The sequence below is a fragment of the Rhinolophus sinicus genome, chromosome 1 (genome assembly GCF_057876585.1).
Source record: "Rhinolophus sinicus isolate RSI-liver-muscle chromosome 1, RSI-T2T, whole genome shotgun sequence".
NCBI lineage: Eukaryota > Metazoa > Chordata > Mammalia > Chiroptera > Rhinolophidae > Rhinolophus > Rhinolophus sinicus.
Genome location: NC_142501.1, coordinates 148,196,955 through 148,341,133, shown reverse-complemented (window position 1 = coordinate 148,341,133; position 144,179 = coordinate 148,196,955).

Below are 144,179 nucleotides of genomic sequence, written 5' to 3'. Positions count from 1 at the left end.
TTGAGGTATTGTTATCAATATCACCCTCTCATAAGCTTGCTAGTATTTAAATATTGATATAGTTACAGATACAGATTTAGGCATAGATACAGATATATTCTCTTCAAAGAGGATTCATTCCATGGCACTGTAAGCACAAGGAGAGGACGACTGTGTTTGTGTTATGCATATTAATAACAAAAATAACTGTAGTTCACTGAAGTGATTTTAGGGAAGGGTGGCCTTGTACTGTGCTAAAAGTCACTAATTATAACTATCCTGGTGGATGGATTTGTCCTATAACATAATTAAAATGTTATTCAGCAGGTAACATTTAACACTTAATTTTTTGTTTCTTACTAACTTCCAACCACATGTTCTGTTGTTTTCCCTGGGATTTGACTTCTCAATTTGGGAAACTGTCATTTTGACAAGGGTTAACGCCAAAGATCAGCTTCCTGCAGAGTCATTTTACTAGAGAGTATAAAGACAGCTCTGGTGGGATTTGATTTATATTAAACTTAGTTTGGAAGGGAAAGTAAAGCCCCCAGGTATACTGTTAAGGAAGGGCATTTCAAAGTAAATGCCTGCTGGGTGGCTACTTTGAACTCTTACATGTTGATACTGCCAAAGTTTTTCTTTCCATCTACCTTTCAAGAAACTTGTATTAATTGTAAGTGTTTAAAAGCAATTCTTACAAAGAAGAATCTTCTATTACTTCTTTTTTGTGTTTTTTTTTTTTTTTTTTTTTAATTTTCAAAATACAGAGGCTCAAAAAGACTAGCAGAATGTCCGTGCTTCATATATCAAGAGCACTGTGGGAAAGCCTCGGTGCCTGTACTAAGGCAGAGCTTAATAAACCACAGTGCTCCATTATGAATGAATGAATGAATGAATGAATGAATGAATGAATGAATGAATAGACATAACTGTTAGGTCTCTGAATGTTAGGTCTCAGAGACCTTGACTTATACAGAGAGCCATGTCGGCAAGAAAACAACAAAATGTCTGTTGGCCTGCACCTGCAGACAGAGCCAAACTTGTGATAACAGGAAATGCCACAAAACAGCTACTGATTTACAGGCAGTCAGCATTTTCTGTTCAAATGATGCTACCCTGTCAGTATTGCCACCGCCCCTATATATATAAAACCCTCCTCCCCCCCTCCCTAGGGGCTGTAGTCTCCTTTAGGCATGCGGCCTGGGCTGTAGCCATCTTTGCTCAGCCTGATAGACTTTCTCTCTCTCACAACAAACTCTCTTAACTTCCCTGACCCTGGGCACGCTCCTTTGTCAGCTGACCTGTCAATAACTAAGTTTTGTTTTTATATAACCACATTATTAAATGATTGCTTTTATGGTGTTCTGAAAATAATAGTCATCTCCGTTAGAGATCCTCCATTAGAGGTCCTTCTATTTATTTCAGTCATCAAATATATACATCTATACTGAATGAATATGAAAGTTCCCTCATAATTTTCACCAATCTAAAATTATAACTCTGAAAGAGAATGTGTAGATACAAAATATTTCTAAATTGAAAAGGTTAAAAAAATCTGTGTGGCTTAAGTAGACCAGATTCTCAGTACCAAGCCATGGATGAATTAATCATCAGTGACTAATATATATTTTGGATAGTTTGTATTTTATTAATTTGCATAATGAAGCGAACTTCAGCCTGTTGTAATCCATGGGAAATCAATCATCTCACGTACAGTGCTCACTTCCCAGCTTTGGAATTATAGTGCCTGGAAATGATAAAGTAGTTCCCAGAATCTTAGTGTTAATTACAGTGTAGTACATCATTGGGGCCCTAGTTTGAGGGGAAAAAAATCTTTCTGACATTTATATTACATTGCTGGCCATTTTCAAGTACTGTTGCAATTGTATAAGAAACACATTTGTTTTCCTAATTTTGATTTGGGGTATTTTTCTAGTAGGTTATATCAAAAATATTTATTTTATACTTCTTGTAAATACGTTTTGCAAAATAATTACTAACCTTAATAAATATCTTAAAATTGTTTTGGATTCAGGGTAATGTACTGGATATTGTGAAACTGTCCAGTTTCCCTCCTTGAGGTCTTGTCTCAGTTTATGGGAATAGCAGGCCTGAGACTATTCACAGCTTCATCTCACAACTGGGAATTGCCCTGAGGCTCAGGGAATTGATTGCATAGCTCAAGATAAGGCCCTTGTTTAGAATGCAGCCTGAGGCCAATTGCTGTCCCAGGGGGTGGGGGTGGTGGGGTGTGTGTGGCACGGATACAAAAGTCTAATACTCGTGACTCAATGTAGGACAAGGTTACAGGCCCATCCCAACTCCAGAGCTCCTCATAGAATCTGCTGAGTCCTCCATTGTCGCTATATTGTTGATCAGCTTCTTCCCTCTGCCTGTTGAGAATTTCTGACTTCTTTTTTGGTCTATATTCCAAATGAACTTCACAACAAAGCTTCCTACTGCAACCCCCCATTCATGATCTGTTCCAGACAATCTATGTAACAGTTATGCCTGGAGTGGACTCCAAAGTGTGGATTTAGAGTTGGATTTTTTGCCAGTGTATTGGCTATTCATAAGAGTATATAATAACTTTGTTTAACATAAACATGTCCTTTCAAGAAACCCTCAAAGTTGCCTTGTAAAACATCATTTTAAAATGAAGGTTTTTGAATATTTCATGTTTGTTATTCAGTCTTCTGAATAGCAGAATCCAAATGAATCTTTCATCTGCTATGTATAAATTCTATTGTTTATTGTCAAATTCCATAATTTATGTTTTCATTCATTCTAAAATAGGAAATAACCAAAATAAAAATAAATCCTTTAAAAGAGGTCACCTTGTTGTCACGTTTTAAGCCTTAATCACATGTAGAAAATATTGCTAATAGCAAAAACAGAGTAACAGAAGCTACCGTTTATCCACTATCTGATCCACTACTGGAAGCTTTAGATATCTTCTCTTATTTAATTTTTAACCCCAACTTTGCAAACAAAGTTTGTCATCTACAAATGATTTTTATCTAATCAGCAGATTGCAGATAAAATTTTTAACAGATTAAAAAGCTGACTTGTAGAAAGGTTAAGTAAATGACAAATACCGCAGAGATAATAAATGATGCAAGACAGTATCAAACCAAAGAAGAGGAATTCCAAAACCCAAGGCCTTCCCATGTGCTACATAGCTTCCTAAAGTGTAATGAAACTAAAAGTCTGGGACACATTTATGGACTCAGTTACATCAGAAAAAAAAAAAAAAAAAAAGAAAAATCACAGGCAGATAATTTAAATTGAGAAAGAGGAGGAAAGCAGGAAGAAGAGGAGAAGGAAGACATTATAGTTCAGCACACTTACTCTAGTTTCTAGAGAGGACTCAGTGGTACCGCCTCCCAACATAAGCATAAGAGCAGCACTAATGTTCATAAAGAACATTTTCAAAGATCCAAGGAAATCCTCAGAGACATAAAATAAGTTGGAACCCAAACAATGAAGCTTTTTTTATAGTAGAGACAAATAGATGAAAAATTCTTTTTTTGAGGTGTAATCTGTATAGAATATATTTTTTTCTCTATTGCCTCCCCTTTCCCTTTAGAATACTGTTGAAGTAAGACAAAAATAAGCATGAGAGCTTTCTCTACCTGGTTAGATGTTTGTTTCTATTATTTATTGCTGCATTATAAACTACCATTACAATGTGGCTTATAGAACAATAATTTATCTTGTTCATGAAACTACATTTGGGCGATGGTGAAGCCAATTTGAGGGTTTGTCTATATATCAAGCAAGTCAACTGGGGGAGCAGCTTGACTTACAAGATGGCCCACACACATAACTGATAGAGGTTGTCAGCTGGTATCTCAGCCATGACTGTCATTCAGGAATCTCACTTCCTCTCTAAATGGAAGCCTCTACAGAATTTGTGCTCCACTACTCCCCAAACCCCAATCTAGCATAGCGGCTAAATCCTAAAAGCAAGGGTTTCAAGAGACAGGAAATGAAAGATGCCAGTTGTAAGACCTGAAACCAGAAACTGCCACACCATAACTTCTACTCTATTCCATTTGTCCAAGAAAAAATATCGCAGAGACTGTCAGTATTTAAGAGGCAATCAAATCTATTGATATGAGGAGGGTTAAAAAAATATGCCTATCATTAATTCACTACAGCCTTGGAGAGCAGCAGGGTGAAATCTTTAGTGGGAGACACACATGTAGTAGGGTCACAGGCAAACTTGAAGAGGCTAATGCTGTCTGTTTCTCCTCTTTGACTTAAGCTCTCTCTCTCTCTCTGTTTCTCTCTCTGTCTCTCTGTCTCTCTCTGTCTCTCTCTCTGTCTCTCTCTCTGTCTCTCTGTCTCTCTGTCTCTCTCTCTCTCTCTCTCTCTCTCTCTCTCTCCCCCCCCCCCCAAGTCTAGGAAAAAGACATTGAGTAGACTATTTTCACAATGCCTGAAAACTGGAACAGATAGGTGAGACTTAAAGTTCCCTCTCTATTCAGAAAGTTCTCAAGTTAGTGTTCCACATAAAGAAAGAGTCGCGATTGAAAAGCTCTTTGGGAAAAAACACAGATAGCGGATAAAATATATTTAAATGACAAGACTTTAAACTTTTTCTTTAATGTCTTTATGGACGATGTATTTCCTGGTTTGTCATAGGCCGTCCACTTAAGATGTTATTCACTTGTTCCTTTCATCATCAGCCTGACCCCTGAATGCATCTAGGTTTGCAATCCCTGTCATTGTACTCTAATGGCCAAATCTACCTATTCATAAAAGGAACCTGATATGCCCTCTGTGAGTACAACCCTTGGAAACTTATAGTAGTATTAACACTTAATAGTATTTTTCATGAATTCAGAAATCCTATTCCTGGGAATCCCCTGCACCAAAGACAAAAAGTGATTGTCATATACAAGGCTGACTCAGGCTTCTCATCTGTTAAAGGACTTCTATAACTGGATGTGTAACATAAATAATAAATATATAGCAAATAGTGACAGTGGTTCCAAGCCAGTATTCACTACTTTTGCTCTCAATGTGTAGAGATTTTCTAAATGAATCCAGATACACACTAGTAATTATTCTAATAAAATCAGATTTTTTTTTTTCAAAATAAAAGTAGGCTTCATATCATCTAATCAAGTATTTCATTTTATAGGTGATGAATTTGGGGACGAAGGAAATTGACTTGTCTAACTGCATAATTTATGGTAAAGTCAGGTATCTTATTACCATTATGGACTCATTAGTATATAGCTTAATATTTCAATGTACCAACATGGAAACAACTAAAACAACATGTCAGTATCCTTCTAGTTTTTAATACAGTTTGGGCAATCAAATCTTCTTTATATAGAGATGTATTTTAGGACCAGTGTTAATTTATTTGATATAATATTTAGTGTCCCTTGTTATATGTTATAAGTTTGTGATTCCAAAGAGAGAGTATAAGTTTGAGAAAACTTATCATTTCCCAGAACTGAAGTAAATCTGAAAGATGAGTGAGTGTGCGTGTGTGTGTGTGTGTGTGTGTGTGTGTGTATTCTCTTCATCTTAGTATTCTCACATTTCTATGAATTCTGAAAAGGAGCTTTATAGAATTAATCTGTTTTCTAGTAATTTCCATTGAGAACAGAGATAAGCAAATTATAACTCCTTAACAACTCATAAGAGTTGCAGTTGGATATCATACAGACTCAAAAATAGAGTTGAATTAAAATGCCAATGACTCTGGCTATTTTATTTCTCTGCTTCCCAGGTTTCTCACCTAACCTGGTTGTTTGGGGCTTAGCAGTAATATATCCCACTCACCTGGAACATCAAAGGCCTTTAATGTATATTAGCTTTTTCTTATTGGTTCTCAGAAAATTAAACTTTGCCTACACAGATTGTGTAAACATTTTAAGTTGTTAAGTACAGAAATATATACCAAAATTAGACCATATTAATAAACGGAAATACAGGCAATTGAACAGCCACACCCTTTAGGAAGAGCAGACCCTGCATGCGGGAACATCTTTTATTTAGATGCTGTCTTGTCAGGAACAAATAATGGTAGTTCTTAAATTGTAATGACTTCAGAAATCCCTAAAATGTGTATCACTTAATGAGGTTTTTCTCAAAGATACAAATTCCAACTGATTATACACCTCTGATCTAATACGTTAAAAGCATAAAGCTGATTAAACCTTCAATGCTTTTTAGCTCTATAACTCTAAAGTCTAACAATTGTCACTGCCGGTTGAAAATATCATGAAAAATCTGGGGTTCATCCCCGGGGCACAAGGATGTTCAATCCAAAAATCCATCAATGTAATATATCACATAAACAAAATAAAGGACAAAAATCTTATGATTATATCAATTGATGCAGAAAAAGCATTTGACAAGATACAACATCCATTTATGATAAAACACTTAATAAAATAGGTATAGAAGGAAAATACCTTAACGTAATAAAGGCCATATATGAAAAGCCCTCAGCTAATCTCATACTTAATGGTGAAAAACTGAAGCCCTTTGCTGTACATTCAGGAACACGAAAGGGCTGTCCCCTATCACCTCTGCTTTTCAACATAGTGTTGGAAGTCCTCGCCAGAGCAATCAGGCAAGAGAAAGAAATAAAAGGCATCCAAATTGGGAATGAAGAAGTTAAATTATTATTCTTTGCAGATGACATGATGCTATATATAGAAAACCCTAAAGACTCCACCAAAAAGCTATTAGAAACATTAACGAATACAGTAAAGTTGCTGGCTACAAAATCAACGTACAAAAGTCCATTGCATTCCTATATACTAACAATGAAATCTCAGAAAAAGAAATACAGAAAACAATTCCCTTTGCAATTGCAGAAAAAAGAATAAAATACCTAGGAATAAACTTAACAAAGGATGTGAAGGACCTATATGCTGAAAACTATAAGACAGTGTTTAAAGAAATTGAAGAAGACACAAAGAAATGGAAAGACATTCCATGCTCGTGGATTGGAAGAATCAACCTAGTTAAAATGGCCATATTACCCAAAGCAATATACAGATTTAATGCAATCCCCATCAAAATCCCAATGGCATTTTTTAAAGATATAGAACAAAAAATCATCAAATTTGTTTGGAACCACAAAAGACCCCGAATTACCAAAGCAATCTTAAGAAAAAAGAACAATACTGGAGGTATCACACTCCCTGACTTTACCTGGCACTACAGGGCTACAGTAAACAAAACATAATGGTATTGGCAGAAAAACAGACACATAGACCAGTGGAATAGAATTGAAAACCCAGAAATAAAACCACATAAATATGGAGAGATAATTTTTGACAGAGAAGCTAAAAACATACAATGGAGGAAAGACAGCTTCTTCAAACAATAAATGGTGCTGGGAGAATCAGATAGCCACGTGCAAAAGAACGAAACTGGACTACTATCTGTCACCATGTACCAAAATTAATTCAAAATGGATCAAAGACTTAAGCATAAGACATGACACAATAAACTGCATAGAAGAAAACATAGGTACTAAACTTATGGACCTTGGGTTCAAAGAGCATTTTATGAATTTGACTCCAAAGGCAATGGAAGTAAAAGCTAAAATAAACGAATGCGACTATATGAAACTTAAAAGCTTCTGCACAGCAAAAGAAACCATTGATAAAATAAAGAGGGAACCAACTGAATGGGAGAAGATTTTTGCAAACAGTGCCTCTGATAAGGGGCTAATATCCAAAATATACCAGGAACTCATGAAACTCAACAACAAAAAAACAAAAAACCCAATTGAAAAATGGGCAGAGGACCTGAAGAGACATTTCTCCAAAGAGGACATACGACTGGCAAATAGACATATGAAAAAATGCTCAACATCACTAATCATCAGAGAAATGCAAATCAAAACCACAATGAGATATCACCTCACCCCAGTCAGAATGGCTATCATCAACAAGACAAATAGTAACAAGTGTTGGAGAGGCTGTGGAGAAAAAGGAACCTCATACGCTGTTGGTGGGAATGCAGACTGGTGCAGCCGTTGTGGAGGTTCCTAAAAAAATTACGAATAGAATTACCATATGACCCAGCAATCCCTCTTCTGGGTATCTACCAAAAAAATCTGAAAACATTTATACATAAAGACACGTGTGCTCCAATGTTCATTGCAGCTTTGTTTATGGTGGACAAGACATGGAAACAACCAAAATGTCTTTCGATAGATGAATGGATAAAGAAGTTGTGGTATATATTCACAATGGAATACTATTCGGCGGTAAGAAAAGGTGATATAGGAACATTTGTGACAACATGGATGTACCTTGAGAGTATAATGCTGAGCGAAATAAGTCAGACAGAAAAAGCAGAGCGCCATATGATTTCACTGATACATAGTATATAAACCAAAAACTACAAAAGAACAAGACAAACAAATGAGAAACAAAAACTCATAGACACAGACAATAGTTTAATGGTTACCAGAGTGTGAGGGGAGTGGGGTGTGGGAGATGACGGTAAGGGGAATCAAATATATGGTGATGGAAAGAGAACTGACTCTGGGTGGTGAACACACAATGGGATTTATAGGTGATGTAATACAGAATTGTACACCTGAAATCTATGTAATTTTACTAACAATTGTCACCCCAATAAATTAAAAAAAAAAAAAGAATAGAAATCCTCAGCAAAATAAAAAGAGAACAATCTCCTAAAAAAAAAAAATCATGAAAAATCAAGTTTTTAATTGTGATTCTGAAGTCAATTTTTTTTTTTAAGATTTTTTTTTTTTTTTTTTTTTTTTTTTTTTTTTTTAATTGGGAAGGGGAACAGGACTTTATTGGGGAACAATGTGTACTTCCAGGCCTTTTTTTTTTTTTCCAAGTCAAGTTTTGTCCTTTCAATCTTAGTTGTGGAGGGTGCCGTTCAGCTTCAAGTTGTTTTCCTTTCAGTCTTAGTTGTGTCAGGTGCAGCTCAGCTCCAGGTCCAGTTGCCATTTTCTAGTTGCAGGGGGCACAGCCCACCCCCTTGCGAGAGTCGAACCGGCAACCTTGTGGTTAAGAGGATGCACTCCAACCAACTGAGACATCCGGGAGCTCAGCGGCAGCTCAGCTCAAGGTGCGGTGTTCAATCTTCGTTGCAGGGGGCGCTGCCCACCATCCCTTGCGGGACTCGAGGAGTTGAACCGGCAACCTTGTGGTTGAGAGCCCACTGGCCCATGTGGGAATCGAACTGGCAGCCTTCGGAGTTAGGAGCATGGAGCTCTAACAGCCTGAGCCACCGGGCTGGCCCCTGAAGTCAATTTTTTTACTTTACTTATTTTTAACGAGGAAGAATAGTAATTTTTGATATGTATCTAATATTAAGGGCATCTTTAATTCTTTTGAGTTGACTGGAGCAAGATCCATGAAGCTATAGTCAACTGACTATTTTTTTTTAATTGCAATGACATATCTTTAAGTGAAGAATTTTTAAGTAAAAATAACAATAACAAGTGAAATCTCCTATTATAAGCGTAATTATGTAGTAGTTTAAAGGGAACCGCGTCCTTTTTAGGTGGTTACTTTTAAACTACTATATAGTTATTCTTATAGGTGACCAACAATGATCCTTAGAGATACTGAAACATTATATTAATGAAGTGGGAAAGACATTTGCCTCTTTAGTAAATGAAGATATAAATTCAACCTTTTAAATGACCAACTGGAGAATAAATACATAAGTAACAAACTTTATGAATTTTAATTTAAAAATTCAATTTTATCTCCATCTATCGTTTTAAATAACACTAATAATTAATCCAGTGTTTTCAGCTCTCAAAGTACTTGTAAAAACAATCTCTCCTACTTAGAAGTTTTCTGCTAAACCACAAAAAGGGGGGGGGGTGAGTGCAATTAAAGATATTTGGGACATAAGACTGTACTTTTCGATGTAGGAAAAGTGCATGTTGGCAAAGATATTTTCCTAACTCTAAATTCTAGCATTGTACTCAAAAGTCCCTCCTAGAGTGTATATATAAATTTCAAGACTGATTTTGCTCATCTAACATTTTTTTTTCCAAATGTTCTATATAATTATTGTTTTTACTAGAATTTGAGCTCCTTAAAAAGAGGAACTGAATGACTTTATTTCAATTTCCCATGCCAAGTACATAGTAGATATGTTCTCATTTGATCAAAAACTAATTTCCACTGTTAAATACCAGTCTCGTATAGGCTAAGGTAATCAAGACTGAAGCCAAACTCCTTTGGCTTGCATCCCATACCCATTGCATACTAGATGTATGTCTTAGTTTACTTATGTTCAAATTATTATAATAATAATAATATCACCTACTTCCTAGGTTTATGTGAAGATTTAAACTATTAATACATGTAAAAATATTGAGAACAGTGTGAGATACCCCCATCACTTAGTAATACATGAAAGTTGGGCATAGAAGTTGAGAATGGACGTAGAAACCCAGTGCCCGAGTCTAAATCCTAGCTATACCATGTACTATGTATGTAATTTTGTGTTAATTAATCTCTATTAACTCAGCAGTCATTTATGAAATAGGGATTAAAATAATACTTCTACTGTTTAGAAAAAAATACACTACACCTACCATTTTCAGGATTTACTATCTCAAGGGGCATTCTAGACAAATGCTCTTATTGCAAAGGCGGTGGTTCCCTTTAAACTAGTATATAATTTGCTACCCCAGTGTCCTGGGCTGGAATTTATGTGAGCTTTGAAGATGCACTCTACCTAAATAAGAGACAGCTTCTTTCTCCTTTGTGTCTAGTTCCTGCAAGTCTTTAAAAGCAGGATTTTTCTTCCACAGCAGTAATAGGATCTAATACAGATCACTCCAAATGAAGTCTGAAAAATGATGTATCTTAAATGTAGGCTAAATTTGAATTATGAGTTCAACAGAGAGAGAGGGAGAGAGAGAGAGAGAGAGAGAGAGAGAGAGAGAGAGAGAGAGAGAGAGAGAGAGAGAGAAAGAGAGGAATAAAAAATGTTTAGAAACTTTAATATTTATAATGATTTCCTTTCCTCAAGTAAACAATCTATCCATAATGCTTCACAATAACTTTAAGAATTTGCAAGTGTATTTGGGTTACCAGGCCCTTTTTTCATGAAAACAATGGAAAAGAACCTATAATATTATATAAACATACTGTCCTAAAGCAGCCATGAATGACTTGCAAGTTTCCAAACCAGGAGAATGTATTTGCTTGAATTCCTAGTCAACAGACCCAGATGGGAAGAAGAGGTCTGTAAAAGAAGCATGCCCTGGGAAATAAGTGACGGTCACAGACTAGTCTTTGGATCCAATCTAAAGAATCTCTATCCTATTCTCCGGCTGTTTGACATCTGGATACCTGGGCCAACGGCCTTCCTTTTCTTTGTGCTTTCTCTTCACTACTATATCAATTTTGATTTTTTCTCCAAATATTGATTCTTGATTTGACTCCATTAATGTACTCACTGACTTGGCTTTCTAGCAATTTTTGTCTCTGTTTTCTGACCATGATCTTGACAAAGCTATAATATGTTGACTTTGACAAGTTTGTGTAGTGCCTTCCCTCAAAGTTTACAACTATTTTCTTTTATGAATCTTCAGTGGAGGATATTTCAATGGGTTGCAATGACACTTTCTTCTAGGAGAGCACAAATATTAGCACGCTGGTCTAATGACTAGTGAATGCATTTTTTCCAAAAGCATTTGTGAGCACAATGGGGAAACATGTGCACTTGTCCATTGTATCATCATTCCACAATATAAAAAGTTATACAAAGAAAAGCAGTCCATGATGCCTGTGTTGAAAGAGCAATATCATAGATTAAAAGTGTTTTATTTAATAACCATATATACATCAGGCATTTCTGACCCAATTACAACTTATAAACTCACCTGAAACTTGAAATTGCATTTATCACTGAGCATTATTATGCCTTCTCTTAGCCCTACCACATGTCTCAGTTTCTGCATATCTCCAAACCTTATCCCATCCTCATGTCCCATTTCATTCTAAGGTAGTATGACTAGCCACTGGTACGAAGGACTTAAAGTCTAATGATTGCTTTTTTTTTGCTTTTTTTTCTGTAGGTTGCATTGAAATGTCCAGGAACAAAATTATCGATGTCACAATGACCACATTAAACTGCTAAATAGCTATTCAAAATCACCTACCCAATTCTGCAGTAAAACCATATTGCTATTTATGACTGATGAGATAACTGACCACTTTCTAAAATGCACCAAGGAAATACTTGCCCAATTTTCTTTTCATTTTTCTTTGATTTGTTTTAACAAAGGTTATAGTCTCATTTCCAGTCATCATGATCACTGATATCAGATTCTAAAAACTTAGTTTTCATGCAGTTTATACCATAGAAAATTAAATTGAAAGATCAAGTGAATATTTTAATCATTTTGGCCCCCCAAAAATGTATGTATAAATCACCTGGATAATGGAGTAAAATTAACTCTCAAACAAAATTACCTGTGAACAAACCCCTGAACGCTTTAGAACTCAGTTAAAATTGCGCAATTATTTCAGATAATGCAAAAAATGCATTGTTAAGGAATATCCTGCCTGTTTTTTGCAGGTGACAGAAATAATGATCTTGTCTAACGTGAATTATTGGTATGTAGCATTGCCTTCTGCCAGCCAACCCCCAGCTGCTTTTGAGTCCCAATTTTTACACTTATAATCTTTTTTTTGTTTGTTTCTTGTCTCCTCAATGATTAGAACTAAAAGTGACTATTTCTCCTATCCCTGTGCCCTTTCTTGACATTTCTCTCCACTCTGGAGCAGTCAGAGTCCAAAGAGTAATACATGAAATACAGTGTTGAATATTAGCAACACTTTTCGTTTATCACCTATAAAATAGATAGTGGAAGACATGTCTAACTGACAGCTGACAAAGCTTTTCTTGTCTTCAGTCCCATAGCACAATTCTAACACTTGCAGTTTTCCCAGATGTATATGGATGCTGACTGTGCTAGCTGACATGCTGTTCTTAGCAAAATGCAATGTGTTCAATCAAGCTGGTAGAGCCAGAGTCCATAAATTTATCATGCAAATGTTAGTGGTGAGAAAGCCTTCTCAAAAGATGCTGATGCACAGGGAGCTGGGTTTGGCTCCTGTTTCCAACCTGACAGTTCATGCAGTGGTATTATTGACCTCCACAGCACCACACCCAAGTTTGTCACAACCATTCAAAACACTGGTAAAATTTATTTTAAAAGCATGATTATAAATGAAAAATTCTCCATTTACAAAATTTGCATATACCAACAAAGATTTGCCAGACACATGATATATGCTATTACATTTTTAGAAAATGCACTATGACAATACATAGTGCATTTCATTGTGACAGAGTGAAAGAGGTGAAATACAGTTAAGAATGTTAGAACTCCACTATAGTTGGAAAAAAACTCTAATAATAGTTTAGCTACTAATAAAAAATGACTGTACTGTTTTCCAAAATAAAGATATCTACTATTAGACTGATCATTTGCTACAATTCACCTTAGTAAACATCACATTTATGTAATATAGAGTCTCTAACATTTTGTATCTAAACTGCCCTAGAAATCTAACAATGATGACCACCAAAATCCCCCATTTGTCTGAAATCAAATAAAGTTAAAAATATACATAGTTGAGTACTAAATGTATCATAGTAATGTTTCTAAAATTTCTTTAGGGATATTTTGATTCTTTTTAACTGGTGAGAACTGAGGAAATAATTGATTTCAGTAGCTTTTGTTAACACTGATAGCTTACATTTGTCATGTGAGTAGAAACTAATATTTTTTGAGATCTTTCCATTTGTTAGGTGCTATGGCATTGTAAGCATTTTTCTTTTATTTAATTCTTCACTAGAAACTTCTGATGTAAGAAATTTTATTCCCAATTTTTCTCATCTGTTTTTCTAATTCTGTCATTTTCATTCTGCTCTTGGGATTATTCAGGTTTTGTTTTGTTTTTTCTTTTTTCTTTAACATGTGACATAATCCCATTCCTGTTACTTGCTCTAAAGAAAAAAAAAAAAAAAGAAAAATGTATCTTCATGCAAAGACCTGTCCTTGAATCTTTATACTCTATTCAGAATCACCAAAAAACAGAAATGCAAAGGTCCTTCAACAAATGATAGATAAACAATGTCTGGAATGTATATATAATGGGATACTATTCAGCAAAAAAGAATAAACTATTGATCGATGCAACAACTTGAATTAATTTCAAGGCATTATACTGAGTGAAAGAAGCCAGTATTATAAAACATATTGTAGGCCATTTTCTAAATGGCACAGCTATCAGTCTTTGCCTGAGTTTAGCAATGGGGAGAAGTGGTTTTTAAAGAGAAAACATGGAGGTATTTTGGGGTGAAGAAACAGTTTTGCATCCTTATTATACTAGCTGGTTACACATATCTATACATGTGTTACAATTCATAAATATGTATGCCAAAAAGTTAATTTTAAAATATTATAATTTAAAAAAACTTGAAGACACAATAAATGTATGATAACTTTGACAGATGCTGGGGACTTGTTTCCTTAAAATGAGAATAATTTTATGAAAATTATATAAATCTTCAAATATTTGAAAGACTGTCTTATGATTTACCCAAAATTAAGAATATTGAGCTTATTTAGAGCCATTGCATGCTTTAAAATATTAGTTATCTCATTTTGGTATTGTACACTCTATTTATAATTACACCATTCTTTTTATCTTGCTCAGTAATCTAATCTTGTCATTTAAGAACCAGCCATCTAGGCCAACTAATAAGTCAACATTCCACTAATTTTAGATTGTTAGAAGGATCCTTAGTATTGTTGGCTAGTCAGAGAGGCCACAAAGTAGAAGATAAGTGGCCGGATTCCTTTTCTTCCCTATGGTGTTATAAGTGTCTTTCCATCTGAGTTTATTTAGAGACTGAGAGCTGCCAAGATCTTTCAGTTTGGAAATTGAAGATACTTAATGCTTGAGCACATGGCTCAACAACATTAACATTTTAAACTTGGAATAAGCCTCAGTCTCCGGGAAAAACAGCTGCTTTGCTAAGCATTGGGTGGAAAATAATCATTAAAAAGTTTAAAATAACTGTAAAATACTATTCTGCCTGAGCATTAGAAAGTTTTGTGAAGTGTTAGCAGTTGAGGAAAACCCTACTCTCATGTCATTAAATAATACAGTGAAGTTTATATATGAAGGGAGTAGGGACACGGGCAGGCGGTGGCGGGCGGGGCGGGGGGCACATTCTCTTGAGCGTTGTATTAAAACAGAAATTTATCATGTAAGCACAGTAATTATTTGGAAATATTTAAATTTATTTCTGCACCTCAATTTGAATAAGGCAATTCACTCCTGAGGGACACTTCAAAGGAGGTGTTTGCTGTAGCCCTCCTGTGAACTGTCCTGCACTGTCGCGGGAGGATCACAGGGGAGTCCAAGGGAAGACTCAACCAAGAGCAGCAGTGACCAGGTTCTTGTCTCTGCTCAAGAAAGATTTCAAGAGCAAGACAGATGCAGGAAAGCAAAAGTGATTTATTAAAAATGAAAGTACACACTTGAGAGAGAAGAGCAGATGAACTCAGAGAACGAGTTGCACGGAGAAAGTCGTGATCAGCGAGTTTTATTCCTCCCAGAAACAGGGATTGGTGATGTCCCATTGATGTGGTTCATTCATCTCCTCCCTCTGGGGGGAGGACCCTCCCATTTCCCACTTTTTCTTTCTTATTTGGTTTCTCCAGAACTGTCCTGGTATCAGATGCATGATGGGAGTCATAGTGACTGGAATGCAAATAACATTATAATGACATTAAAAATTAGCTAAATGTCAGGTCCCCAGTCATGGGGATCAGCCTTGCTGCATGAAACTGGTTCTTGGTTTTCTCCAGCAGCAGGGGCTGGATACAGTCACTTGTTACTTGTGTAACCAGTGAGGCACCTCCCTTGTATCCTGGAGGGGGTTGTCAATTTTGTAACTATTCTGCCTCAGTACCATCAGAGTTAACAATTACCGTCTTAAGATGTTTACTTTGAAACATTTATTTAAAAAAAAAAGTCATGTATCAAGCAAGCAAGCAAGAAAAAAATATTACTCAGTAGAATAAGAACTACATTAAATATAGAGATCAAGAAATACTGCTTTTCCATTTCCTTTCTTCTCTCTCTCAATCTCTCTCTCTCTCTACACTCACACCTTCTCTCCTTCCTTACCTCTTTTTCTTTTCTTCTTCTTTTTCTTTAACATAGAATGACATAGAATAATAATGATACAAACAGAAAAAAATCAGAAGAAATAAAACGTTTAAATGAGTAAAGGCACATCAAGAGCAAGAAATAACAATGACGGTGCCTGTACTTTCTTTGTACTCTTAAACCGGAGAATCTCAGCTTGGCTTCAGTAACACAATTTGAGCATAGTTTTCTAGATAGATAGATAGATAGATAGATAGATAGATAGATAGATAGATAGATAGATAGATAGATTATAGATATACTTTCTCTGTAATTTTCTCTGTTGAATTTTACCTACGTTAAACCCTGTATTAGATGGAAATAAATATAGATTGTTATCACTAAGTCAGTTCATATTCTATTTTGGCTGTAAGTGTCTTACTTACCCTATAGCTGGTTTTGTTTCATTTACATTCCTTTGGAAATTTCAAACGTTATTCCAATTCTTTACTTGTAACTCAGAGAAAAATATGAAAATTTCTTCACAGGAATCTGTGCAACTACACCCACTCTCAGAAGGCATATGTGGCCTGTAAATGCATCATCCAAAAGGTAATCACCACAAATTTAAAAAAAATAAAAATAAAAAAAATAGCACATTTGCCATAGAATTGAGTAATCTCTGATACCATTTGTATATAAAATACCTGTTTAAAATATGCATTACTGCGTTTAGAATCGTTTTTTTGAATTTTTTTAGTATATTCTGGAAAATGATGAAAAACTCATGTTTATTTGACAGATGACTAGTTTATTTCCTCCAGTTTTATGCAACAATTAGTTTTGAACATTTATCAAAATCATAGACAATCACCTTTTTAAAGAAAATGAATTCTGTATTTATATACACATCAAATGAGCATTCTAATGCTGAAATATTATACACACACACACACACACGTTGGCTAATAACGAACATCTCACTATAAAGATTCCAACTGAAAAGATAATCCTAAATATTTTTTCTTTGATGAAGATTGTATCACAATAAAACAAACAATTATTGTATTATTATCAAGTTCTAATTTTCATTAAGAATTGAAAATAATTCAGTGCATATATTCCTATTTTTTCCCTATATTTAGAAAAATAAGTCAACTGAGGAGTAACTCTTCATTTCATTCTCCTTTGCAAGGAAAGGAAGCAGTGACTCAGTAACACTGCCCTGGAGAGCTATTAGGATCTCATCCCTTTGTCTCCTCTCATCTACATTCTTTTAGAATTATATGTTAAGAAAGACAACAATATGCAGAAGACTTCCAAAAAGGGTCAAGTTGTGAGAATTCTTAGTGAAAGGAAGTTACTCTTCCTTATTTTCAGTGTATATAAACAAGTTTAACACATCACATTGAATGCCTTCTATATGTAGTATTTTGCATAGAGAATGTCTCATTTCCTACTGATTTCTCCCCACTGCCCCATATTACAGAGAACACCTATCCATTAAGTTTTGCTTATTCATTGAACAAATAGAATGCTAGCACACGTTTTCCGGCTGGAATTTTGAGTTTGTTTCATTGGTATTGCCAGCATGTTCCAACTGAAAAAAATTATTTCATGGTTTAGTATTTGCTTAAGCTTGTAAGAAAACTTCTTCACTTTTTTTGTTTTTTTTATTTTACAGAGTAGGTAAAAATAATCATAATCTATAAGGCTTCCATGGATTTCATTGTTTTATACTATAACTATTCATAATTTATAAGTATATGGAAATTGGTTAAATTCACAAGGTAACATAATAGGTTAGCATCAGACTGAGCACAGTTCATTTATTCATCAGTTTGCAGAAGGATTTGCAGCTTAATCAGCTAGGGTCCATAGGCTGATCTAATGAGAATGATGCTCAAGAAATACACAGTTATCTCAAAATGATCTCATGGGCATATAGGAACCACTTAACCAGGTAGAACTTTTGACATTGAGATGGTAAGAAAATAATTATTATAATAACAATAATCACTATTACTATTATTATTATACATAGATATATAAACCATCTATCTCTATATATAATATACATAGAATATATTATATATGCAGTATATATATATAGAGAGAAAGAGAATTGATATAGTATATATAAATATATATATACATGGAGATCGTTATATGATCAATAGATTAATAGATTGATTGATAGATATCACATCTATATAGTACATAGTATATCTATATATATTTAAGCAGCTCCTCATACTATTATTCCCTTAAGATACTTTGTATCCCTTCTATAAGATGAGAATTTTTATTTGTATTTTATAGAACAAACTGAAGTGGCTCTAATTTATCAAAACATAATGTGTGCTTCAATAACTGGTGATGTTTCCAATGTTTCAAGATCATCTTTGCAGTTAAGGAACTTGTACTAGTATAGATGCTATGACACAAAATCCTGACCTTGGACTTTGATATTAAATATAAGGAAGTATTACTCGACACATTATAAGCCCAGATGTGTTCATTACAATTTAGAATATTAAAGTCCTTGCATTCTGATAAGCATTGTTTTATATTTTATGCTATGGGATACTATGAATGAAATACACGTGGTTTACTTAATTTATTTCATAAAATATTCTGTAATTTTGGTTATCATCTAATTAAGATAGTTAAATCTAATCAGCATGTTTCATTATCTTTCTCCTTATATAATTCTACAATGGAAATCTGGGATACCCAAATTATTTGTCTATGTGGACCTCAAAAAATTTTAATAAACAGTTAATATGTACAAATTTATTTTAATAGCAATCTGTCCATCTGTATTGTGAGATTTTTCCACAATTTCTGAAAATCCATAAGAATGTTATAATATTTCCTACAAAATAGGCATGAACAAATACTATCAAAACTATATTATAATTTCAGATGTAATATTTGATCCTGCATGTAAAATAAATGACTTTTATTCTATGAAACAATTAATTTCTCTTCACAGATGCTTACGTGTGAAATTAAATATTTCATACATTCATTACTTTTATAATTTTAGAAACCAGCCACTCTGAGGTACACTAATCAACTTTTTCATTTGTCTGAAAGCTAATTCTTTAATGGGCAGTAATAATTTTCTCTGCCTAATGAGTCATCATGCATGCCCTGCATATTGAATACTTAAAATAGTCTTTTTATTTTCATCGTCATCAACATTGGACTATGTATTTCAGTATAAAAATGTTGATCCTTTGTATTAGATATTTAAATCCTTTATTTTAATTACATTGTTAAAAGTTAACATCATTTTGCTCTTTCAAAGTCCAGTCATCTCCTCATAAATTCATGTTCTCCTGAAAGTGCCCATGTTTGTTATTTATTAATTATCATTAAAAGCCTGCCATAGTCACAGAAATGAGACCAACTTCTCAAGGTAGAAGTACAAAATGACACTTATTTTTAATCCTTTTTTATATAAATGCAATAGAGCAAAAATAAGTCACTTCAAATATTAAGCAAAGTGCATTTAATTATTTGCACACTCTTAATTTTAATGTTTTTATAAGTGAGGAGTGAAGCTACTCTGATTTTACATGGGAAACCTGTGAGAAACTGCAAAAGCAAACTATTTTCTTAGAACTTGTAGCATATTACCATATTATCACTTTGTAGCAAATATAAAATATGAAAGAAATGTATTCTTTTTTATTTTTATAAATGTATTGGGGTGACATTGGTTTGTAAAATTATATAGGTTTCAAGTGTACATTTCTTGAAAAAAATACATCATTTATGCGTTGCATTGTGTGTTTACCACCCTGAGTCAGTTCTCCTTCTATCACTATATATTTGACCCCCTTTACTTTTTTCTACCCCCCTTCTTCCCCTTACACTCTGTTAACCACTAAACTGTTGTCTGTGTCTAGGAGTTTTTGTTTGTTTGTCTTGTTCATTTGTTGCTTTCAGTTTTATATCCCACATATGAGTGAAGTCATATGGTTCTCACGTTTTCTGTCTGACTTATTCCATTTACCATGTTAATCTCAAGATCTATGCATGATGTCACAAACGGCAGTATTTCATCTTTCCTTATGGCTGAGTAATATTCTATTGGATATATGTACCATACGTCCATATCCAATCATCTATCGAAGAACACTTTGGTTGTTTTGATGTTGTGGCCACCGTGATAAGGCTACAATAATCGTAACGGTAACTCTATTCATATTTTTTTTGAGAAACCTCCATACTGTTTTCCATAGTGGCTGCACCAACTTATATTCCTATCAACAGTGTTTAAGGGTTCCTTGGTCCTCACAGTTTCTCCAACACTTGTTATTACTTGTCTTCTTGATAATAGCCTGTCGAACAAGTGTAAGGTGGTATCTCATTGTGGTTTAGATTTACATTTTCCTAATAGCTAGTGAAGTTGGGCTTCTTTTCATTTATCTGTTGGCCATTGCATGTCTTCCTGGAAGAAGTGTCTGTTCAGGTCCTGCGCCCATTTTTTAATTGGATTGCTTGTTTCTTTGTTGTTGAGTTGTATGAGTTCTTCACATATTTTGGAGAAAGAAATTTATTCTTAATGAAACAAAACAAAGATTATTCTCTAGGAAAATACTATTTGTAAGTAACTAAATAAAATACATTGTTAAATGCAATTAAATGAGCATAGTTTAATAATAATACATTTCCTTGAATTAAACAATTTTTCATCAACAGATGAAGAGATCCAAATGTATTATGTTATAATTGAACATTTGATCAGAATACTTCACCCCCAGTTGACTTTGATTGCATCCATATTACTATCTATCAGTTAAAATATTAATTTAGAAATAAAGAGGAAGCAACTCATTTATTTATTTATTTTATTAAATTTATTGGGGTGACAATTGTTAGTAAAATTACATAGATTTCAGGTGTACAATTCTGTATTACATCATCTATAAATCCCATTGTGTGTTCATCACCCAGAGTCAGTTCTCCTTCCATCACCATATATTCGATCCCCCTTACCCTCATCTCCCACCCCCCACCCACAACTCATTTATTTTTGAAGAATAGTCAAGTTCTTAAAAGAAGAAAAGTGAAAATTATGTTTCCAGGACATGTTACAGTTGAATGGACATTCTGGTTTGAGAGTGATGGGTAGCTAAAAGAGAGATGGCTGGTACTTAACAATTTTTTTTTTCCTAAGAGGTACATCTACCAGCCATTTATAGCCTTATTGTTTCCTCTATATGAATATAATTGTCAAATGAATTCTATTTTCTACTACCTCAGTTTTTTTATCTAGATCAAAGCATGAATTTGTTGTACTGTGATCAATCTTTCTCATTGATAATAATTTTGTGCTTCATGGCAAGTGCTCTTTAAAAATAACCACAGATTTAAAAGAAAGAAAAAAAACAACTATCAAGTTGCAAAAGCTTTTCCTATTATAGTTAATATGATCAAACTACATCATATGTTGTTGCAAATGGTAAGATTTCATTCTTTCTTGTGGCAGAGTAATACTCTATTGTATAAATGGACCACAATTTCTTTATCCAGTCGTCTATTGATGGGCATTTTGGTTGTTTCCATATGTTGGCTATTGTGAATAGTGCTGCACAAAACATAGGGGTTCATGTATATTTTTTGAAATAGTGTTTTGGATTTCTTTGAGTAAATACCCAATAGTGGAATTGCTGAGTCATAAATTTTTTAGGAACCTCCATACTGTTTTCCATAGTAGCTGCACCAATGTCCAATCCCACCAGCAGTGCACAAGGGTTCCCTTTTCTCCACATCCTCACCAACAGTGGTTGTTGGTATCTCATTGTGGCTTTTACGTGCATTTCTCTGATGATTAGTGACGTTGAACGTGTTTTCATATGTCTATTGGCCATCTGTATCTCCTCTTTGGAGAAATGTCTTTTCATGTGCTCTGCCCATTTTTTAATTGAGTTGTTTGTGTTCAGTTGCATGAGGTTTTTTTTTAATACATTTTGGATATTAACCCCTGAAGATACATTGGCAAGTATCTTCTCCCATTCAGTTGGATGTCTTTTTGTTTTGTTGATGGTTTCCTTTGCTACGAAAAAATGTTTAGTTTGATGTAGTCCCATTTGTTTATTTTTCCTTTTGTTTCCCTGCCCAGGGGAATATATCAGTAAAAATATCACTAAGGGTAATGTCTGCAAGTTTACTTCCTATGTTTTCTTCGGGACTGAGAGGATATTGTGCTAAGTGAAATGAGTCAGACTGAGAAAGACAAATACTCTATGATCTCACTTATATGTGGAATCTAAAGAACAGAATAAATGCGCAAACAACTCAGAAATAGACTCAGAGATACAAAATAAAAAGTGATGGTTGGGGGATGGGGGAGAAGGTGAAGGGATTAGAAAGTACAAATTGGTAGTCACAAAATAGTCCGAGGGCTGTGAAATACAGTATGGGGAATATAATCAATAATATACAGATTATGTAGGGTATCAGATGGGTATTGGACTTATCGAGGGGATAATGTCATACATTGTGTAGATGCCTGACCACTGTGCTGTACACCTGAAGCTGATGTAGAATAATGTTGGGTGATAACTATGACTATATATATATATATATATATATATAGTCATATATGATTTTGTGTATATATATATATATATATATATATATATATAGCCACAGGATGTAAAGTACAGCATAGGGAATATAGTCAATGGTATTATAATAGCTGTGTACAATGTCTCAGGGGTAGTAGACTTGGGGGGTTATCACTTTGTCAGAGGTATAAATGTCTAATAATTATGTTGTTTTGTACACCTGAAACAAACAAATAAATAAATACTGCATCACACAGACTTAGTAATGCCTCATGATAATGAATACTTGCTTCTCATAGACATATAAAGTTTCAGATCTAACAAAACTTTTTGAAACTAGCTTATTCTATAACATGGAAAAATGAATAATTTTGCTATTAACATAATAATGTTCAATCTTTTTGAAAACAGAGTTCTTTTCTGCATTTAAATAACTTTTTTGTGTCCAAGAAATATTTAGCTCACCATCAATTATCCTCATCATATATATCTACATCATTCCACAGATATCTGTGTGATTAAAAACAAAAGGATCATTAACTGAATTTTCCACAAGAAATATTTTTACTCATTTTTCCTAACTCTTCCACAAGGAACCACTACACTGTTTCTCAGTATGGTGTTAGATTTTTCACAAACCATATTCATTGATAGATTAATGCATTGATAGATTAATATCTGGAAGATAGATCTTCCAGAAAATCTTTATGAATTTAAGTTCCCAACTCCACATCTTCCATCAACCAGCTTAGTGTGTAGAAGTTGTGAGGAGGAAGGTGGTAATGTTAGCTTTTACATATATTAATAATATAGGCTAATGGTTTAATTTCTGTAGTTATTGATGTACATTAATTACTTGAAAGAGAGGTTTCTCCCAACATGAGTTTTATCTTTCCCACCTTGGCATTCTCAACTTTAGCTCCATTTAGTACTTTTCCTTTTGCATATAGGAACACTTCCCACCTTAACACTTATCACCATTTTGATGTACTTCAACATATAATTAGCCTTTTGAAAAATAGCTTTAAAAAGAACTTAGAATACATTTGCAAGTAAATGATGAACAAGAAAAAAGTTATTTCTATTACAATCTAAAACAGTCTGAAAAGTGATATCAAAAAAATAAAAAAACTAGTCCTTAAAATTGCCTGTTTCAGAGAAAATTAATTTGGCAACATAAATTTAATTGCCCCATGCCAAAATTCATTTGTTTAATTGCATTAAATATTGGCCTCTTTTAATGTATATATAGAGGTAGGCACAATTGTAACAAATCCCCCCAAATATGTCCCCAGTTGTACAGGGTCAGCAAACTATAGCCAGGAAGCCACCACCCACTTGTCTTTGCAAATACAGTTGTATTGAAATAAAGCTATGGCCATTAATTTACCTATTATCTGTGGCTGCTTTCCTACTACAACAAAAGAGTAGTTGCAATAGATACCTTATGATTTTCAAAACCTAAAATATGTATTATCTGGCCCTTTAAGAGAAAGTTTGCCAATGACAACATGATAAAAATCTTTCTTGAAGGCAGCTTCTGAAATAATTTATGCTATAATATATGTTGATATTTCACTTTACATACTGAGTTAGGAGTAACTTCTGCCAGTATAGCTGCAGCAGAAGAAGCTCTTGAAGTTTCCATTTGGCCAGTGCCCCTTTTTAAGGTATTCTCCATAATGCATGCAGTGATGATCCCCTTGGAGAACCTTCTTCCACACTTCCTGCTATGTGTGCAATGCAACACTAACTCCCCAGTGCCAGGTAGATAGAAACATTTCCTAAGTACATCAACTGGGTTTTCTTCCTCAGGTAATATAAAATAATGTAATGCTCCATGAGAACTTGACTATAAAATGATACACACTTTATATATGTGTGTTTTGCACTGTATATGACACTGCACAAATGTAGAGAAATATATGCAAGAAAAAATAATACAGCTGGAAAGATGCCCCAAAAAGAAAAAACTTGTAAAGAGAAGAGATTCTCTGCCTTGATTTAGAAAAATTGTTTGTTCAAATTTTTGAGTCTAACCTATGATATTCAGAAAGATTTGAAGACATTACATCCATAATTATCAAAAGGACTTGACTTAAAATAAAGAATTAGATATTAAGAAAGTATTTTGATAAATTATAAATGCAATTGTTAAATAAAAATAAGCCATAGGAAAATTAAAGAGATGACGTCAACAAAATGTGACAGAAAATAAATGACAGAGAGAGACAGAGACAAGGAGGGAAGAAGGAGAGGAGAGAGGAGAGGGGAGGGGAGGAGGGGAGGGGAGGGGGGAGGGGAGGGGAGGGGAGGGGAGGGGAGGGGAGGGGAGGGGAGAGGAGAGGAGAGGAGAGGAGAGGAGAGGAGAGGAGAGGAGAGGAGAGGAGAGGAGAGGAGAAGGGGATACATTATATGAGAGGAAGAGACATCGAGAATCATTTTAGGAGGATCAATATTCAAATTATAACAGTTCCAGAAAGAGATTACAAGTGAATATATAATAAAAGCAGATTTAAGTTGGTCAAATTTAGCAAAGTATATTTTTTTGGCTTGTTCTTCCTGAACTCTGGAAAATTTCTGGAGTAAATGCATTACCTAGGTTTCAGGTCTTCTTTGAGATATTAATTTGAAATTCATCTTTTTGGTATGGCCTTCTTTTCGTTACTAAATCTAATTAGATTAGGTTATGCCAACCCTATCTCAAAACCAGGATGTTCCTTCATAGTATACAACCTTCCAAAATTTACATTTATGTGATCATGTCTGTTTGTTTTTAAATCAATATCTGTTGCCCTCACTCAACTCTACCCTCCATGAGGATGAGGGCTACACATCAATTTTCATTGATCTCTATGTTCCTCACTTCTCATCAAGCCTACTATCTAGTATGCCATCAATAAGCATTTGTTTTATTCATCTATGCAGAATGCTGAAATGAAGAATCTGGAATTGCTGAATGAATTTTTAGGAATTGCAGTTAACTCTATTACTTAATGTATGTTTTATATGTAAAATATGTATGGAAGACAGTATATTCTGAATGGAGTGACAATTTCTTTTTTGTATTTTATAGTGTTTGCAATATAAGTAATGAGCAGAGAAATTACTTAGCTCATTATTTTACAAAAAAAAAAAAAATCAGAAGCAAATATTACTAAGGAGATAAAGAGTTGGAATGTTGCTTTTTCCCTATCCTGTTTTGAAAGCATTATTGTTTAAAATGATATTATTATTCTTGGAGTATCAGAATGTATGTATCAGAGTATCACTTTATATTTCTGTTTCTGTTTTCCTGCATTACAGGAGATAATCTGTAAATATTAAAATTGTAAAGATCTTTCAGATGAAAGGAAAAAAAAGGGAGTGTCATTGCCAAATTGTTCAATATACTTAATGGGAAAATCAATTTAATAACATGCATCTGTTATAAATACAGTTGCATATTTGGAAACATCAGTGCTGACTTATAGCAAAGGGAAGTAGTTACATGCAATTGAATTAACATTGAAAAACAAAAAATTAACCATGAAATGTATGTGCAACAATATACAGTTATTATTGCAACTGTTTTGATGATAGAAAAAATACAAGAAAGATAAAACAGAAATGGATTTGGTGATTTCATTAAATGTAGAAGGAAGTTGTTTAGTGAAATAAAAGAGGCATTTCTTTTAAGGCTTTCATCTTAGTTGCCGTATGTGATAGAAAGTAAAATATGGCAGTACAACTAATAGAGAGGAAAAACTAACATAAAGTAAAATATAGCATGGAGTGATCAAGGATTCTTTAGTGATAAATGCAAAACTTTATTAGTAAGCAGAGAGGATAATGCCTCCCTTTTGGGGAGTTTGAGAATATTTCCCAGAGAACCTTTCATTGGACCTAGGTCTTAAATAATGAGTAGGAGCTTTCCAGAGAAAAAGGGGTAGAATTCTTAAGAGGAAGGAAAGCATGCTTTTAGGAATGGAGTAAAGAAATACAGTGTTGGGAACATTTATGCATATGTTTGGAACACCTAAAGGACTTGCTGAGTGTAGAGTGAGTTATAAGGAGTGGGGATGATGGAAGATACTGCTGATGTCTTGGCCGTGAAAACCTAAAATAAGTAAAGGGGTGCACAGTCATTCTATAGGAATCCTGATGTTAATAAAAGTCCCAAGTTGAAAATTTGTTTGTTTGTTTGTTTGTTTGAAGATTAATGCCTCTGAAAACCTTACAGTGGGGGAAGGTCTGGAGAAAAGAGGACCCGGAGTCAGGGACGTTAGTCAGGAGGCTGTAGCAAGAGTGAAGAAGAAAGTGGTTGTGGTCTGACAAGGCAGTGGTACAGTTCATTTAGGAGATCCATTTAGGAGATAATAACTGGCAAAACACAATTTCCAGTTTTAGTGTTGAAGTCAAAGTTAACATATCAAAATGATGTTCTTACATCATATTTCTATTGCCTTCTAGTTAAAAATAATGATAAAACAAAAACTTTTCTTCAATGTGATATAGAAGCAATCTCCAAGGGCATTACCCACTATTTAACATAACTTTACAAATCACAGCTAGATTAGTGTTTTTATTATTCAAATAGTTCCTATTTTTGAAAAAGGATTTTAATAACATAGTTCAGATGAATCAGCAAATAAGTAAATAAACTTGACAGCAATTTTATGTATTTACTTGAAGAAAAATAAATGGCTGTTATATCAAATGACTATAAAAAGGCTATGTGTAATACATGTTATTTATAGGTAGTGTATACATTATTATATGTTATATTTTCTCATATTTTTATTTACTGATATAATTCTTGATGCAATTTCTATTGTGGTATTATTATTTTAGTGATACTTTTTTCTTCTAAATGTGATATAAATATAAGCAATTTCGAATAAAATAACATAAATTTTGTGTTTCCCATTGGCTAACCAACCTCCAGAGGTTCTACTTTTAAACACTCAAGTACTTTCTCAAAATAACAAAAACAAATGCTTTTCTTTATCATTAACTTTTCAAAGCTTGCTGACTTTTGTGAAATCATTGTAGCTAGGCTCAAATGGTGTATGAAATGAAAATTTCCTGCCTAGCCACTGCACATAGGAAACATCATGACAATGTCTCGCAATCAATGTTCTGCTCAGTTATTTTTTGTAATGCTGAGGTCATGGAGTATTACAAACTTCCTGAGGAAAAGGAAAAGGGTAACTGAAACTTTTCTTCAAATGTCATTTTGATTTACCCCTTTCCTGTGTATGCTTAATTGGAGATATTTGATCAATTTGAAATAAAGTGCTACTTTCATTGAGTGGTCATGAATGCTCCAAACCCAAATCCCAAATACTGAATATAAGCACTAGAAGTTTGTACATGTAGGTAGTCCTAAGTGGTGAGCAACGGCCACAATGGCTATGCCAGAATGAATATCTCTGTGACCCTGAGGAAGGTTCTGCTCTTGGCTTCCGTATGCACATAATAGCAGCTTTCGAAAGTAGGCATCCTTCTTGACGTGTGTATTGCCTTTTGTGTTAAATGACATGCTGTTAAAATGTGGGTACAAATTGACTTGGTTTATTAAGAGATATGATAACAGCTATAGACACAAAACACAGAACATAAACTCCCACGTAAAAGTGTTTCTATTTCCTCTTGTAGTACTCATTTTATTTTCCTTTTATCCATATAACTAGAAGTCACGGATATATAGCAAGAGAGATATCATAGTCCATTTTTAGAATGTGCCTGTCGAAAACAAAAATAAAAGCATGGACATTCCTTGCTCTATTTTCAAAGCTTTTAGAGAGAGAGTTCCTGTTTGCCTCCTCTATGCCAGTGTAAGCACAGGTGCAGGGGTGACAGGATAGAGCATTTGTTCATTCAGCTGAAGTTCGATGAGAACTTCATTTGCTTTAGTCATGATTTTATATACAAACTGAAGCTAAAACAGGTGGTATTAAACTCTGCTTCAGTATTGTTCCTTTTCTCTTTCTAAATTTGACAGTAAATAGGAAGGAAATATGAGCCTTATTACCCTGTTCACCTATAAGTTGATTTTAGTTTTTGTTCTGTGGTTGTTGTTCTGTAGACATAGAATCAAAGGCCAGGACATGGTAGTCCAGAATTGCCAAGCTATGAATAAGCCTAAAGTAAGCTACCCATATAAATTGTGGTTAAGGTCTTAGACAAGTCCACAAGTCCCCTTTGATGTGTGTGATACAATTTTATGTTATTAGTTCAAAGAGGACTAAGCTCAGAATCATAAAACATGTCTTGAATTTCTGGTTTCTCTATTACCGTGTGATTTTGCATGATCCAGTTACTCTTTGTGAGTAGTACTGTTTTCATCTCTACAATAATCAAATACAAAAACATTTCATATATTGTAAAGTGCCTTATGATTTGTATTAGATTTTTTAAACTTTCTGTTAAAAACTAACACAAACTGGGTGGATTAAAACAACAGTTCTGGAGGCTAAAAGTCCAAAATAAAGGTGTCAGCAGGGCTTTGTTCCCTTTGGAAAGTGTAGGAGAATCATTCCTTGCTCTTCCTAGCTATTGGTGGTTTGTTACCAATCTTTGGCATTCCTTGGCTTACAGATGCATTGCTCCAATGCACATATTTGTATGGCATTCTCTCTCTGTCTCTGTGACTTCACATGAACAACTTCTTATAAGGACAGAAATCGTATTGAAGCAAGATCCACCGTACTCCAATATGACCTCACCTTGACTAATTACAATGGTAATCACCCTATTTGCAAATAAGGTCACATTCTAGGGTCAATACTTCAACGTAACATTTTTTTTTTATTATTAAAAATTATTGGAATGACGATGGTTAGTGAAGTTACATAGGTTTCAAGTGTACAATTCTGTAATCCATCATCTGTATATCACACTGTGTGCTCACCACCCAGAGTCAGTTCTCCTTCTATCACCATATATTTGATTCCTTTACCCTCATCTACCACCCCCTCCCCACTTACCCTCTGGTAACCACTAAACTATTTTCTATGTCTATGAGTTTTTGTTTCTTTATTTGTTTGTCTTGTTCCTTTGTTGCTTTCAGTTTTATATCCCACATATTAGTGAAATCATATGGTTCTCGACTTTTTCTTTCTGACTTATTTTACTTAGCATAATAATCTCAAGATCCATCCATGTTGTCATGAATGGCACTATTTCATCTTTTTTATGGCAAAATAGTATTCCATAGTGTATATATACCACATCTTCTTTGTCCAATCATCTATCGAAGGACGCTTTAGTTTCAACATAATTTTTTGAATGAATGCAATTCAACCTACAGCATATTTAAACCTACAACATATTTAAATACAATGCTGATTATTAGTAGCTTAATTCTGATAACTTATGGATAAATTAACACTTTTCTCCTATTAGGGGAAGAAAAAAAAAAAGCACCCATAGCTATCCAAGGAGATACTCAAAGTAAAAATGATAGTGTGCCAAAAGAAATAATTATTCTTTATTCCATGCCTACCATCTATCACCATTAGTTATCTGATGAATGTATACTCATCACACACTGCTTTTAATAAGTAAGGTTTGTTAGGACATTTACATTTTGCAATGCACTTTTTTCTTTTCTTTATCTTATTTGATTCCTACAATAATCCTATGAGAAAGACTCCATAGAACCGTTTTCAAATAGGTAGACTGAAGCTCAGACAGATATTGAGTAATTTGCTCAACTTTATAAAACACAAACGATAAAATGGAGCCCAGAACCCCTTAAACTCCAAGGGTGATAATTTTTTTCATTAAAACTGTGTTTGTTTGTCTCTGGCAAAATCCTTCTCATTCCTCAAAACCTAGTCAAATTGCATTCCCTTTTCTAGCCCAGCCTGTTCACATATCAAGCAAATATAATTTCTTTCTTATCACTGGGTATGTGACAAACTATTCTGGCTTATACAACTACATATCCTGGATTTTTCAGGACAGCAATAATGTAAATATTGAATTCTTTTGTCTGACCACATGTCCAATTATTTTTGAGAACATACAGCCATCATAAATACAGCATTATGCCATGCTATTAGTGTATATGATTTTTATATTAGTATATATGTTTTGCTCCTCTTCTATTGATGAGATCCTTGAGAATAAATGTTCCATTTTACACGTCATACTCTCCTTACAGCCTAACACAAGGTAAGATCTCAAAAGCTCATAAATTATTTGAAAAAAAAATCTTATCAGTATTAATTACAAAACTTCATAACTGACAGTCATAAACATTTCATAACATGTAAAATATTAAAGACACTTTTTAATCTTTATAATTACAGGCAGAAAATGAGAAATAGCAAGTCCTTGAAGAATGTTGTTTCATTCAATGTAGTTTCATTATAACCTGATGAAGTGATGTCGGAACTTAACTCTTATTTAAATTAATTAGCCTATGGTAAATTATTTTTGTTATACTCTGTTTTGCTTCAAGTTGTAGAATTTATCAACGATATTAAATGAGGACTGACTGTATGTTATCAACTGTGAAGTGGCATGAGAGAAAGATTGTATGATTGAGTAAATGCAGTGTTGATAAAATGGTACCTATATTTGCAAACATCTGAGAAAAATTACTTATTGTTATTTCACAAAATGTTTTGTTCTTACTACATATAACCTCTCTAAGAAAAAAATGTTGAAAAAGTGACATAAAACACTTGGCTCATTGTTAAAGACACTTAACAGTGCTGTCATTGCTTAAGTAACACCAACTGGGTTAAAGTCTATTAAATAAATTATATTTCACATTTCAAAATATTTATATATTTTTCAAGTTTATATACTCACTTTTGACACAATAGCAAACCTTATGTAACTAGGTCCATTGAACCATGGTCAGTATTGAGATGGTCTTAAATGTTTCTGAATAATTCCTGTATCATTGCATTTTAAAGTGTCATAATAAGTTTTATAAGCATGGACTCTAGACTCAGACTTATAAGCATGAATTCTAATAAGATTTGTGACTTTGGACAAGTTATTGAAACTTTCTATAATTTTAAGATGGAGAGTATAAGAATTATTAAATTAATAAATACATTTGAAGCATTTGGAATAGTACCTGGTAGAAAATGTGTCAAATACATACACTTATTTTTATACATAAGCTATAGATAGATATTAATATTTTAAAATGTTTGGGTATCTAAAGTCAACTGCATTTAGACTTAGATCTTTAATTGAAAGCAAGTATGGCTTCAGACAACTAACTTTTCTTTTTAGCTGCAATCTTATCTATAAAACAAAGAAAAAAAAATCGTATCTACTCCATTAGTAAATTGGTTGAATTAATATCTCTAAGTAAGTGTTAAATATTTTTCATGTTTTATTCTGTCTTTTCAAGTTCATATCAAGACCATATTATGCAGTATGCAGTATATAAACTATGAGTCATATTATCTCTGACTTCCTCTTTGCTTTCAACAACGTGAGGACAGAACATTTTAGCCAAATACCTGTAGAGAAGGTGATTATGTCTTGTGCCTTCAAGATGGTGCCAACAAGCTTATCATCCATCTTAATTTCTCAGGACATGTTTATCTACTTAATCACTGTGGCATGAAGGAGAGATGTAGATTATATGTTTTATATGAGCTTAACAATATGCAATATCCTTTGCTCTTATTAAACCTGTGTATTTTTTAAAAGAAGAGAAAGAAAAAGAAAAGAAACTCTAGGGGGTGGCCAGTTATCTCAGTTGGTTAGAGCGTGGTGCTAATAACACCAATGTTTGATCATCACATGGGCCACTGTGAGCTGTGCCCTCCTTAAAAAAAAAATAAATAAAATAAAATAAATAAATAAATAAACTATTATTTGCCATTTGAGAGTTTTCTGGACAAATCATGACAGCAAACTAAGATTTCAAGAAGCGGTTTATGAACCAACAATCATAGGTCAGAAACAATCTGCTACATAAATATTTTCTTGTCCTTTTTAAATAACATTTTATGTAACTTTGTTAATATTATTTTCACAACTCCTTTTTAAGTTCTGTGCCAACCAGTAAATTTGGGGGGAATCAAAGCACAATAGCTACTAAAATACTGAGAAATAGAAGTATGAATATTTTGAGTTATACAGTTACTTTAAATTAAAGACTAAATCATGTTTATCTTTCACTTAGAGAATAGAATATATGCCATTTTTAGATGTTATATTCTTAAAGAACCCAGAAATATGGCAGCATCTATATTGATTAATTAGTCTCAAGAATAGCAAGACACTATAGTCACCAAATTATAATATTATACAACCTGTAGACTTACTTTAATAAAATAAAATGGAGGTTCAAGCATGTTTTATCTAAAATCAACTTCCTAGTAATTTTGGTTTTGTGGTATGGTGAATTATATTTAATGCAATATATTTAGGCTCTTCATCTGTTCTAGATGTTCACATAACTTTACTGTGCTATAATTTATGTGTAGTAGGTTACTGGATGCATGCGCCCACCCTCATTCCATGTCACAGGGCTCCTTCCCCCAGAGACACTCTGTTCTCCAAAGGATGATGTTATCCAAGGTTTGTCCTAGACACACATGAAATAGGAACTCCTGAATAGCTTATGGTTGAATGATACTATTTAACCAAACTAAAGACTTTTAATTTTTGTTTGACTTTCAATCACTGACTTTCATATCTTTCTTAATTTCTATTTTTATGTATTCAAATTTGTTTTCTGAAAAGTACACTAGAATCATTTACCATATTTAAACTAAATCTAAAGTGAACGTAAGTGGAATTGTTGAGCAGGAGGGTATAGGGATGAAGTTGTTGGATAGACTATCTTATACACACAGCATAGTATATAAAAGCTCTGGCCCGGGAATCTGACAGGCCAAGATTATAATTCCAATTCCACTATTTGTCTGTGTGACCCTACAGGAATTATTTAATTTCACTTATACTCAACTTCCTCATCCATAACCTGGAGATGATAATATCTATTTCAAAGGGTTCTTGTAAAAATGAGTGAAATATTCATAAAAATTGCTTATCTCTGTGCTCAGCATAAAGTAAGTGTGGAATAAATGGTACCTATTGTTATGAGTTATGTCCCTGCTGTTTTCCAAAGGTCATATTTCTAAGGACAATTTAATGACTCTTTTAATTTATTATTTTTCTTTTTTAAACTAGTTTTGTAGCCACAAAAATAGACATTCTCTCATCATTAATGTTTTAGAATCTAGGAGATATACAGGTAGTAATAACATTTCTTCTCTTGATATACTATACTGTAAAATATCCTTTTCCACATACCAATCTATGTCAGTCATATATATTCAACCTATATATCAATCTCATGTAAATATAAAAAGATCATATCATATTTTTAAAACAGCTTAATTGTCATGAAATATTTACTATGTAATCCTGTAACTAAATCATTAAAAATATGTCTGGAACTTTTCATTATTCTTATGAAGTCTAGTAGTGGATTGGTGATATTATCATTATATTTGTCAGAGATTAGAGAAGAATTGTTTATCTACTTCTGGCCTCTATTTTGGACCCAAATTATCAAATTAGCATTGTCATAGCATCCCAGCATTAGACAAGGATAAATTAGTTGTCTCTCCCTGTTGCCTAATTTGTGTTACTGATTTTGTATGTAAATAAAAGTAGCTTCAATTGCTAACATCAAAGCAGCATACTAGACAAATTAACTTCTTCAGCTTCAGGGGTCAGGTTTATAATGTATAGGTTTCAATCACAATATTTGTAAATTAAATGGGCCTCACAAACCACTACTGATGAAGTCTTAGAATCATTTTATTATTGAAATAAGACTCTAAAGTAGAAAATTGTCTAAAAGACATTTTCAGTTTCTTGGGTGACAAATTAGGCATTTTGAATGCAGACTCTTTTATTTTTGCTCTGAAGAAATATATTGATTTTCTAGTTTGTTTTAAGAATAGTAGTGCAAGCATGGCTTCTATTGTCACATTCCTGAGAGTGTATTTGGACATAATTTTCTTTGATAGTAAAAAAAAATTAAATATATAAAGAGAATGAAAGACATGTTTTAACACTGCCATTCATTGGTGTGTATAGCATTGATCCTTACATTTTGAAACATAACCTCTTCATATGAACAAGTAAATATGTTTTTTTTATTTTTCAATATTTAATATTAGCAACATTATGATACCTCTTTCTCATATGAGGAAATACCCCAATTAAAATATAATTCCAAAGATGTTATAGTTAGTGTCTAATGCAGCCTTGCAAAAATCTGGATTGAAATGGAAAATAGATTGTTGGAAACAAACTTTGAATTGCTTTATGGAAGACAAGATCAACTTGAAGGATGAAGGATGAACTAATATTGTTTTCAATAACCAAACTTCATTATTCTGAGTATGAAATGCATTCATAATATTAAACAATTGAGTTTAATGTTAATTTATTTCTCTTGTTGCACGTTCATGTCATGAATAGCAGTAATTTCAAAAGTTATAAAGGAGGTATTTATAAGATGCTGAACTACTGGGAACTGATTCACTCTTTATATTGGTACTATTATGTCTTACACCCTCATTGATAACATCAAAATAATTTATCATGATGAATGTTAGTACAATGAGCCAACAGAAGCAATAGTGATTTGTCACATTGTTTAATGTTACCATTTAAGAATATTACAATCAGTTCTATTACTTTTCTTATAACTTGAATGAACTGAAATATAATTTTGAAAGAATAAGTACAAACTAAATGATATGCATATGCCATCAGATGGTTATTTTTTTCCTACTTGTGGTAAATTTAATATTAAAGGTAGCTTCCAACCTGATGCCTCAGGCATCTGATGACTTGACTTGTATGTGCTCTTAGAATGGTTATTGAATAGTCATCCTCTAAAGTAACACCTTACATATTTGAATCTAGAAATCCATCAAGTTGTCTACTTTTCATATGAGTTTATTCTCTACTCTTTATTTCTGAAGTTCTGATATAGAATATCTTATAGAAAGTCTTGGTAGCAGATGTGTTTAAGAATTCATAATCTCCATATATATATAATATATATAATGTAATACAATTCACTAAAGTATATTTGTTTTCTGCAGGTTGCACAGCAATTCTGAAATTATTTTATGCATGTATGAGGATGAGCAAATATGTAAATGTATTGGAAATAGTGTGAACTCTGTCACTTTTGGAGAAAGAAGTAACAAATATTATAAGTATGACTATAATGCTTTTCATTATTTATAATGTTATAATTAATGAAAAGGGGAAGGATAGAATAATCCCTTTGATACTGAATTATAATCAGAATTATCAGCAAGATATATATGTATGTGTATATATATATATATATATATATATATAATATATATAGACATAGATTACTATGGATGTGTGTATGCACAGTTTTATGTGTATGTATATATACAGATACAGATATATATATATATGTGTGTATATATATATATACATATATATATACACCGACTCACTATAAACACACATATATATATATATATATATATATATATATATATATATATATATCTATGCTTAAACTACTGAATGAACCAAGGTCCAATGATACCTCAGTAGCACTGACCACAACTAGTGTCCAGATCATGGTTTTTAAATACCATTTTCCAATAAATAGAACTGAAGCTACTTAGAGAAGTATGTGATTCTAGAGCTAGTATAGTAAAAACACAAGATATAAGATAATGTACAATATCTTTTGGTGCCAGAAATACAGAAGTGTTCCAGAGAAAATGAGATCATGGAAAAAGGACAAAGGAGCCCACCTGAAGAAACTCCTAAAGACCAAGCTGGAACAATTTAAGGAACAAAACACATAATGGTAGTTGAATTATAACCAATTGAATAAAAGAAATATCTATAAATTCACACTCACAGAAAATAATAATTGGATAATAAATAAACGTGGGAGAGAAGGGACAGCTCTCCATTATAAAAGAATTACTACTAAAATGTAGAAGAAATGAGGCAAATACAAAATTACTATTAAGCAAATATCAGATTAATCATTACTGCAGGCAAACTCCACCCATGAATGAAAAAATTATTGAGCAAAGTTTAAAAATAGGATATCTGCATAGTTGTAATGCATCTCCCCAAGGGAGATGTAATTATGGAAGGAATAATAGTGACCTTACAGCAGAGAAACCCAGCAGACAACTTCAGAGCATTGTCAAGGTTAACATCACCTATAAGAGATATGTCAAGATACCTGATATGATGCACCGTAAAGGACAAATCACTTCTGTTGTATTCTGACAAAAATGCAGAACTCCAATCTAATCAGAAGATAGCAGACAAATCCAAACCGACATTCCACAAATAACTTATTAGTTCTCTTCAAAAATTTAAGGATCATGAAGGGCAAGGATCGACTGGGAGCAAGCACATATTGTAGAAGGCTAACAAGATACAATTTAACTCATAAAAAAAATCTTTACAATTTGAAGAATTTAGAAATCAAATTAAGTGTTCAACAATAGTACTGAGTTTTTGTAAATAGGTCCTCTAAATATTGGTTGCATTTTTTTAAAAAACATTTGGAATTTTGTTTTTTATTAACGTTTATTGAGGTGACAATTGTTAGTAAAGTTACACAGATTTCAGGTGTACAATTCTGTAATACATCATCTATATCACATTGTGTGTTCACCACCCAGAGTCAGCTCTCTTTCCATCACAGGAAAGAGATTCCCTTTACCCTCATCTACCACTCCCTTCCCCTCTGGTAACCACAAAACTATTGTCTATGTCTGTGAGTTTTTGTTTCTTCATTTGTTTGTCCTGTTCTTTTGTTGTTTTCAGTTTTATATACCACATATCAGTGAAATCATATGGTTCTCGACTTTTTCTGACTTATTTCTCTCAGCATAACAATCTCAAGATCCATGCATGTTGTCACAAATGGTACTATTTCATCTTTTCTTATTTGGAAATCTTTAATCAAAGTATTCAGCAAATGTAACTCGAGGACAATTCAGCTTCCAGAGCTTTTAGGAAAATGTAATTATTGACAATCTTGCAAACCGTCAGACACTGTATTGTATCTCTGTAAGAAGTAAGGGAGCAATAGAGAGCAAGTGCAATAGAGAGCTCAAATATATACAGACTTGAATGTGAAATTATAAAATTGCAATTTGGAATGTCTCAACTCCTGGTAAAAATATTTTGATGGAATTCATATTTTTAAATAGATAAATTTATATTATGTGGCAAAAATGAATGACATTGAGAAGGCCGAATCTAATCTGGGCAAAATATAGTCATAGAGTAAATGAATTTATGAGATTTATCTTTCAAGAATACTTGAAGAAAGGTACTTTGAATGGAGGCCAAAAGTAAATATCTATAAAAAATAAATAATTGCACTGAAATATTTGCATATTTAAATACAAAGATTAGAAATGTTGCTAGAAATGTTATAAAAATATTATGATAATCTTTAATGTCACAGACTATGGTCTGAACTTACTAAGTACCTCAGCATCTGTAAACAGTATTTATCATCTAAAACTATTATTATCAGCAGAGAAAATTCAATTAATGTTATCTATAATACCAAATTTAGTAACCAAAAAATTCTACTTTGAATAAGATTGCAGGTAATTATGTGAAACAAATATGTATGTATTGAAAAATGTACATTTCAGAACAACAATTTGGTATTAGTGAAATGGTAGTAGGAATAGGTACAACTAAGAAATTTAGTAAGTGATATGCAACAAAATTATTGTACCTCATATTACTTTTAATATGTGATTAGTAAATATGTTTTTGTTTTGATGTATATGTTACTTATAAATGATTGTGTTTGCTAAAGTAGTGTTTGAATAATCAATTTGTTAGTCATTACATAACTCTTCCAAAAAATATAACATTTTAAAGAACTTTTCGCTCTTTTTACTCACAAAAGTGCTCTATTGGATAATATATATTTCATGAAAATATATTTAATACACATAGTCTTAATTTGCTCACTACCAATATGCAATCTAAATAAAAAAGCAGGCATGGATAACGTTCAAGAGAGATGATGTGAGCAGGAAAGATATGCATCCTGTCATGCTAGGATTGTGAGCAAGTATAAGATGGTCAAGAAGGCTCTCTGAGAAGAGCACAATGAATCCTGAAAGTTGAGAATGCTTCAACTATCTGAAGAAAAGAGAAATTGAAACCTTTAAAAGACTGAATTTTTTGAGTACTGTGATTGAGGGTACGAGTGGCATGTGATAAAAGTTGAAGAAGTAGGCAGCGAACATAGAGATCTATGGACCTATTCCAGTTCCCTGGGAAACAGACTCCATGACAGAGATTTTTATACTAGGATTTATCTAAGAAGTGCTCTTGATTACAACTGTAAGAGGGTGAGACCAGCACAGTTGAGCATAGAGAAAAGTTGAAGAGGCATGTGTTGTGTGTATGCCATACATCATGGATCATATATACCACATGAAATAGGTTGAATCATCTGGGGAAGGAACGACTAGTGTGTTATGCACAGACTTTTGCATGTTTTGCCTAAAAGCAAAACAAGTCACTTCTGCCCGCAGCCCATTGGCTCTACCTAATCGCATGGGGCCTAAAAAATGTGTAAGAAAGAGATGGAATGTTTGGTGTGGTTATCCCCTCTGCTTCAGGAGGTGAAGGAAGTATTCCATTTATGTAATATCCATTTATGTACAATCACCTTTTGTAGCCTAATCTAGATATCAGTAATATTTTATGTGTCAACATGTGAGATTAGCATTAAACAAATAACTACATCTATAAGTAGAGACATTACATATTTGAATTGAATAAATAACATCTAAATTTATATATGTATTTATTTTGTAACAAGTTTTATTTGTAATGCTGTTTCAACAGTGTACTCAAATTTCCTACAAATGGGTCCCACTGGCAAAGTTTTGTCCCCCAAATCTTGAATTAATCGAAATATAAGCTTGGGTGTTTCAGCACCAAGTAATTACTAGATGTCTGAATAATTTAGTAGAAGGAAGGTGATGAATAAATAGATATCGTTTGTGCATGATGAGCATCTCCTCTTTTAGAAATATTACCCGTGTAGATCTATTCCTCTTTTATGATACGCAGCATAATTAAACTGTCATAATTATTTCAAACATTTTTGTCTATTTCAGCGACAGAAATGTTACCAACAGCTTTCTTTACAATCCTTTTGGCCTTTCCCTAAGGTAAACTGGGTCAAATTTCATTTATCACCTGACTGCTCTGAACCTTTTTCTGATCAATAGATTGCGCTGGCAATGCTCTGAAATATCTATTCATATATCTAAATAACCACAGGTCCCTAAGCAAAGACTGGAAGACTGTGCATCGGTACTATAAAATGAGGTATTTTCTGAAGCCTACAGAGTGTTGCATTATTTGCCTATTTAAGTACAGGAACCACAAATTTAGAATATTAAATCAGAATGAAAATTCCTAAATGAATTTGGGATTGGGAGAGATTTGGGGAATTAAGAGTCACAGCACTGGCATAAAAAAGCCTCGGTTTCCTAGACTCAGAGAAGTCTTGCTATACTATGAAGTAGGATACTGGGGATTGTTCAAATACTGGGGGTGCCAAAAAAATGTATCCACATGACATATTTGTCTTTTGGCATTGGTATAAATCGAATATTATAATTTTAATACAGTTTTTTTTTTCCTTTCCTAAAATGTGCATACATTTTTCTTGGCACCCTCTTTATATAATTGAAAGAAAACATGAAATAAATTTCTTAGAAAATGTAAAAATTGTATGTCTTATTTGGGGTGAAAATTGCTTGGATATGTATGTTTACAAAAACTCATCAGTTGCATGCTTAAGATCTGTGCAATTCATCCTGCGTAAATTTTTTTCTCGATAATAAAATACAATATAGCCTCCTCGGAAATTCCAGGAATTAAATTACCATCAAAAACTTTAAAGATGTGCTGATAATGATTCCTATGGCATTTCCATTTAATTTTCCAATAGGATAAGAGCATGAGTAAAGGTGTAGAAGAATAATTATCAGAAATAACAATTCTATCAGAATTGCTATTTTTACAAAGCAAACTATTCCAGTCTCTAGCACTTAGTATTCAGTTATTCCAAAGCAAAATAACCTAGTTCCTAGCACGTGGGATGCATCTATTCTTCTGGAAATAGGTTTTTCATTTTCTTCTCCCCTCTGGTAACAATTAACTTCAGAAGTTTGCTTTCACCTGAAATATGTTTGCATTGTCCAAAATTTATTCACATGAACCTAGAACATATAACTATTTCAAACAATATTATACTATTCCACAACTTTCATAATACTAAGCTAATAAGCACTAGAACATAGAAATGACCAGGTACCCTGAATGTCTTGGTAGTCACACATGTGTAAAGAAGGTTAAAGATAAATTATTTGAAATTACAAAGACCTGCTACATTAATAAATTCCTGTGTTACCAGGTATTCTGTGAACATTTTTGCATATTCTCTCAAAACTAAAGAAAAAAGTATATGTCTTCTATATGCTCTTACTAAATAAGTTACCACCTCTGGTATCTTCTAATTCACATGCCAGTTTTGAGTGAACCACAAGGCAAGGCAATACTAACTGTCACAGGCTACAGTGCCAGTGACCCTTCCCATTGGTTCTCAAGGCTTTGCACATTCAGTTGTACTGGGGATTTCAGTAGCAGAGAGATGCAATACTGACTCTGTGAAAAACTCAAAAAACAAAGTCATAGCATTGGTCCCTTATTATTGGACGCAAAGCCATGCTTCATTTTTGCAGAAGTAACTTCTTTTGAGAACATTTTTCCTCTCAGCAATACTGAACAAACAAATAAACATATAAATAAAAGTTATACCTACAGTAGCTGTGTAGAGTCTAGCTCATTGGAACAAACTAGGTCATGGTCACATCTCTGAATTAATCAGTATGGCCTAGGAAATGAAGTGTTTTGATTAGCCTTTCCTGAATCACATGTGCCCCTGGAGCTTAGAACCAAGTATAGAACCACTGACTCAAGTGAAAGCCAAATCAAACATGGAAGCACTTTCATGTTAACAAAAAATCAAATAAAATAAAATTAAAGGCAAATCCACTTCAGTTTTATATTTACTTATCATTGTACTTTTTTTCTGATTAGTGACATCCAAAATCACTTCTGGAGATCCAAAACTGTCTCTGAAGAGTGTATCTTTTTATCTTAAAAGTAAAGGGTAAATAAATACTTCCGCAGGCATTCACCATACTAAATATTTAAAGAATATCTCTACCCATTTTCATGCTTTTCATAACTCTAGGCCATACTGTTATTTTTTCCAGTTAAATGAGAAATATTGTCCACATCTGCTCTTTTATCATTTCCCCATCTCTTGTGCCTTTGATCTCCCTGTTCTGATGGCAGTGAAGTGGAATGTCAATGAGACTGGGCCTCATTCTAAACCTAGCAAATATTTTAGGATAATTTGGCTAGCATCTGAACACTTTTTGTGATTCCAAGCAGGTGAGAGTTCCATATAATAGTCATGGAATGTTGTGGATAATATATCTTTCACATTTTATTTTTCTGACTTCTTGCTCTACAACTTTAAGTCAAATGACTTTTTAACTTACGGATTACTTTGAATAGGGCATAGTAATACAGACAGGGAGTACAAAAAAGTCTAAATATATTTAATCAAAGCATAAAAATTTTAAAATTCCATCACTTCATGGAAATTTATAGTGAACAAATGTGGCAATTATTTTGATTATAATTATAATTGTGCTAATTATAATAATCTGTACAAATTTTTCTAAAATTCAAAATCAAACCAACCAATATCGTGTGCCTAATAAGACAGCTTCATATTAACTTTAACTATTTTAAAGACATTTTCTTATACCTTTTAAAGTACAATTTTTGTGGGGAGAAAAAAATTCCACGGTCTCCATGAACACTGTAACGTGATTGCTATACATGGTCAATTTAACAGAATAACCTAAAATGGTTCTCTGAAAGTATAATTCTTTTTCCAAAGATTAAGCAGTACAGAATGTAAATAGAATGAATAAGTTCCCCCTATTTTCATGTATTTTGACCTAGAAAATAAGCAGCATTATTTATGAAATCAGGCATATCTCCAGGCTGGGGTGGAAGCCAGTAGGCGATATGAGAGTAAGCAAAAGTTATTTTAAAATAACAGGAACCTTTGGTGGTATTGTGCAATATTTATTTTAAAGATGAAGAAACACTCTGGATTGATTTTAATAGCTGGGAGAAAGGCATGAGGAAAAGTAGCAGGAGATTAGCAGGAAAGAAATGGTTGTTTATTAAGTTTTTCCATTGTGTTAGGCTTAATCTTCCTCATTCACTGAATTTTCTGAGCAACATTTTGAGGTTACTGTTATTCAATATTTATTTCATGAAAGCTAAAGCTGTGTTAACTTCCCAAAAGATTTCAGAGTTAGAGTGGTCTGAACCAGGCAACAAATGGTGAACGTGTTACTGTTTTCATAGCTAGCACCAAAATTCCTTTTGAAGGTGAATTTTCTTGTTAAGGAAAATACTTTTATGGACCAATTAAGGTAGAAGACATGGCCTTTGGGAATATGGGAATATGTGGAGGCAGGAGCTCAAACCACGAAAGAAAGAAAGAAAGAAAGAAAGAAAGAAAGAAAGAAAGAAAGAAAGAAAGAAGGAAGGAAGGAAGGAAGGAAGGAAGGAAGGAAGGAAGGAAGGAAGGAAGGAAGGAAGGAAGGAAGGAAGGAAGGGAAAGAAAGAAGAAAGAATGAACAATACTCATTGGAAACAAAAATGAGATATCGTTGTTTTGGTGTGCTAATGAAAGGGAAGTCAAAAAAGGAGAAAAAAGAAGAAGGAGAAGGAATAAGGAGGAGAAGGCAAATATGGAAATCAGAGAATTGTTTTAAAACTGAGCTCTATATGAGCTGAAAATCCAAAGAGAAGAACTTGGCTAGATGAAACTTTGAGGGACAAGGATTTTGAGAGTTTCTTTCTTGCAGTTGTGGAGGTTTGGTGCGATTTTAGCATGGGTCTGGATTTCAGATCTGGAAGCCATTGTGTGGAGAAGGCACGTTTATGTGAAAGGAAGGTGTTGAGGCCGAGGCCTCTTGGTTGTTCACAGAATTTGTTCTTGTCAGTTTACCTAGATCCTAAGAATCAGAAAATGTCATCTAACACCTCTTTTATTTGACTTGTTTTCTTAGCTTAACACGAAAGAAACAACGTATAGAAAAGTGCATGATTCAGGTAAATTTGGTCTGAAAAGGTACTGGAAAAAAATTGGAAATTTAGACTGAATTAGTGACAATCTAAACAAATATATTTTTAAAGAAAGAAAATTATATCATTCTATTTGTTTAAAATAAAGTGTTTCTAAGTAAAGTCTATGTCAGTCTGTTTCAATAAATCAATAGAATAAATTTGTAATGAGGAGCATCTGTTTGGTTTTAATACATATATATTATAGCCCATAAACCAAGATTATTCTCTTAAGTAATATATTCCCTATAGTACTACTTAGAATTAGGTCTAGATACAGAAGAGATGGCAGCAGTGGTGGTAGCGATGCTGGAGCTAATTGTTAAGAATATCATTGGGCCTTCAAACTTACCGTTACTTGATTGAAGATACACTTCTCTCCTTCTTTTAAAACCCACAACCAAGTCTAACTCAAGATTTGAAAAGATAACCTGAGTTGACAAAAATATTTGGCAAAATGATAGCCTCAGGTTCTAACCTATCCTATTTACTAATATCAGACAAATTGTTCCTTTCAGTTTGATTTATTTGTGACCTCTCGATAATAATTTGTCAAAAGACTCCAAGTTGAAAGATCAAAGAATTAACCTGACTAATGTGACCTGTTTTTATCTGATCAAAGGTTAAAATGGTTGGAGTAAGTTTCACTAACTTTTTCTGATAAATCTGGGTAAAGCAAGGCTATTTCAGAAACATGAGTCACACTTGTATTTATATCGGCACCTACATTTTTACTTGCATTGGCTTGCCACAGACTTGGGGAAGTAAAACATTATTTGTTTCCAGTTTGGTGCTAATGTACATGACTAATGCACTAATAAATATTGCAAGAAAATCAATTGTACTTCCTAATAGTAAGGTGAACAGCAATAGCGTTTTATGCAAGATCATAGGAGATTGAGCACTAAACCTGAAAAGGGATGATTCTAACCCTGACATCTCATTATTTCTTGGGATTTGTGCATCACCCTTAATGTACGGTTAATGTAATTTGAGGTTATGAATCTTTTTTATAGTCTTTCTTTATATCCTTAAAGTAACAAATCTCAAGTTGTGACTATAGCAGAAAGCATTCACAGAATTCTGAGAGGAAACTAAACACTCCGAATTTTTCATTCTTCCTGGGGAAAATGTATAAATCCTATTTATTTTTCATTGGAATATATACTTTGGGTGAATAATGTCTTACATATATTTGTTGCTAGTAAAATTCTCAGAATGTGTCCCATTCAGTTCATTGTTTCTGCCAGAGAAGCCTGAGGTTGAAATAACAAGAAAGAATAAACAGTGGAAACAGTGGTTTTAGTAGTAAGTGCAAGATGATTGATCATCTCAGGACTCTCTGTGTCCACTGAGTTGTATTCCCATCATTTTAAAATGGCTCACCACCATTTTAGGATTAAGGGTCTAGTCAGTAATTTTTATGGTGATGTTACAGAAGTAGGGACCCGTTCTGGAGTGGACATTGTCACAAAGTAGGGAAACGTGTTGATTGGGTGTTTTAATAATTTTTATGCAGGAGGAATGAGGATTAAGTCAGAGCAAAGGGTGGCACTGGTAAACATCAATCATTGCCCAGAAGATGAGAATTAATCATGTTTGCAGCTACATTATGCCCTTGACTATATCCTATGAGAAATAATGTTTATGTTCTAAAAATCTGATTCTTAGTACGGCCAATTTTCACTTATTATGTTGGAAAAATACAGGAAAATCTTTTTCAGTGGTATGTATTTATCAGTGAAGGGAACCAAATTTTTTCCACCCTGAAGCTGCGTTTTGGGATATTGATTTTAAGTTGTTTATTAAGAAACAAGACTCAGAAAGAACTTTTGACCCACCCCTCCTTCCTGCCCAAGAGATGCAGACAGAGAAACCTTCTTTAGGAAGGAAGGGAGCCTTGGTTTAATCACCTTCAGAATCCTCACCCTGGCTTTGGTGGGAAAGACTCCAAGCCGTGTGTCCCATTCTTTCTGAGTTGCTCAGCAAGAATTTTCCTGCCATGTATGTTTCCCTCTTCTTCAACTACCTGTGAATCACCCAGTCTCACTTTTGAAATCTAATACCCCTCCCACTCTTTTTTCTTTGTCCGTAAATGTCTTATATACCCAGTGTTGCCTCCCAGTCTTTGGAATTGTCATGCTTATGTGAATCCCCCAAGCACATGTATTAAAACTTTGATTTACTCCTGTTAATCTGTCTCTGTTAATTTAAAGAATTTAGAAGGTGGGAGAAAAAGTATTATTTTTTTTTTCCAGATTTCAAAAACCTTAAATTTTGGATTTTAGAATCCACATCAGGATTTCGAAATTCTTCCGAAAATCAAACTTAGAAATAGGTAGAACAGGTAGACCACATCTACTTTAGATAAAATAATAGCACCTCACAAAAGGCAGAGTACATTTATGAAGAACTACGTAATGTCCGTATTTGGCCTAGCTACTACTAAAAATATTTGAAAAAGCAAATCAGAAAGTGACTCATAAACTCTTGGTTTCTACGAGATTATGACTAGAAAGTCATTTTAGATTTATCTCATTACCTTCCGCTGCCCTGTTCCGAGAGAGACTAAAGGATCATATGCGGGCATTAACAGATTAAAACAGGGTTCTTTGAAAACTGTGTATAATCACTTGCATGCTAAGTAATTTGGGGATTTAGGCCTTCTTTCATATACATGGAAACAAAGTTTATCACCTTTCTCTATATTCCCAGTAAGAAGGACAGAGCTCCAAAATTTCAAGTTTTGAAGTAATTTGAAGGATTAAATACAACTAATTTGAGAGATTGAAAACACAGATATCTCACAGGTAACGTATTTAGTGTGGATATAGGTTGGGGAAGCCGTGTCTTATTACTAAAGGTAAGTACCCCCCAGTGTTTAAAGCGTGACAGTGTCAGGGCCTCAGTAAAATTACTGTGAATCTGAGATATTCAATAAAACTCTTTCAGTCTTTCATAATTACAAGTGGTTGAGAATAAAGTTTTAACCAATTTAAATTTTTAATTTTGCTGCCAGTGGCAGTCATTTTCCTATAAAGCAATTTCGTTGGTGACACTAGTGTTAAAGAATGAGAATGTCAATGAAGGTTGTGTTAGATGAGCTTAATTAACAAGGTATTTAGCAATTATTATAGTTTGTTAATTCAAACAGAATGCATTTATGATGCTTCTCTTACTGTTCATAAATATGTGTTAAATATCTGCTTCTCTCCAAATGATATCCATCCTAAAGACCTTAAGAAGCCTCACTTTTGCATAACGTCCTTTCCATTCATTCTAAATCCCATTGATGTCTTTTTTCTGCACCGCACTGTAGTGTGTGAACTATTGATATTGTTATTTAATGATGTGTACCATCTGGAATTGTTCCCACGGTAACCTAGCTTCTACAAAAATTGTTTTTATTTTCCCCATCTTTAATCATGCTGATTAGAGCTCGCAGTTGTAGAAAGAGCAGGACCACAATCTTATTACCTTACCTACTGTTAGGAATTTACTGCTACTGAAGGCAACCAAAATTTTGCCACCTTGAAGCTCCTTTTGGGGATGTTGATTTGAAGCTGTTTATTAAGCAGCAAGACTCAGAAAGAACATTTGACCCTCCCACCTTTCCTGCCCAAGAGATTCAGACAGAACAAGCTGTTTTAGGAAGGGAATCTTGGCTTAATTGTCTTAAGAATCTTCACCCTAGCATTAGTCAGGATGACTCCAAGCCTTTTAGCTAGATACCACCTGTATTCCATTGTTTCTGAGGTGCCCAGCAAGAATTTCCTGCCTTGTTTGTTCCCCTCTTCCTCAACTACCTGTAAATCGCCCATTCTCATTTCTGAAATTTAAAACCACTCCCTCCCCGTTTTGTCTTTGTCCAAAAATGTCTTATGTACTCAGTATTACCTCACTGTCTTTGGAATTTTCATGCTTATGTGAATTCCCCACGCACATGTATTAAAACTTTGATTTCCTTCTATTAATCTGTTTCTGTTAATTTGGTTATTGGGCCAGCTAGGAGAACTTAGAAGGTAGGAAAAAAAGTGATTTATTTTTTAGGCCCCAACCACTCTTTTGATATTAATAGCAATAATCCTAGTGAGACTTACAGTTCCAAGCATAGTTTTATTCTCTTGGAATATGGAGGTAAATAAACAAACATAAATATTAATATTAAATATAAATATAAGGGCTCTGTCTATATCATTCACCTCCACATCCCAAGAGAATAAAACTGTGCTTAGATCCAATGGCTTTGTTAAATTGGTATTATCTTTTTTTGTAGATGAGAGATATAAGGTAGGTAAGTAGGGCAGGAGGGAGTGACTTTCTCAGGCCAAGCTACTAGTAAGTGGCAGAGTGTATTCGTTTGCTCTGGACGCCATAGCATTCGGTTTCTTACTAAGTTAATGTTGGTTGATTGTGTTCTCCCTTTCCAGCTTTTCCACTTTCATCATGGATTACTGCATGTTGGCCTGTGAATATCTTTTTCAAGAAGGCTGTTTTATCCTTCACTTTTTTAAAAAAAGAAGTTTTATTGAGGTGTAATCAACATAGCAAAACACTAGACATGTTTAATGTATACAAATGATGAGTTTGGAGATATGCCTACACCCATGAAACCACAATCAAGGTAATAACCATATGCATCACCTCCAAAAGTTTTCTCCTACTCCTTTGCCTTTCTTTCAGAGAGAGAGAGAGAGAGAGAGAGAGAGAGAGAGAGAGAGAGAGAGAGAGAGAGAAGAGAAGAGAGACGAGAGACAGGAATATATTAATTTTAAGGAATTGGCTCACATGGAGGTCACCAAGTCTCATATTTGAAGCCAACAACCTGGAGACCCAGGGAACAGTGGATGTTGCAGCTTGAGTCTGTAGGTAATCTGGAAGCAAAATTCCCTTTTCCTCAGGTGACCCTAGTTTTTTTTTTTCTTAATGCATTCAGATGATTGGATGAGGCCCATCCACATTATGAAGGGTAATGGGTTTTACTCAAAGTTGACTGATGTTAATGTTAATCTCATTTAAAAAATTCCTTCACAACAACGTTTAGACTGCATTTTACCAAATAGTTGGGCACTATGGCCTAACCAAGTTTACACACAAAATTAACCATTACATACAGAGCATCTGTGTCTTCAAAAAAAGTCTCAAGTTTTCCCATTTTTATTTGCTAACAAGCATAATGTTCTGCATATAGAGGAGGAGCAACACTATTGATTGAATGCATAAAATAACATTTTTTTCTTCTCATTTTACATGGTGTTATTTATTATCCTCAGCTAAATTAGAACCTCAATGTGATATAACTGTTCGGTTTGTCTCTTGATACTTAATGAGAGTTATTTGCTACCAGGACTATGCAAGTCAAAGTGATTATAATCAGTTCCAAAGTTATATTTTTATTGCAATAAATAGATCAAATGCTCATTAATATTGAAGCCAGAGTGCTAAATCTACTGTTCTTTCCTCATTTACTTTTATTAGCATTTAAAAATTTTTAGATCAGACCTAATAAATTTCAGCTACATTCACAGAAACTGATTTTATTAGAATCAAGAACAAGAAATCATGAAATGTACACATTAAGAGAAAAAAGTCATAAAAGAGGAAGACAGTGGCCAACTAGTAGGTAAATAACACTCACCCTGACTCCCATTAATTCACTCTGAAAACTTTTGATATAACAAATTCTCCACTGGGCCCACCTATCTCCTTAACCTACACTCCTTAAATTCTACTACCCTTGAATGTTCTTTTATTTGATGTTAAACAGTAAACATAAAACTTGTATCTGTAAGAATTTCTGCTGAAGGACAATAGTATATGTGTAATAGTTAATTTAAATACTTCATATGAGTTTTCCCTTTTTGAGCCCCTTTATAACAATCCATGAAGAAAACAAAAACAAACAAACAAAAAGGTTAAAGAATTATGTCTGACAAATAGAAGTAAACAAAGGAACTACCATTTTTGGACCTGTGCTTTTAGACATCACATCTTCATTATTACATAGAACCTAAATACATTTGAATTTATGTTATTTGCTGGGTGTATTAAGCATGAAACAAATTTAAGCTCTTTAATGTTTCCCTTTTGTTTTCTCTATATCTAAAAATATAGTTTAATCATCGCTGAGGCCTCTTACATGCAGTCAGATTAATAATGCATTCAGAATTCTTTTCATTCTCATATTCATTTTTATGTACAACATATTAATACGTAATTTGTATTTGAATGTTCCTATGTTTCCAATTTAATATTACAATACATGTAATACTGTAAATACATGTAATTAAAATACATGTAATACATGTAAATATGACAATTTAATAATGTCATTGATTAAAGAAAATATATTTATTTAGTTAAATACCTATCTTCAAATTCTGCTATATTATATTCCTTACTGCATGAAAACATTATAAAATTATCTTAAATATCTAACGTTTAAGCCCATACACATTTTTGAATGTATAAAAATGTAACAAATACCATACTTCATACTATATTTCCTTAGGTGGTTTTTAAAAATGGTTGGTTGTAAAATTTATAGCAAATCTGTGCTTTTCCTTCAAAAATTTATGTAAAACTTCCAGAGACATAAAACATTACTTAGAGAATGATTAATCCATTAGTAGTCAATTCTTTTTAAGTTTTTTGTTATTGTTTTAATTTTTAATTACAGTTGCATTAGTAATCAACTCTTGCCTGGGCTACTAGAAAAGAACAAATCTCTATACAATGTGTTTTATCCTCAAGAGACCATTATCTACATTATCCTGGAAGGATCTCTTTGAAGTTGAAATCCGATTACTACTCTCCCCTTTTTAATCACTTCAATAACAATCTATCTCTCTGTAGATACACAACAAAACCCTGAATGAGGTCTCAAGACTCCAGCTGTACTCTTTCCTGCCTGGCTCTTGGGCTTATCACCCATCCTTGCCTTTTGTGCTTTACCCTCACTCATCTTCCTCTAATTTCCCCCACCCCTGTGTCACACACACTCCCTGGAGGCTGCTATTCCCCTGCTTGAGAACTCTGTCGTCCCCCACCCACCTCTTTGATTTAGGTAACCCTGACTTTCTCCAGTAGATCTCTCTTGCATCATCAGTCCAAACCACAACGCCTTGATTGGACAAAACCTCTCTATTACGCACTCCAAAAAACTATTTACCTCCCTCATATCACTTACAACACTTAAAAGTTTCCATTTATTTGAATATTTTGAATGTCCGTCCTTCGCACTGATCTGCAGGCTTCATGAGAAGAGAGAACATGTACATTTTGAACACCAATGTGTATTTGAAATCTATTATGCACCCAATGTATAAATAAATGACTGATAAATATTTGTTGAATAAAAATTAGTAACGGAATACAAGTATAAACTCTGATTATAGATTGCATGTTTTGTTTTGTATAGAGGAACAAGCAGAGAAGAATAAATTTCTTCAAGAAATACTTTCTGAGAGAAGTATATAAATATAGGTTCTAGAAAAATATGACGCATTTTTCTTCTACAGGTATAGCATTATATGAGAGATCGAGATTATACCTGTCAAAATTGAAGAATAGGTGATGATGGTGACTGTATTTTAAAAATACTCTTTGCATCACAGAATAAATTTCTTAATATCCATTCATTCCTTCTTCCTTTTAGTAACTTGGACCATAAGCTCCTGAGTATTAAATGGGCTCATGACTGCCCAGGCTAAAGCTACATTTGCAAACCTCCCCTGTAGCTTCCTGTGCCCACGTAGTTTTGCCATCAGTATGTGAACAGAAAAGTATGGTGTGCAACTTCTGAGTCTTGCCTTTAAAATTATTGGGTATTTGTTTCCATTTTCTCTTCCCGTCTTCTAATGGGCTATACGTGGAAATGGCCCTACTAAGCCTTTTCTGACTCTGTGGGTGAAGGAATCACCATAGAGGATGGAAAGCAACAAGATAGACAGACCTGAGTCCCTGGATAACCTCGCAGAACAGAGTTGAATAGTTCCTTCTGAACTTTGATATGAAAGAGAAAATAAACAAACATAAAACAACAACAAAAAACCATTTCTGTCTTTTTTTTAGGCTCTCTATTTTAGCATCACTTTGTCAGAGCTACTTAGTTTATTTCCTAACTACTACCGGGAAAACACCCATTCAACTCTGTTTATGTGAATTCATATGACTTTTAAGCTGTACAGGAATAAAACTCAGAATTTACAAATTGATATTCAATCTTTGTAGAAAAATATATAGACCTATAAATGTGAAAGATGTTCTGGTAATCTCTTCTCTGGATTTCTGTGGCTTTATGTATAAGCTTCTTTTTTTCCAGCTAGAACACAAAAAGATTTAATAAAGAACTACATCATTACAGCTAGTAGCAAGGTTAAATTATATTCCTTAAGCTGAAATCATGTATGGAGATGAGGGTTTTTCCTGAAGGAGGAACTGAGCTTGTCAGATTTACCATACGGCCAATATTTTGTCCATATACTTGAGTTCTGTCTTTAGGATTAATTGAAAGGAATTGGGCATGGCCAGGAGTGAGTGATATTATTCCACTTTTACCAATAATATTGAAGCTCGTAATATTACAGGGGTCAATGATATTCACCTATGAAAAATGAATTTACAAACTAAATATTGCATGATGGAAAATCGTAAAGTTTTATGTTTTATCTTCTACATATCCTAATATCATACCTTCTGATACTTCATCCAAAAGTCATAGAAAATAACATATGGCAGGTATTACTATATCCTGACTTCCATATTGTATCCCCACTTAAGATTTGACAAATGGCAAGGGTTAAAGTAGATTCCAGGGCACTATTAAGGTTTAGTTTGCATAGACTATTGATTTTATTCCTTTATTGTAATTTGAATAATGTATGTACCTATATCTAGTCCAGAGAACTATGCTTTCGATTTCTCTTTTTCCTTTTTTTAAAAACAAACAGATTGTTACACAAAATAGCCCAACATAAATGCATCTCATCACACATTATATCAAGTTCTCATTTTACTGAATGGATCTGCTTCCTGGATTCTAAATATTTAAACTATAGAACTGCTTCTAGTTTTCTAGTTCTGATTTTCAAAAACTACCTGAATAGGCATGACTGCTGATAATGTATTTGATTTAGTAATAGAAATGAGTGAATATAGTTTCTCTTGGAGAACTCGTTTAGTGACATTTATAGAGACATGAATATATTTTTGAAAACCCTCTGATTGACTCCTTTACATAAAAAGTAGAAAATCATTCAATATTAGGAAATAATATTTTTGTAAGCCCTCTGCGTTCTGTGTTTTTCTTTTCTCATCTTTCAGTCACAGTGGGGATATTTGCATGAAAATAGTTTCTCTGTCACTAAGAGTTCATCTGTTCCTGCTGCTTATTTCTCACCTGAAGTCACAATTCTTTGAATGTACATTATAATGTACATCATAATCATCTCTACATAAGCCAATTTCAGTGTCACAAACAAAGGATTATGCTTTCAACTGAGAAATAAACAGCAGGATCAGGTAAAATCTAAAAAACAAATACCCCATTTTATGGAAATGTCACAATTAATAAAAATTCAACTGAAGTGAAATATTTTAAGTTATGTATCAGTGGAATTATCTTTCAACAGTTTTTCAGTTTTTGATGACGTTTCAATGTGCTTTGTACTGAGGCTGGTTAAACCTAGTTTATTCACTGTTAATTATGCCAGATGTCTTTTTATCCTTTGGTTTATGTTCAGCAGTCTGTCCCAATTCTATCATTTTTAATTATCTAAAGCTTTTGTGCTAAGATTCATATAGAAGTAGTAACTCCCCCTTAGCATCCATTGATAATGATTGAATAAAGTGAAAATATAACAGATGGGTATGAGCTGCATTGTGGAATCACATGGAAACTTGAATGAACCTTCAATATTGGTCTATTAAAAATCATGCTCTATATTTAATCGTAATTCCACTTGCCCTTTTAGCTGTTCTGTCATGATGCTGTAAATTACAACACTTCAGAGATTATTTCATAACACTGAATATATTTCCATCTAATTCCTTTTTGGGCGGTTGAAATACTGAACAGAAACAAACAAACAAAGAATAAGTTGATTTACTCCCTACTGTGTCATTTCCACAGGTCAAAACTTAGCAAAATTTACCAGTTTATGAAATTATTTTTTTCCTATTAATTCGGTCAAATAACATTTCCCCAGCACCTAAAATTTGACACTGTAGCAAGCATTAGAGACACCATAAACAATGAGGCAATATCTTTATAAAAAGATAAATGAGCAAATGGCACAATAAAGTTTAGTAATTTTATGAGAAATTTATGCCGGTAGTAAAAGGTCTGAAAAGGAAGAAGTGCCCAATTCCTGGGAGAGACCAACAAAGCTTCTGAAGGGAGCCAAAATTTTGCCACACTTACGCACACTTATACACAGTATTTTTTTGGATATTAATTTTTAAGCTGTTTATTGAGAAATAAGACCCAGAAAGAACCTTTGACTCTTCTCCTTCCTGCCTAAGAGATTCAGATGGAAATGCCTGCCTCAGGTAAGGAATCAGGATGTTTGCTGTAGCCAAATTTGAATTAAGTATGGTAAATAGGAGGGCTTCAGGCAGGCACCTGCTAGCTAGATACCCCCTATGTCCCACTGTTTTAGATTGCCCAGCAAGAGTTCACCTGCCATATGTTCCCCTCTTCCTCACCTATGTAAACATTGCCCATTCTCACTTCTGAAATCTAAGACCCCTCCCCGCCTTTTCTGCTTTGTCCAAAATATCTTATACACTCAATGTTGCCTTACTGTCTTTGGAATTTTTATGCTTATGTGGATTCCCCGTGCTCATGTATTAAAATTTTGATTTTTCTCCTATTGATCTGTCTCTGTTAATTTGATCATTAGGCCAGTTAGAAGAATTGAGAAGGTGGGAAGAAAAGTCTTATTTTTCAGCCCCTCCCCCGCCCCCACACACACACACACTTCCTAATGGCAATATAGCAGACTTTCTCTACCTTGAAAGTTGAGTAGGCTTAAACCAAGAGGAGTTTGGGGGATAACAGGAGAGGGAATAAGTAGGAGAGAAAATTGTAAGCAGAGAGCAAATGTAAATTAAGTAAGCCACCCAGATGAAATAGCATGGTATAATAAGTTAAAATAATTATAGATAAATATAAAAATTCTCAAATTGCCATGTGCATAAGAATTACCTGAAGGGCTTATTAAAACATAGTTAACAAAACCTCAAAACCCTTCTATTATGATTCAGTGGGTCTGGCTTTCTAACTGAAAATTTGCATTTCTATCAAGTTTTCACAAATGCTGATACTGTCATTCCATGAACCACATTTGAAACACAGAAGAAATATGGCAAAGCTTAGAATGCTATGCGAAACATGGTTGTAACTTTAAGATATTTTATGTAAACCTTGAGTAAAACCTATAATAGATACATAGTAGATACAGAGAAAAATATCAAAGTAAATCACTACAAAAAATCATCAAATAACAAAGACAGCACCTGAGGAAGAGAAGGATGAAACAACAGCAAAACAAGACAGTTAACAAAATGACAATAGTAAGTCCTCACCTGTGGATAATTACTTTAAATGTAAACAGATTAATCTCTCTAAGGAAAAGGCACAGAATGTTTAAATGAATTTAAAAAAAAAAACACAACAAAACCTAGCGATATGCTGCCTATAGAAGACTCCATTTATATTTAATAACACATATAAGGCTGAAAGTGAAGGGGTGAAGAAAGATATTCCATGCAAATGGGAACCAAAAGAGAGCAAAGGTGGCAATACTTATATCAGATAAAAAAGACTCTAAGTCAAAAACTGTAACAAGAGACAAGGAATGTCATCATACATTGATAAAATGATCAATTAAAAGGGAAGATATAATTATAAATACATACACACCCAGCATCAGAGCACCTAAATATGTATATAAAACAGGTACAGACAGACCTGAAGGGAGAAAGTCACAGCAATATAATAATATTAGAGGACTTCAATATTCCATTTTCAATAATGGATACAACATCCAAAAGGAAAATCAATAAAGAAACAGCCACTTGAACCATATGAGTCAAATAAGCTGAACTGACATATATAAAACTTTCTAATCAACACCAGCTGAATTTACATTCTTGTCAACTACAAGAATGGAATATTCTGCAGGATAGATCACATGTTAGCTCATACTGTAAAACTAAAAAGCATCTACACAGCAAAAGAAAAAATCCACAGAGGGAAAAGGAACCATGAAATAGGAGAAAATATTTGCAACCATATTTCTGATAAGGAATTAATATCCAAAATACATAAGCAACTCATCCAACTCAAAACAAATAAACAAACAAACAAAAAACCAAAACAACTTTAAATTTTAAAAAGGAACTGAATAGACATTTCCCAAAATTTTTCAAGTCATACAAATGACCAACAGGTATATGAGAAAGGGTTCAACATCATTAATCATCATGGAAATGCAAATCAAAAACACAATGAGATATCATTTAATATCTGTTAGAATGTCTATTATCCAAAAGCTAAAAAATAACAAATGGTAGTGAGCATGTGGAGAAAAGAGAACCCTTATAAATTGTTGGATAGAATATTAATTGGTATAGCCATTATGGGAAAAACATGGAAATACCTCCAAAAATAAAAAATAGAACAGCCTTATTGTTGCCAGAAAATGGGTTCTTGGTGAATGCCACAGGAAAGAATTCAAGAAGGCACCAAATAAGCCAAACAATTGGTGAATTTATTAAAATTAAAAAAGATAGTACACTCCCAAAATTGTGGGAGCAGGCGGCCAGAAAAGCAACTGCTCCAAAGAACAAAGAGGCTTAGGAATTTATTAGAATGAGGGCACAAAACATTCACGATTTAGGGGTTGCATTATAGGCATTCCTAGGTGGGTCCATCAGGAGGAGGGATTTTGTCCTTATTTGGCCCTTGTTGGAACTGTCATGGCAGCACAGGGGTAGAGATTTTCCCTACTGACAATGCTAATATTATAATTCATTACAATTAGCTAAAACTCATCTTGAGTCATAAGATGGTGTCCTGGGTCTGCTTTCAGCCACTGAAATCTACTTCTGGCTGGTGTGGTAGCTGCACCTTTTCTTAAGAATGACCTCATCTCCTTCCTTTGTCTCCCCTCACTTCCTCCTTCTTTTCCTCCCCCCTCTCTCCTGGCCGCCCTATTCTTTTTGCATACAGTAACATTCTATCCATCCATTCCACTTCTGGATATATATCCAAAGGAAATGAAATCAGCATCTCAAAAATATATCTTAACTCCTGTAATTCAGTGCAGTATTATCTGCAACAGCCAAGATGTGGGAACCACCCAAAGGTCTGTCAACAGACGAAAGAATGAAGAAAATGTGTTATATAAACAATGGGATATTATTCAGCTTTTAAAAAGAAGGAAATCTTGTTATTTGTGAAAACATGGGTGAAGCTGAAGGAAAATATGCTAAGTGAAATCAGCCAAATAGAGAAAGACAAGCACTGCATGATTTCATTTATATGTGAAATCCAAAATAGTCAAACCCCTAGAAATAGAGAGTAGAACGGTGGTTGCCAGGGGCTGGGGACAGGTGCGGGTTAGGAAAGGAGTACAAAGTCCCAGTAATGAAAGATGAATGAGTTCTTGAGATCTAATATACAGCAATGTGACTGTAGTTGACAACACTGTACTGTATACTTGAAATTTGCAGTGGGAAGATCTTAATCTTACCACCACCCAAAAAAAAAAAAAAAAAAACAACAAGAAATAAAAAATAACTATGTGAATTAATGGATATGTTAATTAGCTTGATTGTGGAATTATTTCACAATGTATACATAAATCAAAACATCAAATTGTACATCTTACATATATATATAATTTTTGTCAATTATATATCAATACAGATGGGAAAATAAAATAAAGCCAAAACAGCTCCTTTCAGGAAAATTATACAGTAATGAGAAGATAATTAGTCCATCTTCAACTTTGGTAGTTTGCGCTCTAAAATTGTTCAAGATAGGGAAATTTGCATTTGAAAAACTGATAATGAAAAAGAGAGCTAGTGGAGGTGAAAATGATCAGTGATCATATGTGCACTCAAATAAAAATAGCAACAAAACATTTTAAAATGCATCTGCTAATTACAGAAGGGAAATTCTAATATTCAACATAGAATCATAAATACAAAATAAAACATCAACTTCAGAGTAAATGTGCAAGACTCATAACATATCAAGAAAAAAAAGAACATCAACAATTAGAAAGATTTGAGTAAATGTAGTCATACTGTGGCCTAAAATGGACGCACTCTTAAGTACATAGACAATAATTCTCCTAACACTAATCTGCACATTTACTGAAAATCTATTACAATTTAAATTGATGTCTTATTCTAAGACTTATGTGAAACATTGAATGTCAAGTGAATCATGTATTAAAATTGTTTATATAATAATTATAGCAGTGTGGTGTGAGCACCTAAAAGTAGAATTGTTTATGGAATAGAGTGGGATGCAGAATCAGATACTGGTACTTAAGACAGCACATTATAATGACAAAGTATACATTATTTGGAATCAAATCAGTTGCTGCAAAATTTTCACCTCTCACACACCAAAATAAAACCAAAAAACAAAAACAAACAAACAAACAAACAAAAAACTACCTTTTTTTCTAAAATGAAAAAAGAAAATAACTATTATCTAACTCATAGGGATGTTTTGGAGATACATTAGAAAATTGTTGTGAAAGACGGGGATTGAGAAAACATTGTGCATTTTCCTTTAATATAAATTGGAGATGTTTCCATATCAATGTGTACACAATTATCCTACTATTTTAGGTTAATATTTGGTGTCTCATATTTTAGCAAGTACCCAGTGGGTTAAGTATTAATTGGGTGTTTCCAATTTTAGACAATATGAACAATGTTGCAATGAGAATTTTTCCCAAGCTGCCTTGTGCACATATGTGTTTTTTTTAAGACAGGTGACAAATACTGGAATATTAGTTTAAGTGGTCCCTGCTTTAAATTATTGTAAATCATGGTAAAAAAATCTGTGCAAATTCATCCTACCATCAGAAGTACAGGAGTGTATTCAATTTACCCATATTTTACAACAACTTAAACAATATTTGATAATCAGTAACATTCTCATATATTTTAAACTGTACTGGTGAGAATTATTTCTTGTTTTCATTTGCATTTCTTTAGTTATGCACAGAATTGAACATCTGTTCATTTGCTTACTAGATAGTCTGAATTTTTTTGGTAAATTATCTCTTTATATACCGTACCTATTGTTCTATTGGGTATGTTGTATTTGTTTGTTTGTTGTTCTTTGACATTTTCCTGTTTAAATGAGTTGTACTCTTCCTAAAAATTAAGAAAATTGGCAATTTATTGTGTGTGTTCAGAGAGTACTTATTCTAGTTTATTTGTCTTCTGATTTGTTTATGATACTATTTATAATTCAGAGAGTTTTCACTGATGAACCTCTTCAGTGGTAATACAACACATCAGCTAGGAGATTTAGATAGTGCTAGAGATCAATATAATAAAGAATCCAAAATGTGTTTCATATATTTATAGCCTTGGAGATTAAAAATCACTTTATAAATTATACTGAGCTACTATTGGAAACTGGCCTTGCCAATGTTGTAGGGAGCAAAAGTTGTATGTTAATCTGAGTTTCTAACTTCTTTATAGACATAAGTTAAGTGTACAACTGAACAATTTGTCTAGGAGGCAACATTTTGGTACAATATATTATCTGGATTATTTTGAGCATCGATTTGGAAATGACATAGGACCTCATGACATGTATCCTTCTTTCATTAAAGCATAGAGTGACCTACAGTCTCCATATTTTAATGGCCTTAAACATTTTTAAAGTTTAAACAACTTAGGTGAAATAATTAGAGTAATATAAAGGAAGAGATACATTTTACAGAACACATATCACACAAGGCCAAACAAGTTTTTCTAGTTTTTTGTTTTATTTTAACAAAAATATATTAAATACTACCACTCGTATTAGCAAGTACTTTACGAAGAGGAAGGAAGACTTATAGCTATTTAGAGTCAATTATATTCCAAAATCTTATGACTGACTGGTCCAAAATCCGTGTACTCCACACTTCGAAAGGCCAAAACTCAAAACATCAGAGTTTGGAATAAACAAAGTCGTGTTGATGGAGAAGGCACCAACTAAGATGGCGTCCTTGTGGTTCCTCAAGTCCATCTCACCAAAGTGCAGAGTTCAGGCTCCTTTTATGCCAAGGGAAGGGGAAATGGGAGGGGCAAGAGGTGACTGACCACCACAGACAGCTGGGTGCCAGCAGGGATCCGAGGAAATTGTGCTCTTTGATGTGAGTCCAGTTATGAGGCTCCTGCACATCTTTGATAAACAATCATTTCTTTCCATACTTCCCTTATCTCCTCTGGAAAGGCACTTTCTGGCTAGCAGCTGTTTTTGTAAAACTTAAGCCACAAGCAGAATTTCTCTAATGATCAGCATGTCTCTATGCAAGACCAAACGGAAGCTATTGAACTGAAGGCCATGGGAACACAGCAGTCTTGAATAAGATGGAGTCAGAGAAGCCAAGCATTTCACTCTATTAAAAAGCTTACACGGTATCACATTTACTTTTCATCGCTACAGACACGGAACATCCAAACTCATCCCTTACTTATCTTAATTAAAACAGAACAAAACTAAACAAAAACTTAAAAACTTCCTGCCTTTTTGAAAAATATAGGGGAGTAAGAAAATAAAGTTTACAGATAATCAATTAAATAAAGTTCATAAACAATGTACTGGATGATACTATTGTTTAGAAATACTGCTTAGAAGACACTACTTACAAGACCAGTTTGAATGTCTTTTTGATATAAATTTAATAAAATACATATCTTTTTTATACTTCAAAGTTTCTGAGAGTAAATCTTACAGTCCTCACCATAAAAAAGTAGGAAGTAATTATGCGAGATGAGGAATGTGTTAACTAAACTTATTGTGTTAAGCATTTCACAATATAGTTGATTCAAAAGTTAAAACCTCTGAAATAGAAAAAGTATAGAAGCTAATAAGTATAAAAACTGCACTGTAAACCTAAGTTTTCTCCCCTCCAATGATCCTTTTCTACTCCATCATCTGATTGAGAAGTTAAAAGCGGTTTTCTCCATCACAGAAGTTCCAAAAGCTTTAAGCCCTGCCTTAAATTTCAAGAGTACTTATGAGAGAGCATTGAATACAATTCCCTTTGGCATGAGAGTCCTTTGTAGTTTCAGGCTACTGAGTGGGGAAAAGAGATATCAAGATGGTCTTGCTAGTAGTGTCTTCTAAGTAATATTTCTAAATAGTATCATGCAGTACAGTCTGGGGTAGTGGAAGTAAGACTATTAATAATTATGCCTAGACAGCAGGATAGGACTCCGTGGGCTTGTTTGTTTTTTTATCTTCTTCTTTTTTTCTTTTCTTTTTTTTAATTAAAGTTTATTGGGGTGACAGTGGTTAGTAAATTTACATAGGTTTCAGGTGTGCAATTCTGTAATACATCATCTATATCTCACATTGTGTGTTTACCACCCAGAGTCAGACCAACTATGAGTAACAGTCACTCTACTGATCATTGAGAGCAGGATTTTGTTGACTTCTAACCAAAGCCAGACTATACAAACCTGGAGCAAACTGTTTCAAGGAATTGATATCCCCCATCCCCCTCCCATTTTATCATCTGTCTAAAAGCCTCACACTTTTAGAATTGTCGAGAAAGATTTCTTGACAAGTGTCAGCAATATTCACTGTCTTATTCTGTCCATGTGAAGAATAAACAAGTGAATAATCTTAGAAGCTTATATATAACTTTACAACAGATGTGTCAGATAGCGGTCACAGTGGTACCAGGTGGACCCCAGTTCACTACGCTTGAGTGGAAAATTTTATCCTAAAATGTATAATACTAATAAAACCAGGGTAGTGTCATTACATGGATGACTTCCTTTAAATTTCATGGAACTTTGACTACCATAAGGTCTCAGTGTATCAGGAATGACATGCAATCTTGAAATCTTGATTTGTGGGAGATGCCATCAGGCATTGCGAGCATGACACCCTGACCAACATCATCTTATATTATTTCCTGTCTGGTGTCATTCCAGGTATGTCACTGTACTTAGACACAGGGTTGCAGAAACTCGATAAATCCAATTTTTATTAGATATAGGCATTTAGTAATCAATAGTGTAATTCAAGAAACTCATAAATATGAAACACTACCACTGTGTAGCTTCAAATATATATATATATATGACACCTTAATTGGTGGTGTCATATATAACATGCAGCCTGTGCATTCAATTGGAAAGTAAGAAACAAAGTAGATGATACTCCTTTCTATCAGTGAACATTTTGTGATTTTTGGTGATTCTGTAATTTAACTAATGTATTAATTTTAACACTTGGATTTGATAGTCATCTAAGTACCACATGCAAAATAATAGATCAACTATCCTATACTCTTTTGGTAACATAACTTGCTCTTGCCTCTGACCTGAAAAAAGGACCCATATAAACTGATCAATTTTAGTTGCTACTACATGGATTTTTTATTTGTACTACAGCATAATGTGTAAATAAACATAGCCAAAAAATCATGCTAAGTGAAATAAGTGAGACATAGAATGACAAAAACTGTATGATCCCACTTACATGTGGAATCTATAAAAAAGCCAGACTCATGAAAAACATGGTAGAATGGTGGTTACCAGGATCTGGAGGATGGAAGGAATGGGAAGATGTTTATGAACGGCACATACAGTTATAACATCAATAAGTTTGTGAGATCTAATATTGAGCTTGGTGGTTATACTTAACAGTACTGTATGATATTTTTCAAAGATGCTGAGAGTAAATCTTAAATGCTCTCACCATAAAAAAATAAAACATAATTATGTGAGATGATGGATGTGTTCACTGAACTTCTTGTGGTGAGCATTTCACAATACATACATGTATCAAAGCATCACCTTGTATACCTTAAAGTTATACGATGTTATATGTCAATCATATTCCAATAAAGTTGGAGAAAATAGTATGAAAAATAAAACAGCCAAACATCGAAATACATTATTAAGGAGCAAATATGAAATTCTTTTATATGCCTTTTAATATTTAAGTATACAAAATTACTCTAGGGTATATAAATAGTTAATTGAGATCCTTATATGATTCCAAAGAATCTGGGTTAGGCAGTAGCAAATATAAAAATATATGAAATCATGGATTTCTAGCAGATTGACAATATCAGGAACTAGACCAGCTGTGGTGAGGTAGAAAGCCCGAGGTGTTGGTGACATTCATAGCTCCGTTCCTGCCACCATATCTGTTCTATTGATGAGTTCACGCCCCAGCTAAAGACAGAAGCTGGGACATCCACAGGTTGAGTAATCCTGTATGTTTGGTTTTCGAGAGTCCTGTCTGTGTTGGATGATCTATGAATGACATTATATGAGCAACGTAAAAATCCATTTGTCCAGTTCCATAGGTTAATTCACCTATTATTCTCCCAAGTTCCAAGCCTCTCACATCAACCAGCTGAGTTGTCTCCATCTTGCAGGCATCACAACATACCCATATCCTAGTTTCCTTCTCCCTTCATATTATGTGAACACCAAATGTTCTACTACCAGCTCTGGTGATTGGAAGTATTTGCCTTCACCTGTGTCCTCATGACCAACTTACATAAGGGCAGTAAAGTAGCAAATAGTTTTATCGAGCTTTCTCTCTCATTGTACACCAACCTCTCTTTAAAACCTCTTATCTTCTCTTTTTACATCAGTTGACTGTGGGGATCTTCCCACGAGGCTATATGTGTGGAACTGTTGCAAAAGCGGTTGGCGATATGAGAGTATAGGACAACTGTTATGATTATGAGACAACTGCTTCTTCATGTCTTCTGTACCTCGTCAGGCCAGTTTCTGATTGTACCATTACCATCATGCAACAGGTTGCTGCTATGTCTGCCTAACCTGTGCACTGGGGAATTGAATGGCATAACTCATCAGGGCTAGCCACGGCTGCCTAGTCAGTTAGTGTATTGTTATCAGGGGATCTTTCTCTACATGAATACAAATAGCTCTTTGTAGGAAGATGAAATAGTTCTCTTCTGAGAAGGACATCACCTTGCTTCAGACCCCCAGCGGTCTATTTTGTGACATTCCTGACTCCATATACCATCATTATTTATCATGGATACCTCTAGCCAGATTGAATCTATTGAATCTTAAGTCTTAAATGGGATAGATGCTTTCCCCGCAGCTTGAATTTTCTTAAGAGTAGTCTTGTTCTGGGACTCATTTGAAACTGAAAACTGTTGAAGTCACCCAATAAATGAGGTGGAAGAGCTTGATAAAATCTTAAGTGCTGTACCTCTGTCTTAGTAGCAGGAGATGCAGCTACTTGTTTTGTGCAATAGAGAGGACAGTGGAGTATAACACAGACCACTAGCTTCCTCAAATGTACACAGGCCCTTGGTTTTTTCTGGAATTTTTTCTTGTACCATTTGTCATACCTGTGCCTTTCTATGATGTGTATGGAATTCACCACTTTCTGCTCAAGTCCACATAATACTATTCATTAATATAATGAGCCAACATATAATGTTCTGCCAAATGACAAGTTTAAGACTATGTATTTACAGAGCAGGCGAGTTAACATGGACTTTTGCTATATTGCTTTCTTGTCATGTAACTGCAAGCTATTTTCAATCACCTCTAATAATGAGAATTGAGAAGAAAATTTTCCATGTATAAATAGCTTCATGCCAAGTGCCAAAGTGTATATAGATCAGCTCTAATTGCAATGATATATTTTGCAAAATGATGACAATTGGGACATGGTGAATTATGAGTTTAAACATAATTCACCATGATTCATTTCTGTGGTTTTTCTTTCAGTTTTTGTTTATTCGTTTTTTTAAAGAAGCCAGATGAGGAAATTCTGTTGACCACCATTTGTGCATTTTTGTTAAAGTTGATGATCTTTGTATGCTTCCAGAGTTTCTATATCACTTTGGTTTTCCTATGAAGGGAGAAATTTTACATATCATTACTTCCATGCCAAGCAAGTGCAAAGCCTCTTGATCTTTCAATACTTTGCCTTTTAACTTTTTCTCATCACAAGTAAATACAGGTGAAAACTTTCATAATTGTCATGCCATGCATCTCAGGGATTTTACCTCCACAGTTAAAACAAGCTTTACAGCAAAGTTTAGCTGGATGCTCAGTAGAATAAACATCTTTCCATTCATAACAGAATGTCAATGACCCATTAATAAAAAGTATGCTGATTTACTTTGTCTTACTAGAGAACCTTTTTCCACTAGTGAAGGAGATAGATATTGAAAGGGTAAGAACATATAAAGACTTTTCCAACTCTATAAATTTAACAACACATATGAAACCAGAAGTTTTTGTACTATATGTTACAGAAACACTAGAGTCCCAGCCAACCCCTACCCCTGCAGGAGGCTGTGGAGGGGAGTGCCAATGGGAAGAGTAAACAGGGCTCTCCGGTGTCCAATCACATTTTGAAGTTGAGCAGCTTGAGTGTATCTGCTTTGAATATCATATGTTCTTGTCAGATTTTATCTAAAGAAAATGTGGGGATTTTTTTGTTGATGTTTTTCAAAACTGATCTGATGCAACTTTCTAATGTTCACTTTCAGCAATAATACATGTATTCTGATCTAACTTTCAAAGCTTATATACCTTAAAACTATAATACATCCAGTATTATTACATATTAAATATTTCATTTTAAAACAAAACTATAGTGTTTTCTACTCCTTTTTTTTAATCTATGTCATTTGAAAAAAACCTAACCAGTTAAACCAATAATCCTGACTTCCTGGGATGTTGCTGTTGTTTCTTATGTTTCAGGAAATATATTGGTGAAGTAAAAGTTCTGGTTATATGATTTCTATATTTTACTTTATCCCATAGCTCATTCTTTTCCTCTGGTCATGTGAAAATTTATCGAATCAAGTTTCACAGTATATAAAATCCTTATCCTGATTACCAATAAAATTAATACTGTATTTTTCTGGAAATTGTTCTTTGATAAGTTATAAGTGACAAATATTCAGGTATATGTTTCATTGTAGTTTGTCTGATACCATAGAAACTTGTTTTGGATAGAAAGACTGGACTTAAATTTAGGGAGAAAGCCATGGAAATAATAATTATTTTTATATGCTTCTCCATATACAGCACACATCTCCACAACTCAGTGAGATAAGGTCCCTATAAAACTAAGCAAAACATGAATAATTTTGAATGCAAACCCATAAAACTGACAAATCAGTTTAGAATAATATGTCACTGAATTAACAGTGGGACAAGAGAGAAGTATTTAAATTGAACAGACAGTGAGGCAAGTAACCAACTCCAAAGCTAGGATAAAAATAAGTAGAATTGAAAGCTTTGCAGGAACAAAATTGTAATAGACACAAGAACAAATGGAACCTGACAATATGACTTTCTATGTCTAGATGTCTGTGACTGGAGATAGAAAAAGATATGTACAAAGTCTAAGTGCAAAGTAAAGCGGCTGAGCTTGGAATTTCTAGAAAGCAAATAATTTTGAAACAAAACATTTAACATGGCTGCCTGTCAAGATTTGCCACTGTCTTTCAAATCTGCTCCTGGTAGAAATGTTGAGAGGAAAAGTAACTGAAATGAAAGTATAATGTCACTTAAACTTTCAGTTTTAACTTTATGACAAATAGCCTAGCTATATAACATTGGGTAAGTCACTTAACTTCTCTGACCTTAGAGTTCTTTGTCTAAAATGAAGGTATTGGGCAAAATTGTGAAGGTCTGTTCTGTTGTATTTATCATTTAAAAACTTTTTAAGAATTTTAAGGTGCTACATTTGATTCTAGCTCCTTAAGTTATTAAGAGTATCTTCTTAACCTTTCTCTGTCTCAGGTCCTTAAGTATCAATTATAGTTTATTATAGTATCTTTCTCACTTAGTCATGATAAGAAAAAATGAAGTAATGCACAAAAAGTGTTTTTCGTAAAGCCTATTGGAAAAACATTCAATTTATGTCAGCAATGGTTGATTTACCAAGAAGCTAATATAACTTAAGCTTCAGGATCTTTATTTGCTAGGGTTCTTTCCAATATCTTGTACCTGATTTTGAATTAAAATGTTGTATTATTTTTTAAATGCACCCCAAATATTGAATAAATATCACAAAGCAAAAAGTAGCAATTATTACTTTTTATTACATACAAACAATTACAAAATAAGTTACTTACAAAATAATTCTTGGTGATGTTAAGAAGCTTGGTGTAGCTAACAAGATCAAGTTTATCATCTAGAAGAGAATTAACATAAAGAGAGCATATGGTTTGTAAAATTATTATTTCATTATGAAAATGATACTGATTGCTAGGCTGTATCTGCCTATTTTAAAGAAAATTGATGAGTTGAATAAGGCAGCTGGTCAGCATGACTACATGAGAGTACTTTGTCTTTTTAGACATGAGGTTATGATTACCACTGAGAAAATACAAGAGTAAGAGGGAAGGCATGCTTATATGTACTGAATAATAAGAGCCAACTTGTTCGAATGAGCTACATTTCTAATGAGCTACTCATCCTTGAGTTTAAGGCTAACAATTCTGTCTACCTCTTACTCCCGAATTACACAGAGTTTGGTGTGATTCAAGATAAAAGTAAGCTTCTTATGCTTTTAAATTCCTGCTCTTGTCCCACCTGGAACCTTCTTAGAGCAGAATCAGAAACCTTAATTCTCTGGGGAAATTAAACATGATATTGCTCAGATAAGGAAAACCAATGGAGCCTACAGAGCAAAAGGCAAATCCGACAGAACTGTCAGAGTGCAAATGGTGATGGTAGGAAAGGTTCTGATTCCACTCTCCTTACGTGCTAGAGACATGACAATGAAGAAGATTTAACCTCCCTGAGTCTAAGGTGTTTTTTTTTTTTCTTAATTCATCAAAATACAATGTTCCCTACTCTGCCTACTACCTCAGAGAATTTACTATCAATGTCACATGGTAGTATGAGCCACACCATTTTAATACAGAATCTCTCTTTATAACAAATTAAATAACTACTGTGGAACAGTTTAAATCTTACCTCCTAATGGGCCTTATTGACAGCAGTTTGTTTCTCAAAATATCATTTTAAAAAAATTCCTTTCCTCTTCTAAATACTCACTATAATATGATCGGAAGCCTAGATATTTTGAATTTCATAAAATGCGTTTATGGTACATTTATTGCTCAAGTTATTTAATTGATAGTGGCTCCATTAGTTGTGTGATTTGGAGGAATGTATTTAAAAGGCCTATTCTTTCCATTTATTTATCTATTAAACTAGGATAATAATGATGGTAGATGTGCAGAATAGATTTCTAAATTTTAGAAAGTTCCTGTCATACGGTAAATGAAATATATAATGTAAGCTTTTATTATGCTAAACTGTAATACCAAAAGTTGTATTTAATGCACAGACATTTTTTTGTCTTTACCAATAATTGAAATAAAAGAAGAATATTTAAAAATCCCAATAAAACATTTTCACTTTTTCATGTTTCTTCACATTCTTGTTTATATCCTTGAGAACATTGATAGTGTTGCAATCTAAACTTTTATTGTTTTATAATTTAATATTATATTATAAACCTTTCTACATTTCCTCCTAATTTTCATACCTATCTTTAAACGGCTATAACATTCCACCCATTGTATGACAATCAAATTATTGTATTATTGAATCATTGCTTGAGATTCAGTTTTTGTGCAATGAGATTACCACAGTGTAGGAAGCAAAACAATGAATGTTAACCATTAATTTTATTATTGCTATTATCAAACATTTTACTTATTAAACTAATGATTAACATATTTTATTTTTCTCTCTTCATGTTATTACCTTAATACAAATTTATGAGGCTGTAATTGTTATGTCAAATAAGAAAAAAATTTAAGGAGCCTAAAGTATATTGCCATACTGATTTTTTAAGATAGTATTATCTATGAAATGTCAAAAGTATTATAGGTGTGTAAATATTTTATAAAACTGCAAGAAATGGGTTTATCTTTAGTTTTCATTCTTTTTGATTTAATAAGTAAAAATAAAATAATGTTATTTTATTGTACATACTCTCAGAAACTATTGATTTTTAAAATAATTAACGGATTTTATTTCTTAGATTTTTAGGTTCACATGAAAAATGAACAGAAAATACAAAAAGCTCCTATATATTTTAGACAGTCCTACAATCTCCCCATTTTTAACATCTTGTATTGGAATTATACATGTTACAACTGATGAACCAATATTGATGCATTATTATTAACTAAGTCCATAGTTAACATTGTTGTTCACTCTTTGTGTTGTACAGTTGTGTGGTGTTTGTAAATGCCTTATGAATTGCAATTTTTATTTTAACTATCTTACTTTAGAATGTAATAGTATAAAATATAGACAGTACAAAAATGTCAAAAAATAAAATACAAACCATTTATTCCAACAGCTAGAAATCTCCATTATGAATATTTTTAGATATGTTCTTTCTTAATATTAAGCATTTTTATGTAATTAAGATATTGATATATAAAGTGCATATATGTACATATACATAATTTATGAAAATACTACTATGGCTCTCTCATTTTGTTTTTGCTTTTGCCTTATCATCTTTCATGTGTATTTTCCTCAATAATATTGAGTTAGTTTATTTTAAAAAAACTTATTGATATATAAAGTATATACCATAAAATTCATCCTTAATGTAAAATTAAATTATTTTTAATAAATTTAAAAAGTTGTACAGCCACCACCAATATTCAGTTATAGAACATTTCATCAATCCAACAACCTGTTTATAATTAGTCCTGCCTTGCCTTATCAGCACCAGGAACCACTAATTTCATTTCTATCTAAATAGATTTGCCTTTTCTGAACATTTCATATAAATTTAATCATACAGTATATGTTATTGTGTGTTTCATATCTCTCAATTGGTATAATATCTCAGAGTTTGGCCCTTCACCCATGTGACAGCATCAATATTTCAAACATTTTTATTGATGAATAGTATTCCTTTATATAGACATATGATATTTTGTGTTTGTTCACAATTTGGGTTTTTCCTTTTTAGTTTTTTGGCTATTATAATAAATGCTACTATGATCATGTAATTACCTTTACAGAAATTTTTGGACAGTGAAGTTTAAATTGGATTTTGGTAAATAAATAATTTAAGGAAAACAATGTTAAGATTTTTCTTTTAAATGTCAATTGCATGTAGTAAATTATGGTTAGTTCACTTAGTACTGGGCTGGATGTTGTACTATGTGACTAAGAAGCCAACTCAAATACATTTTATTAGCCATGCAAATTTAAGGGGAAAAATGCATTATTTTCTCCAGAATGAAGAAAATGACGAGAATAATTCCCTTTCCTTAAGAGTTGTAGATCGAGATCACTGAGAATCTCCTGAAGTCTAGCTGAACAGAAGTACTATAACTAAGGGTATACAGTAGAAGCTACATCGAGACTGCTAGAAGGGGCAGAGACTCAGAATGGGCTGGTCCCACACCTACATGTGGCAGTTACCCTGAGGAGCAAGGAGTCCCAGCCTCAAACCAGGTTCCCCAGCGTAGGGTTCCCCTGAGAGGAAGAGAAGTCCTCATAACTTCTGACTGTGAAAAACAGCAGAGATGATGCCTGAGTAAGATGGAAGGCTGCTGCTGTCCCAAGTGTTCTACCCATTGATGCATCCGCAGCAATCAAGGCTTAATTATAAGAGGATGGCACACACAACCCACACAAGGGAACACACCTGGAGCACCTGGCTCAGGTAACCTGGTAGACAGTGTGACTGGTCCCAACAGGACACCACTGTATAAAGCCACTCTTTTAAGACTGGGAGACATAGCATCTCTACATAATACATAGAAGTAAACAAAGAGAGACAGCCAAAACAGGGAGACAAATAGACATATCCCAAATGAAAGAATAGAACAAGCTTTAGAAAAGGAACTAAACAAAATGAAGATAAGCAATCTACCAGATGCAGAGTTAGAAGTATTGGTTTTAAGGATGTGCCAAGATGTCAGTGAGAACTTCAACAAAGAAATAGGAAACATAAAAACAGAGATAGAAAACATAACGAACAAAAAGTCAGAAATGAAAAATATAATAATTGAAATGAAGAATGCAGTAGAAGGAAGCAATAACATATAAGATAAAGCAGAGGACAGAGTCAGCAATTTGGAAAACAAGATAGCTGAAAAAATCCAATCAGAACAGCCGAAAAAGAAAAAAAAGAAAAGAGAATTAAGGAAAATGAAGCTAGTTTAAGGCACCTCTAGGAAAACATCAAGTATACCAACATTTGCATCATAAGGGTACCAGAAGGAGAAGAGAGAGAACAGTATTGAGAACTTCCTTGAAGAAATAATGACCGAAAACTCCCCTACCCTGGCAAACAAAATGTCTATTTTTTTTTCAAGTTCAGAAAGTACAGACAGTCCCAAACAAGAAGAACTCAAATAGGCCCATGCATTGTAATTAAATAACAAAGGTTAAGAACAAAGTGAGCATTTAAAAGCAGCAAGAGAAAGTCAGTTAGTTACCCACAAAGGATCTTCCATAAGACTATCAGCTGATTTTTCAATAAGAACTTTGCAGGTCAGAAGGGATTGGCACAAAACATTCAAAGTGATAAAAAGCAAGGACCTACAATCAAGACTACTTGTAAGGTGATCATTTAAAACTGAAGGAGAGATAAAGAGCTTTCCAGATAAGAAAAAGCTAAAGAAGTTCTTCACCACCAAACCAGTATGACAAGAAATGTTAAAGGGACTTCTTTAAGAAAAAGAAGGGGGGAAAAAAACCCGTAAATATGAATAATAAAATGGCAATGACTATGTACCTATCAATAATCATTTTAAATGTAAATGGATTAAATGCTCTAATCAAAGGACATATGGTAGCTGAACGGATAAAAAAACATAACCCTTACACATGCTGTCTATAAGAGACCCACTTCAGACTGATAGACTCACAGACTGAAAGTCAAAGGATGGAAAAATATATTTTATTCAAATGGAAAAGAAGAAAAGCAGGGTTACTAATACTTATATTAGACAAAATAGCATTTAAAACAGAAGTTATAAAAGGAGACAAAGAAGGGCATTTCATAATGATAAAGGGACTTATACAACTAGAATATGTAACTCTTGTAAACATTTATGTACCCAACAAAGGAACACCTACTAAATATATAAAACAAATATTGATGGACATAAAGAGAGATTGACAATAATATAGTAATAGTAGGGGACTTTAACACCCCATTGTCATAAAATGGATAGGTCTTCCAGACAAAAACAAACAAACAAAAAAACAAGGAAACAGTGGCCTTACATGACACAATAGACCAAAGGGATTTAATTGATATCTTTAGAGCATTTCACCCAAAGCAGCAGAATATACATTCTTTTCATTGCACATGAACATTTTCCAGAATAGACCACATGTCAGGCCACAAAACAAGTCTCAATAGATTTAAGAAGATTGAAATCATACCAAGCATCTTCTCTGACCGCAATAGATGAAACTAGAAATCAATTCCAAGAAAAAAACTGAAAAATACAAAAACACATGGAGGCTAAATTGCATGTTAATAAACAATAATTGGGTTAACAATAAGATCAAGGAAAATATCAAAAGACACTTTGAGACAAATGAAAATGAAAATCTGTGGGACACAATGAAAGCAGTCTCAAGAGGGAAATTCATAGCAATACAGACCTATCTCAACAAACAAGAAAAATCTCAAATAAACAACCTAACCTTACTCCTAAACATACTAGAAAAAGAACAACAAACAAAGCCCATAGTGGGAAGAAGAAAGGAAATAAAAATCAGAGTGGAAATAAATGAAATAGAGTCTAAGAAAACAATATAAAAGACCAATGAAAGCAAGAACTGATTATTTGAAAAGATAAACAAAATTATAAACCTTTATCCAGACCCATCGAGAATAAAAGAGAGAGAACACAAACAAATAAAATAAGACATGTAAGAGGAGCAGTGACAACATGGAGCTATTTCTCCATGTATATAGTTCTGTGCCCTCCATTTTGGCTAGCTAAGAAGTTAAAAACACATCTTCAAGTAGCTACTTCCTCCTACACTTTCCCAGGAATACATTTAAACAGAGTGTAAGAGTCAGGATAAAGTATGTTTTAATGTGTGGAAGAATAACCTCCAGATATCAGTGGCTTTAAATAACAGGGTTTTGTGTGTGTCTGTGTGTGTGTGTGTGTGTGTGTGTGTGTGTGTGTGTGTGTGTATGTGTGTGTGTTTCCTTGCTTTTGCTGCAAGCTTTAGAATTCTGCATTGCACATTCATGGATCCTGGCAAAAAAGCTCTGACGTCTCAATATGTGCTTCAAGTGTTCATACAGAAGGGGAAGTGAGAACTGGTAAGTTGAATATATCTCATTTCTTGTCACATTTCATGGCCATAACTTGATAGATGGCCACATCCAATTTCAAAAGTTTGGGGAAGTTGAATCCTTCAGGCAGATGGAACCAGAGGGAAATTGAATAATGGCAAATATCATTAATTTTATTCTTCTTAATTGACAAATCATAACTTTCTCATTTTTATAATTGAATTTATGTGATATTATTAGAAAAATTAAAAAAAAAAGGAAATGGATGATTTCTGCTTTTCAAAGTCACATCATGTGAAAATTTGCAGGTTTGACAAAATTTAATAGTGCTATCATTTGTAGCCACCCCCATTTGCTGAGTTCTCAGTCTTATGCTTTAGTAGTTACTGCACGATGAATGAAACGTATTGGCAAGTAGTACAAGTAAGCACAAAATATATGTCAATGATTTCTAATCGTCCCTTGTGATTAGAATGCATTTTGAAACAAATGCAATGGATGTTTGAAAACCAACTGTTAAGAAACATGGTTTATTCATTTGATCCTTTCTTCAGTCTTTCAACAAAATACTAGTATTTATTGTGTTAGATATTGGAAAAGATGCTGGTAAAACAAAATTGTACAAAATCGGGCATTATCTCTATCTCAGGTGGACTACATGAGTGGGGGTAAGGGATTGAATTAATCAGATAACCACACAATATTGCATGTAGCTTAATGGAGACCAGAGGAGACATTCCTGAAGAAGAAATAGTTGATGAGATCTAATGTATAAAGATAAATCAACTAGAGAAAGAAAGTGGGGGAGAAATTTTCTCTGACCCTATTGCAGAAGAAAATATTATGTATTAAATAAGAATGGAAGAAACAATTTTGGATGGAGGCTGGAGAGCAAAAGGGATTTTAGAGTTTGGGCCAAGCAGAAAATGGGTGCAAGGGAAAAAGTGATTAGACTCTAAAGGACTTGATAATAATTGAATTCAGTGCTGAAAGTCAAGAATAACTCCTAGGTGTAGTGGAAAGTGACCTGGCCTTAGATTCTTTTACTCTGAACAAGTATACTCTTCTGGAACCCCAGTTTTCTCATTGACATGATGGTAATGATGGCATTTACCTTGCATGCCTATTGTTAACACAACAGAAAATGTCTAGGTGTCCACTCCATTCCAGACTGTCATTTAGAGATATAAACACACACACACACACACACACACACACACACACACACACACACACACAACAACAAAAAAAAAAAACCACCAAAACAAACCAAAAAAATAGATGCCAAAATGGGAATTGACTTACAAGGGATCTATGGGACAGATGTTGATGAAGAATAATGAGGAGTGAGTTGGGAAAAAAAAAAAAAAAAAAAAAAAAAAAAAAACCAGAGGGAGACTGCTGACTGTGATTATGTCTATCACATATGTAGGAGGGAAGGAAGGAAAGAGAATTGAATAGAAAGAATCTGATACTGCAGTACAATTTCAAGAACGGTTTGTCCATGGTGATGGGAGTCCTGGAGCCAAAGTTTCTCAGTAGAGGAGTCCATGCCTTTCAGAGATAGACCTGCACCATATAAATCTAATTTACTCCATAAGTTTGGAGAGTTGCTTCTCTATGGTTCCCATGAGTTTCTGTTTCTAAGAGAAAACCTGGAAGGAGAAGCCTTGTGGAGCAAAACTATTCCCTTCTTTCTAAAGTTAGTTCCAGGGCCCCAACTGGTACTCATTGATGTCTCCTCTATTATACATTCTAAATCCCTCTCACGCTAATCCTCAACTGTCTACTTAGCAGGTTTTGGTGGCTTACAAGGTTCTGTGACCCAAACCTTCATTACTGAAGTGTCTGAGCCCTTGGAAACCATGTCTTTTCATACCAGGCTTGCTACACCCAGTCATAGTTCTGATGGGGTAAGGGAATACCAGGAGGCACCCATAGGAATCACATGGGTTCCATATTTATTCTTTCCTGTCTCCATTGTGTTAAAGCATTCTTCTTTGTGATTGAGGTCCATTACCCTGTTGTAATGGTAACTTCTTCTCTTCTGGTTCCTGGACATAAGAACTCTAAATTGCTTTGGCAACAGCTATAGACTGGTCCCCACTAGAGCAGTTTCTGGGTCTCCTGGCAAGAATACATCCTTCAGGGGACCAAGACTTTCAACCATGTAAATTTGGGGGACAAGGAGCACAATCCCCTCATTAGGTCATTATGAATCATGGTGAATGGAGCCATTTCCACCCATTAGTTGGTGGACCCATGTATTGATTTGTCCTTTGTGAATACAAGGTCAGACAATTAAGTTTGGGAACTCATCCTAGAAAAAGTGCTACATACCTCATTGCTGAATATCACTATGGTCCCCTTTGAAGTACTCCCCTTGGGAAGCTATGCACCAACACCAGTGCCTAGTCCACCCTTCAAAGCAGTTTTGGAACTCTTTATCTGGAATGGCCATCAGAACTGTTGTCGTATTACCCTTGATGTCCTGAATGTCATCAAAATGTCTTCCTTTCAATATTTTCTTTACCTTAGAATAAAGAAAGAAGTCACTGGGGGCCAGATCAGGTGAATGGGAGGGTGTTCCAATACAGTGATTTGTTTACTGGCTAAAAACTCCCTCACAGACAGTGCCGTGTGAGCTGGTGTGTTATTGTGATGCAAGAGCCATGAATTGTTGGCGAAAAGTTCAGGTCGTCTTTTTCATGCAGCCTTTTCAGCACTTCCAAATAGTAAACTTGGTTGACTGTTTGTCCATTAGTACAAATTCATAATGAATAATCCCTCTGATAGTTTAGCAACATCATTGCAACATGTTCATGAACTTAATTGTCAGATTTGTATATCACCATTTGAAGGTGTCCAATTTAACGCATTATACTGCATCCTGAAGGATGGCATCCTGTTCTTTCAGAAAGTTGCCTCTGAGTTGGCACTTCAGCTGTTCCGTTACAGTTCTCTATAAGGCCAATCACTTCTGGATGGTACAATATTTTGATCTACCCATGGTCATGGATGCACACACACCTCCTTCAGTGTGAATTAGATTATCTGACCAGATTCTATATGCTGTGCCTTATATTCCTGCGGATCAGACATTCCATAAGACCACAAATAGTGCTGCTGGTTAAGAATCTGTGAGTAGGAAGGGCATTCAATACACAGAATGGTTATTCATCCCTCTGTGTATAACTATTGGTCTTTCTAGTACAGAATGTGGCCTATAATAGCCTCATTCTTTACCATCATGACAACTTTGCTCATATGCCCATTGTGGTGGTCCAAAGTAGATAATGGTGATGGCTCACTAGTATTTATTTGCCAAGTCATTTTGCTGACTTTGTTATTCAAAGCCTCTTGTTTTCTAGGTAATACCTGGTGCCCATTAATGTACGATACAAAAATTTTTAGTCTGTGCCAAATCCCAATGCCTATCCACATGCATCAATCACAGATTCCTTGTCATTACTCTAGGCCTTTTTCTTTCAGGCTCTGATCAGATGGTCAAGCCATTGACCATTGTCTAAGAATCTATATCTATCGTTGTCTCTATCTCTGTCTATATTTCTGTATCTATATCTATATCTGTCTATCTGTGTGTATATATATATATACATGTATATACGTATATATGTATATGCATGCATGCATGTATGTATATACATGTATACATATATACATATACGTATATATGCATATATATGTATGTATATACATAGATAAATAGATAGATCTAGATCTATATATGTATGTATTTATTTATTTATTTCTGTATCTATATCCTCTTCTTGGGTCACTTCCCTTTCTACATAAAGTAAATGAATAGAGCAATGTTTGCAGCTCCTCCTATTGGAAAGATTGTCATTCTACATTGTCTTTTAAGGGCACTACCACTTTTCAGTTTGCATCCACCCATGTAGCAAGCTAAACCACGTGTAAATCCATTTTGCTCATTTCCCTCTTTTTCAGCTGTTTATACTGGGATACTACTAATTGTTGTAGTTCTCATTCATTCTCCAGTTTCTCCCATCTTGTCTAGAGTCCAAATGGCAAATAAGTGTAGACATGATAAGTATCAGTATCCGTGCATTGTTGACATCTTTAATCACGACACTAACCCCACCATGTTCTCTTTCTCCTTCCAGGACACTTCATTGTTTTGGATCTACTATCTTGGCCGATGTGTGAGGGAATATAGTTTCAAAGATTTCTACTTGGGTTTTCCTCATACTACAGTTTTCACCCCACAAGCCAAAAACCAAATATGGAAGTTACTCCAACTGCCAAGTATATCAATTCCAGTTATACCCTAAAGAATGGAGAAATAAGCACTGATTGGACTGATGGATTCAGTGAGCCTAAAGGTCTTGTTTTTTATATCATACCGTGGTGTCCGCCAGCTGTGCAGCTTATAATATTGGTAATGTAATAAACAGATTTAGACATTTTATTTTTTTAAGATTTTATTGGGGAAAGGGAACAGGACTTTATTGGGGAACAGTGTGTACTTCCAGGACTTCTTTTTTCCAAGTCAAGTTGTTGTCCTTTCAATCTTAGTTGTGGAGAGTGTCATTCAGCTTCAAGTTGTTGTCCTTTCAATCTTAGTTGTGGAGGGCACAGCTCAGCTCCAGGTCCAGTTGCTGTTTTCTAGTTGCAGGGGGCTCTGCCCACCATCCCTTTTGGGACTCGAGGAATTGAACTGGCAACCTTGTGGCTGAGAGCCCACTGGCCCATGTGGGAATCGAACCGGCAGCCTTCGGAGTTAGGAGCACAGAGCTCTAACCACCTGAGCCACCGGGCCGGCCCCTAGACATTTTATTAAATGAGGTAATTGGTGCCTAACAAATCTTAGGCTCTCAACAATTATTGGCTTTTCCCCCATGAGTTAAATTTAGTCAGCATGCTTTTCTATCAGGAAGTCGATTTGACACCTTGGGTATTTAAGTATCACTGAAATCACACCCTGTGGCCCTTAGTGTTTATAATGCTTGTGTATTTTTTTTCCCACTGTGAAATCACCTGGTCAAATGGCTGTAGGTCCCTTTGGAGAAGCTAGAGGAATTATTATAAGTTTATTTTCAATTGTGTTGCAGGGCCTTTCCCCCTAGGGACCCAGATACCTCTTCAATCAGAGTTCTCGACACAAAAATTGGGTTTGGTCTAGGTACTGAGCAAGGAATCATGACTTTTCATTGAGAGGACTGCCTCCATCCTCCAGTTCTTCTATTCTCGCATTTTTCTGGTTGTAGATGTTAAGCACAACCCTTGCTGGCTGCCCATCTATTGTGCCCCTCCTGACACTATCCTTTGTTTATCATTTCCGCAACTCACTGTGTATCAAGCCTCTGAGCACCGCTCCACCATGCTATTAAGAAAAATTTAGCACTGTCAATTCTGCCAGTTGGCTCTATTAATTTAGAATGATATTACTCCCCTCAATATTATCAGGGTTCTCTGGCTGCTCTCTTTACCTCAATATTAGCCTGCAGAGTTTCTATTGACATTCTTAGTGATGCTGGTACTCTACTATTCAATGCATTCTCATAGTCTGATAAATAAACAGTGTCCCCTGGGCTCTCTTATGGGACACTGTCTCCTGTAAGTCTTTTGGCCTCACATTATACATCCATTCAGCATTTCTACTGCTCTCAGTTCTTTACTTATTACTCTACCGCCTGCCATGACAGCTTGGGTTTACACTTCATTCAGTGTTGACCATCGTTTCTCCACACTTCTAAGAGCCACTCCAGCAGTGCGTTTGCCCCAACTCGTGGGGTTCTTGTCTTTCATCTGGTATCCCAAGAAAATGCCTTCAAATCAATTACTTCATATTTATCAAGTCTACATTCTAGTCCAGGTGATCAAGTATACTCTAAATTAGTCTCAAAGATACTCTCTTGACTCTGGTGAGATGTTCTTATCTAATCATTACAGCACTTTTGGTATATAATTTCTTTTCCTTATTAAGCCCTGCAAGTCCACAGCTGAGTATTTCTGGAATTTAACCCAAGTCATCTTGGAAGCCAAGACAGGAGATGGAGACAAGTTCTCGAGTGTCTTGTGTGGAGAGATTTCAGTAGAATCTTCCAGCATTGGGGTAATGCTGGCTCTTACTAGTGATGGGTCAACCATTTCTGCAAGCTCTGAGGATTTAAAGGTCTCTGTAGAGACATCTTCTGGGGTATTCATCTGGATGTTCTCATCCATATTACTGGGTCCCAGGTTTTAACAAGGTTCTGACTTTAGCATAATAACCTAGTTTGGTTGGAAATTTGAAAGTCACTGAGCCCAGTGATTCTATGTGGGCCTCATTCTGCTGCTTAGCTGTGTCTACTCACCTATTCAAAGAGATTAAGTGCTTCTTTGCGGGTTGTTAAAGAGACTCCCACCCCCTCCCACTTTCACGTGTAGCCTTTAACTGCTTGTTAATGACCCTCACTTTCTCATTATTCATCTGCAATGTGTCAATACAACTCAGCTGTAATGGTGGATTCTACAATCACTGTAAGCATTACTCCCCTTGAGATAGTGTGATATATAATAAGAAATATACATTCGGTCTTTGTCCTGTTTCTAGCATAGTGTGCTTAAAGCCACTGATATTTCTTAACTAATGAAAGAGATAAAGGTATCTTGTTATGTTAGTGAGGTGCCTTTGGACCCAACCTAAGAATAGGGGCTGTTTGCCAGAGGAGCCAATCACATGATTACAGGGTTGAAATATTCAGCCCTACTCCCTGACTTCCAGGAAGGGGAGAAGGATTGGTGGTTGACTTCTACTACCAATTGCCAATTATTTAATCAATCATTCCTTTGTAATGAAGCTTGTATAAAAACCCAAAGGATGGGATTCAGAGAGCTTCCCGGTTGGTGAATATGTGGAGATTTGGAGAGAGTGGAACACTTGGAGAGATCATGGAACTTCTGCTTCCCTTCCCGATACCCTGTTCTATGTGTTTCTTCCATCTGGATGTTATCTAGTAAGTAAAATCTTTGTCTGAGTCCTGTGAGCCGCAGTAGCAAATTAATTGAACCCAAGGAGGAAGTCAAGAGCACCTCTGATTTATAGCTGATTGGTCAGAAACACAGGTAACAACCTGGACTTGCATTTGGCATCTGAAGTGGAGGCAGTCTTGTAGCACTGACCTTAATCTGTGGAATCTGACTCTATTTATAGGAAGGTAGTGTCAAATTGTAGGTCACCCAGCTCGTTCTAAGAATTGCTTGGTCTGCCTCACCAAAACACCTTGGAAATTGGAATCAGAACCCATTTATCCCTCTACCTTTAAAATCTGGAGTCATTGTACCTACATAGGAATTTTTCTATGCTGGGACATTTTTGCAGGTCAGCAACAGTAAAATCTTTAGCAATGGGAACATCACCAGCTGGGGCCTTGCTCACTTCTTGTTAACATGTATGTTTCCTCAGACCACTATTGGCTTCTGATGGTAGGGTTCCTTTGAAAAACACAGGCCAAAACAGACTTAGATACACAAGTGAATTATTGCAAGAAATGAGAGTTAAGGTTAAAAATGAGGGAAATGTAGAGGATGGGGAGAGCCTTTAGCCATAATGATGCTGAAAAAGAACAGGGGGAAAGTGGGAAATTTGAAGTAGAAGAGTTTCAGATTGCAGTGCACATTCAAAAAAGTTTTGACAGTGACAATTGGGAGTCCTAGAGCCATTCACTCATCAGAGAAGTCCTACAAGTCAAAGAAATGGTCTATATTTTTACCCCCAGAGCATTCATTCATTGGTTGGAAGCAGCCCACGACAGGCATTTCCTAAAATTGAATGTGGTGGGAACTTAGAGGAGCAGCAGATGGATTGCTTAGTCAATTGTGCAGTACATCTAGCTATTATGATTTTAAAATTAAGCATTTTCAGGTGCTGTAACTTACAAGGTCCTTAGGAAGCAAGATTAGCATGTTTACCAATGGGTGTGTAGAAATTTGAGTAAGCCTCACTAGCAAAGTGAAGTTTGGCTTTTGACCTGGGTTTAATCAGTAAAACTGTTTCAAATGTTTGATAAAAAAGAAAAAAAAAATATCTGTCTGTGACTATATACCAAAAAGTAAGTAAACATTTATTGTTATAAAATGTTACTGTTAAGTAGAAAATCATATAAGTCCTTTTGCAAAACAATTGGATCAGCAACCGCATACCTACCTGACTGAAGTAAAATATCAAATAGTTCTTAGTGATACTTATTTAAAAGCATAAACACTATTCAATAACTCCAAAATTAATGTGACAATCCATTTTATTTTCCTTAGAGGTCTCTCATACTCTGTAGTTAAAATATGTATTTACATTAAACAATATACAAACTGCTGGAGTTAATGGAACATATCTTATATCTATATCTGTCTTTATATCTATCTATCTATCTATCTATCTATCTATCTATCTATCTATCTATCTTTGGTTTATAACCAATAGTAAATAGTAGATAGCCATCACTACTATGGCCCAGCTTTGAATATTATTAAATGATAGAAACCAATGGATATCTTCCTTAATGACTTGTGTGACTACTTTTGGTTGATTATTAAATAATTGTAGATGAAAATTACCCTGCTGATAAATCAGAAGCTGCCCATTCTCGATTCTATTAAGGCATAATGGCAATCACCATCATCATAATAAGTCACATATTAAGCAACATTATATATGGATTATATTTCACAAAAGTTTCCAATCTAATTACCTCATTTTCACACTGATCCATTTCCCACAATTTTCCATCTTGCAGCCATAATTTTTTAAATTAAAATCTGATTATGCTCCATCTATTCTTAAAATATTTGAATAGATTTCTAGTCTCTTATGATTAAGACTGAAGTTCTTGGCATTACTTTCATGGTCTGTACTGAGTGTACCTGACAATCTTCCCTAGGCTCGTCTACTTCTCTTTGTTTCTCCTTCTCTCTGTGTCATTCACACTGGCCTTCTTTCTGTTCCTACAAAATGAGCCATGTAGTATTCTCTTATTCAACACAATCGACCCTTTCTGATAGCTCCGTATAGAGAAGGAAGCATACTTGTTTTTTGGAATCAATTTGTCACTGGTCATTAATTATTGTGCTACAAAGAATTAGTCTCCCTATCTCAACCTTTCCATGAATAACACATTTAGGAAACAGTGAGTCAAAAATACTTATTCTTTTATTTCCATTATTAGGAGGCAGTTATAATAGTAGAAAGAAAACTGAGCATGGCAGGGGAAACTATGGTTTTAATCTCCTCTATTCTCTCTTTCTATCTATGTGAACTAATCCTTTGTTTCTCCAACTACACATTTACTGAAAATAAAAGTTTACAGTGTTTTGAGGATGAAATGACATGCTTTATTTTAACATAATTTGTAAATTATTAATAGAGTTCAAGAAACTCTTGACATCCCATTATTCAGGTTAGGGCAGGCATTCAGTAACTGCATATTGAAATGATCTAAATATTCGATTCAAATTAACCCATATAGAAATGATCTATATGATTAAAATAAAAAGAAATTTTACTTCATTTTACATGTAGGCATTTGATTTAACCTGTAAATGAAATAATTATATGTATTATTGATTCATTGCACAAATATTTGAAAGACAGTTCTTTAAATAATTATGCTCCAATCTAAAATTTAAGCATATTACTTGTTATAAAATGTAGAGAGTATAAGGAAAATGAAGAGAGTCCTTCTTAATTTTGTTACCTGAGACAGGCATTCTGTATTTTGCTCTATTTCCTTTTGATTATTCTCTTTTAAGGCATATTAACATGTGCAGCATTTGGACATTAGTTTAGAATTATCTGTTGGATCAATCCACTACTTTAAAAATAAGGAATCCTTTTTGTGTGGACCACAGTTTTCCACCACATTCTGAAGAAACTGAAACACATTTACTCTGTGTCCCTGCTATTTTGAGACAGATTATGGCATTTCAAATAATATCACCTAAGTATGGGGTATTTGTTAGAGAATCATCCTCTCTAGTTGTAGTTGTTACCTAAAACTTTTGTTTTTCATGTTCAGTGAAATGGTCTGTTCAGAAGAAGATTAAAACATCAGTATCCCAATGTAATTTCCTGATATTCTTACCTCCCCCATGATGAGGGCATATTATTTGTTATAAAATAACATTTCTTTCCTGGAAAGAAATCTATTGCTCTACCTGACACAGAATGGACATTTTGAATTTCACGTGTGAAAAATACATTCTCATGTTCCATTCAAAAGTTCTTTGATTTAGTTTACTGTTCAAGAGCGTGTTCTGCTAAGAGGATCAGAATATTCATTTATTTAACAGGTGATTGACTTCCCCCTCATGTGACACAGGTGGCCTGCTCTTTGTCTGAGACCACCTAGCAGATTGGTTCTGATATTGTTTTGTAAGCAACTTTTGTTACCAAATCATGTTAAATTCATTTAAATGTAGCTAAGTCTTCTCACCTACTTCCATATATCAGTATAAAATGATTGTCAATCACAGGTGGTAAAAATAGGTACTCTGAACTTGACTGTGTGTGTGTCTGTGTGTGTGTGTTACAAAACAACATTGTAAGACAAAGCTAAAACAAACCGCTATCTAGAACGAGTTGAGTAACCTTCTGCTTTCATTTACATGCATCTTGACTTCATCAAGAGTAATAGACACATAAATAAAAAGCAGAATTTGGCCCATTGATTTTAAAGCATCTGCTCTCTCTCGAATAAGCAGAGTTAATTCTCTTTTCCTCCTGTCAACACACATGCATCATTTTAAAAAATGTTTGCATTCCTCAACAGTGTCCAAAGGAGGCACCCATTTATATACTACTGGCTCTTATTCGACTCTGACAGACACTGACCTCATCTAGGTTTTAGGTTAAGTGCAGTGGATAGCTTTATTTGCTGGTATCATGGATGGTTGCTCTAGGAAGAAATAAAACAAGGGAATGAAGCCAGGGTTCTCTGAGTGCTGCCTACAATTCACAGTAGGTAGTCAACCGACTGTTATGAACTCTGCCTTTTCTCATGTTTACCAACATTTTCTAGTGAACAAATGGGAAAGTAAAGATTTTTCTTTTTCACCTGTATAAGAGATCTGTATTTATAGCCTTGATGTTTGATGCAGCCAAACCTTTTGATAAGGTGATGCCATCAAACAAATCTGAACTAACTGGAAAAAATTAAACTTTAGAAAACAAGGTGATCCTGTCTTTTCTGATTCAAACTTTTGAGAATCAGAATAACTCGTTGGTCAGAGCAAAGCTGTAGAAATTTAAAATCCTGTTTCCTAAAACAATATATGTAGGCATTCTAATAGAATTCCTAAGCATTATCTGGTTCTTGAAAAAATTATTGTGCATAGTGGTAATAAAGCAGTTCCTGGAACCATGATGCTTGTATAAAAATACAAATTAAAATATGCCAGTAAGGAACTAGCTTAGACTTTAATCTTTTGTGGGTTTTCTATGTAGAATAAAAAGTAATTATTTAATTTTGCTCCTTGTAACAACATTTAAAACACAGCTGTGAAATAAAAAGTGCTTACCTTAGGAAACTTTTTGCCCCGCCTTCCCCCCTCCGCATCTGAAACCAAATTAGATCCACTTCATTGATTAAAAATATTGCTTCTAGTAATTTGCCAAAAACTGTTCTGAAATTTAAATTAGGTTAAGTATTTTGTAGCAGACTGCCATGATAATTTTCCAAAGCAATAAAATCAGTTATCAGAATTAATGATACATAAAATTCATTTTATGATTTTACTTACATTACCTTGCATCTCTTTTATCTATTTTCAAATGAACTTCTGTAACTCTGTCATGTGTCTGCACTACCTAACATCCCTGGCAGAGGCAGAGAGGACAACTGGATTCAATATAATTCTTTATATATTCTTTTTTTGCATTCAGACGTTTTGTGGAATGTTTGTAAGAAATAGAATAAACTTGGTAGCCTGCTATCTCTGTGAATATGAAATCCCCCTAAAGTGGCAGTTGCCCCTTAAGTGGCCATCCCTGGGGCTATCAGTGATGGAATAGCTGGCATTACCTGCTGAGTGAATGAAGCAGCTGCCACTTTAAAAATCAAGGAATAGACCCCTGTAGCTTAATGACCCTCACTATACAGCTGCTGAGGACCAAGTCTCCCTTTTTCTCCTTGTTAAACTATGATGACAAATGAAATCTTTTTTACTTAAACTATCTACTCCATCATTCATTCTGTCATTTAGGCAATCAGTTCTTCCCTAATTAAGCAGGTATAGAACCCCTGCTGGGTATAGGCACTGTGCCATGAACTAAAGCTACAGAAACAGAGAGCTGGTCTCTGTTTCCTTTGGACTCTGTCTTATGAGACAGACACATAATCCTCAAGGCAGAAATTAAGTTCTACAATAGCACAAATTAAAGAGTTAACAATTCTACCTCAGCTGTTCACTTAGATGTTCACTTAGGACATTCCTCCAAGTTTCATGGAAGGATAGGTTTTACATGCTCATGGCTTTGTCATTCACTCTTTGCTCTGAATGTATAACAGAAGGGAAAAAAGAAACAACAGTCAAAATTGTTTTTAAAATCCTTTAAAACATTCAGCTTGCTTAATAAAGATGCCATCTAGGTCAAGTGACTCGAAGTTCCTAAACATGTAATTTTATTTTGCCTGAGTTTAGAGGAGCATATTATGAACATATTAGAATGTTCCTAGGATCATTGGGTATTCTAAAAGAGTACAAGTGGAAGGAAGAACAATAAAAATAGCACATCTCTATCATTTAAGGTTTTTTTTTAAATTTATTTTTAAAGATTTTCGTCAAAATATACAAATGTTAAATAACCATGGTGTACACTTGAAACTAATGTAACTATATTTTATATTATAGTTATAATATATTATAGTTATAATATAAAATATAACTATATTTTATATTAGTTTCAAGTGTACACCATAGTTATTTAACATTTCTATACCTAAAGAAGTGATCACCATGATAAGTCAAGCAACCATCAGACACTATACTATGTTATCACAATATTATTGACTATATTTCCTATGCTGTACGTTACATCCCTATGACTTATTTCTTTTATACCTGGAAAATTGAACCACTTATTTCCCTTCACATTTCCCCCCTTTTAATTCAATTACAATTGACATTCAATATAATTTTATATTAATTTCAAGTGTAAAGCATAGTGGTTAGACGTTTATATAATTTAAGAAGTTAACCCCCTGACTAGTCTTACTCACCTGGCACTACACATAGTTACTACTGTATTATTGAGTATATTCCTATGGTTTACTTTACATCCCCATGGCCTATTTTATTAGGTTGGTTGCAAAAGTAATTGCAGTTTTAACCTTTTAAACCTGCAATTACTTTTGCACCAATGTGATATAACTACCAATTTGTACTTCTTAATCCCTTCGCCATTTTCACCCATCCTCAACCCCCCTCCCATCTGGCAACCATCAAAATGTTTTTCTTATTTATGAGTTATTTCTGTTTTTGTTTATTTTGTTCTTTAGATTCCACATATAAGTGCAATCACGTTGCATCTGTCTTTCTCTGTCTGACATCCTCTATTTGCACAATAACCTGTAAGTCCATCCAGGTCACGACAGAAGGCAAGAACAAATTCCCTTCCATGGCTGAGCAATATTGCATTGTATATATGTACCACCTCCTCTTTATCCATTCACCCATGGACGGACACCTAGGCTGCCTCCATATCTTAGCCATTATAAACAGTGCTGCAATGAACATCTGAATGCACAAATACCCAAAAATAGCATTTTGGATTTCTTTGGATACATGCCCAGGAATGGTTTACTAGGTTCTCCTTTGTCTCTTGTTATAGCCTTTGTTTTAAAGTCCGTTTTGTCTCATGTAAATATTGCTATCCCAGCTTTTAAAAATATTTTTTATTTCCATTTTTATGAAATATATTTTCCTGTCCCTTTACTTTCAGCCTGTTTATGTCTATGGATTAAAAGCGAGTCTCTTGTAGCTGAATATATAAGGGTCTTGTTTTCTTATTCATGCAGCCACCCTATCTTTTGATTGGAGCATATAATCCATTTACATTTAAAGTAGTTGTTGATACATGTGTAGTTACTGCCATTTTATTATTCATATTTTTAATTTTTTTTCATCTTCAAGAAGACCCTCTAATATTCCTTGTAATACTGGTTTGGTTGTCATGAACTCATTTAGGTTTTTATTATCTGGGAATCTCTTTACCTGTCCTTCTATTCTAAAAGGTCGTTTTTCCGGGTAGAATAATCTTGGTTGTAAGTCCTTGCTTTTCATGACTTTGAATATTTCATACCAACCCCTTCAGGGCTGCAAAGTTTCTGTTGAGAAATCAGCTGACACTCTTACAGGGGCTTCCTCATAGGTAACTAATTGCTTTTCTTTTGCTGCTTTTAAGTTTCTCCCTTTGTCTTCAAACTTTGGTAATTTTATTAATGGTGTGTCTTGGTTTGGTCTTCTTTGGGTTCATCTTGTTTGGGACTCTGCAATTCCTGGGTTAGTATGTTTATTTCCTTTGCCTGGTTGGGCAAGTTTTCCGTCATTATTTCATTAGATAGGTTTTCAATTCCTTGCTCCCTCTCTTCTCCTTTTGGCACCCCTATGATGCAAATGTTGTCATGCTTGATGTTGTCCCAGAGACCACTTAAACAGTCCTCATTTTCTTGGATTTTTTTTTTTTTCTGTTTTGATTGGGTGTTTTCTGCTACCTTATCTTCTAGATTGGTGATTCAATCTTTTCCATCCAATTTACTGTTGATTCCCTCTAATGTATTCTTCATTTCAATTATTGTATTTTTTATTTCTGACTGGTTCTTTTTATATGTTTTCTATCGTCGTTTTTGTGTTTTCCATCTCTTTGTTGAAGTTTTCCCTGAGAATCCTTATAACCAGTGTTTTGAACTCTGTATCTGGTAGATTGCTTGTCTCCATTTAGTTTATTTCTTTTTCTGTTCTTCATTTGGGACATATTTCTTTGTCTCCACATTTTGGCTGCCTCCCTGTGTGTTTCTATGTTTTATGTAGAGCTTCTGTGTCTCCCAGTCTTAATAGCATGGCTTTATGTTGTAGTTCTCCTATGGGGACCAGTGACGGTTTCCCTGGACACTTAAGCTGTGTGCTCCAGGTGTGTTCTTTGTGTAGTTTGTGTGTGCCCTCCTGTTGTAGTTGAGTCTTGGTTGCTAACTGCATGTCAGTCGGAAGGATTAAAACTTGGGCTGATTGGTTGTGAGGATTGGCCATGACTACAGTGGAGGAGAAGTTGTGCAGGGACTGACTCTACAGAGCAGGATTCACTTTAGTAGGCCTCTGGTGCCTGCTCAGTCTGTCCTTTGGGTGTGTTATTCTTGGAAATGGCTGGGTGATACTCTGGCTCAGTCTGAAGCTGGCTAATGTGGTGCCATCCCTAGGGCTTCCTGGGGAGGGGTCTGCCACAAGCCAAGTCCAGCTCCAGCCTGTGCCCTCTCAGGGCCACCTGTTATGAACCACAAAGCTATCCACAGATGGCTGCCACGTGTCCTGAACTTGGAAGTGTGTCAAGAGGCCAACCCACGAACCTAGGCCAGCTGCTACTAGTGTCATGCTTGGGGCTGTTCAACATGATGTACAGGGCTTGCCAAAGCCAGATGCTGATTGTTTGAATTTTGTGAACCTTTGAGAAATTTTAGGAAAGTCCACAGCGTGAAGCAAGACAGACCATTTGTATGGAAAATACACTGGAAGAGGCTTCCATGGGCCCAAAAAGTTGGGTAGGGTAGTGTCTCAAGGAATCAACAGGGTGAGGCAGGTAAACAGTGTTAGCCAGGTTGATGGAGACTCAGATATGGCAGCCATCTGCATCTACATTCCAGGAGTGGGGAGAGCTCAACAAAAAAGAGTGGATTATGCCAGCACTTGTCTGGGAGAAAGCTGCCCCTCTAGCCCTTGTCCTGAGGTCAGGTGATTCAGTTCCTCCCTGTATGTTCCTTGCATTTTTAGAGCTACTGCTCTATTACTGGAGCTCACAGCACATGAGTTGGTCAGCAAGTAAGTCCATGTGCTGGTTCTTTAAGAGAAATACCTGATACTCCAACTGCCCTTGTCTCACTCAGCCACACTCTCCACTGGTTGTCACAGTCAGAGGAAATGGGAACTTCCCTCCTTGGCACTGGAGCCCTGGGCTGGGGAGCCTGTTATGGGCCTGGGACACTTTGTTCCTCTGGGGGTGGGGGGAGCAGACTTCTGTAGCTGAGATATTCCTACTGATTTTTAACAGTCACACATGGGTGTGGGACCAGCCCATTCCACATCTCCACTCTTCCTACTGATATCAAGGTGTCTTACTGTATGTCCTTAGGACTTCTGTAAGTTGTAGGACTTCTGTTCAACTAGATTTGAGGGAATTCTCAATGATAGTTGTTCTGTAGTTTAGTTGTAATTTTGATGTGGCCATGAGAGGAGACAAGCACAGAATTTACTTATTCTTCTATCTTGACCAGAAATTTCTACTTTACTAATCAGTGGATCCTCTGCAACTGCTGTACAGACCATTCAAGTGTATCTTTGTTTTAATCTGTCATTCCTTGTAACATTTTATCTCTCACTTTAAGCTTATCTCAATCTTTTCCAATCCCCACAATATTCTATAAAGCAGTGTCTTTTAATTTTATTATACCATTAATGTGAACACCTAAAGAGTTTTTGAAGTGAATGTTCAGAGAAGTCCTTGAAATTCTCCATTTTAAGTAAATTCCCAGGTAATACTGATTCTCATGCTGCCATAACTCAAGTGGCAAATAATATATATCCAGTTTATAGTCTTCCATAATATATATTAAATAAAACGTATCGATTTTTAGTTTTATTTGAAGTTAATTGGAATTGTGAAGATTTATACATATATATGTATATATATGTATGTATATATATCTATACATACACACACACACACACACACACACACACACATATATGCTTCTGGTATAAAATGATTTAAATGTATAATAGGCATGATATGAAAATGGTGTGCCTTTACTGTTTTTATTAAAAATAATTCATAGAACATTAGAACATTTTGGGCAACATACATTGAAAGAAGATGAGTGTCATGTATACAATTGAATGTTTGGAAATTGGAAGATACTGAACTTCTTGTTCAAATGGTCCTCCTGATAGCATCATCCATAACAAAGTAGTAGTTTGACCATCCATATTAATCCTCCTCTCAAGTTTAGTTCTGCTCCATTTCCCCAAGATTGATCCTTAGCACCTAGCACGGTATTTTACAAACTATAAATACTTGGTAATTATTTTATCCATAAATTTAACAACCAAACAAAAAGAAACACATAACTGCCCTACTAATCATTCTTTCTCACCCTCAGTAGGTCATTGATTTTTCAGCTATAACTAAGAGTCTGATCTAACAGAAATATGATGGAGATTGTTTTGGTAACAGAAACCTACACTGGGAAAAGCCCCAAAATATGTTAGAAATTGTGATGTGTTTCTAGGGATGACCAGACTGACATTTCTATGTATAGATAGGTCAATAGTTCATCTGGTGGTCATGAAAATAGTAGTTCTCTCTGGAAACAGAGAGATGGTTGGGTGGCATATATGCTATAAATATTAAACTTAAACATTAAGTATACATATTGTATTATTTAAGTTGCTTTATACTACAATGCTGATCTTAGATTGTGTAGATTTTTCTATAGCTGATTTTTTCTATGTTATAGAAATGTTATAGCTTCTATCAAATCCTAGAGGAAAGACACAATGTGTAACATATGCATATATTCTTAGTACTTAATGCTATAACTGAAGCACAGGAAGTTATAGTGTATGTTTTTCACAAATGGATTAATGAATGAGCTATTTCATAAGCATTGCAGGTTAGAAATTGGGATATAAATAAGCCTCTAATTATACCTAAAGAATGGGTGTTGCTTGTAGAATACAGACTCTAAAGGAAAATGTTTTGTTTGGTTCAGGTTCTAGCTGGGCAAGTCTTTTTCCAGGCCTTTTTTCCAAGTCAAGTTGTTGTCCTTTCAGTCTTAGTTGTGGAGGGTGCAGTTCAGCTTCAAGTTGTTGTACTTTCAGTCTTAGTTGTGGAGGGCGCAGCTCAGCTCCAGGACCAGTTGCTGTTTTCTAGTTGCAGGGGGGCACAGCCCACCATCCCTTGCGGGAGTTGAACTGGCAACCTTGTGGTTGAGAGCCCACTGGCCCATGTGGGAATCGAACCGGCAGCCGTCGGAGTTAGGAGCATGGAGCTCTAACCGCCTGAGCCACCGGGCCGGCCATAGAGATGTTTCTAAACAAAACATGTTAGCTATCCTTTTACTCATTAAATGTCCTAATAAGAAACACATTAAAATTACAGTTGGAATAAGTACAAATTTACCATATTTTACCAATTTTTCCTGAAATAATGTATAATTATGAATCCTTGAATATTGTATTCATATGTTTTACTGTGGAAATAGTAGAATAACATGATAACTAATCAAATATTTCTTATTACTTTTTCTGAATATAAATACAGTAAAAACCGAGTACACAATACTTTCAATGAACTGGACATCTATTCAAAGCAATAATTACTTTTGGTGCAAATGTTATTCAATTAAGATTTTATGTATGCTAATTGTAATATGTAATATAAAAATTTAGCTGTGGGTTTCTTTACCTAGACATTTTGATTATAACATTTTAGTCTGTAGAATCATCTGATAAGTGAGGAAATACATATTTTCCAATATTATTTGCTAGAATTTTAATGCCCCCCCATTTAGTATTTTACCAAAAGAGAATTAGATAAAGAAATAAAAATATTCCCATTCAATAGACTTCTTTGCATTTATCAAAAAGAAATAAATTGTTCTCTGTACACAGCCATATAGAAGGATGTCCAAAGTATACAGTAGTACCTCAGTTTTCGAATGTCTCCGTTGACGACATTTAGGTTTATGAACGCCGGAAACCTGGAAGTAAATGCTTCAGTTTTTGAACACGACTCAGTAATCAAGCATGTCACAAGGCTTCCTCTGAGTGCAAGATCCTGAGGCCTAGCTGTCAGCTGTTTTCGAATGTTTCAGAACTCGTGGATTATGTTCGAAAACCGAGGTACCACTGTACTATTAAATGACATAAAAATTTATGAGAACCGTATTGTACCATTTAATTTCTGTGTTTTTTTTCTTTTGTCTCAGGTTTCTTTTTTGTTTTAATTAAAGTTTATTGGGGTGACAATTGTTAGTAAAGTTGCCTAGGTTTCAATTTTGCAATTCTGTAATACACCATCTATGTATCACACTGTGTGTTCATCACCCAGAGTCAGTTCTCCATCCATCACCATACATTTGATCACTTTTACCCTCGTCTACCACTGCCCTCCCCCCTACTCTCTGGTAACCACGAAACTATTGTCTGTGTCTATTAGTTTTTGTTTCTTTATTTGTCTGTCTTGTTCCTTTGTTGCCTTCAGTTTTATATCCCACATATGAGTGAAATCACATGGTTCTCAACTTTTTCTGTCTCACTTATTTTGCTTAGCAAGATAAACTCAAGATCCATCCATGTTGTCATAAATGGCAGTATTTCACCTTTTCTTATGGTTGTGTAATATTCCATTGTCTATATGCACCACATCTTCTTTGTCAATTATCTACAGAAGGACACTCCAGTTGTTTCCATGTTTTGGACAGCATGAATAATGCTGCAATAAACATAGGGGTACAAATACCTTTACAGGTAAATGTTTTCAGATTTTTGGGGGTAGATACACAGAAGAGGGATTGCTGGGTCATATCATAATTATATTCTTAATTTTTTGAGGAACCTCCACACTGCTTTCCGTAGTGGTTGTATCAATTTACATTCCCACCATTCCCATGTATGAGGGTTCCTTTTTTTCCACAACCTCTCCAACAGTAGTGATTATTTGTGTTGTTGATAATAGCCATTGTAACCAGTGTGAGGTGGTATCTCATTGTGGTTTTTATTTGCATTTCCCTATTAGCTCATGAAGTTGAGCGTTTTTTCATATATCTGTTGGTCATTTGCCTGTCTTCTTGGGAGAATTGTCTGTTCAGGAGTTCTGCCCATTTTTTAATTGAATTGTTTGTCTTTTTGGTCATTTAATTGTATGATTTGTATATATTTTGATATTAACTTATTGAAGGCATTGTTTGCAAATATTTTCTACCCTTTGGTTGGTTGTCTCTTTGTTTTGTTGATGGTTTCCTTTGCTGTGCAGAAGATTTTTAGTTTGATATAGTCCCATTCTTTTCTTTCTTTTTTTTTTTCATTATTATTATTATTATTTATTTTCTTTGCCTTTGAGGTCAAATTTATGAAATCCTTTCTGAACCCAAGGTTCGTAAGTTTAGTATCTATGCTTTCTTCTATGCAATTTATTGTTTCAGTTCTTATGTTTATGTCTTTGATCCATTGTGAGTTAATTTTGTTATATGATGACATAGCAGTCTAGTTTCATTCTTTTGCATGTGGCTTTCCAATTTTCCCAGCACAATTATTGAAGACATTTCCTTTTCTACATTGTACGTTTTTGGTCCCTTTGTCAAAAGTTATCTACCCATATATATGTCAGTTTATTTCTGGGATCTCAATTTTGTTACATGTGTCCGTGTGTCTGTTTTTCTGCCAATACCATGCTGTTTTCATTATTGTCACTTTGTAGTATATAATTTGAAGTCAGGGAGTGGGATAAGTCTACCTGTGTTCTTTTTTCTAAGGATTGCTTTGGCTATTTGGGGTCTTTTGTGGTTCCATACAAATCTGATGATTTTTTGTTCTATTTCTTTAAAAAAACGCCATTGGGCGGTTAGAGCTCCATGCTCCTAACTCTGAAGGTTGCCGGTTCGATTCCCACATGGGCCTGTGGGCTCTCAACCACAAGGTTGCCAGTTCAACTCCTCGAGTCCCGCAAGGGATGGTGGGCTGCACCCCCTGCAGCTAAGATTGAACACGGCACCTTGAGCCGAGCTGCCGTCCGGATGGCTCAGTTGGTTGGAGCGAATCCTCTCAACCACAGGGTTGCCAGTTCGATTCCTCAAGTCCCACAAGGGGTGGTGGGCTGCGCCCCCTGCAACTAGTAACGGCAACTGGACCTGGAGCTGAGCTGCGCCCTCCACAACTAAGATTGAAAGGACAACAACTTGACTTGGAAAAAAGTCCTGGAAGTACACACTGTTCCCCAATAAAGTCCTGTCCCTCTTCCCCAATAAAATCTTTAAAACAACAACAACAACAACAAAACGCCATTTGGATTTTAAAGGATTGCATTAAATCTGTATGTTGTTTTGGATAATATCCCACATTAACTGTGGTGATTCTTCCAATTCATAAACATGGAATATCTTTTAATTTCTTTGCCTCTTATTCAATGTCTTATAATAATGTCTTATATTTTTCAGTGCATAGATTCTTTACCTCCTTTCTTAGGTTTAATCTTTTGTTAGGTATTTTATTTTATTTTCATTTCAATTGCAAAAATTTCTGCAATTGCTATTTCTGAAATTTTGTTGTTAGTGTATAGGAATACAATGGATTTTTGTACATTGATTTTGTATCCTGTACCTTTACTGTATTTGCTTATTGTTTATATATATATATATATATATATATATATATATATATATATATATTTTTTTTTTTTTTTTTTTTTTTTTTTTTTGCATGGAGTCCCTAGGATTTTCTATATAAAGAATCATGTCACCTGCACAAAGTGAAAATTTGAGTTTTTCATTCCCAAATTGGATGCCTTTTATTTCTTTCTCTTGACTGATTTCTTTTCCTAGAACTTCCAATACTATGTTCAATAATAGTGGTAAGAGAGGGCAACCTTGTTGTGTTCCTGATCTTAGAGGAAAAGCTTTCAGTTTTTCCCCATTAAGTATGACATTAGCTGAATGTGTCTCATATATAATCTTTGATATGTTGAGGTGCTTTTCTTCTCTACCCATTTTGTTAAGTGTTTTAATCATAAATAGATGTTATGTCTTGTCAAATGCTATGCTTTTTTGTTTTGTTTTTTATCTACTGATATGATCATATGATTTTTCACCTTTATTTTATGTGGTGTATCACATTGATCAATTTGCATTTGTTGAACCATCCTTGAGCCTCTGGATTGAGCTCCAGTTCATCGCGATGTATAATCTTTATCACATATTGTTATATTTGACTTGCTAGTATTTTGTTTAGTATTTTTGCATCTGTATTCATCAAAGATATTAGTCTGTAGTCTTATTTTTTGTGTGTTACTCATACCAGGTTTTGGTATCAGGGTAATGTTGGCGTCATAAAATGAGATAGGAAGTATTGCCTGTTTTTCAGTTTTTTGGAAGAATTTCAGGAGGACAAGTATTAAATGATATTTGAATATTTGGTAGAATTCACTGGTGAAGCCATGTGGTCCTGGACTTTTACTTTTTGGGAGGTTTTTGATGATTATTTTAATTTCCTTGCTATTGATCAGTACATTGAGATTTTCCAGTTTTTTTGTGATTCAGCCTAGGAAGATTATATATTTCTAAGAACTTCTCCATTGCATCTAGATAATTGAATTTGGTGACATACAGTTTTCAATAATATTCTTATATGATCCTTTGTACTAAAGTGGTATCTGTCATAATTTATCTTTATTTTACGATTTTGTGTATCTGTGTCTTTTGTCTTTTTCCTTAGTTACTCTAGCCAGGGGTTTGTCAATTTTATTGATCTTTTTAACAAACCCACTCTTTGTTGCATTAGTTTTTTTCTATTGTCTTTTTGTTCTCTATTTCATTTAATTCTCCATTTTTTTTTTTATTATTTTCTTCCTTCTGCTGACTTTGGGCTACATATCTTGTTCTTTTTCTAGTTCTTTAAGATATAATGTTATGTTGCTTATTTGGTATTTTTCTTATTTCTTGAGATAGGCTTGTAATGATATAAACTTCCCTTGATTACTGCTTTGATTACATCCTAAAAGTTTTGATGTTATAATGTCATTGTCATTTGTTTCTAAGTATCTTTTGATCTCTCCTTTTATTTTGTCTTTGACCCAGTTCTTTAGTAACATGTTGTTTAATTTCCATATATTTTGTTTCTTCCTGCTCCATTCTTGCATTTGATCACCTATTTCAAAGCATTGTGGTAAGAGAGTACGCTTGGTATGATTTCAATCTTCTTAAATTTGTTGAGGCTAGTTTTGTGTCCCAATATATGGTCTATCTTTGAAAATATCCCATGTATACTATAATATCATGTATAGTTTGTTGTTCTAAAGTGAAAGGCTCTGTAAATGTCAATTATGTCCACTTGGTCTAATGCATCATTTAAGGCTCATATCTCCTTATTGATTTTTCTGTTTGGATATCCATAGCTGTCAATGGCATATTTATATCCCTTACTATGATTGTGTTTTTGTTAGTTTCATCCTTTAGTTTTGTTAATAGTTGCTTTATGTATTTTGATACTCCCTAATTGGGAGTATATATATTGATAAGTGTTATGTCTTGTTTTACTGCCCCCTTTATCATTATGAAATGTCCATCTTTGTGTCTTGTTGCCTTTTTCATTTTGAAGCTTTTTATTTCTTTTTTTTATTTTCTTTCAGATATGAGTATAGCTACACCCATATTTCTCTGGATGCCATTTGCCATCCTTTCACTTTCAGTTTATACGTATTTGTCCTTGCAGCTCAGATATGTCTCTTGGAAGCAGCATATGATTGAGGTTATTTTCGTTTTATTGGTGATCTGTGTGTGTGTGTGTGTGTGTGTGTGTGTGTGTGTGTGTGTGTGATCTAATCTGCTACTCTGTGCCTTTTGATTGGTCAGTCTAGTCCATTTATATTCAGGGTGATTATTGATGTATGAGAATTTCCTGAGCCATTTTATTTATTTATTTATGTTTTTGGCTGGGGGTACAACTCAATGTCTCCATTGTTTCTTCACCCTTATGTTTTAGTCTGTCATTCTAGTTTGGTGGTATTCTATTTTTTTTTTTTTTCCTCTGTTTCCTTTTTTATGTTATATATCTCAGTTCTGGATTTTCTTGGGTGTGGTTACTGTTTAGTTTATGCAAAAGAAAGTTTCATATATACAGTAGTGTTTTTCTCCTGCATGTATCTTATCTCCATTCTGCTTAGCAAATTCAGACCTTTATTACTTCCTCTTTTATGTTTTTGTTGTCACAAATTATCTCTATTTATGCTGTGAGTTTATTTTGGAGTTACAATAGCTATTGTCCTCTTCTCTCTCTCTCTCTCTTTAAATGTTCTTACCTGTTTTAACCTTTATGCTATTTATATTTAAGTGTATAGTGCCCTATTCTGAATAGGGATGGCAATTTCCTGCCTCTGTCTGTCATTTAGTCATCTTATTCATAGTTTTTTATGCTTTTATTGTTTTGTTTCAGGTACAATAATCCCCCTCAGTATTTCCTGTAATGCATATTTTGTGATGGAAAATTTCCTCAGCTCCTGTATGTCTAGAAAAGTCTTTATTTCTTTTTCATACGTAAAGGATACCTTTGCTGGACATGTTATTCTTAACTGATAATTTTTTTTCTTTTAATAGTTTGAATATTTGGTACCATTCTCTCCTGGCTTGTAGAGATTCTATTAAAAAAAAAAAAAAAAAAAAAAAAAAAAAAAAAAAAAAGCAGAGAACCATGTGATTTCACTGATATGTGGTATATAAACCAAAAATAACAAAAGAACAAGACAAATAAATGAGAAACAGAAACTCATAGACACAGACAATAGTTTAGTGGTTACCAGAGGGTAAGGGAGGTGGGGGGTGGGAGATGAGGGTAAGGGGGATCAAATATATGGTGATGGAAGGTGAACTGACTCTGGGTGGTGAACACACAATGGGATTTATAGATTATGTAATACAGAATTGTACACCTGAAATCTATGTAATTTTACTAACAATTGTCAACCCAATAAATTTAAAAAAAAAGAAAAAGAAAAATGCAATGGTAATTTAATGGGCTTTCCTTTATAGATTACTATCTTTTCCCTTTCTGCTTTGAGAATTCTTTCTTTGTCATTAACTTTTGACAGTTTTAATACAATGTGTCTTGGAGAAGACCTTTTTAGATTGAGAAAATTATGGGTTCAGTTTGCTTCTTAGATTCAAGAATCCAGTTCATTCCATAGATTTGGGGATTCTCATTGACTGTTTGTTTGAAAAGGCTCTCTGTTTCTTTCTCATTCTCATCTCCTTGTGGTATATCCATTTTTCTTATATTTCTCTTTTTGATGGAGTCAGATAGTTCTTCTAGAGTTCCTTCACATCCTTTTACACTTAAATCTCTCTCCTTTTCCATCTGCATCATTTCCACATTTCTGTCTTTGATATCACTAATTCTTCCTCCATCTGGTCAGCTCTGTTTCCTAAACTCACTATTTCATTTTTCATCTCTTTTATTAAGTCTTCCGCTCCATAATTTCTGTTTGGTTCTTTTTTAAACCTTCAGTCTCTTGGTAAAGTATTCCTTTTGTTCATTGTTTTTTTTATTTCTGAGTTCATCAAACTGCCTCTGTGAGCTTTCTTGCATCTCACTGAGTCTTTTCAGGACTACCATCTTGAATTCCTTTTCATTTAAATAGCATATTTCCATGTGTTTAAGTTTATTTTCTGGAGATTTCTCATTTTCTTTCTGACCTGCCTTGTTACCTTGTTTGTTCATTGTATTTGTTGGATTGTTTCTCTGACTTGGCACTTTTGGTAGTGAACTCTGCAGCAGGTTGATAAGAAGAGGCCTTTCTTTCATTTTCCAGTGGATGGAGCTGGAGCATTATATTTTCTCTTGCACTATCAAGCTTCTTAGATCTCTGCTGAATAGTGGAAAATGCCTTGTATTTCCTGGTGGGTATGGGGGTGGTCGTGGAGGGGGGTGTTTAGCATCTCCTCTGTGACTAGGTCACTTTGGTCTTAGGTCACCAGCCCTATGTGAGAATGTGGTGGGTGATGGGGTTCTGATGCCCTGAAATCCCAGTCCTGCTCCTGCAGCCAGACTCAGTGCCAAGCTTCCCGAACTGTACCCCTGCTGGGATCAGCCATAAAAGGTGGCGGTGGGGTGGGCGGCGTGAGGTCACTGGTGTGCTTGTGGCTTTATTCTCCTCCCAGTAATTGTGACTGCCAGATCTCAAATTCTTCATCTCTGATCCCCAAACCTGTCACTGGTATTAGCCTCAGTGTGCATCTGCCACTCATGAACTGTCTTTCTAGTTCTCAGGGATGTAGGCTTTCTGCTCTGCAACCCAAAACTCACTGCTACAGTCTTTTCTGGGGCTCACTACTAGTTCTGGAAGGGTGCAAGGAGGTGAATTCTGGGAGGCAGCCAGTCTCCATAGCTTTGTTTTCTGCCAGGCAATGGTGACTGCTAGAACAAAACTGTCACTCTTATGTATTTGATCTCTGCCCAGATTGCTGGGTTCAAATGTATTATATGCGGATAACTCAGACATGAACACTCAAGGCTACAGAGAGTGTACCTGCAGCTGAATCCTCCCCTCTCCCATGACCCGCAGTGAGCTCCAGGCTGCATCTGCAGCACCAGTCTCTGCTCTTCTCTTTTCCTTGCTCGCTGTTCGCCTTGATCCTCCCACATTCTGATGTTTTGATGCACGGATCTCTTAGATGTGTTTGTGTGTTGCACAGGGCATCCTTTGTTGAATTATAACTGTTCAACTTGTTGTAACTTCAAGGGGAGTGATCATGGCGATTCCTTACGTTCCTGTGCTTCTGACATCCATGTTCAATATATCTCATTTTAAAAAATCAAGTTTATAGATGATATGCTAGATTTAGGTGGATGATTTTATTACTTAATTGTAGTAGACTAAACTGAATTCTCATTCTTGTTAAATTCCTCCAAAATCTTATTTCCTATAATAGTGGTACTCAACCTTTTAAAAAAATTACAGACCTCTTTTACTAAATAATTATTACTACTCTAAAATACAAATATGTTAACATGAATTGTATATCAGGGTAATTATCCTCATATGTTATACATTTAATGAACATAATAAAAATACTCAACATATAGTTTAAAGAAAATACAAATGAAATAAATTTTTGTAAATAATCTTATATTCACAAGAACTTAAGAGCATTCTTAACTCAGAAATTAAGCTATAAGATATAGCACTCTTCACTTTTAAATATAGTGATGCAAATCCCTATTTCAGATAATCTGATTGTTCCTATCTTTTGCCAACCTCTTATCAGAAATGATTAAAATCATTTTTTTTTCTGTCTCTTGAATAACAGATGAAGAGCTTTAACTAGGATGTGTTAAATGTCATGTTTGCTTCTTTATTCTCATTGTTTGTGTTTGAATCTTTGGTGCTATATTTTTAATAAGCTTTTCTCTTACAGGAATATTTTAAGGTCATTATCCATTTTTGAGATTTATTTAGTTTAAAGTAGCTATTACGATCCATAAATCATATTCACTTGGCATATACACACTGTACTATGTCAAAATACACTGAAAAAACTATTAAGTGTCCTGTTACCTACTGCCTCATGGAACTTTACTCTTCTTTTTAAGAATATATCATATTCTGTACATCACACATGACCTTCTGATAAATATGGCCTTAGAGAAGGTACCAGTGCCAAGCTAAGTATTAAATATTAGTAAAGCATAATTCCGTTCATATTTTTTAAATTAAAATTTGTATTAAATGCATACATCTCATCTTTGATAAATGCTATTTAGATAATTGATATGTAATTATTTTTAATCAATCATTTATAGTGGAGAGACAATAAAAAATAAACACACATATATTTTAACTTATTTTGAAAAACTACATTTCTTCTAAGCTATGTGGTCGAAATACACTGAGGAGTCTTTTAGGTCTTTTGTCTAATTAAACACAAAGAATTAACCACATATACTCTGCTTTTAAAATTCTCTGAAGTCAGACATTAAACATCAGCAAGACATAAAAGGATTTATGAAAGCAGTTGTATTTTCTAACCACGTTTTTATATTGTAATGAAAAATCCCAACAAATATAAAAAGTCGTTCATAATTGTAGTCAAAGAAGTCTAAGATTTCAAAAAAAAAAAATATGTTCTACTTAAGAGGCTGACTTCTGTGATTGCAGTATATTTAGTAGTATTCACTGCTAAGTATATTTTATATTTTGAAGATATATTGTATATTACCTTCTATTATTAATATTTATCTCTGTAACTATAAAAATCTTTTACCCACCCACCATCTGATTAGGCATGTGTTGTGATCAACACCTAGAAAATGATTGTTTCTGTCTTCTAAATCAGAAATAATCAGATCTCAGCCAAAGAGAGATTCTCAATATCCATTATTCAAACTCGCATTTTATGTCTGTTAAGACACAGCTTTCCCTTCCTTCCTCCCTTCTTCCCTCCCTTCATTCCTGCCTTTTTTCTTTCTTCCTATGTAACTAATGCAATGTGATAAAACTAAAATATATTTTGTTCTTAATAATAAGCATTATTCAGAATATACAGTGTAAAACAATTTAAAAATCAGATTCCCCTTTTCCCATTGCTGATGATTGTTTTATTCTATGTTACAGACACTCTAAAGGATACATTAGTATCTGACAGATAAAATTATTATCTGGAGGCCTGAATTTATATCACAACGTAAATGTTTTCTCAAGTGTCATAGACTTTAATCAAAATTCTTCTTTATATGAAAGTATTATTTTAATTTGTAAACTATATTTAACTGATGTAATTCTCTAAGATTTTATAACTTAAATATGTCAGCAATGGAAATTTGCAAAGACACTTTTCTGCAACAACTTCAACTACTGTAAACATGGTATGTTAAGGCTTATAGGAGCAAAAGATCTATCAATGTAGAATTAACTTTGTAAGACAAATAAAAGATGTTTATATGACAAAGATATATTTTATTGATTTAATCATTTTGTAAATCATCCATACTATCCAAGGTGTGGAAAGGAATTTGGCATAGTAACTAGTCTTGTTTGGAATATGTGAAGGACACAGAGTAAATTAAAATCTGTTGAATCATCTAATACGTAATGTAATTCGTAACTTAGAAATGAGGCTTCTCTGTGTTGCCTCTTGATCTGATAAAATGCAGTTGATGTTTCTTTTTCCCTAAGTGTGAGGTTCTCCAGAGGTGAACTGGCCATTCCATATTCTCTGCCCCCCACCCCTCTTTTCCACATCTGAATTATATTGCTTGACTTTCCCTGTATCTTCTTAAGTTACACACCATGTTCTATTTAACAATAAGGATTTCTGCTTCTTTGAAGGTAGTGTACTTTCATTTTTCATAGCACTATGTTAAACTAGTTGTTTTTATTTCAATTTTATGAATGGAGTAATTAAGGCAGGGATTTTAAGGTCTCATTGATAAACTCCTGTGACTCTCAACTGGGCCACGTTTTCCACCAGAAATTAAATACAAATTCAAATAACAATTACTCCATGTAATTTTCTGGGTATGTTAATTCATAAAAGACATTCTACCAAAGCTAGCAATATCATATAATAAATTCACACACGTTTATTTGCCAGTGCATTCATTTTCAAGCAGTCTGTGTTAGTTGACAGAGCTGTTTCCTGTATCTTATGCTGAGTAAGTTGCCCCTTTAGCAAGGGACTAAGTTCTTTAGTAGGGAAATTTGTTATGGAGAAGAAAGCATCAAGATGTGAATGGAGGGAGGATAAAGAGGTGGTTTTAATTAATGTCTGATGCCCAATAGAAAGAGTTCCTTCGAAAGGCGGAAGTTGTCCTTCACCAGATATTAGAACAGTTGACCCCTTCTGGAGAGAAATGATAAGCTTTTAAAATGTTATAGACCTTAATATGGTGATTCAATCACTGTTTTCTATAGTCCACTGGTCATGTCTTTTCTAACAGTTTATTTATGAATGCAGGGACTTGCTTTGGACCATTTTCACAGAGAAATGAGCTTATGTTGTAGGAAGGCAAAGGGAAGAAATTCCTCAGTGGGCAATCATAGGTTACAATGATAGATAGTGTTAGCTGTTTGAAAAGACCAGGGACCCGTTCAAGCCAAATTAAAATAGGCAATGTCCTGGAAAATCTGTACCTAAGGCCTCCAATTCCAATAGGTTGCTTCTGAATGGCAGGTAAGAGAGGACCTAACATGAGGGAACGTCTCTGTCCAGATGTGGTTCTTAATAGTTGAAGATCTATTACTCGTGGTCGTCAGCCTTCTGAATCACATAGGATCCATTTAATTGCAAGAAATAGTTACCTAAGTTAAAGTTAACTCATAGAAATTTACATTTGCATATAACAAGTAGTCCACATATGGGGAATTCCAGAGCTGATACAGCAGGTCACTTCTCTGATTATTCTTGGTTTACTCTTTTTGTTTATAAAAAGGTTAAGTATCCTCTGAGCATCATTTTTCGCATCAATGACCTGAATAGGAAGGGGAAAAGGACTATTTATCTTTATCTTCCTGATTTGCTGAGAGAAGAAAACATTTCCTAGAATGTTTTCTAGGAGGGAAGTAGCCCTCCACCCTACTTCCTTTTATAATTAAAATGCCAGAAGTGGGTCATATAGTCTTTCTTTAGCTAATTACTGGCAAGTGGGGATGGAATACCATAATTGACTTGGAAAAAATATGATTTATTCCCCAAGATATGGAATGTTGCCGTTTACCAAAAGAAAGAAAAGAAAAGACACAAGGAAGAAGTGTGCATTTCTTGATGGGTAGCTAATCAACATCCTCTGGTCCATCATTTTATTTACCTTTTCTTTCCTCCTTTGTTCTCTTTCTCAATACATGGGAATGTATTATCTTATGAGCTTGAAGACGTTGTTTCATTAAACACCAATTGAGTTTATGTGCTGACACTGCAAATATAAACATTGTTATGAAACACATCTTATTAGCCAATTCACCTTACCCAATCTAGAAGGCAAGATTAAAAATCAGCAACAAAAGGTTTGCCATATGAGGAGTCTATGCGGTTTTTAAAGTAGAGAAATTATTGTCCATGTAGAGATCAGGTGATGATGAATAGTGTGTATAGAGGGAAGGGAAGCAAAATTATGAAGGACACAACTAACAGCCAATTTTGCCTGGAGAAACTATAAGCAGGTTCATGTTTCTACAAAGTGTAGCTCAAAGCTAGAGGTTACTAGATATATGAGGTGATAGATTGCTCTTCTTAAATTAACATTGCTGAGTTATGCATTAATAAATTATTATAGACTAAATGTGTGTAACCCCTTCAAAATTCATAAATTGATGTCCTAATCCCTAGTGATAGCATTTGGAGATTAAACCTTTGGGAAGTAATTAGAATTAAATAAAGTTATGAGGGTGGGGTTCTCATGATGAAATTAGTGACCTTATAAAAAGAAATCTGAGAGCGTTCTTCTCTTGAGGACACATCAAGAAGACAGCCATCTGTAAGACAGAAAAAGAGGTCTTACCAGGAACCAACTGGCCATTACCTTGGTCTTGGACTTATCAGCTTCCAGAACTATAAGAAATAAATTTCTATTGACTGAGCCATCCAGCCTATGGTATTTTGATATAACAGCCAGAGCTACCATGTTTCCCCCAAAATAAGACCTAGAAGGACAATCAGCTCTAATGCGTCTTTTGAAGCAAAAATTAATATAAGACCAGGTCTTATTTTACTATAAGACCCGGTCTATAATATAATATAATATAATATAATATAATACTGGATCTTATATTAATTTTTGCTCCAAAAGATGCATTAGAGCTGATTATCCGGCTAGGTCTTATTTTCGGGGAAACACGGTAAGAGCTGAATACAAAAACATTGAAATACTTGAATAACCCAGATAAACTTGTATAAACTAATGATTCAATCTTAAAGCAGAATCCTAGACAAGAAACACAGCATAGAAGTTAACATCAACAAATGTCTTAAGAATAGAAGAATGAAGGAGATCTAATGATTTTTATGAACAGGAAAGCAAGCTGCTATGTTAATATCCAAACACCATATCATGGTGAAGAACTCTAAGATCATTACACTTGAAGAATAGTATTCCAGAAAAAAAGAAATTGACAATACCAACTTACTGGAGGAAAGAAGAATAAGGGGGTGATTTAAGCATCATATTGTGGGTATAATGTTTTGTGAGTTACGGAGAGAAAAGCCACTGCTAAGAGGGAATCTTTGGCCTCAGGAGACAGCTGAGTTTTAGTTAGAGCAGTTAGGTGATGGGTAGTTTCACAGAAGTAATGAAGATTTAGGAAAATTTACTATAGAGCCAGTGTAGGAGCCAGATTAGGGAGAGTTTGGCCTTCTTTTCGAGAATGTTCTTAAGTAGTTAGGATTTCAGTCAGGGTGGTTTTAATGGAAGCTCTTAGACTCTACAACCTCTTCAATTCCAGATAACTGTGGTATCTTGTACAATTGTAGGAAAATGGCTGTCATGCATAGAATAAGTTGAAGATATGGTAGCTTCTTTTAACTCACACATTTGATAATTCTAATCTAAAACGGAAATGTGTATTTGTGGTTATTAAAATGTATTTTTAAAAATTACCTTTTTTGAACATTTTCTTAGAAAGATTTAGAATACATAAATTCCACCAAAGCCCCACATATTACAGAACATCAGGATGACTTTGAAGCTCTTACCACAGATTTACCTGGTAGCCTTCTGAGAACATGTCTACTTTCTTAAATCCAGACTTAGTGGTGCATAAACCGTTAAAAGGAAAACTGAGGCACATAAAATTTTTTCACATTATTTGAACATAGATCAATTTGGATCAATTCCTGCATCGTCGATGGAGGGTGATTTGGGAGTGCTCCAATGACAGGAGGTAGGGGAGTGTTTTTATAGAGAAGATAGGAAAGCGAAGCAAGGGTATTATTTGATTGGTTATAGCTTAAGAAGTTGCCTTATTTGAGAAAGCCTCATTAGCTGTTTGTGATTGGTTGTCCTTTAGTTTAATTTTCTCAGATCCCAGTGCATTGACTCTGGCTCAGGTTTTGGTTTGCTAACATTAGCTACCAAGGCATAACAGCCACCTCAATCTAATGGCCTCCTTGTTTAAATACTTTGACAATTCTAATGCTTAAATAACACACACACAAAGGACCTTTGCCATTATAATTTGTTGAGGATTTTATTTTTTAATTCATTTTATATAAAGAATAAATATTACAAATCTTTCAAAAACTTTCTAATCCATTTGTTATCCAGGTTACAATGTGTTCCAAATATTTTATTTATAAATTACAGTTTTAGATAGAAACGAAAGCAGTTTTATTCACATGTGAATTATATGTTGATACAAATAATTTATTTTTATTGACATAATCATACTTTTGTTAATTTTACTCAAACAGCTACACTTGGTATTTATTTTGCTTTTATTTCTTTATTTTGTCTGTTTTACTTTACCCATTTACCCAGTTTTAAAAAATGTACTGCTTTATTCAATTCTTGGTGTAAATTTATATTTTAAAAAGAATGGCGTTAAATGCATTAAGTAATATAGAGTAGATTTATTTTTAGAGTAAACAATCCTTTCATAAAGCACATCTTAATATTTTAATAGACATTTTTTAGAATAGTTTAGGGTTCACAGCAAAATTGAGCAGAGGATATAGAAATTTTCTATATCCTCCCTATTTCCATTCATCTATAGCTATCCCCATTATCAATGTCCCCTGCCAGAGAGGTACTTTTGTTACAATTGATGAACCTATGTTAACACATCATTGTCACCCATAGTCCATAGTTTATATTGGGGCTCACTCTGAGAGTTGTACCTTCTCTGGGTTTGGACAAATGCATAGAGACATGTAGCCAGCATTATGATATCACACAGAGCAGTTTCACTTTCCTGAAGACCTCTGAATACTTTGTTTTACAAAATAAGATGTGCTTATGCATTTTATTCTTATTGGTGTAATGCCACTTTACTGTGTTTTTTTGCTCTCTGCAAAATAAAACATTTTAAAGATTATCATATCCTTCTACAGCGAGTAGGAAGAAATTCAGAAGACTTTGTCGTCTACCTCACCATCTTTGAATACATTTTCCCCCAACATGAACAGTTAACTTCAGAAGAGGAAACAGAAGGTTGCAGGAACATAAAAAGGATATAACTGATTTGTGTAGGACAAATCACCTGGGCATATCACACCTTTGACCCTATCTTGGAGAACAGGGGAAAGGAGTTCCAGAAAACATTTTCTCTTTCTTGTTTCCTGTCACAGCATTATTAATCGTCTTTCAAATTCCGTATATTAACTTCAGCCAGTTTTAGAAAGATAGTCTTTTTCTTGTAACTTAGGCCACGTCAATGTCACCAGATCAAAATCATGCTCATAATCACTCTATAAAACTATAAAGTCTGGGGCTTTACTCTGAAAGTCCTTTTCACTTGTCAAGGTGATATGTAACCTGATTAATTAAAATTAGGTCTTTAGGACAAAAGCTCCTGACTTTGTCCATTGCTTTATGACTTGATTTAATAGCTGTCAGCCTTTAAAAAAAATCTATTTTCTATATCTATAAAATTATGTAAGTTGGAGACATGTCTAATAACAATATTAGAAATGGTTAAAGTTAAATGTGAGTGACTTAAAATTATAAAAATTTTTGAAATGTTGAATAAAGATCTGATTATAGTATAAACCATATTCTTCTGTCAATTTATATTATGTCAAAAGAAGTGTCTGGGAATAATATAAATAAAACATTAGCAACATAGAAAATTTCTTTACCCAAACAAAGAGATTTTTTTTTTCTTTTAAGAGATAGAAACAATATAAATTTGCATCATATTTTTAAGACTACCTACTGATGGGTCAAGCAGACATAAATATGTATAGAAAAATTTTAATTTAAAAACCTTATGCATATTTTGAGGTTTTCTTCCAATATCCAAGATTTAAAATAATCTTATGTCTCTTTAATGATCCCAAGAATGAACTAATAAACAGATGCCATGGCAGAATTTGCAGTGTTAGCTGACTTTTGCATCTACAAAATGGGAACACTCTTGAATTATGTTTTTTACCATATGTTATAGAAATATTTGCAATAAAATAAAAGAGGTGACATTCTGTTGAAGAAAACACATCAGCATCAAGCTCATTACTCACCATGACACTATTTATCTCCTTGTTCATTTGTTTTTGCTAATATATGGTAGACAAACCATATATTAACATATGGTATCGCTCTCTCTCTTGAGTGTGTTTATTACGTACATGTGAACAAGGCCTTCCTGCAGAGTATTTTTGAGCCTCACATAAATGAAATATAAATTTTCCATTGTTATAACACTCTCTGCTTTTTGACTTTTTAAATGGGATTTGGTTAATTAGCTATTATATGTATCTGCCACTAGTTCACGTCCTACAAATCTAAAACAATGTTTTTAAGCTAGAATCCAGAATTATTTTGTTACGGCTGAAATAACCATTCATATAACTGACAATTTAAAGGCTAATTATGTCAGAAATGGTATATAATTGAGAAATACCTATATAAACAAATGTCATTAATCTAACACAAACTATATTAGAGGGCGAAATCCTAAGTAATCGATTATGTTGTCTATCTTTCCTATAGAGTTAGTTTCTCCTTTCTTTCCACAGGACTGGGCTAGCTTCTTTTCCAGTATAACAATTGCCCACCTCTTGCTAGGCTTCCCATTAGATAGAATGTCCTCCAAGTCTAGAGATATGTCTTGCTCTTTGTAGCCATCCCAAAGCCTGGATAGTGAATGATTGAATTAATAAAGATATTACCACATGAATAAATAAGGTACCAACAGTCAGAAAAAATGTGAAACCTATCTTTGTATAGATAAATATTCAAATATAAAATATTTGTAGTGATAATTTAAAATATATATATTTATATATACATGTATATATATATATATACATATATATTATATAAGTAGTAAAATGCTTTGTGTGTGTTTTTTTTTGATACTAAGTTGTATGAAATGAAAAGAACTGATGTTTATTCACTATCTTGTTAATTAGGTTTCTTGAATGGAAAGTAAATAAATCTAATTGGTCAACTTGAAGTAAAACGGAGATGGAGGGGCAGGGGAGGAGAGGAGGAAAGGGAAGGGAGAGGGAGACCAGGAGAGAGAATGAGAGGGGGAGGAAAAGTGAGCAGGCAGAAAGAGAGAGTAGGAGAGAGAATTTCTTGACTATAAGGATACTATTAATCAAGTCTTATTAGTTGTGGTTTGAATTTTAACCATAGAAACCTATCTACCTTGTGAATTCAATAAACCTGGAAATCAGCTTTTTGCCATATCTGCTTTAGACTTTTTAAAAAATCATCTTTAATATTTCGTGTTACAAGTTCACAAGGCAGCCTTTACTCTCTTATCTATTTCTTGTTAGATAACCTGAAAAATGAATTTGTTTTTCCTTCTCTTGAAAGTGTCTGAAATAGAAAGATTAGCCTATAACTGATTCCTAAGATTAACCTCTATTTAGTAAACTTCATGAGTCCTATAATGAAGGATAAGGCAACTTGCCTGTACGCATTATTCAAAATGTTCTCATGGTTATAACCTGTCATTAAAGGGTTACATTAGAGAATTGCTTGTGGGAAGCACAGTGTCAGGAGTGGGGGGTGGGGGGGGGGTAGGGGAGGCAAATGCTAGAGAACTTCTGTTGCCAAAACTTGGAACTTTGTTATCTTCATAGAATAATGAATAGTAATTGTTAAAGTTTATTGAGCATAATCCAAGTCCACTTTTATTTGTAAACAGATCACTTAAAATAAATGGATGCAGTGTAACATAATTGTTATATATTCATGGGCTTTGGTGTTAGACCTATTAACATGCAAGTACCAAAACCAGGATTTGAAATGATTTCATCTTGAGCGAATTACTATGATTTCTATAAAATCATCTCAAATTATCTATGAAATCAGGATAATTATGCTTAACTCATGAACTCATGAAACTTATTTGAGACAAAAGTATATAAAATGCCTACCACAATGCCTGGTACAGAGTAAATGTCCTGTGACTAATATATTTGTATACTCACCCACAAAAATGTCTAAGAGATTTTAAACCATTTGCACAAATTATATAATGTTAAGATTTGATAATGTTAAGATTTTAACCCGCAACAGATCATAAAGTCCTCTTCTGTCTCCATAGGCGGTTTTCCATTACTCTCTACAGGCTTCCCTAACATAGGAGTTTGAAATTAAGAAATGGAGTTTAGGCAAGTTTTTCATCTATTTGTGACAGGGATTTTTCTAGCTTTTTAAAAATATTATCTGTTATATAAAATGATAAATAATGTTTATCTTTTAAAAAGAATGAGAGAAAGTTCTCAGCAGTTTGAATATTTCAGTAGTTTCTTTTACTGTCTAATACTTGAGTTGTATTTTTCATGTCCTTACATTATTATTATTGACCACGTGGAAAGGTAATTATCAAATACAATTGTGTCTTCTTATAAGGAAGACTTTAAAAATCTCTTTTAAGAGAAATATCTGCAATTTTAAACTCTGATGACTTCATTCTTTATCTCTTTTACTTCAACTATTTAATAGGGAGAAGAGGGAGGTTTTTATTTTCTCTTTTTAGATAATTTTGTTGATTGATTCCTGGGAAGGAAATGTGGTTGGAGTTTGGGATAGGAGAAGGGTATAGAATCTATGCCAAATTCCCAGATTATAAACATCACCAGGAAGAAAAACAAAGAAAAAAGGAAAGGAAGCATCTGTATTGCTTTTTATTCAATTCATATGTTACTGTAAGAAGATAAAGAGTAATAATTACTTGTATTTTCCTTTCCAACTTGTAATTCTGAATAGCTGTAGAATTGTATTTTTCCTAATTAGGGTACATTCATATAGTTAGGTAGGTATATTTTTCTTATTGTCTTTTTTTGTCTTATTGTCTCTTTGATCACGCACAAATAATTGGCTGTTAGTAAATTTGAAGAGTCAAAGGATTAAATTACCATATCAATAGTAAGAGAAAAAGGCTAACACAGCTCACCTATTATTAAAAGGTAAAAATTGATTCCATAGTGCATTGTAACTCAGTCCAACTGATCTCATTTACTAAAGCAATAGTAACTTGATTTACATTAAGTAGATAAGGTACCTAGAAGGTAAAAACTCAAGAAATAAAATTATAATCTAACATAAAAAGACTCTTCTTTTAAAATATTAAGTTGGGCAATCAAGGGATTTTTGACTTCACCTTTAACATTTACAATATATATATAAACTTATGAATAGATACATTTCAATGAGAGGATAAAAATACATAGGAGAAATAAAGGCATAGAAATCTTAAATATATTTATTCCCATTAGTAGTTTATAATAATAATTTATAGTTAATTTAATATCACTGGGGCATAATAGACCACAGATTCTCTAATGTTACTGGCAATCTGCTTAAGATTTTCAGAGATATGTAAATTCATCACTCATTATTAACATTTTGTTGATAAAATTTACTGTCTTCATTATTATTGCTGTCAGCATTCCTTTACCATTCCATGTATTTATGTAGCACCTAGTTTTTTGACTCCAGAGGCTACACGAAATCTTCTGTCTACAGTTTGCTATGTCTGAACACAATTATTCATCTTACAGAAATGTTGATTCTATCAATGTCTTAAGTGCTTAAAAGATCATTAAGTAGCAAAGCAAGATTGATATATGGGACCATAAAAATAGCTGGTTTTCTATGAATGTCATCTCACTTCTCAAGCTACCCTCTATCCCTTAATTTATTAAAGAATCTATTAAACACTCATTGGGCTGCACTCTTGGGAGGAAATAAAGAACATGAACATGAAGCAGAGGTATAGGGGCACTGTAAACATGAGAAAATTGACAGTTCTCTCGGGAGTCTCCCATTTACCTTAAGATTGCAAATTATATTTATATTATTGTAAGTAATAGCTAATACTGGACATATTATGAAAAACTTTTAAACGATAATTAATATATAAATACATAATAAAATGAGATTTGGATGAACTCTTTCCCCTTGGGAGATAGGTGTTTCTTTCCTCTATATGTCACAATATGTTAATTGAAAATTTGAGAATTCCAAATAGAGCAGAGGTAATAACACTGTTCTCTTGCACAAGAACTTCTATAGGGAGTGCACACCCTCCAACCCCTTTTGACCTTGTGTTATAGTAGAGGGAGGAGCTCTTGTGATTCTGGTATCTAAAGAAGACTCAAGAAAATGGATTATACATGAAAATATTTTTGCCAGAAAAATCATGTCACTTAAGTTCCTACATATAATTCTTTGACTTTTGCCAAATTCAGATGTTGCAAAATCATAGCCATTTTCGATGTATTTTATTCTAGAATTGAAATTTAATTATTCAATTTAAAAAAAGAGGAGCTATTCCCAGTGATGTTTTTGCAGATCAAAAGTAAATCCCATCTAAATTTAATTTGGAATCTCAAGAGATTTCTAATAGCGAAACAATCTTGAAAAAGAAGAATGAAGTAGGAAGTCTTACTTCCTGATTTCAAAGCTTATTACAAAATTACAGTATCAAAACAATGTGTCACTGGCATAAAGACAGACATATAGACCAAAGAAATAGAATAGGAAGCTCAGAAATAAACCATTGTATTTATGGTCAAATTATTTTCAACAAGGATGCCAAGAATATTCAATAGAAAAAGGACGATCTTTTCAAAAAATGGTTTTGGGAAAAAAAATGACTATCCACATGCAAAATAAAAGAAAGAAAAAAAGTTGGATTTTTATCTTACTGTTTAATTTGAGTTTTCCTTACCTTGTTGGAAAAAAAATATCTGATGGAGATATGATACATGGAAAAGAAAAAGGACTACTGTATATATGAAACTCTCTTTTGCACAAACTAAACGGTAGCGACACCAAAAAATCCAGAATTGAGGCATATAATGTATAAAAAAGAGTAAAGAGAGGAAAAAAAATAGAATACCACCAAACTAGAATAACAGGCAGAAACAGAAGGACAAAGAAACATGGAGAAACTGGGTTACCAGAAAACAAAAGATAAAATGGCTATTAGAAAGTCTCATATATCAATAATCCTCCTTAATGTAAATGTAAGGATTGAACTCACTAATCAAAAGGCACAGAGTAGCAGATTGGATTTAAAAAAAAAAAAAAAAAAAACAACAACAAAAACGAACCATAGGTTACCTTCAAGGCACACATCTCAGCAGCAAGGATAAATATAGATTAAAAGCGAAAAGGTAGAAAACAATAATCCAAGCAAATGGCATCCAGGAAAAAAACGTGTAGCTGTACTCATATATGAAAAAACAACAACAAAAAAAAACACTTAAAGATAAAAAAGGTGACAAGAGACAAAGATGGACATTTCATAACGATAAAGGGAATAATACATCAAGAAGATATAACACTTATGAATATATTTGCTTGCAATGAACTAAACATAAGACCTGAAACAATAAATTGCATAGAAGAAAACATAGATACTAAATTTATGGAACTTAGAGAGAATTTTATTAATTTAACCTCAAAGGCAAGCAGTGTGAAAGCAAAAAATAAACAAATGGGACTATATCAAACTGAAAATTTCTACACAGCAAAAGAAACCAACAAAAAAAGGGACAACCAATTGAATGGGAGAATATATTAGCACCTCTGATGAGGGACTAATATCCAAAATATATTTAAAAAACTCATACAACTCAACAACAACAACAGCAACAGCAACAAATCCAATTAAAAATAGGCTGAGGACTTGAACAGTCACTTCTCCCAAGAAGATATGCAAATTGATATGAAAAGATGCTCAGCTTCACTAGCTATTAGGGAAATGAAAATCAAAACCACAATGAGATACCACCTCACACCTGTTAGAATGGTTATTATTAACAAGACAAGTAATAACAAGTGTTGGAGAGGTTGTGGAGAAAAAGGAACCCTCATATACTGCTGGTGGGAATGTAAACTGTTACAGTCACTATGTAAAAATGTATGGAGGTTCCTCAAAAAATTAAGAATAGAATTGCCATATGACCCCCCAGCAATCCCTCTTCTGGTTATCTACCCCCCAAATTTAAAAATATTTATCTATAAAGGTATATGTACCCCTATATTAATTGCAGCATTATTCATGGTGGACAAAACATGAAAACTAAGTGTCCTTCTATACATAATTGATAAAGAAGAGGTACATATGTAAAATGGAATATTATGCAGCCATAAGAAAAGATGAAATGCTGTTATTTGCAACATGGATGGATCTTGAGAGCATCGTGAAATATGAGAACTGTGAGAAATAAGTCAGATGGAAAAAGTAGAGACCAGTATGATTTCACTCATGTGGGATATAAAACCAAAAGCAGCAAACTAACAAGACGAGCAAATAAAAACTCATAGACATAGACAGCAGTTTAATGGTTATCAGAGGAAAAGGGAGGGTGGAGGGAGGTACAAAGGGGTAAAGGGTGTCTATACGGTGATAGAAGGAGATTTGACTCTGGGTGGTGAACACACAATGCGATAGATATACAGATTATGTATTATAGAATTATACACTTGAAACCTGTATAATTTTATTAACGAATGTCATCCCGATAAATTTAATTTAAAAAATGTCATTGTAGCTGTCACGTTAATTTACAAAGTAATTCTTTAAAGGTGCAAACATTTCAAAGATATATTGATAATAGGCAGCAGAAAGAACATATTCAAACATGCAGAGATTTATATTTTTATCTCAAAACTTTGTATAACGAAAACACTGTGTATGCAAAATATTTTTAAATTTTGACAATCTTCTTAAAGTTACAACTTATTTAGATGCAGCTTTCATTTTATGTGCATAATAAACAATTGTAAATATATTTCGACTCCATAGTTTTCTCACTTAGTAAGCAATGTATTTACTAAGATGCTGTGCTATACCAAAATTTGTATTTGTGTTACTATTGCAAAAAATTATTTACTCTTGAATGTTGAATTTTCCAGCTGAATTTATATTAATAATCTCAGTGACTTCAGGTCTTTTATGTTTACCAAAGTGAACTTTCAAAAGGCTTAATAATTGATTTCATGAATTGGATAGAAAATTAAACCATTGTTGAAATTAGTTTAGCTGATTTTCTGTTTGAAGAGTACAATGTTAACAATATAAAAGGTCTTTGTAAACTTCCATTGCTACAATGAAGCCAACCAACTAACATCTATCACCTTGCTTTCACACATGCACAAATAAATGAGCAGTATTTTTCCAGAATAATTATTTGATATAAGTTAAAAGTCATGTTTCATACAGAGATACATATGAACATAAGTTCCATGATTGTACTTGCAGGCCTGCATTATGGAGGATAAGCCGCTTTTCTCAAACTCTACCAACTTAAATGTTAATCTCATCCCAAAAGTACTTTCATAGCCACATCCAGACCAGTGTTTAACCAAAAACCTGGGCACCATTGCTTATCTAAGTTGATACAGAAAATTAATGATGACAAGTTCACTGAATCAAATAGAACTGCTAAAATGAATACAGAATGTTTTTACAAATGGTGCAATATTTTCATTTCTTGATATGACTGCCTTCTTCAACCAGGAAAGTAGTTTTGACTTGAGGAAATAGGAAGCATGAGTTCTCTATTGTTTTGAGCAATCATTGGCAAACTAGGTCTGGAGGGCTAAATCCCATCAACGACTTCTTTTGTAAATAAAGTTTTATTGGAACACAACCACACCCATTCATTTAAGCATTGTCTAGGGCTGCTTTCATACTACAAAAGCAGATTCCAGTAGTTGTCACAGATATTGTGTGGCCCCAAGACTAAAATAGTTACTACATTTTTATTTACAGATAATGTTTGCCGATCCCTGGTCAAAACCTCCATGGATTACCTGAACTTCCTATAGTTTAAAAATATGGCACAGATAAGGTCCAGCAGGAGAATTAACCCATATTATTTGAAGATAATTTCATCTTGCTTTTACTTTGGGAAGCAGTCGGAAATTACTTCAGTAGGTGCTAGAATTGTACTCTCAATAATTTTGAGATAATTACAGTGTGTGCTTGAATAAAATGGGCATAAGAATGTCGTATTACCTTTAGAAATTACAACCAAGGATTCCAAGGGACTACTTTTGTACTTGAGATGTTACTGTTCATTGCAAGAGCTTTACTAAATATTAAACAAGCCAGAGTTACTTCTCTCAAGACTTGTAAAATATATCCTTGGAACAAACTGCTGAATTATGCAAACTGTGTGGGTTTTAACATGTGACCAGATAGTCTGTTAGTTAATTAACACTCAACTAGTTTTCCACTTGGAGGCAACTTATACTTTTTAATCATAAACTCGCCACATCCCACTATATTTTGCATAGAGAATAATGCATTCAATAATTTTGGCTTCAAAGGCTAATGCAGTCATGAAAATTCAGTGTTTGTAGCCACTCAAACTAATTGTTCCATTGAAAATATAATGAAGAAGCCATAAAGGAATTTCATAGATTTTTCAAAGTGCTGGAACAATAAATGATCTCTCATGGTTCCTCTTTCAAACATTATTTTCTGTGCTTCACAGCTCTTACTAACAGAATGAGCAATATTTGGGATGTATTTATTCATTAAAGGAATATGGACATTCCCGGCCAAGGCACAGATGGTGAGAATTAAAGTTCATTCCCAGGGACAATATTCAGTATATGAATACAGAGAAGCTGATAAATGGTTTGAAATGGAGACGTTAACTGTAGAGTGTGAAATCTTTCTAACAAACATGCAAAGCTGTTACAACATCATCAGGTGATTCTCCAAACATGTTTTCATAGATCTCTTTAAAGATAGATTACATTTATTTTTAAGATGTAAAATTTTTACACTGGTGCTGGTGCCATTTGGAAAGTAATAGAAAAAGCACTTATGCCAATATGGATCAGGGAAAAAATGGAATTACTTACATTAAAATAAAAGGTTATATTATATTTGGTATAGCTACACTGTAAATGTTGAAGACAAATACTAGTTCTCTTCATTAAATTAATCCCACTTAATTAGAAACATCTAGTCTGTGTTCAGATCATCAGCATTTTGGTGGCCATATTTTGTATAAGGCACAATTTTTGTTGTTACTTTCTGTTTCCTGATTATTTACCAAAGTAATTTCCTAATTCTTGCATGAAATAATATAATATTTATAGTCTATTTTAAAAATGTATTTTATAAATATGTTACTTGCCGATTATGTATACTTATAGGATTCGTTTTGCAAAGGAAGAATAATACTTATGGTAGAAAAAAATTCTAGGATGACCCCCCCCAATCACCAAAACCATTGACTAACCCTTGTGTTTAATGTGTTTGGGACCTCTAAATATGATGTGATATCACTCCCATGATTGTTATGCTGTATGACACCAACAAAAAGTAATCTGACAGTTTTACAGAATGAAGGAAACAATTAACAAGAAAATAATATTAGGAAATTTTCTCAATCCACATGAAAAATAGATAAAGTCCGTAACTCATTTTTTAAAATCAATGAAGCTATCACTTATAAGATAAATTTTGGACTGGCTATTGATGAAGAATTGGAGATAAATTTTGAAAATACACTATCACAATTTTTGCTCCACTTTGAATCAAAGTTTAAAAAGAATAGCCTGAGTTTCCTGAAATTGCTTTAGATTTTTTTTTTTGTCTCATCTATATACTCTGTTAGATTCGTTTGTCTTATGAGTGATGATAAAATAAAAAAACACAAACTATTTAGCTATAGAGTATCAGTTACTGTATCATTGTTATCATTTCAACCTAGAATAGATAAATTAACCAATAAGAAGCAAGCTCATTGCTTAAAACTTTAAATATTGATATATATAATGTTAATTCAAATATATCTTTACTATGGATAATTTCATTTAACTTATGGAATTTTGTTTATATTGCAGAAGAGTAAATAATTGTGAGTATAATAACCATTTTCTATATGTATTGCCTTGTATGCTCATTTTTCAAAAAAATATGTTTTTATGTTATTTATTGAAATGTAATTTTCATAGTAAAAAATTAGTGTTTATAATTAGAGTATATTTTTTAAAATTTAATTTTCTACTTTTTAATATGTGTATGTGTGTTTGTTTGTCTGTCTGTGTGTGTGTGGGTGTGTGTTTTATAGAAAAATCAATCCATGACAGATTGTTTGAGAAAATCTTGTCCTTTTCCATGGGTAATCTGAGAATTTTTTTTAAATGTTATATGCAGAATTATTTTTTTAATGTCATATCCAGATATGACCCTTTAATATAGGACTGATTTATGACTATTGTGGGATTGAAGTTCTAAGCCTGGGCCATTCATAGATTTAGTTGTGAAAAGCAAGTAAGAATGGAGTTATGAGTTGTGTTTGATATTTGTTACAAATTCCTATGAAGGGAGGTAACTCAAGAGTAATGAAAATCTGGAGACATAAATATCTTAATATATATTCAAAAATTTTCTTGGATAATATTTAAAAGGGTGAGTATCTAAGAAAACTACTGAGTTGCACAGAAAGTTCTCTGTAGAGTTTCCTCTTAAAGGGCATAGATAGCATTTGCAAGGAGAGATTATCATAACTGTACCTAAATCCCAAAAGAGGCATAAAGATATAAGTTTAGATTATTCAATTACTTGTATTTGGATTTTGAAAAAAGCCATGAAACAATAAGTAGATTTGAGGATCACTAAAATGCTGGCCCGTCAAGGGATAAAAGATGTTGTTAGAAAATTCTGGTGATTCTTTCCATCCTTACTGCAGAATAGACATCAAGGAGGCAGGAAAGAAAACACTGATTCAGTTGCTAGACATTGAAGATGCACATTTCAGAATGCCTTGAAAGTTTAGTTCTTTGTTGTTTCTTAAAGAGACATTTTAAGAAAACAGGCAGTCTGAAAGGACTCTTCAAAACTTACCAAGCAGGAATCGTGATAGCATCCCATGAAGATGGGTGAGGTGGGAAATCAGAATTGCACAGTTTGCACTCTATGGTAAGGATCAAAGCTGATGTGAACTTTAGAAGTGAAAAAAATATGTGATTAGAAATTTGACCTCAGATTGTGCATTATGGACCTGCAGCAGTTGGATGCCCTGGGACAAGTTTGACTCTAGGAATTGTCTTCTCTCACTTTGACTGTCAGGTTGTGGCTGAATGATGGGCAGTCCAGCCTGTGCAGTTTACAAGTGGTATTCTTGCCTGTGGAACTGAAGGAGAAAAACCAGGAGTCACAGTCTGGGATGTGCCAAAAAGTAAATCAAGATGGAAAATGCAAAAGGTGACTCCAATAAAAGGGAATATATGGCCAACAAGGGTCAAAGGAATCGACAAAAATTAGAAGTACAGAAGAAGAGACAGTGAGAACTTATAATAGTAATAGAAAATAACATTTAGTGGTTACCAGAGGGTAAGGGGGGTGGGGGGTGGGAGATGAGGGTAAGGGAGATCAAATATATGGTGATGGAAGGAGAACTGACTCTGGGTGGTGAACACACACAATGGGATTTATAGATGATGTAATACAGAATTGTACACCTGAAATCTATGTAATTTTGCTAACAATTGTCACCCCAATAAATTTAAATAAAATAACAATAATAATGACAACAATAATAATGCTTGGCATAAATTGGTTACTTGTGCCAGGCATTGTCCTAGGCACTTTATGTATATTCATTTAATCCTCTCCAATATATTCATTTAATCATCTCCACATAATTATGGTATAGACCTTCTTATTGCCATTTATTTATTTATTTATTTATTTATTTATTTATTTTTATAGATATATAGATTGAGGTACACTGAACACATAAAAATGTGTTCATATTCAAGTAGACAGAGAAAGAACTAACATGAAGTTGGCTTAGAGACGTTTTGCCTGGTTATGCTTGTGAAGGTATGCTAGGTTCATTTAAAGGGTAAAAGAAGCAGGTAGACCAGGTATTTGAATTTAGTTTGTAAAAGTGTTTGAATGGCATACTAAGTAGTTGGGATTTCATTATATTTCTCTGCTCAACTATCTCCACAACTCCTTCTTTAATAAGAAATAATGATCTAATGATTAGATTTTAAAAATGCATTAGCTACTGGAGGGTTTATGATTACTACATTGTTAAACAAGCTCATGCACAGTCTGTAAGACTGTCAAGGGTTGCTTTAGAGGAGACTTCTGCATTTGAGTGAAACATTCTTAAGTGTACCCTACAATTCAGAGGTTCTATGATTCACTCTTATCCAAGATACTGTCTTTTGAATAAGTAGATACTGCTTTGATCAAATATATGACCAAATCTGACTTTAAAAATTTCTATCCTATATTGTAAAGCTATTTGGAACTTTTCTTAAAATTTAGAATGAACAGCAGCTACTCAGATACGCTTCCAATCTTCAATGTATGAATATTTTCACTATGCTTAAAGGAACTTTTGCATAATTAAACTGAACCCCAATTATGTCTGTGTGGAAGAGATATGCAAGATAAACTATATTGTACGTGTTCGTTGCTAATCAAGCCATCCATTACTGATTGTTAAAAGTTGATGTGTAAATTGAAAACTTCTTTTTATCTCTAGTTGTCAATGTGCCTTGGTTTGTTTCCAAAAACTTGTCATTCAGTGAGATGTAAAACAGAATAGAGGAAGCATAAATTTAGTTTTGTCCGTTGAAAAATAAATGGGCTTATGCAAGGGGAAGAGTGTCAGATATTGAGTTTAGTTTTGAGTTTGCTATGCCTGAAGGATAAAGGAGGGGATTTTTTTGAGGGGGGGATCCCCCCTCCACACATAGGATATTATAGACAGTCTCAGAGATTGTTATAAAGATTTTAGATGGAGTTATAGATTTGCAATGCATCTGTGTATCGATGATAATTAAGAGAATGGGAGTGAGTTTTCCTAGAAAAAAAAATGCAGCATGAGTTGAGAACATAGGAGGGAACATAAGCACTGGGGCCTGACGGTTTCACATAACCTGGGTCCCTCCTCAGCTGGAGAAGCAGTGATGTGATTTAGTTATACCATAGACTCTTGGAAGTTAGGAAGTGACAGTGTTTTCCCCATGTCTAGTTATAGATTTGTGGGATTCGAAGTTAAGTGGGCCCAGGATAAGTCCTGATATTTCCTTTCAAATATATTCTGTTGGAGACCACTTATTCTTACGTCAATCTACTGCCCTTCTCTGAGCAATTATCAACTTTCCTCAAATAGTACCCTCCCCGACTTGCCATGTTCCACACATGCAATCTGCTTTCACATAGAAGCTAACAGACTATTTAAAAATATAATTTAGATCTTATTATTAATTTTACTTAAATACTTTAGTTGATTTCCATCTCACTCTTAATAAAGCCTGAAGTCCTTATGGTGTACAAACGGTACACATGATCTGCCCTCACTGACCAGTCCTTCCTCCAGACTTCAATGACCTAATCTCTCTTTTCTAACCTCACACGGTACAAGCCATACTGATCTCTTTGCTATGCTTTACGCTACACAAGCATGCCTGCCTCAGGGGCTCTGCACTTTCTGTTTTCTGCTATTAATGTTCTTTCCCAGATGTCTGCATTACTGTCTTCTGATTTTTATTAGGTTTCACCTCAAATCTTATGTAATAAATAGCAACCCTATCCATTTGTCACTCTTTAAAACATTTATTGGCTAATTTTTTTTTTGATGGTACTTATCTCCATTTAATATGATACATATTTACTGATTTATTCATTGTCTGTCTTCCCCCACTAGCATATAAACTCCCTGAGAGCCCTGACTTTGTTTGGTTTACTCACGAATCCATCCCCTGTGTCTAGAACAGATTCCGTAAGTACTCAGTTAAAATGTTTACAGAACGCTTTTAACACAAACATATGTACATAGTAGAATATTATTCAGCCATAAAAAACAATGAAATCTTACCATTTGCAACATACAGATGGACTTAAAGGACATTATGCTACTTAACATAAGTCAGATAGAGAAAAAGAAATACTGTATAATCTTTCTTATATGTGGAATAAAAAAAAAGAAAGTTCTTAGCTAGATGGGACAAAATGACGGCTGTCTGATGCAGCTGGTGGGAGAAATGAGTGAACAATTCGTATATCTGTAGATATATTGGTTTAACAAATTTGGGAAGTTTTCAGCTCTTATTTCTTCAAATATTTTCATCTGATGATGTTTCTTCTTTCTCTTTTTGGAACACTGATGACAAAATGTTAGATTTCCAGTTTCTGTTGTTCCACAAGTTATGTGGAACATGTTCAATACATTTGTTTTTCAATCTATCTTTGTGTTCAGATTGAATAATTTTTATAATTTATCGTCAAGTTCACTGATTTTTTTTCTTTTGTCATTTCCATTATACTATTAAGGTTTTTGCTTTTGTTTTGTGTTTTTCAGTTCTAGAAGGTCCTTGCAGTTCTCCTAAAGATATAACTAGAAAATGTAAGTATGTTCCACTTCTTGGCTAAGATCCTTTTTTTTTTCAATTTAGATATAATAATTGCTTGCTGGTTCATTTTAAAGAATATGGCTTTAAAATATTTGTCAGATAATTCCAACAGTGGTGCCATCTTGGTGTTGGCATCTGTTGATTTTCTGTTCTCATTTAAATTGAGATTTTCTTGGTTCTTTTTAAAATGATTAATTTTGATGTATCTTGGCAGTTTATTGTGATGAGACTCTGGTTCATATTTTGCTCTTCTAGATTAGCAGGCGGTCAGCCTGTTTATGTTTAGAATGCCACCTGTTTAGATTTTGTGGGCTACGGTTCACATACACATTTAATTTTTAAAGTCTTGTCCCACTGTGTGCTAACCAGAAGCCAATATAAAACCTGGTCAGTATTCTATACCATCGATCAAAACATTTGTTGTGTTGATTTAAGGTTAGTTTCATGCATGGATCACTCAGAGGTATGCTCAGAATCCCTCACTCCTCTCTCATAATTCTTTACCAACTTGCTAGTTGGAAAAAAGTAGGTTGAAATCTATTTGTCATTTTTTTAGTACTTTGGAGGAATGGTCAACAGGGCTTGTAATTCAGTTTTTGTACACAAACAAACAACAATAATTACAATGAGTGCTATTGTAAACTAGTAAAATGCAGATAATATCTATAGTTTAGTAGTATTGTACTAATGTCAGTTTCCTGGTTTTTATAATATACTATGGTTATGTAAGATGTTATGGAGGAAATCTGGTTGAAGAGTATAAGGAGACACTCTGTACTATTTTTGAAACTTGTGGGAGTCTAAAAATTGAAAATAAAATGTTTAAAAATAAATAAGAAAATAGAAAAGATATGTCTGTGTGTATATATAATTTTAATTCTATGTAGAGATCATCTTAATATAATGGTCTATGTTTGATATACATATATATGATATATAATGTATGATATAATATAGATGTACATATATATAATATGAGTATATATAATATGTATTATGTATAGAAACCCATAGCAAAATCTTAGCAATATACATATGTGAACATAATATTTAATTTTGCAAAGATAAAAATTATACCAAAGTAATGATAATGAGTAATGCTGGATAATTGTGGGAGATAGTGTCAGGGAAACGGAGATTTTTCATGTATAAAATTATATAAACTTTTTATTGTTTCTTTTATTAAAGTTAGGTTGAGATATAGTTGAGAAAAATTCTCCTTGTTTTGGTGTACAGTTCTATGAATTTTGACAAATGCATAGTCATGTAACCAACATCGCTATCAAAATATAGAACATTTTCATCCCTCTAAAAAGTTATCTCATAATTCTTTGTAGATAATCCTTTGCCTCCATTCCCAAACCCTGAAAAGCACAGATCTGTTTACTGTCTAAATACCTATATGTTTTCTAGAATGTCATTGAAATGCAATGGTAGATTATATAATCTTTTGACACTGGCTTTGTTCAGTTAGCATAATGCATTTAACATTCATCCATGCTGTTTTATGTACTAGTAGTTTATTAATTTTTATTGTTCGGTAGTATTCCATTGTATGATGGATATACCATTTTTTTCTTCTTCATTAACAAATTGCTGAACAACTGGATTGTTTCCTGGTTGTTGTGATAATGAATAAAGCTCATATAAATGTTTACATACAAGTTTTCATGAAGACAGATCATATAATTTATTTTGAGTCAATACCTTGTAGTTAAATTGTTGAGTCCTAAGGCAAGAAGTGTTTTACTGTACAATAAATTGCTATTCCCTTTTGCAAGGTGGCCTTATCATTTTGAATTTTTACCAGCAGCTCATGAGATTTCCAGTTGGTCCATTCACTCTTGAAATGTTCAGTTATTTTTTTCTTTTCAAAACCACTTTTATCTCAGTGTGGTTTTAATTTCCATTTCCCTAATGAGTAATGATGCTGAGCATCTTTTCACATGCTTATTTGCCATCTTATCTGTATCCTCTTTGGAGATGTATCTATTCAAATCTGCTCATTTTTAAGTCTGTATTTTTTTCCTTCTAATTGATTGTTGATAATTCCTTATATATGAGTATATCTATAATTTACATGTGCTATGTATATATGTGTTGTGTAAATATTTTCTCCTATTTTGTACCCGCTCTTTTAATTCTCTTAACTGTCTTTCAAATAACAGAAGTTTTAGACTGTTACAAAGTCAAATTTATCACATTTTTTCCCCATTTATGTTTTCTGCTTTATGGGTGTTATCTAAAAAGAATCTTTCACTAACCCAAAATTACAAATGTTTTTCTCTGATGTTTATCATTCAGAAATTGTATATTTTTTGATTTTACATTAGATTTATGAACCATTGTGAATTGAGTTTCATATATGTTTCAAGGCGTATTACTCTTAGATCTAAGCAATTGGGGCTCTTGCCCCACTCGGGACCATATACCACTTCCCCTTCCACGTTTTAGGGCTTCTTTCATAATGGTTGAGGTACCATGCCCCTTCCACTTGTCAGGACTTCTCTCAAAATGGTCAAGGTACTCTTTAGGTGCCACAAGGGCCCTAGTCAGTATTTCTCCCCTTGAGAGTACGGTCCAACCCTCAAACCCATTGATCAGGTCAACCAGATGCACTGAGGGGACTTACGAATATGAGGTAATCCTGGGCCCAATAGATGAGCCTTGGTTCCAACAAGGCAGCTTGGTGTGGACCACTCTCCCTGGCTGGCACAGTATTTTTTTGCATCATTGTCTGAGAATGATCTGACAGGTTGTTGATAGGCTGATTTGGGCTCCCTCAAGTTGTTTATGTAGGCTGAGACCCTGACCAAAAAGTGTTTTTGTTTTGTTTTCCCAATGCTCTATGTATTCTCAGTGCAGCCCTATACAAGATATAGTTTAAGACTGATGTTTTTACCTGAGGATATCTAGTTGTTTCAGTACTATTGAAAAGTCTATCTATCAATTTTCCATTAAATTACCTTTGTTGAAAATCAATTGAACATATAAAAGTAGGTTTATTTCTGGTGTCACATTGGTCTGTGACTCTATCCTTTCATCAATACTACACTGTGTTCATTATTGTAACTTTATAGTTAAGTCCTTATATTATGGATATGGGTACTCCAAATCTTTTCTTCTTTTCTAAAATTGTTCTTGCTATTCTAGTTCCTTTGCTTCTCCATAAAAACTTTAGATTTGTTTAGGTTGTGAACTTCTATTGGTTGTGAATTTAAAATTGTAAATTTCAATTAAAAAACCTGCTGATATTTTTATTGCAGTTGCATTTAATATATAATTAAATTAAATTGCATTTACTCTATAGTTCAATTAGAGGGGAATTGATATATTTACAATATTGAGCAATCTGATCCATGAAAAACAAATACTGCTCCATTGACTTAGGTCCTCTTTAATTCACCATATTAATGTTTTACAGTTTCTGTAAAAAAGTATTGTACATATATGTACATAGACTTTCATATTTTTGGCAATTTTATTGTATTTTTAAAAATTTCTAATTTTCAATTGTTCTTTGCTTGTATAAAGAAAAGTGATTGTAGTCTGTAAATTTTTTATCTAGTATACTTGGTAATTTATTATTTGTAATAGCTTTTTTGTAGATTCTTCAGGATATTTTATACAGAAAAATCATGTCATATGTGAATAAGAACAGTTTTCTTCTCCTTTTTATTCTGTATTTATTTTATTAAATATTTTTTACCTTATTGCACTGGCTAGGACTTTCAATATGATGTTTAATAAAAATTGTTATCTTCACCTTGCTCCCAATATTTAGGAACATAGTGTTTCACCCTAGGGGGTCAGTGATGTTAGTTATAGGTTTTTCAAGGATGCTCTTTATCAAGTTGAAAAAATTTACACTAATTCTTACTTTGCTTATAGTTTTTTTTTTCCTTTCTTAAATCATAACTTGATGTTGAATTGTGTTAAGTGCTTTACTATATCAATTGAGATAATCATATTGTTTTCTTATTTAGTTGTGGTTATAGAACTACATTGATTGATTTTCAGATGTTGAACAATCTTAAATTTCCAGGATAAACTCCGCTTGATCATTATGTATTATCTGCCTTTCTTTCTTTTTCACCTCCCCAATGCCCTGCATAGCCTAGTGCAGCCTTGTGCCAGATATAGGTCAAGCCTGATGTTTTATGTAGAGTTAATTTACTAAGATTTTTTGAAGATTTTTGCATTTGTGTTCATGAAGGATATTGTCCTACAGTTTTATTGTAATTCCTTTGTTTGGTTTGTAATCAGAATAGTTCTTTTCTCAAAAATGTCAGTTGGGATTTATTCCTACTTCTTCTATTTTCCAAAGGAGATGTAAAATTGGTATTCTGTCTTCCTTAAATATTAGGTAGAGTTAATCAGTGAAGTTATCTAGGCCTAGAGCTTTCTTTGTTAGAAGGTTTTTAAATATAAATTCTTTAACAATGGGAAAATTTAGGTTATCCATTTCTTCTTGAATAAGTGTTGATACTTTTTATATTTCAAAGAATTTATACATTTCACACTCATTGACAAACGTTGCTATAAGTTTCTTTTTAATTTTCCCTTATTTTCCTTTCAATAGCTGCAGAATCTTTAGTGATAATTCAAATTTCATTCCTGTATTGAAATTTGTTTCTTTAAAACATTTTTTATGTTGAAATAATGCTAGATTTACAGAAGATTTGCAAGAGAAAGCCTTACGCCTTCTTTACCTATCGTCCCCTAATGTTAACATTTTTCATAACCATGGCATCATTACCAAAACTAAAAATTTTACACTGGTGAATACTACTAACTAAAATGCTAACTTTATTTGGATTTCTCCAATTTATTTTCTACTAATGTTTTATTTATTTGTTTTCTATTTCAGGACCTAATTCATAATCACACATAGCATTTATTTGTTGTATGTCCTTTGTCTTCTCCGATCTATGGCGGTTTCTCAGTCTTTCTTTGTTTTTTATGACCTTGACATCTTTGAAAAGTCCTGGTGAATTATTTTATAGAATGTCCCTAAATTTGATTTTGTCTGATGTTTCTCATGATTAATTTAAGGTAATGCATTTTTGGCAAGAATACCACAAAAGCGACGTGTCCTTTTTGGTGCATATCAGAGATACATGTTGTTGATATGTATTACTGATGACATTCAGTCATTCCTATGCATCTGTGCCGTAGAGGTTATTTTCTCCATTATGTTGCCCGTCCTCAGTGTTAAGCTTTTGCTTTTTGTTAGTGGGGGCTTACCAGTATGGTTTTGGAGAGAATAGTCTGGCCTCACAGGTAGAGTTTTCTCAGTGTTTCTTCCTTTCTTCCTCATAAGAGTCGAGTATTTTTATCTCTTCTGTGCCTTAGGTGGGAGAAAGTTTATTCACCTAGAAATAGAAGATGTCTAATTGTATTAATATAAGATCCTGAGCTCAGGAATTCTTCTTCCCACTTTCCCAGGTATATAAGGTGTTTTCTTTTCATCCTTCTTTCACTCACAACCAGACTTTACTTGAATCCTGGCAACAGCAGAGTTTGCTGTTCCTCTCCACAGCTAGGCTTTTTTTTTCAATATGAGAGATGAAACCAAGAAGAGGGTAGAGTTTTGGAACCTTTCCCATAGCAGTAGTAAATCCCTTCCCATAGGCACTAGGAGACAAAGGTTCCATTTGGACTCATCTACTCCCCCCATTTTTTGTGTGTGAGCACCTATTGGAGATCTGTGGTAAAGAACCTGCAACTTAGTGTTAGATCCACTTAATGTTTCCCTGAAAATAAGACCTACCAGGACCATCAGCTCTAATATGTCTTTTGGAGCAAAATTAATATAAGACCCGGTATTATATTACATTACATTATATTATATTTATTATATTAAATTACATTACATTATATTATTATATTATATTATACATACTTGTTCTTATAGTAAAGTAAGACCGGGTCTTATATTAATTTTTGCTACAAAAGACGCATTAGAGCTAATTGTCTGTCTAGGTCTTATTTTCGGGGAAACACGGTATTTCTGAGGCTCTGAGAGGTCCTATACTATTATTTTAGACCATATGCATCCTTCTCACAAATTTTTTAAAACATTAGCTCAATTTATTCTCATTCGCATAGTGTCAACCATATCTTTCTCCGTGTTCTGCCACACATGAGCCAGTCTGCCTTTCCAATTTATAATTCTTCCTGCCTTTTCTCATTTACAGAGTAAGGATTTTTCTCCCCCCAGCTTTCCATATCTTTATAAAATATATTTTAAATGTGGTTGTAATTGTAAAAGTACAGACTAATTTTGATCATCCTAAACAGAAATATATAGAATTTTGATTTTTTAATTTTTCTAGAACTTTGGATAATAGAACTAATACACCATCAATCTATATTTCCCAAGGAAGAAGTTATTGTGAGATGACTTTGTTTAAACCTGTTAGAATAAGTTGTCTGCAATTACAATAATTTCTTCTACATGAATGGAGCGCCAATAGCAGTGAGATTCTTGCCTTTAGTTTTCCCATTTATTAATCCTCCTTAGAGTAACTAGAGTGACTTAGCTGATTAGGAATTTAGAAAGAATAAAATGGACATGTGAAGCCCAAGCTGTCCTCTTGCTCTTCAGATCTGTGTGCCAATAGAAAGTATGGATTATCTTCTGCTTCTCCATGCTACAAATGTGACTTGGTCAGACTACCTACATGGAGACCACTTCCTTGGTGTGATATTGTTAGTAACTGGGTGTCATTCCTTCATTCTTGAGTTCAGTGAAGAGGCCCATTTATATTCCATACTAACTGCATTATCCAACCCAATTGCTATAAAAAATAATGGTCATATTTTATCCTCCACCTAATCAGTTACTTTTATTGAATTTTTAATATTATTTTAGAAACTCACCATGGAAGGTACAATGGAGTACTCTATTGGAGACACCAATATCTTTTGCAAGACTGGAGACATTGCAAAGCAGGAGAACACAAAATATATGGGAGAAGCTTTTTGTAGAGCCTAGCCATGTTGCATTTGACCTTATATATTAGGATTTGATAGAGTTTTGAATTAAAGATTTAAGGGGCAATATGGACTATATATATTTTAAGTCTTGGACTATGTAGTATTTTGAATTAGGTGGTGACTCCTGTTGATGGGGGTTTTGCCCACAGTTGAATGGCTGTTTATAAAAGCAAGGAGGAAAACAAAGGTACTTGAACCTTGGGGAAGGTGTTGGGCTCCTCAGTAATGTCAAGGCATTGCATAAAGTTGAATGGGTTTATGTGAGCATAAGCAAATACAAAAGGAAAGATGGAATAATGGCTTCTAGGATGTCTGAAAGAACATCTCAAGTATGCCACGAGAAGTGGCCTTAATAAGTGGGCACACACGAAGGGAGAATTTATTATACAAATAGTAGAGGTCATGGGTGACCTCTCCAATGTTGGCCCTACAGGTGGCCAAGATATCATTCACAATCTCAAAGCCATTTACATAGGCTCAGGCAGTGTCAGTTTGCAGGCTGTTGCTAGTTTACAATATAAATGCAAAATTTCCTAGGAATGTTTGGCTGAAGCAAAGATTTGATTGTAAAGAAATGGATATTTTTAGTCTTTTTAAGCATTTATGTGCAGAACAATTTCTATTGCAGTTAAAATGCAAGGATCTGAGTTTGCTTGTTCTATAGAGCACAGGGGAATTTCCAGCTTTAAATTGTTAGAGCTAAGCTTAGGTAGACATGATTAAATACACTGAATCAAATTCCATTCTGCATTCGGGGCCATAGAGGATTCTGTGGAGGGATATAGAGACTTGTCCACAACTCAAGAATGGAAAAGACTCTACAGAAATATTAGAGGGTATTTTAAGGTGAGAGATTTATAGTTAATGGGTATGCAGATTCTGCCTGCACCCAGAGGGATCATTACTGAACAATTTATAGAATTGAAAATAGGAAAAAAAATATTTTGAGGAGCAAGTAACCACAATTTGGTTCATATCAGCCTACCCCACCCCCAGATTCTTCCTGCTGCTGCACAGGCTTCAGTAACATAGCAGCTTTGGTTTACAAATCTGCTGAGTATGATTCTCTATTTGACAAAAATATGGGGACCTTGCGTAGGAGGCAGCTTTCATAGAACAGCTGGCTTCTAGATGTGGTAAATATGTTGTGACAAAAGTGAGTTCTTGTTGAGACTTTTCCTAATTGAATGTTAATAAATCCATCATGGATTCCAGACAGTGGACACAGACTGCTTGGTGTTCCAGACTGCCTGATATTGCTGATTTGGGGCTAAAACCAAAGACACATTTCTGTATTCACTCCTTCACTCCTGTATGAATCAAACTCTGCCTTGACTTTAGTAATGTTAAGTACTGAGTCCTGACACAACTGGTGTAGGACTAGGGTGGATTTCTTTCCAAATTTGGTAGTTAACGTGGCTCGTGCTCTGATGATATTGTTTCTTAATATTTTGGTCTCTTTAAAATATGAATGATGCCATTGTGTAAGTATATGATAATTTGCTTACCTGTTGACGAGTTGGTGGAGATTTGGGTGGTTTATAGTTTGGGGCTATGCATGCATTTTTAAAACGGAAGAAGACAGACACAAAGTTTAGATACACTGTTATCATTCCATTCTAGAAAGTCAAAACTATAATGATAGAAAGTAGCTGCGTGGTTGCCAGGATTTAGAGTGGACTGAAAAGTGCTACAAGGAAGATTTTTAGACTGAGGGAAATGTTATATTTCATAATTGCTGTAGTGGTTATATGACTGTACACATTTGAAAAATGCACAAAATTGTAAGACTTAAATCTGGTAATTTAAAAATATAGTTAGACACATTACAGACTTAATGTTGAACCAATACTTCAGAGACTCTGAAGGAACTTCACCAATTACCAAGCCAAACAGCACAGATTGTAGCTTCAGAAAGAACATAAGCTTTGAGAAAGAACCTATTTGGGAAGAGAAAAAGGAATTGGGGAGAATTATTTTGAATTTAAATTTAACTTAAATTTTTGGTCTTTGGATTTTTTTAAGTGAGAAGGGCAAAGATAAGTCTATTTTGAACTTATATAAAACATTTCATTATGTTAAAATTCAAGAAGACTAACATTTAATTTTAATTTCTGATGATTTGTTAATCAGAAAGGGTTAAATAGTCAAGTTTGGACAAAAGACTAACCTTTAGATTATTTTAAACTGTGTTCACAGTTTCTTTTATTTTTTTTTTTAAAGCTTTGTTGTTGTTTTGGTATGGTTTTAATTTGGAGGACAGATTGGCTTTTTAAAGTACTTTTACCTGATATTCTCTGGAAGAATTTGGATAAGATTGGGATTAGCTGTTCCTTGATAGTTAGATGGCCTTTGTCTGTAAACCAATTGTAACTTGTACACTAACATATTCTAAATACCCAAAAGACAATCTGGAACAAATTTGTTGGATTAGTATAGTTATCAATTAAATTAAACTGAAAATGTATTTCTCCCCACATTTATATATTTGTGTGTTCTTTTTCTTTGTAACTTTTGAGCACCATCATCCATTTTGCACATTCTTTAAATTATTTTTGTGTTCTACTTTTAAAATTCTGAGTTTAATACCTATTTTCACTCTCCCTTTTTAGTAATGAAAATGTTTAATCCTATAAATTTCCGTCTGAATATGGTCATTTCTGAAAAAGGTGATTAACTGATCTTTGTCCACGTTCCATTTTGATAATATGCTAGACTCATTATACTTACCTTCTAAATAAGCCACAATTATGTGTTTGCTTTGTTCTATGTACTCCAAGTCCCTTTTCATAAAGTGGTCTACATTTTTCCATTAGTTTTGTTTAATTGCTGGTGATGTAGTCTGTCCTATTTCTCATATTCTTGGATTTTATAGACGTCTTCTTTGTCTTTCTACTTTTTTTTTTGTCTTTGTTATTTTCTTGATTTAGATAGAAATATGTCTAGAGCTTCTTTATCCATTTTGAACTATCAGAGAAAATGCATACATTTTTCCTGCCCTTCCTTCCTGTATTTCATTTTTTTTCTGTTTTATATATTTTACTACTATTTATTTTTTACTTTGAATTTAATTTACATTCTAACATTGCCATTGTGGCAACTGCGTTCTTTTATTTTAAATCACTTGGTTTTAGGTGTGTCTGTTTGTAAACAACATACAGTTAAATTTTACAACTCTATGTAGTTCATTTTAATTTTATAACTCTGAGTATAAAGTTATTACATATATATATATATATATATATATATATATATATATATATATATATATATATATTGATTTGGCATATAATTTTGGTTTTACTTCTGTTATCTTATCTGATTTTCTGATTTTACAGTTTCCTAGCAATTGCCTTTGTTTTTTAATGTGTGTTTTATGATCTGTATTATTGTTTCACCTTTGTTTCCTTCTGATAATCTTGGAATTAAATAATGCTTTTTGTTCTATTAAAATAATCTCTCTTTACATGTTTATATCAATGCTTAATCTGTATTTCTTGATTTATCAACTTCAGAAACCAAGCAAAGAGTACTGACTTTCTTTATAAAAACTAAACTGAAAAATTATTTATGACTTCTTCTACTACCCTTCTCAAATAATTTGTTTCATGTTTGATATTTTTGCCTCTGACTTTTTGTAAATAAATTCTGCATTAGATAGTAAATTTTTCCACAAGTTGTAACATAACTACATAACATAATTTTCACAAGTTATAACAAAGCATAACTATTATCAATTATCACAGTTAAATTAACACAATTCTGTGTTTATAACTAGATTCAAAGCTGCCATCATAACTTTCATACATTTATGTTCTGATATTTGTAGTTTTTATTTCTGTTCATTGTTCTGTGGTCTAGAGTGTGATATGAAGTAGATTTTATTTTGGAGGTTATATAGATAATGTGCTTCCACGGAGAAGTTGGTTAGAGCCTTTATTTTTATTGAAACTGTTTAGATGTTTGACTTTATCACTTGTTTATTAAAGTATTAAAATATTTGTTAATAATCTATTTACTATTTCCTTTCAAACACATTTTCAGATGCTGGGTATACAAGCATCCAAAAGCTCAAACTTAATCAAGCACCCACTGCTTTGGGAATGTAATTAACAAGTAACAAATACATATATAAGATATACACAAATATGTAGTCAGCATACTATGCAGAAAATATGTAGACTATTTTTTGGAAGCATGGTTAGGAGAGGCATCTGGAAACAAGCAGTCTGAAATCAGGCAAGACAGGGCCTAAGCAGAGGAAACAGCAGATACAAAGACTATGTGGCTTTAAAAACCCTTGGCTTTGTGAGAAATAACATGGAGACCAGTATGGACAGAGAAAATTAAGTGATGGAGTATGTTGTATAAGAGGTTAGAGATGCAGCTATGAGCCAGGTCACTTAAGGAAAAGTAGTTTGGGTTTTAATCTAAGTGTGATGTAAGTCCCTACAGTGTCCTGAGAAAAAGGGATTAAATGATCTAACTTTTAAAAATTTTTCTAGCCATTTTCTTCTAAATAGACTTTGGAGTCACCCTGTGTTACTGAGAAGCCTGAGATCAATTTGCTTATTTATTTATTTTTTTTCTTTAGAAGTTAATGGCTTCTTTCTGGGTGTATTCATTGATCCCTTCCCCAAATTTATTGTTTTTTTTTGTTTATTTTTTATTTTTCATTTTTTTGGTAAATATGCTAAGTACATGTACCTCCATATATTTTCCCAAAGTATATTATTTCTTCAAAATTGACTTTAATTGGGTCAATGGAACATTTTCTTGTTGTTCTATGCAAATGTCAACTATTGCCACAAAAATTCCATGTAAGCGATCACCTAAAAGCTCATTGATTTAAAACAAGTATTGCTATGTGATCACATGATGATGGGTTTGCTAGGGAGCTGGTTGATATAAGCTGGGATGGGCTGAGTATGGCTCCAAGCTGCAGTTTGAGACCATGTCTGTCCCCATGATTATTATCCCTTCTGGAACAGTGAGTAATCTGGGGACTGGAAGTTGCCGATGAGAGATATGAACATTAGGGCATAGAAGATCTTCTCATGGGCATGGAAAAAGCTCAAAAGAAGAAAGAGGAAACATTTGATATCCCTTTAAGCAAGGCTTAGGGTTTGCACACTGCCTTTTCCTCACACATATCTATGGTCAGAATGGTACTTACGGTCAAGTCCATCATTAGTGAGGCAGTGAAGTAATTCCACCTCTGGGGACAAAAACTGTAGTCACATTAATAAAGGCTGTGAACACAAAGAGTAATGAAGAATTAGGATCAAAAATGCAAATTGCCATTGTCAAATTTATTTAATTTTGCCTGAGAGAAATGCAAATATTTTTTGTTGTTGTTAAAGTTTCAAGTTTTCCTTTACTTCATTGATGTTTCTATTTTGTATTTGAATACTTCCTGTTTCATTGTCTTTGTTCTTCTTTTCAGGGAAACTAGAGTATCACTATTTCAGATCTTCTTTATCTGTCCTCTTTATTTATTGTTTTTTTGTTTGTTTGTTTGTTTGTTTTTTAAATATATACTGGTTGTCTTTCTTTGCCCTATTCTTTCAGGATTTTCTTAAGTCTGTCCTCCATGGAAGAAATTTGTCTTTCTATACTATTGATTCTCTCTTTTTTGCTTGATTTCCACTTTATGGTATCCAATTGTGTTATTTCTCCTTAATTTATTCCATTAGTTTGCCTAAGTCCATCTTCATCACATTCCAATCTTTTTTCTTTTATTTTTAATTAGAGTTCCTGTGTGCGTGTGTGTGTGTGTGTGTGTGTGTGTGTGTGTGTGTGTAACTTAGAGTATGGATGTAAATCTGTACTAAATCTTTTTTTTCCCCAACTTTTATTTAGTTTTGCTTGATAGCTGTATTTTCTTTCTGTTTACTGCATTTTATTTCCATGTGTCCTTTCTTTTTCTTCTTCTTTTTTTAATGAGGTCAATTTCACCCAAACCTAATTCTCAATGTTAAATGGCAAAATGCATGGTCTGCTCATGAGACCCCCTCCTCTTCTCTATATATGGTTTATTCCCAGGTGTAGGGCAAACCATAACCACATACCAATGTGTTCTAAAGTCATATTTTGACTAAACTGCTCAGTTGTATATTAAATTACCCACTTTACCTGTTATTTTTGAGGTCTAATTATCCTCATGAAATTACTATGAAAAAAATAGATTTTTTTCATTATACTTGAAGTCTACTTATCCCATATCATTAAATGGTAGCCTTGTCAACTCAGTTGTCAGGCATCTTCTTTTAATTGGAATTAAATAGTAGTTTATCTGACAGATAATGTTCTAAGTTTGTAGTATGAGGTTGTGACCATGTGCTGACATTTTAGCATATTTTTTAAAAAATCTTTTTTTTATAAAGTATGTGTTTTCAAGGATGGAGTATTGTAATTATGTTGCCTGCATTCTAGAAGTTAGTTGAACTAGTTTTTAATAGCTGTGATGATAGCTATCACTCAGATTAATTCCTTTTGAAAAAAAAAACTTTCCTCAAAATGGAAGTATTAATTAATTGGACTTTCTATAAATAATTACTACTTCCCATAAATAATATAATTAACTTATTATTAATTTACAAAAAACAAACCCTGCCTTTCAAAAACCTCATCTGTAAAGGATTCACAGTGGTTTATCTTTGCCTGCTCCATCAATGCTACTATGAGGCTCAGAGCTTGTCTTGGAAATGACAAGGTCAAAGTAGCAGATTTCTCCTAATTTTTATAACCCATTTAAATAATCAAGAATCTATGCAATGTTAAAACCTATTTTGCCTATGATGCTTATATTAGTTTCCTGTGGATACTGTTACAAACCAGCATAAATTGAGGGCTTAAAACAAGGTAAATTTATTCTTTTATAATTTGGAGGCCAGAAATCTTAAGTTAGTATCACTGGGTTAATATCAAGGTGTCAGCAGGTTTCCCTCTGGAGTTCAAAGGGGAGAATCTGTTGCTGCCTCTTCTAGCTTCTGGTTCTTGATGGCATTCCTTGTCTTATGACCGCATCACTCCAAACTTCAAAGTCAGCATCGTGAAATGCTTCTTTACTCCATTTTCACATTTCTCCTGTGTGTGCGTCCGTGAGCGTGCACGTGCGTGTGTGTGTGTGTGTGTGTGTGTGTAATCTCCTTCTAATCCTCTTTTATTAGGATTACCTAAGGATATGTAAGTGTATTTAGGGTCCCTTATAATCCAGGATGATCTCCTTTTCTTAAGATCCTTAACTTAATTATGTCTGCAAAGATCTTTTTAATTAATAATGTAACATTTCTAGGTTCTGAAGATTAAGACCTGACATCTTTGGGAGGCCACTTTTCAGCCAGAATGCTGCTGCATGTCTTTTTTCTAATATTATTCATCACCTATTTTGAACTAAAACAAGTTCTTCTGAAATTCCCCCTCCTGGAGTCATCTTTCTTTCTGCCAAATATCGGCTCCTTTCACTTGGCTGTCCTTTGGGTTTTTAGTCCATCGCAAGGAAACTAGACTCCACACGTATGTTCCAGCCTGCCTTCAATCTCTCTCTATAAATATTCTTCTCTAGACTTTAGTACTGTCCTACCTCTTCAGGGTGTTACTGATTAATGTATTTTTTAAGCTTAGAATAAACTTTAAAGGGGTTTTAGTTTAGCCTATTTTATTTGATAAAAGATATAAGCATCTCTTTTATTTTATGTGGACATACCATATACTACGCATGATTAATAATTTCTGTACTTGGTCCATGCCAGATTTTATAGACATTTCTATTATAAATATATTTCTTACTCTTAGTATATAATTTTCTTTGTAAAAAACTTTCAGTCCTTCTCCATAAAGACATTATGAGTGTGTATATCAATGTAGGTGTGTGTGTGTGTATGTGTGTGTGTGTGTGTTTATTTTTAAGCTACTCAAATTGATTTGGAAATAGAGAAATATAGCTTGCCCCTAAGGAGATTAAACAAAAATTGTTATACATTGCTGTCTCAAAAGAACACACTTCTGACATAGAGGATTTTGTTGTTGATGTTATTTTAGAGGTGACCTGGAATTGTTAAATACATAATACTTAGAAATGCTAAGTCTAGCTTAAATATCAGCACCTTGCTTGATTAAATCATTGAATCTATAGAGCAGGTGTGAAAGATCAGCAATAGCTTGCACTTTGAGAAAACTTTTACTTTCTTTGTTTTTAAAAAATTGTAATACTCACTGAATTCTAAGCACACAGTAGAATTAATTATGAATGTTAGGGTTTGTAATAGAGTAACTGAAGACAGTTAGTATACTAGCTAAGGTTATAATAATTATTGTATCAAGGCCACAATTGTGCTAGATCCTTAGGTTAGTGCATTTTTATGAACCTTCCCTTGTCCAGTCCAAATCTATTATTTTCTTTTTATTAATTTTCACTCGTCTAAGCAATAAACTGAAAGCACAGTGAAGACACTTAAGACTAAATGAAGACATTTAAGACTATATCTGCCCACTGCCACCTATTAGAATCATGTTAAAATAGATTCTTTTTTCTTTTTTTGGCGGTAATCTTGAATGAGTTTCATTAAAAATAGTAAATTCCGAATTATGAAATCTTTGAAAACCAGAAATGACTCCGCTGGCAACCAAGGCATGATGTTTCTAAGCATAGATCATTAATGCTGGCAGACTCCCAGAAGCGCTCCATTTGGTGAGCTGGATTGAACTGGGAACATAAGCAAGGTCAGTCCACAGCCACGTTGCTAAGAGGGAGGACTGTTGCTCCTCCAGCAATGACAACTCTAGTCCCACTTTAGTCCTCCCACGTCCTAGATTAAAATTATTAAGGCACCCAATCACAGAGTCCTCCCCCTTTTTGACAGTGTGCAATCAAGAATAGTCCCCACTCCCTTAAAAATGTCTGATAATTTCCAGCACAAGCACAAATCCTGTAAGAAACCTACCAGCCGCTCCGACTTTCTCATTCCCTTAGACATGGCTCCTCATACTCGTCCTGAGGTGTGCTCTCCTGTGCTCCTGCAAGCTCATGGAAGTGTATTTATTATCTATCAATGTGTTGCTCGTGGCATCTGATCAGAGAGATTTAACAATCATCTGTCAAAAGTTGAAGCATTTTCATTAAGGTATTGTCCCCAACTCTATTTTCACTGCAGTTAGATACAGCAAAAGTTTCACATCACATTTTAAATACCCTTGTATAGTCAGGGCTGTTCAACATATTCACATATTTCTGTTCTCCCATTTCTTTTTCTCTGCCACCAAACCATAGGACGCTATTGCATTTCTTTACCCCCTTTGAAGTTAGACATGTCTCCATCATTTGCTATGGTTAATGAAATAAGTGACAGTTGTATGCAGACATTTCAAAAATTAATTGTGCTCTGCCACTTTTCTTCCCCTCTGTCTAGTCTTAAAAGCATACATTGAAGTGGACCCTTTCTCATTCCACAATGCTGAGAGACTACAATGAAGAGACGCTTTTGCCCCTGCAGACCCACACTAGATATGGAGCATAAATAAAAATAAACTGTTAACGTGTTTAGCATATGGGAATTTTTTTGTTTAAAACCACAACACCACCTAATTTATCCTGACTTATATGATGCAAGTTGAACTTGAGAATGCTACTTGGTTGCACTATTACAACATACAATTTCTAGACAGTTCAGAAATTATCATTTTAACTGAATTGCATTTAAATGTCACTGACAAGTACTCCTACTTATACGGAGAATTCTTTCTAGTGACTCAGAAACGTATGTATTTGTCAAATGTTCAAGTTTTGTTTTTATTTGTTTTTAATTTAAAGTGTATTGAGGTGACAATTGTTAGTAAAGTTACATAGGTTTCAGGTGTACAATTCTGTATTACATCATCTATAAATCCCATTGTGCGTTCACCACCCAGAGTCAGTTCTCCTTCCATCACCATATATTTGACCTTTTTTACCCTCTTTTAGGACCTCCCTCCCTCCCCCCTTACCTTCTAGTAGCCACTAAACTATTGTCTAGGTCTGTGAGTTTTAAATGTTCGAGTTTTTTAAATGCACTTTTTTTAATCACTTCTTTGAATATTTGAGCTGTCTTTGCTAAGAATTAGTTGAAGTTTATTTTTAAATTTCAAAATAGTTTTAAATTATAATTTTAGTTAGGAAAAAACAGTTATTAAAAATTAAGGAAAAAAAATAACTGTTTAATACTTAGTCCATATAATTAGTTTGAGTGACTATGTATGTGCATTATGTTGTATATGGATTATAGGAATTATGCTTGAATTGATTGACTTGGCAATATTATAGACATAGATAGAGTGCACATTACTGAAAAATTCAGATGAAAACTTTATGTCCTTGTATAGATTCCATTTGCAGTGGAAAAAGACATAAATAAATAAATAAATAAATCTAGAGCAAAATCCAACAAAGAAGAGGGAATTAGAGGCTAGAGCTACTGTAACTTTGATTCATATAATCAGAAATGCAAACCAAAAAGTCATATTTGAGTATGGCCTGAAGAAGGTGATTGAGAAAGCCATTGCAATAAATTTTAGTTTTATTGTGAGTGATATAAACTGGCATAAGATGAAAGAGAGAGATGACATATGCTATATCGGTATCATATTGGCTGTTCAACAGGTAATATTTAAACATACTTGTAGAAAATGTATTTATGGCTATATAATATAAAAATATTCCTTTGGACAGCTAAGCCCAACATTTAACCTGCCTTTTTTAAACACTTGAGTGACACATCACATATATTAATCTATACCAAGACTTGCTGGTAACTAAATATTTAGAAGAGCTATCCTATTTTTAATTATTAATTATTATTGGCTTATTAGTTTCTATCTCTTTAATAAAATAAGTCATCATAAAACGTTGCATTGATCCACACTATCCCCTGCAATGTTCTCTGCAAATTCAGAGCATAATGCCATGCTCTCAATTTTATTAAGGGTATAGATATAAAGAAAGGTCCATCTAAATAAAATTTGTGAAGCTTATGCAAAATTATAATTAAATGTAATTAAAGTAGGCTAAGGAGGAGATAAACACAGCAAAGCCATGATGTAGGTATATATGTTAGATTGTGGACGAGAAAAAAAAAGAAAGAAAAAAAACAGTTATGAATGCTATGAGACACCAGGGATGGGGATTGAAATTTTAGAGGGCCTAGTAAAGAGACCTTACTTAGAGAGTGACTTTTGAACGAAAACCGGAGAGAAATGAGAGAACTGGCCATGTAGATATAAATGTAGAGAGAGTTCCAGGTAGAGAAAATAGTAAGTGTCCTTAGAGAAGAACCTATCTGGAGCTTTTGAGAAACATTAAGGAGGCCAGTGAGTTGAAAGACCTGATCATGATTGTAAAGTTAATGCGGACAAGTCATGGAAACTTAGAAGGTTTGGGTTTATACTATAATATAAATAAACACAGTGGTTTTGGGCAGAAGATTGGTATAATCTGCCTTATGCCTACACAGGATAACTATGGCTGCTCTCTGAAGAAGAGACAGATGAAGACGGCTTGGCTCTCATAGCAGTGTGTCTAAGATTTTGTTTAATTAAAATATGATTGACATGTAACATTGTGTAAGTTTAAGGTATACAACGTGTGGATTTGATACATTTATATATTGCGGTATGATTACCACCTTAGCATTAACTAACACCTCCATCAGATCCCATTTATCATTTCTTTTTTGTGGTGAAAACCTTTAAGATCTAGTTTCTTAGTAAATTTGAAGTATGTAATTCAGTATTGATTAGCTATAATCACAGTGCTACATTAGATCCCCATAATTTATTTATCTCCTAACTGAAAGTTCGTACCCTTTGACCAACATCTAAAATTAAACAAATAATGACTAGCTTTGACAGCTGAATCACGAATAGGATTTTGATTGATGCCATTTCAAAATTTTCTTCTCTGTTCTGAAAAACAGCAGACAGATTGCTTGAAACCAAAGCCAATGTTTCAGAAGTCACATGCTGGTGATCTAAAGAACAGATTTAGCCTGTAGATTTATTTTGTTTGGCACAGAATTGTTTTCAACCAACATTTAAAAATTGGAAGAATTCATATAAAATATGGTTTTCCAGATTATCTTAAAATGTCAGACACTCTGACAACACTAGTCCAGCATCAGACACTAAGCAACAACAGAAGCTGGTTAAATCAGCTTAATTTACACAAGGCCATGGCTTTCCAATTTTCCACAGTCCCTACCAGACCTTAATATAACACTAATAATCAAGATTGAAAGTAAGTTGCATTACATCACCACATTTGCTCTGTTGTTTTTCTTCTGATATAGAAACATTCTATGCACATATTTCTCTCAAAAGTGGCAAAATAAAATATAGTGAAGAAAATGACCTGCCTCAATATTTATATTCTCAATTTATAAGTATTAGTACTTATGACCTCTATAGATACTTTTACAAAACCTAATTGCCTTGTATAGGACAATAATTAAGATAACACATTCAATTGAGTTGTACTTTTGTATTAGGAAACAAAAAAAAGTTCTATTGACAACAAATGCCATACTCTAACATGGCTTTCTTTAAATTCTGAAACTGGTAATGAGGAAAGTTGTTATGGGACTGGGTGTCTTTTCACTTCCCTCTTATACTTCATAGCTGTGCCTTAAGTCAAAACTCCCTTAGTATTCCTACTCATTGCTTAATTATATACACATCGTAATTAAATTCTAATTGTGTTTTTTTTTTTTGAGTTAGTTTTGCATATAGAAAGAAAAATGTCCAGAAAGATTAGTTTATTTCTTTCTTTTTTTTTAATTTATTGGGGTGACAATTGTTAGTAAAATTACATAGATTTCAGGTGTACTATTCTGTATTACATCACCTATAAATCCCATTGTGTGTTCACCACCCAGAGTTAGTTCTCCTTCCATCACCATATATTTAATCCCCTTTACCCTCATCTCCCACCCCCCACCCCCTTACCCTCTGGTAACCACTAAACTATTGTCTGTGTCTATGAGTTTTTGTTTCTCATTTGTTTGTCTTGTTCTTTTGTTGTTTTTGGTTTATATACCACATATCAGTGAAATCATATGGTTCTCTGCTTTTTCTGTCTGACTTATTTCGCTTAGCATTATACTCTCAAGATCCATCCATGTTGTCACAAATGTTCTATATTATCTTTTCTGACTGCCAAATAGTATTCTATTGAGTATATATACCACAACTTCTTTAGCCATTCATCTATCAAAGGACATTTTGGTTGTTTCCGTGTCTTGGCCACTGTAAACAAAGCTGCAATGAACATTGGAGCACACGTGTCTTTATGTATATGATGTTTTCAAATGTTTGTGTAGATACCCAGGTGAGGGATTGTGTAGATACCCAGGAGAGGAATTCTATTCATAATTTTTTGAGGAACCTCCACACTGCCTTCCATAACGGCTGAACCAGTCTGCATTCCCACCAACAGTGTATGAGGGTTCCTTTTTTTCCACAGTTTCTCCAATACTTGTTACTATTTGTCTTGTTGATGGCAGCCATTCTGACTGGGGTGAGGTGATATCTCATTGTGGTTTTTATTTGCATTTCTCTGATGATTAGTAATGTTGAGCATTTTTTCATATGTCTATTTGCCATTTGTATGTCCTCTTTGGAGAAATGTCTCTTCAGGTCATCTGCCCATTTTTGAATTGGGTTGTTTGTTTTTTTGTTGTTGAGTTTCATGAGTTCCTGGTATATTTTGGATATTAGCCCCTTATCGGAGGCACTGTTTGCAAAAATCTTCTCCCATTCAGTTGGTTGCCTCTTTATTTTGTCGATGGTTTCTTTTGCTGTGCAGAAGCTTTTAAGATAAGTTTATTTCTGAGACAACATATTTGTTTGATTTGTTTTTTGTAAGTATTAAACTATAACTATTATAACATTAAGTTATCTATAGAGAATAAATACATAAATCTGTATTTCTATCTACTTAATAAATTTGAATCCTATCTTTTGATGAATTGAAAAAAATAGCTACTACTAGTCTCTTAGACAATAGTGTGTATTTTTATAGATTAGGTTGGTGTTCATGAGGGAGAATAGGGAATAGTGGTTATTGCA